Below are 144,179 nucleotides of genomic sequence, written 5' to 3' on the forward strand. Positions count from 1 at the left end.
ATGTGCCACTCTGCCTCCAGAAATGCCTTATACCCCTATATCCCATTCTGGCATTTAGGGGGTTAAAATGCATATTATGGGGCAGAGTGGCATATAGGGAGGTATAAGGCATTCCAGGAGGCAGAGTGGCATTAAGGGAGTTAAAAGGCATTATATAGAGCACTCTGCCTCCAGAAATGCCTTATACCCCTATATGCCACTCTGGCATTTAGGGGGTTAAAAGGCATATTATGGGGCAGAGTGGCATATAGGGAGGTATAAGGCATTTCAGGAGGCAGAGTGCACTATTAAATGCCCCCTTAACGCCACTCTGCCTCCTGAAATGCCTTATACCTCCCTATATGCCACTCTGCCCCATAATATGCCTTTTAACCCCCTAAGTGCCAGAGTGGCATATAGGGGTGTAAGGCATTACAGAAATGCCCTACACACACACACACACACACACACACACACACACACACACACACACACACACTTACTTACTTACCGGTGCTTCCAATTTCCTGCTGCATTGCGGGGGCAGCGGGTTGACGTCTCATTCCGCGGCAGCCGGGAGGAGGTGGAGTTGGCAGCGGGGGTTTGTATGCGTCCGTCGCAAATACCTTCCCCGGCTGTCAGCGATCAGGAACTCTGGAACTCTGATCTCTGACAGTCGGGGAAGGTATTTGCGACGGACGCATACAAACCCCCGCTGCCAACTTCACCTCCGGAAGCACCGGTAAGTGCGTGCGTGCGTGCGTGCGTGCGTGCGGGGGGGGGCGACGATAGGAGGATCCAGGTCCCCTGCAGCGGTGCGGGGGATCTGGATCTTAGTCTCCTAATCAGACCTCTATTTGAGGTCTGATTAGAAGACGACCCCGATTATAAGACGAGGGGTATTTTTCAGAGCATTTGCTCTGAAAAAAACCTCGTCTTATAATCGAGCAAATACGGTATATATAAGTAAGGACTAAGGGTGCCCACTGGAGGTGTGGAGTGCATCCTTTTGGAATTGATGATTTATTTAGAGCCCCTACACTTTGGTCAGGTATTCTTTGTCTTTCTGGTTATGCTTCATTTGTTCTTCTTTTCATTTTCCGACATCCAGACCCTCTCCTTGAATTTGACCAGCCATGTCAATGGCCTTCATGGACGTTTCCCTTACGAAAAAATTACTGCAGTTTTTCTGAAGTAATACTGCAGTTTTTTTGGACATGAAAAAACTGCAATACTTCACTTTTACTGCAGTATTACTGCACATTTACTGCAGTTTTACTGCATTTGTATTTCACTGTACTGCAGTTGTACTGCTGTTATTTTTGTAAGGAAGTACAAATGCAATAAAGCTGCAATACATTGAAGTACAACTGTAGGTTTGCAATATAAAAAAAAGTGCAGTAAATGTGCAGTAAAACTGCAGTACAGTGAAGTACAAATGCAGTAAAACTGCAGTAAAAGTGCAGTATTGCAGTTTTTTCCGGTCCAAAAAACTGCATTATTACTTCAGAAAAACTGCAGTAATTTTTTCGTAAGGGTTGGCCCACCTGAACTTGCTTTTGTTTGGACTTCAGGAATAAACATCTGTGAGGCTTTTTCTGACCCTTGAATTGTTTGACATTGCTTTTTGGGTTGTATGGGGGATTTTGACCCTGCTCTGGTATCTTACACATTGGGGGTTTATTCACTAAGTATGGTTTAAGGTTCCCACTCACTGACACCACTAAACATTATGAAGGTCCAACCCCATTGAGCTTCTGCTGAAGAAAGAGCTTGGCTGGCCCTGTGTAATGTAACGTTAAATCAGCAAGATCTCTTCAAACTCTCCTTACCCATTGAATTGGGAATAAGGACAGGTTAGAATGAGGATTTTCAATTAGGCTCTGGTAGACATTGGCAGGGCTGGACTGGCGTTCACATGGAGGCCCTGTCACATCCAGCTTCCACCTGATGATGTAATTGTGTCCGACGGCTGGATCTGTGAAGCTGCGCACTATATTTTATGCTCACATTCGGGGTGGCCGCACATGTCCAGCTGCTGGCCGCAGGCTGCAGAACTAGCGCTATCTGAAGCAGCAGATCGCGGGAGGATCTGTCGGCCAGCACCCCCACCGCGCATTTGCACAGTGAGCCAGATAGCCAGCCCTGGCCTGGACATTGGACAATAGTTACATTTATAAAGATGAAAAAAAGAGAAACAATATGTGAAAGAAACTAAAATATCGGTGATTGAAACAAATCAGAATACATAGCTCTTTAGATCGGATCGTTGGATCGAAAGCCGGACTCAAATTCGAAATTCCATTATTAATGTTGTTTTTAGATTTTTAATCTACAGTTTGATCGTGTTTATATAAGATACGATAACGCACAAACAGCGATAATGTATATTCGGGCATGCAGGAGGTAGCAATATGACACCGGCGCAAAGCCACATAAAGCTATTTTGCAAATAGTTTTGTGTTGCTATCTCAGCAGGATGTTATATATTTTTATTTAGTCTGTACTAAGCGCTTCTACTTTTACTTCTGTACCTCTCCCCGTGTAATTAAATTACCCTTTAATGAAGGAATAACAATTGTCTAGAATTTCCATAAATACGCAAGGAGAAAAGCGCATTTCAGAACCAAAATATTTGTTTTTATAATAATATTAAATAGGGCGACCGATCAGAGGGGTAGAGCAGAAAAAACAAACCGAGAATCTGACATGACGGGATCTAATTGGGCGGCTGGGGCGAAGGCTTTGATGTGTAGAGCGGGGGGGGGATTAAATATCCGCAGAAAGCAGTGGATTGGGGTGGTCCGTGCCATTCTTCCTAACGTGTCCTTTTTAAACAGAAGGAATGCACCACATATTTAATACCGCAATGTGAATGAACGCACACATCAAAGGGGGGCTTTCAGGGGAAATACAGGACAGGAGCCCAGAGTTAGAGATATTTGTTTTAGTTTTCATTTTTATATTGTTATGGAATCCTATATTTCAAAAAGAAGTAAAACACAACCAGGCATATGCGGTCTACGTATAGTAAAGCCGGTGCATGTCAGACCGTATGCTTGGGATAATGAAGAGTAAATGTTTTGAAAATCCCCAACCACTTCGTATATTTATGTGACGGTAAATACACATAGATTGTGCATGAAGCCTCCGTACGTAACTCAGCATATCAAAGGGGGTTAAATGTCACAACGATACTAAAAAAACACAATCCAGCTATAAACATTTACATAGTTACATAGTACATAAGGTCGAAAAAAGACCATCAAGTTCAACCCTTCTACCTCACCTTCCTACTTCTACAAATGTATCACACTTTAAGGGGTAAGAGAGCCAATACATATGAGATACATGGTTGGTCTTCTATCCCTCTCTTTGGGGGAGTGACCTAGCGAGGGGTGGGCTCATAGTCTGTGTGGGTGGGGTTAGCCCCAGATAGCTTAGATCTGAACGGGAGTGACAGGATAAGGCGGGAAGTGGGCGTACCTAAATGCACCCCCCGAGGACCTGAGACAGGAGAAGGAGCACTGCATAAATAGTAAGTGCTCCCATTGAGACAGCCAATCAGTGTTGTGAAATGTTGGGACGTGGAGGGTGGGAAGCTGCAGGTGTGGAGTGCGTGGAGACATAAGAGAGGGCCTGAGCTGGAACCCTGTGTTAGGTGCCTGGCTGGTCCTGGCCTGTGTTGGAAAGTATCCTGTAGCCAATTGGCCTGTTTGAGCCTATAAACCTAAAAACAGTGTTTTTACCACAATTTAGATAGATATGGTTCAGAGTTAAGAGTGTTAAAGAATGGGACTAACTCCACCCCTTGCCACACCCCCTCCCAACACAGGCATCCGGATTTCAGCACGGGAACGCTTAAACCACCGCTCAGCGGTGTAGCACGGCGAGCTGTGTTGAGGGGCTTTTTCCCATATAAGTCCTGTTCCGGATTTAAATGAATGTGTCTTGGAACACGTTATTAAATGTCTGAAATTAGTACTCAGCCTGTGTGTACAGTATGTATAACGAGCCGGTGTGTACAGTATGTATAACAAGCCGGTGTGTATGTTAATAAACCCCTTGTGTACACACAGTAATAAAACGTTACAGTCGTAGAAGATTAGGACCCTCTTTTTGCACCAAGACGTCTTGGGACCCGCCACCAACTTCACAATACATCCTGTATTAACGTAAAAATAATGCCACGGTCACCCATAAAATGTATTCATTTTACATGTAAAACTGTTCCAAAGCAGCATGCCAAAGAAATTTGGTTTTAAAAAAAAGGATTTGGTTTAAAAGCAATGATTTATTGGCTATGCCCGTAAAGCCGGTTACATTGTGTGTCTGTTTTTGTCCTGACTTATTGGGAATTGTTAGCATCTGTTTTGCAGGAGATGGGCTCTGCTACCATCGCACTACTGTTGGTTTGTTGGCCACAAGTTTCATTTCTTCATGTGGTTTTTGTTTATTTCTTTAAACAATTAATTATGTTTTTCCTCTTCTCCCATAAAGTTAAATATAGCCAAATACTTCCTTAATATAAAACACTCCATGGGAACACGCAGTAACCAAAGGAAGGTAAAGCTATAACCCTACTTATTAGTACGTATTAATGTTGTTTATACATATAGTTAAAAGTGAGGATCTGTGGAATGCGATGCTAAGTATTTCCCCTCCATGGACAGCTTTTTACATTTTTAAAATGGCCAAAAAACCTTAAAACACGGAACCTGTCGGCAGATCAGACCCATTCGGCCAATCAAACTCCTGATTTTTTCCTGATTTAAAGACCTAAAGCATAGTCGGTTCTCAGCTTTGTCTTAGACTCAGAAGCCATGCCTACTCCATGCATGTTTAAATTCGCCTCAATCTGCAGGGAGGCTGTTCCACTTATCAACCACCTTCTCAGTAAAGTAAAACTTCTTTACATTGCATCTAAACTTCTAAACCCCTAGTTTTAACATTTCTCCTCCTTTCAAATAAACTTCCCTCCTGTTCTTTATTGGAGTGTGCATTCGTTTTAAAGTTAGAGTAACTTATCGTGACTATATACATTGCTTTTAGGGCTATAGAACACTCCGATAGGAAAAAGGTACTTGAACCTCAAATTTTGGACAGTGTTTCCAACATTGTGGGAACAGTTTGGTGAAGACCCTTTCCTATTCCCGCATGACTCTGCCCCAGAGCACTAAGCAATGTCCATGAAGACCTGGTTGGATGAGTTTGGGGTGGAAGAACTTGACCGGCCAAATCCCTGACCTCAACCCCATCGAACACCTTTGGGATGACCTGGAACAGAGATTGTGAGGCGGGCGTCTCATCCAACATCACTGCCTGACCTCACAGATACTCAAAGGGGTAAATATTCCGACAGAAACCCCCAAAATCTTATGGGAAGACTTCCCAGAAGAGTGGAAGCTTTTATAGCCTTGGGGGCTCCATATTAAAGCCCGTGTTTTGGAATGGGGTGTCCACGTACTTTGGGCATGTGGTGTTACTGCGGTGGCCTCGGTGATCCAAGCAAGAGAGACAGCTAATGTACGATCCAACGCAGAAGGCGATTTCTGGCTATATCACTGGATTGGCCCATGAATTGTATACGCTGCAGGCTATACTTTAACAAGTGCAGCACTCAAGTAAATGTATGGGTTAATGGTTCAAACCAAATGCTGCAGTGGAGAATAATTTGCATACGGGGGCTATACAATGAAATCGTAATGTGGGGGCAGATGCAGTAAATGTGGAGCGTTTTTCCTTTGATGCACATTTGCTTGTCGTTGAGCTAACACACTGTGTACACCTGTCACTAACCCTGTTAAACAAAGTTTAGGTGACACATGCCTTAAAGCCGGGGCTTCTGTATTGATTATATTCTGCACGCCGTAGTGATTCCAATACTGCCCTGAAGGCTGAATTGTGCATTAAGTGGCATGTCTGCATACAGACACTCTCATCACGTGCCCACGGGCAATATTCATACTGACGGCTGGATAATACCGTCAGCAAATGAAAACATGTTTAAGTGTATTCCTTTAAAGTATTTTAGAACAAATAAATTCATTATTTTCCAGTTCCAAAAAGTTGATTACATCTCCACCCAGCCACAGGAGGAAAGTGCACGGGGAGCATGGAAATCTAATTATTATTATTTATTGAGCTATACAGCACAGTGCATAAACAATGGGAAATGCATGCTGTCAGTGTCTGTGCAGATGTCCAACGCGCATGCGCAGACACCCACCACTCCGGGAAGCCAAGCTCATGGAAGACCAGATGAGCAGCCTTTCTCCAGACTGCATGGAGATGGAGACATATAGATAATGAAGCAAACTTGGTTTGTATCGACAACGCAAAACAATAATCATGATTTTCCCTTTAAAGGTGCTGTCCCACTTAGACAAAACGAAATCATTTGCATTACATGGCAATTAAGTATTCCCAGCAAAATGTATGAATGAAGCAAAACTTCCACCGCACACACAATTAAATGGCAAAGTACCCGGACTCAAAATATCATCTGAGTTGAAAAGGAGAAGTCAGGACATCTGCTCAAAATGCTGATGTCTGCTGTTAAACGCCATCTGTCTGTCGCTGACCTAGTAGTAGCGAGTAGCTAGAACATACTTTTTGTTTTATATCAGTCCTTATTGACTAGATGGCCAGCACTCATTTCCCCTTCTTTCAAGTATCGTTAGCATATTTAGATTTGAAACCATAAAAAAGCTGTCACGTTTAGCTTAACTTGTGCTTGGTATGTTTGAGATGAGATCATTCACTCCAGACTGACCTGAAAAGATGGCCCCCTGCAGTAAAAAGCTATAGCGGTCTTCTTTTTCATTTTTTTTTTTTAGATGTTATATCGGGGGTAATTCATGGGAGTTTTCCATACAGAGTTTAAATGTCTTCATTGATGCGATGAGGAAGGCAATAAAAAAGAGTTAATATCCACATACATATACAATTGCATGTTATTTGTATGTATAATGGAGATCATGTGTTCAGGGTGAAACATAATTTATTCTGGAAGGCCTACCATGTTTGTAGGCAGCTTCTTATCATCTTCAGCGGGAACTAGGTAACCCCAGGTAGGCTTGAGCTGGGTTTGTGCCTGGAGCTAGGCTTAGTTCACTTGGTATTACAGAAGAAGAGGGAATAAGAACTAACATTGAAGAATAATTGGTGATACATGTAAAAATGAGGAGGGTAGCTCGCTCTTCAGCACTCTACTTTCTACTGCCCCACTCGAGGCTTCGCTCACAATACGGGAGTGGCATTGTGATATCACGTCAAGCTTGACCTAGTTTTTGGGGTCAGGATAGTAGGTATATAGGATGTTAGCAAGTTTTGTTCTTTTAACATAACACAAATGACTTGTAGTGTAATTACATTGGAGCCTGGTAAGATGGACTTGCATTGAAGGCCCCACCATCTGGCTGACTTCCACCATTGTCAATTAGCAACCTCCAATACTTAGAGGAAGGATCACTAATGTCAGGAGAAATAACTGAATGATATCAGTATCCGACACGGTTCATTTTTAAAGCAGTGTTGGTTCTCGGTTTTCTGGTTTCCTATGTTTTCATGATAATTTTACATGTGGGACCGGTAGAATTTCACACCATTGTCTTTGTGAAACAATTCTTATGCTAAAGGCTGGAGGAGACTGCGTTACTTGGTCTATACTATAAGATGACGGCTAGACACCAATCACAATTAAAATAAATAAATCAAATAGATCCATGCTTATAGGAATCAGTTGACATAGGACGAATAAGACTTAACGCGTTTTGCGTCCATGCTTACTCATAAGCTCCTGAGTAAGCACCAACACGCACGTGAAACACGTTAAGCCTCATTCATCCTATGTAAGCTCGCTCCTGTAAGCACGGATTGATTTCGCTAAATACCGACACGAGCGCGTGCAGAGTTTTCTGTTTATTTATTATAGTTTTTGAAGAAGACCTGAATTTGGTCAAACTGGACAAACTGGCATAGGTAGCTTTTGAAGGGGTCAGTGTCTTTCTCCGCACACCTCAAAACGAATCCACGGTCTAATAGGTGAATCAGTCATTGGTGTGCAAGAGAAAGTGTGCCAGTAAGGAACCCTAACAGTCCCTACAGGTGCCAACAGTCCTATATATGACAAGGCAGTCCCGACAGCTGGGATTAAGACTCAAGTGGCACTTATCATAGCCGTACTTCCTATTAGCAGGACTGCCGATATAACCTAGGAAGAACATGTGTGACGTGGGCAGATTGTGATGTGACAACACTTCTTGTTCTATGAAATCAAGGTTACTATAATTTTGGGTGTGTATGTGATTAACCGATGAATGAACTAAAATCACTCAAGATTCCCAAATTGGGGAAAAAAATGTAAGGCACTGAACTTTATTGATTTCACAATTTACCCTTTTAAGGAAAGATTATATTGTGAAATAATTTCATTGTGAAGGCTCGAGGATTGTCTATGGAAAGTTTAACTCCTATATAATGTAATGCTACAAAACATTTTCTCCCCCCCGGAGCCTTCAAGCATCTCTCCTGCAATACATAGATACATAAACACTCAGCATTTTGGCTTCTAATCTATTTTAATTTTACAGTTCTCAAACAAATTAAATATATATACATTCAATGCAATACATTCACCAGAAGTTCTATAGCTATCTATATAATAAAATAAGTAAATAAATAAAAACAAATGTTAAAGTTAAAATGAATAATTCCAGAAAGTAAACCTTTTGTGTCATTTGTCCAATATTTGCATTCTTACAGATTCAACAATCCCTGTAAAGTTATTCACAGCAAATAAATGAGCAACTGCAATTAACTTAAGCCGCGTCTTAAATACATTAATAAAAGAGTAATAACATAGTCATAATAGTATTAGTGTAATAAAATTAAAGCCTACAATAAATTGTTGCCGTGTAACTTTGTTGCCATTGAAAAGAACAGATAGTTAAGTAAAAAAAAAATAAATAAAAAAAAAAAATGCACCTGATCATTTATGTAATAAATAATTGGAAAATCTGGTTTAATTTTTCTTCTGACAAATTGACAACAAAAAAACAAAGGAAAACGTGTTGTAAAAACGCGTATTAAAACGCGCATCGTGGGAACATACATTTATGACCCTTTAAAATGATAAACGCATAGAGCGGTATGTAATTAGGTAAAAGCACCCGCTAAAGCTTTGCCTTTCTTGGATTTCAGCCATCATCAAGGGTCTAGCCGGCCGTACTAACTTTTGCCTGGCTTTGCAGTTTAGTGATCATTTCTACCAAAACTGCTTAAGTTCCTGGAACTAATTTAATTACATCTGTCGAAAAAACGACCACCCACCCTCATAGAGTTGATACAAATAAACCTGCGTTCATTTTATTCATGTATTCATAAAAACAGGGGGTCCCGTCTTAAATAAATACAATAAAATTCCCCTATTTAAAAAAAGAAACATTCTCAAAGTTATTTATTAGGAACTACAGTAGTTTAACCCCTTAATGACAAATCCTGTACATGTACGGGCTCAAAATGCATTGTTTTCAATGGGTTTAGGGACCGCCCATAGTCCTTAAGGGGTTAAGAAAATTTTAGGCGTCACGTGTAAAACAAAAAAAAAGGGATTTCGTGTATATAGTGGTATTATTAGCATAGCAACCAATGGACTGGTGCAATAAGCAGATCCATATTGTTGGTTGCTATGGCGATGAGACCAGATTTTAAACTTTTAAACGCCAGAACATTTTTTAGCATCAAGATCCTGAGGGTCACAGGCAGGGGGCTACATACAGGGCTGGTCCTGATGCAAATAATGCCCCAGACATCTCTGCCCCCTACCCACATACACATACGCACACACACGGATTATTTACTTTTACATTTACAAGGATTCTGGGTAACAAGGGGGATTTAGCCTGGGCGGGATTAAGCTTCATCGTTGGTCTTGTTTGCCAAACTGGTGATGAATTATCTGCCTAGAGTCCAAATATTACAATGTGGGAACTTAAATGTACATCTGGGTCCATTTTATGTGGACTCCCAAACATTTTACTACTTGCAAAAGAGCGCATGTATTCTTTAGTTAGTTCTTTATTTATTAGAGATATAAAATAAAGCAGAAAGCATACTTAAGTATGCTCCCTGCGCCTGCTCAGTGGGGCACGTATTCTAGTAAGCTTGGTTGACTATTATAATATATGATCCTAACGCAAGTCTGGTCTTATGACCATGTCAACTAAAGTCAGGGTTTAGTCAGCTGGAACATTCTATAGGTTGCTGACAAGTTGTTTGGGGACAAAGATGTCAGAGACAAGCTGTTTGGGGCAAAGATTGTCCGGGCAAAATGTTTGAGGCTAAGATGGCACCGAGCAGCTGTTTGTGGGCTACAATGGCACTGACAAGCTGTTTAGTATATATTAAAAGAAGTTTAAATTTACCCCCAAGTAAACCCATGTGAGATCAGGTCACTGTTTTTTTAAAGAAGAAACAGAGTCTCCTATAGTAGGCCCACTGATGGTAGCCCTGACCGGAATCACTTTTAATTGGTGACACCCACTTATTTCTATGGGGATTTTTTTATTTTATTTTTTTTAAAAAGCTTTCATTTGCTTACAGCAATGTAGTATGATCCGGAACAAAAAAAATCAAAAACATATAGTGTGATGGAATCTGTCCTCCATGTTCATCATAGCACATCTGACTATAATTTAGTTGTTGTTTAAATGTTACCTATGGGTACTGTCTCTTTAACACTATCATGTAAGAATCCCAGGTGTCACCCTCTAAAGCAAACAGGGTACAAAATATATTGAAACTGACAACTATGATAGTAGCTGGTCTACAAAAAAAATGGATTTTATTCAAAAGGAGCTAAAAATTGTCTGAAATAATTTTGGAAATGTTGATACTTAATACACCAAAACTAGTATAAGGTCATGTGACATAGCTGATCATATGATATACCATAGGCTCTTACCCAAAATTGGCTCCCTCTGAAGACAAGAAAAAATCTACAAGGAGACGGGGTACAGAATATCGAAACCTCCTGTTAGGCCTTGAGGCTAATGAGGGGAGGAATAAGGGCTGGAATCTTTGTATCCACTGTGGCTCATCTCATGGGTTCAGCACGAGGACACAATTAACAGCCTTGCACCTTGGTATTCATGCGTCCCTAGATCTTTAAGGGATAGTTTAACGTCCCAGACAGCCTCACTCAAAAAATGCATCTCAAAGTACTTTGTGAGTCCTCTGTGGGCCAAAAGCTTCTTGATTGGCCTGAAATCAATAAAAGTGCTTTCTGCGCATGCACACAGGGTGCCTTGTTAGCTGACTACAGGTAACTATATCACATGGCAGGAGATGTGTTCAAACATACCTTTTGTATAATACGACCTAACTCCTTCTAGATTGTAAGCTCTTTTGAGCAGGGACCTCATTACGTCTTGTTTCTATAAGTCAATAGTGCTGTTCTGTAATATACTACTTATGCCCTGTTCGCCCATTGTACAGCGCTGCGGAATATGATGGCGCTATATAAAACAAAAAATAAGCACGGCAACTAGTGGGTAGGGAAAGGGGCAAATGCATTTGGGGGGGATTCTGCAGACACCCCCCCCCCATGCATTTGCCAATGAGACACCACGCTAATATTCTCAGCTGTCGTATGCATTAAGGTGGATATGATGAGTGGAGTGTCCCTTTAAAAAGAGACAAACAGGTTAATGAGTGGCCGATAAAGACAGAGAGGGATCATTCCGTTAAAATCTTTACAGCGGTTCATTAGCGGGTCTGTGTTCTGTTTTGAGTATATATTTATTGCCATTTCTAATAACGGATAAGGGACTGAGTTAGTGATCACGCCGAATCATTGAATTTGGCAACAGATTGTACATCCGACACTCCCCTCCGAGCGGCCGCTTTCACCGCGTCTCGCTGCTCGTGTCAGAAAATCAATCGGTGACTTCAGCAAAATCAGGATAGATTTTCCCATCTATCAAGCGGTGTTAATTATTCAAAAGCTACCTTCCTTTTCATTGAAGACCCAGACTTAACAGCGTATACATTACTGAGCCGAGTCAAATTTCACCTTTTTTTATTATAAATATTCTCTCATTGGAAAATTCACAAATTCTAATTTTATAAAACATTTACTTTTATTAAGAAAAAAAAAACATTATAGTCGACTCCCCATCTCTCAAGAAAAAAATAACTTTTCTTAATCACAGAAGCATTCAAATTCAACATTTTTATGTTTTTTCAGAAGCTATCAATGTACATTCACGTGTTCCTAGAATATATATGCCAGGGTTGACCTGATATTTATTTCTTTTTATATATCTTTTTTTATATTTTAGAACTTTATATTCGTTTTTATCTTTACAAAATAGTTTAGTTCATCTCAAGGGACGTTGGTTGTCAAAATCCCCAAATCCCCGCCATGGCAGGTTGAACTATATTGTTAAAATTAAAAAGTAGCCCCAGAGAATTTTTGCACATTTTTTATCTTTTAGAATTCTCTCTTATAATTACGTTGTAATTGACGACCTTGTCAGCCTGATTCATGTTATTTATTAGTTAGTGTAGAAATCCCAATCCCTTTTTAGATCGCTAGATTATGGTGGTAATTTGTGGTGGTAGTTAATTAATTATCAGTGATATTTTTAACCTTTTTCTTCAGCATTTATTTATTTATTTATTTATGAATTTTGTGATTTATCCAAATGAATTGATTATTGAGAATCTTGAGGAGGTGTGTGTCTTTTAGCTACATTTTAATTTTAGCTACATTTTAATTTTGGTCAAATCACATAATTTATTTTCATGTAACTAAAGTTTAGTTATTATTATTTATTTGTAGGAATTATATTACCTTGAGACCAGTTCACTTTAATTCAGTTATGATACGGTGGAATTAGACTAATAAACCTGCTTACAACAGTTTACATATATTTACTGCAGTTTTAATGTCTATTTCCTACAGAGATGATGTAATGTAAGGAATGTGTATTTTACAGAGAGGAGGTAGTTAAGTGGAACAGCCTCCCAGCAGAAGTGATTATGGTCAGAGTCTTTACATGAGGCAGACTAAATGGGCTGAATGGGTCTAATCTGCGGTCAAATTCTATGTTCTTTTTAAGGGGTGATTTAGTTTACATTCGTTAATTTCTGTTCGGACTTTTTTCCCCCAAAAACTAGTAAATAAAGAGCTAAAATGCATTAAAACCTGTTGAATTTGGTCTATGGGAAAATGCTAGTGGGATAGCTATGGCCGTAAATGTAATTGTATACGCTCTGCCTAAAAATAAAAAATAAATACTTACTACAGAAATATACCGAAAATATTTATTCAAATATGCAAAATGAAAATTAAGTATTTAAATAATATACCGCTATTTTTATTTTGCTAAATGCCCAAAAATACAGGAAAAATATCGCACCTCTTTTGACTTGTACTTGTTTCTTTTTACTAATATTTTTTGTGTGCATTAGTAGTTTCCCAAAAGTTTTTAATTTACATTGTATTAGAATGCTAACAAATAATAATAAAAATAATAAGTTAAAATGTTCGTTTTAAGATTATTTAAGTGAAAGGTACAGCATTTTGATAATTATACATCTCTGAAGAATAAAAATAAAATAAAAAGATGGAGTGTTTTGATGCGTAAATATTTGTTTTTCAAGTTACTGAGATCTGTGGCAATTTGTGCAAAACGTATCTAGTTCATCATTTTCCTGTCATGAAGTTCTTTTATAAAGTCTGCATGAAGAAAATCTACAGGGTGATAGCGTAACGAGGAGGAATAATCCCGGGGATGGGAAGTTTACATCACTGCTCCCTTAGTGTACATGCAAGATGAGTTTGTAGAACATATATTGGGGTTTTCTTTCAGTAATCATCATTACAGGGGATTATTAAGTCTATAAAACTGTAAAATGTAGGATCGGGAGCCGGACTGCTGATGATAAGGCGGTCCTGGCACTTGAAGGGCCACCTGATGACATAAGCAGCCCCGACAGCTGGATATGGGCCGTCGGACATTGCATATTTTTTGGTGGGAATCCAGCCATTGGCTACACACTTATGACAGATCAGGCGTGTAAGGGGTGCTGATGGCCGGCGGCCCACTGCCTAAAGGCCAGTCGTGGCCTGACCAGGATATTGTGACGGATCATTGTTTCTCGTATGGTGCAGTAAGAGGTGTATTAACCTTGGGAGCTGCCCTAAGCCTGACCCAGGGCCGTGTCCTGGCCCCCTTTCAACGGTCACCAGCCACCCTGCGGAGCACTGGGATATGGCGCCATGTCCGGGTGCTCCACGACCTCCGTTCCTGTGAAAGCATTTTATGGAGGCTATGCTCGCCCCAAGAGGGTGACCTGCCCTAGTTTTGAGGTGGGGGACCTGCTGCCGCCACCAGGGGCCTAGTCATCCTAAGCCAGGCCTACATCGTGGAGGGCAAACCAGTTTCCCCCCCTCGTTCCCCTAAAACAAGGTAAAAGCCGTACTAGCTTTTGCGTGTGTGCCCTGATCATCAGATAAACGTTATCTATCGTGCTTTATCCTGAAATAAAAGTGAAATAAAAGTACGCCATTACAATTCTGACTGAATTAAATTAAGGTTATGGGGTGGAGGGGGGGTTCAGAAGGAGCCAGTAATTAAACCCCCACTTTGTTTAAATATTTTTACTGGGATGTTAAACCCGATGCCCGAGGATGAAGCGTTCAACCCAATCAACGGCAGAATCACAACTTCATGTCAGTGTGATACACTTGTTAGCCGATATGTCAGAAAATCAATTAATTACTTTTAAGTAGCAGTTAAAAGTATCCACACAATTCCTCCGCTTGAATTATTAAAGAAAGCGAGGCTGAGTTTTTATCCCGAACTGAAACCCTGTCTTTCGTGAAAGTGCAAAACGTTGCATCTGCCCTGGAGCCCAATTAACAAAATCGAACAGGCTTCGGGGGCATACAAAAAAAAAATGGCCGACGATGCAAATTGAAGACAAACAAACGTCTTAAGTTATCCGAGCGTTTATCTGCTTTTAGAGGCGGCCGGTTAAAGGGAAACTATCGCAAAGAAAGCGGCCTAATGTGCGTTAGGACAGGCTGTGTAGTATAGGGTAAAGTTGTGTAGAGTTGCAAAAAAAATATTTTTTGGTTTATTATATATATATATATATATATGATTTTCGCCATAAATATAGCAAATGATTTCATTGATGTCTTCTTCCCTGTGAAAATTAAATTGTGGGAGGTATCGGTGTATCGGTGTATATATATATTGGCACTGCACCAGTCCTGACTCAGAGCAGCTCTATTGCCACTCTTCCACTCCGTGGTCCTTAATGTTGAGTGTCGAGATATGACATCATAGCCCGGTGCTCCACCTTTTAAAGACACGCACCACTGGATAGAGGTATGGTGGCTGCACCAACTCTGCCCGGTCCTTCATAGCGTTGACCCATTAAGCAACGGTACTACAGGGAGCCCAATTGCCAAAAAAGGGGATCAGGCCCATTTCTCTTTAATGTCTTTTGCTGACTGCTAAGTTCCAGTTCCAGAAGTCTTATGCTTCGGCTTCCAAAATCTTCTTATCTCTCGAAGGCCGCTCCTGATCTAAGCTTCCTCCCAAGATTAAAATGAAGCAATAGAGTGAGTCTTACGGAAAAGTCTGCCTACTACGTGTCTGGAGCACCCCTGACCAGACAGAGAAATATGCAAAGGAGGCTAATTAGCAACCGAGATAAGCAGAGGGTCCGGCAGTTTAATGATGTGCAACACCAGCTTGCAAATTTATCCAACCTCCCCCCCCCTAAATTTCTCCCACATCCTCCTCTACCGGAGCCATTCAACTCAGTTATTTTTAAAAAAGAAAAAAAAAGAAAAAAAAAATAGTTTAGTTCTAACAATTGAACTGAAATATAATTTTTTGCTTCCGTAGGCATTGTTACTAATGTTGGAAACATCATCCTTAGTGACGTTAAATGTCCAAAGCCTTCCTAGAAATAACTCTTTAATCTTGTAAACAATATTGCCTCATTCATCCTTTTTGCCAGGAACACTTAATTGTCACATGACACACAAGAAGCCACTGATAGGTAGTTGCTATACAGACAAAAAACATCTTGTTTGTATGTCTGTTGCAGCTCACGTAAAGCAGTTTGGAGGATCGGTCTGAGACGGGCCAGACTTTCCGGTCTCATTTTTTCAGACGATCCTCACACCTAGCAAGCTGCTGCTTATGAAATATGTGCAGAGAAACGGTTTGCACTTCTGGTCTCGGTGTGAACCGATGTGACGCAATACGCACCGGGGGAAGGAAATGCTAGCAGGTCGTCCCAGGTCACGATAGAAGACCAAAGGACTGGATAAGGTCTTTAGAACCGCAAAAACAGTAAAAAAAAGCCAGCAAAAATTGGTTAAATAGTTCTTATCTGCCATCAAATTCTCTTTTTGTAAGATTATAGAAAGTGGGAGAAGGAAAACTATTACAGACCCCCGGGTCTCGCTTATATTAGAATAATACAACTGAACCTATCCTGCATTACCCACCCGCAATCCTAACCCTCAACATCTATTTTCCAAATTATACCCCTGGCGAATCGGGATGGCGGGGGGCCCTCTACGCAGGGAGGTAGAGGGTCATGTACACTGGCAGTGATACCGTGCATGCGCACAATTCTGTATGCATTCTCCGGTGTCCCAGACCCCTCGGGATTGACGTTACATCCCGGTGCTCAGCAGTGAGGACGGTGGCCATGGAGGTGAGGGTTAGGGGAGCTGCCCTGGGTCAGTCCTTGGGGTAGCACCCAATGTAAATACATCTCTGGCTGTAAGACCTCAGTGCTTACATGGCCATTGGCTTTCTTTTAGAGTCAGTACCCTGTGTGATGGAAGGTTATTCCACGTATCCACCAACCTCCCTAGGAAGAACTGTTTGGGGAGCTCTCCAGTGAGTGCCATGCTACCAGCTAGCCACAGTAACCCCTGAACCCTGAATTCTGGATTTTTAAAATGCAATAGGGGTGCCACCCATGGTTATTCTTCCAAATATAAACCATTAAATAACAATAGAGGTCATGAGTATCTATCCGCCCCCAATACATCCAACTTGCGCAGTCAGCTTTCAAGCACAACCGAGGAGATGACAAGATGCCTTCGATGAGACTTGAAAAGTTTAGACAACAAAGAGCCGTGTCCCAACGCTATGTGTTAATATTGTGATTAGAGGCTTATCCAGACGCTGAGATACGGAGGGTCTCCAGGAGGGTCTTATCTGCTTTGGAGCAGAAGGCGCGTGGCATCTCTGCAGGCCGCGCATGTCTGCACACTCAGGAAGCACCTGCCTCAAACGCTTAGGACATTCATCTGTCAAAAAAAGCACATGACAGCGGGAGGGATTGGGAAATAGTTGTCGAAACTGTCAATATTGACCCATATCTGTCCCCATCACCCATGCAGAAAACTTGCCCAACGGACGGCATATTGAGGAAGCCGTTACCAAAAAGGATACGTTTGTACAGATATGGATATGTGAAGACAGTGAAGCGCAAATATATTTATATAATATATTTATTTTAGGTTTTTAATGTTTTTTGAGTCATACTGTAGATATGAAATCTTAACTGTAGCAAAAAAAAAAAAAGAGTTTGCAGGAGAGTTTCAACTCCTTGGCTTCACTATACAGTCTGAAGGGCCAACCCCAGTGAGGTTCCGCTGCCGGAAGGGCTTGTCCTGTATTTATATAAATATATATATATAGTTAAATCAGTAAGAGTTCTTTCAAGCCTCCTCGTCCATTGAAGTATACATGATACAGGGCAGCTCAATTCTTCTTGGGGCGGGACATAAAATCTTTGTACTTACTCTAGATTTTAGTAAATGTGTGAATTCAGTGAATTTAACCACGTCACTTGTGTTCCTGAGGGTTACATTGTATCAACACTAGGGGAGGGCTGGCACCTTTTGGTTCCAGGGAGCAGGCAAAGCCAAATAGCCCAATTGGCCCCTTGCCGCTTTCCTAACCCCCCCCCCCCCGCGTAACATATATACTGGCACACATTTTACACACTCTCAGACTACATACACACTCATGCTACAAACATAGGCGCACACGTTTCTATACTCATACTAACACACACATATTTACACATACACTCATGCTAACAAACACACTTGCACACACACACACCCTCACATGTACACACTCGTGCTGACACACACATTTACACTTACACACTCATGGCGACACACATTTACACAGTCATGCTAACACATTCACTGTGACATACATGCATGCATGCATACATACTCACTCTATCTCACGTGACCCCCACCACGTTCCCACTTCCACAAATGGGCCAGTCCAAGAGTTTGGGGAAATTGGCCTCAGGGGTCTCCTCTTCAGATAGATTTCTGTTTGTATGTAATTCTAAAATACAGAAAAATGAGCATTCTTTATACTATTCAAATAAGCCAAATCTTATTGTTTTAAAGGAGGAATACACATAATCCATTTCCCAAATAATAACATTTAACAAAAGTATCGCTTTGACTAGTAGCCTCCTTAAGGATTAAATAGAGAGCTGAGTAAGTGAAGCAGAATTAATAAAAAGCTTTTTTTTTCTTCTTTATGGAAAAACAAATCATTTGAGAAGCTAAATTCTGGCCTAAGAATGCCTCGGGCAAAAGAGAAAAGTGAATTCTCTGGTGACTTTGGTTTGTGCAAAAAAAAAAATAAAAAAAAAGTATGACTGCTTGTCATCTTTCAATTTGCTGGTGTTAAATAATGATGTCGGGGGCAGCTGAAGAGTGAAGAGAAGGAGATATAGTCCTCTGCTCCCTGCAAGGAGCTCACATCTCTAGGTGCCCAGCCGGGGAGACGCAGCCATGAACCATGGACAGTTCGGCGTGGCATCAACGCTCTCATGGGCCATGTACCTGATGAGGAAGAACAGAGGGCCTCATGGGTTCTACGGTAATGCCCCTTTAATTCTACTTTGCATGGAGGCAGATAGGAACCAATCGGGAACAATGCAGTAAAGAATGGGGTATATTATCCTATACCGTATGGGGCAATACGCTTACTAGCAAGTGCATAGATCAAAAGATTTGATCTTTCCCATATTTGTTTGCATTCCTCGACAATAATTCTACCTGTTCCCTTACTTTCATTGCAAAAATAATAAGGAAAAATAGAGCGATATTAGTCAAAAGATAGAATGGAGGTCTTTAGTCAAAGGGGCTGACATAGAAAAAGATGCGGAGTCACATAAACTTTTTTTTAATGTTGGCCCAATAAAAGATATCAACTTCAACTAAAGACTTCAATCCCATAATGCAACATACTTGCTTTAACAGTAAAAGAAAGGGCTGTGATCTTTTGATCTATACATTTTCTATTAAATAAGCAAGTTAAGAGGAGATCTGCATTTTATAAGGAAGTCTTGGAGCTGGGGATCTTTTTTTTTTTGGTGTGTTTTATATATTTTTACTACCTGTCGGTGGGATAAAAGTAGTGTTAATTGTTGCAAGGGTCTCTGTATCAGATAGATCTATTATCAAGAAGCCCCTCTGACCCCCGTCCTTTTTTGCTATTCATCAAAGCAAAATGCTGTGTTTGCCTTAAAATTGTATGGTATCTTTCTAGAATATTAGTCTTAGCCACGTTACTAAAATTATTTAAACCATATGATCCACGCTAGTTTAAAAATCACTCATTTAATGTTAAAAGTCATCATTTCATGCATTTTTTTTGAAGACGTAAGCATTTATTCTACCATTCACTGAAAATATTAATCGCTTATAAATCAGCACCATGTTTCATAATGTTGCAGAAATTGGATTCATCATCAGCTCCATGTAAGGCAATCCTTCGACTTTCCACTTACATTTTGGCTCATCTGTATTTTTTTTGTTATTTATGACTTTTTGCGTCTTTTTATATAGGCCCCCCCAGCCCCATAATAGTATTATTTAGTGTTTTATATAGCGCCATCAGATTCCACAGCGCTGTACAAAGGGTAGACAGGACATAAGAATTAGTATCACATAACAAGATACAGAAAAAAACGGATGAGGAGGGCCCTGTGCGCAGGAGCTTACAATCTAGAGGATCATCCCTCACAATAATAACTAATTTGTGGAAACTGAATGGGTTAAACACACCCAGAATATATGACCGCATTTAATGGAAACAACAGCATTTTTACAATATTTCTTGGTGAATTATTATTAATTAATTTATATAGCGCTGACATATTCTGCAGCGCTGTACAATGGGTAAACAGGGCATTACAAGTAGTGCATCATTTAGCAATTTGGACTTACAGAAATAGAAGGTGAGGAGGGACCTGTGCTGATGAGCTTACAATCTAGAATCGCTTTCTCCAAATTGTGTTTTGTACTCCGCTGTTTGGATCGCTATCCCGGACGACCAAGAGAGAAAACGCTACCCCCACCTTCTCTGCCCCCCATCGGTCCTTCCATTGAGGCAGAGCGGCTCCCGAGAAGCTCACTTAGTGTTGGGAAACCAGAGATCTCATCTCTTTCCATCTTTTTCACTAATTAGATAAACATTAATGCACGCTGGAGGCATTCGATTTGTCCCGGTTTCAAATAAAACACTTTCAGCACTTATTAGAAACATGTTCTCTCTGTTAAGGCTACAAGTATGTAATCCCGGCCGGCCATCTGACGGAAGTGCCGTGTGTGGGAGAGGAGAAGCGAAAAGAAGGGATGCATTCGGAAAACGCGAAGCGGGGATAATAAAAAGAAGCTGAACTCGAAGATTTTGGCTCAAAGACGCCTCACTCTGAAAACAATTAGAGCTTAAAGCCAGACCTCCAGTGGAGCTCATAGAGAAGGAGCCGGCTCGCGCCAACAGGCCTTGAAGTTCTATGAACACAACGTTAACTTCACTGGTGTTTAGGAGTCGGGATTAGTCGGGGTTGTTAGAGCAGAAACCTGTAGAGAACTGAAATAAAATGATCTATACATTATGCTGTCTACACAACTATGCTACTTACTAACACCCGGCCAGCAGTATACAAAAATATATAAAACGCCGTAAATATCATATATATAGCCATAATATATAGATATATTCACTGTATATGTATATATATATATATATATATATATATATATATATATACGGTATATATGTTCATTTGTAAAGAGTATATATATATATATATATATTTGTATAGCAGGGCTAGCGGCGATGACTGACATTTTAGTTCATGTGAATATTGTTTGTTCTAAAACCACAATACACTATTTAATTGTGTAAGGAGTGACAATGTTTCACATATAGTTTCGTGGTATTGCGTGAGACGGCGCCTTTGAATGGTGCGGATGATAATGGTCTCCGTTAAACAAGAGAATAGATGATAATATTGAGTGGTAGATTCACTTTTCTTTAGGTGGCAATAGCTGACATCTTTCACTGGTCTCCATCATTTCTTATTTGTCACCTGTAGCCCCCGACTCTCAGAATAAAACTCTTCTGCAACATCTACTGCCTGCTTGAGATAAGTTAGACGTTGGTTTTGGTTCCTTTAATTAGAATGAAAGCGGATGAACTGTCCTCATCTGATCTTTTTGTTGCGGGCCCTTTTTGGGGAGATTATTCTGTGTGAAGTCACAGGTTCTCATCTCACCGGGCTGTGCTGGGCCGGTTCCGTAACCTGCAATAACGCCTTCCACGTGGAGATCGTTCCCTTTAAAAGTCCAAGAGGAACCCGCGGTATTCTATGTGTCTGCGTGTTGCCTAATCGCGCAGCCCCCCCCATACACAATGATACAGATGTTTCCAGAGAAACAACAAGACAATAAAAGGCCCATTTTGGGGGAAAAACTGAACTTTATCCAACTATTTGGAAGAAAATTACAACACGCTGAGAATGTTGCTTTATAAAAATACTTCAGAACACGACACATTTGTAATTAAGTTTTACAAAGCGTTGCTAACCGGTTTCATAAACCCTATAGGATTGAATAAAGCCAAAGGTATTGAGTAAATATCGTCCATAGGATAAGTTGTTTAGAAGATGAGTTGAAAGATGGTTGGTGGCAAAACATGCATAACTAATTAACTTCCTGTCCTGAACTCACCTGCCTTCTCCTCGCACCTCCTTTTACGGCCAATCAGCTGCAAGCAAAGGGGGGAGAATAACTCCATGCATTTGTAAAAGCAACACCACAAACATTTAAAGGGGCCACGCAGCTTTAAAGATTGCTGAGGTGTCCCTTTAAATAAAGCGAGTTGTAGAATAAAGGATTTGGGATAATTATCATATTAAATTTTCAGCTTCTTCTTTTGTACCGCACGGCGCGGCGATTTCATTTTCATTCTGCTCTGTTCGGATATTTCACTTCTGTTTGCGATAATCTGTCACCAGCCCGCCGCGCTATCTGATTTGCCAATGGGTTTCTTTTGTGGCTTGGGCTGTGGTTGTAAATAGTGGAAGTGTTGCAGATTCGTGGTTAGTGGCCTATCGCACTTCGCTTGTGTTTTTCTTTCTTCGTTAAATAGCTTTGCGGTGTAATGCCAGGAATCGGGGGGGGGGGGGCAGCCATAACCATACAGGAGATTTCACGGCGAATATTCACTTTCCCAACGTTTATCTCATAGTGAAAATGAACAGATTCTATCAAAACACAATGGGGTCTAACTTGCCGGCAGATCAGACCCCTTCGGCACGTCCAGTCTGCCCGTTTCTCCTACTGTAAAAGACTCAGACCTTAATCAGTTGTTGGTCTCGTCTTAGATTCAGGATTGGTATGCCGATCCCGCGCATGTTTAAATCCTCTCCCTGTAACACACACAAACATTTGCAGCTTCCTAAAGCCTTTTCCATAGCCATGCCTCTGATGACACAACCTTCAAAGACGCCTCCATCTGCGGCCATTTGAAATGTTGTAAGCTATGCGATATGATGGGCGATTAGCGAGCGCTTGCTCTGCAGTAGGAGTGAGGGTTTTGCTTATGAGACCAACCAGCCCTAAAGTTTTTAGGAAGCAGAAGCCTACAAATCCATGATTTACATGGCAGCGGTCGGTACGGGTACCCCTTTGTAGCCAGCGCATAGGCAGACCTCAAGCAGTAAGGCTTGTTAAAAATGGGAGGGGCATTTGTGGAAGTGGGTGTGTCCTCACACACCTGTAAGAAATGGAACTCTAGGTACGGCTCTGGAGTTGGCAAGTGTATGGGCAGGGCTGTGGGTAGGTTGGGGGCCGCTGCACCCTCGGCTCAGTCCTTCAAGTCCAACCCTGGTGTTGATCCAGAAGAAAGCAACGACCCCCACATTAAAGCGATTTCCAACATTTTCCTTCTTGACTCGGAAATCTGATTTCTCACGGAATTAACATGATATAATCAAATCAGCAGAAAATACCAGAAAAATAAAAAAAGTAGTAGATCCATGGCGCAGGTCGCACTGCAGTTTAACAGATAGGGTGTTATCTGCATCAGTGATGGAATATGTTCTGTGTTTTGGCACCTTAATAACTTGCTGCATTTATATCGATGTTATCACATCTGTAACTGGTATTACGCATCGATAGAGGAAGCTAATCCCCTTAATACATAGCTTTATGCCGCAAGTGCAGGTTTAGGCACCATACACTTTTATACATGACCCCCCGTATTTGTAAAACGCATGCTTTTTAAACAAATCCTGCAGGTTTCTCTGCCTGTAAATGGTTAATTACTGTCTAAATGTCTAAGTTTAACCCTTTCAGAGCAATGGTAGAGAGAAAAATGTTACAAAGCATGGCAGCCCAGATAAAGTTAGTAGTCCCCATCAGATGTTTCCCTGTCTCATAAACCCCACTCAGATTAATTCCACAGAATCCCACTGTGGGCTCAGTGTAGACATATAGGAATTAGGAAACCTGTGTATTAAAACCATAGAAACAATTAGCTTCTGATGGGATGCTGTTCCACTTACCTACCACTCTCTAAGTAAAGTAAAACATCCTTACATTACATCTAAACCTCTGACCTTTTGTTGCTTTACAGTATACAGCAAAGCAACACATATACTTGTGGCTGGGATTCACTCCTGCCAAATAAAGATGATCAAAAAAGGTCATGTTACAAGTCACCATGTTTTCCTAACAACTTCATTATCAAAGGAGTGAAGACTGAACAGAAGTGAAGCTACTGTGCACTTTGACTCCTGCTGGCTGTCTGAGCATAATGGGAGTGGTAGTCCTCAAAAAAGTCAGTTCAGACAGTCAAATCTACACTGGCCCTGTTCTATAGGGGGTGGGAGCAGGTATATAGGACAATCCATTATATAGAATAGTCCTTAATTACACTGGAGCAAGTGTGCTTTTTACACAAACTATATATATATATATATATATATATATATATATATATACATATATAGAGAGAGAGAGATAGATATCTATATATAATATATCTATATATAAACGTGCTACATTGTAACATTGTATTTCTGCTTCATGCTCTCTGTACATCTGTGCTCTAACAACGTGTTGCCAATTTAAAGAGAAACATTCTATGCTAAGAAAAAATGATATTGGTTATTGGGATGAAATGGCGATTTGTAAAATGTCTTTTTTAGATTTTTTCACCCATAAAGGTAATGCACAAATGATAACTAGTAAGGCATCTTTATTTATCTTTATTTATATATAGTTTGTATGGATGGGAGGGTTGCCTGTGCAGTATTATATATCTGTATTTTATACAGACAGAATGTATATCATTTTAAAGGCATTGGAACCCTCTCCCTGCCTGTGATTAAGGGTGAGATGCAGCGGAGGTACAAACGAACCTTTAGTATTATTATTACCGGCTACTGAACGCGAACCGCGGTATTAAACGAATTAACGAACGAAAAGCCGGCTGCTGCCAGCATACACCGAATCCGAGTTCTGGATCACAGACAGAACCTAAGGCTCCCCAATCACAGAGTCTATCCCTATAATCTGCAATAATTACAGCAGCCAAGTGTTACAGTTATCAATGAAATAGAAATTGCAATTATTCGTTTTTTTTATAATATTTTTTTCTTTTTTTATAGTGTATATTAATTGCATCTAATTATATCTATAAGTATTATGAAAAGGAAAACGGATACTTAAAAGATTTTTTTTAAAATATGGGTCAAATAATATAATTTAGAGGAAAAGGCTTAGACATAGAATTTGAAATTATTTTAGGTGGTTTTTGTAAATTACAGTGGTTTAAAAATATTTTTTATATATCATTTTTTTTATTATTTCCACATTTCATTTTTTTGTTAATCATTTTCTAGGTTTTCCTGTCTGAGTAAAATATTTCATCATAAATATAACCTCGTTGTAGTGAATAACGAAACGATTTAATAGACAGACCTTGGTATAAAATGGTTACAGTCATATTTGATCGTGATTTTTTTTTAATTATTATTTTTTTAGTTTTGAACCTCTCAGGAGGATGTTCGTTAATACTTCATCATATAGAAAATATACCAGTTAACAAAAGTAGGGTTGGGTAAATTAACACTGCTAGTCAGTTAGAGGCTTTAATAATAATAATAATAATAATAATGTTTAAGTCAAAGGAGTGTGACATTAATATATATATAATGTACTGTGAGGTTTATACTAATAATGATAATTTTAATGTGGGAGGTATTGTGGATCCTAAACACAACAAGAGAAAACGAAATATTTAGCTGTACCCGGGCTGTTCCAAATGATCCAGTGTGTTGAAATAATTCTCTTCTATAGAGTTAATATATAGGATCTGTGTTTATTTGTTCTGGCAGCTGTGTTACTGGGAGTTTCCTCTCTTCAGGAGATCTGTGTAAATGGCTATTGCATAAAAAAAAATCCTATTATCTGATCTTTAAGTGAACATATTTGTGTTTGTAAAAAATGCCTGCAGGGTGTCTGTCCTGCTGTGTCTGTCTAACCTGAAGAGTCAACACACAGCAGTGCTATACAAACCATTAACAGCGTGTCTGGGCTGGCAGGTAGGTCTGTTGGTGCCCTCTAGCGTCACACTCTGTAACTACAATAACGTGGAAACTGTATTGGGGGAGGGGAAATAGGTTTACCTCTTTATATCTTTATTTCTTCCAACCTCTTTCACTTTAGTTTCTTTTAATTGCTTGCTTTTAAATGTGGGAAGGTCCTTATACCAATTCTTCAAGCAGTAACCACATGAACCCAGAGCTGGCTTAACAACCCCATGCAGAAATGAGATTATGAAGATCAATACAGGTATTCCTTCCAATTGTTCAACAGGCTTCCTTTCCATTTTAGAATGTAATAATATTCCATTGCCTTACATACAATTTACAATAACTTGGGCAATGACATAAAAGTAACTAGAATCCGGTGATCACATAGTGACGGTTTATATGAACAGCTGGACCAAGAGATGGAATTAAAGGATACTTTGAATGTAACGTTAAAGAGTAGTTATTTCTTGCACAAGTCTCCACGTACCAACAGACATGGCCACTCATGCTAACCCCCACTTGTGCAACTTTCTGATCTGATTGCCAAACCACAGTGGGATAGTTAACACTTTCAGGGCCAAGAAGGGTGTTGGGTGATACATAACTGAATGTGCTGCTTGATCTATGGCAGTTAAAGGGACAGATCTGCTGGCGAATGCTTACATCATCCACGGCATTTCATCCGTTAACTGAACAGCTCGGACTTTTCTTCTCTTACATTTCACTTTAGATCCAGAAACCCAGTCATTCTCAAGAAGGGAAAAAAGGTTAGGAGAAGAAACAGATTCCAATTGATATAGAAATAGTGAAGCCACAATACAGTGAGGGGATTTAAACATGCGCAGGATAGATATATGGCTCCTGAATCCAAGACGAGACCAACGACTCATTAAGGTCCGAGTCTTTACATCGGGAAAAAGGGCCGAATGGGGCCGATCTGCCGGCAGATTCATTGGCTGTGATCATTTCTCTCGGAATCAGTTCCCTATCCCTATATCCGTATTGTAACGCTTACTGGGAGCCGACCACCGCCTCCTGAGCGCTCTGTCATACTGGGCACTAATAATAATAATAATAATAATCCATTCAGCACCTCGTAATACCTAAATTATAAAAAAAAAAATATACCCATGGCTGCTTAAATTATAAATGGAGGCCCCCGGGTGACGCTCTTCACAAGCTCCATAACATTTTAGAAATTTCCTGGCCAACTGGTTCTAAGGTTCCTGAGGTTCTAAGCTGTGATATCTGGAGGAATCGGTATATTACTAAAAAAAAAAAAAATCACAATTTTTGGGATCCTTTTTTTGGGAATCAGAAAAAAAAATACTGTGAAAATTGTAGAAAAGGAAGAAAGGGCAAAGTAATCATAAACATGTCAAGCTTTCTTAAGCAAAATACTACTAATAATAATTTTCATTATAATATTAATTTTCTATTATTTATTTTATGTGATAAATCATAAATATACCAAGCTTCCCCTAGCAATCTAATAATAATAATAATAATAATAATAATAATAATAAAATAACATTATTGTTTACTAAATAATAAATATAATGAGCTTTAGGAATGGAGTCGTAAGAATCATTAGTGGCCAAGGTGGCAAACTGCACACGCACAGCATATGGGGCAATTTTACACTCATTACCCCTAATTTGTCGCACAGTCACTTGACCTTCCGCTTTCTGCCCCGGGCACCAGTCAATAGTAAATAAAAGGCATGTTGTTAAGTGAACGACAGTGTTACGCTCTATAAAGGGAAATTATTTATTTAAACGGGTGGACAGGACAGTAATCCATGAGACGAAGAATGGGTTAAGGATACAGGACATACTGTGCTATTTAATAACATTATATATTCTATATTCCACTATAGGTTTGAACCCGAGTCTCAGGGGTTTTTGCCCCAATCTCAGGGTGAAGGGGCAGATTTTCGGGGTCACACAGTTGACTCTTTCCTATTCTCCCCTGCTGTGATCAGATAAGACCCCTGATTGGTGCTTTTGCTCCCAGTATGTTATGGTTGATATCCCTGCTTGAATGCAGGTGACTCAATTAAGTGTATCATTCAATAATGACAAGTCAAGGTTTCTATGAGCCATCTGGCAAGTCGCTTCGTAGAATCTTCACAACAGGCTATTAAAGGGTTAATAATATTTCACGATAGGAAGTTCCCGGGTATGAGTACAATATGTGAGGCTGAACACGTGGTGAACGGAGCCCACTCCGGCCATAAATGAGTTAAAACATCACTGGGTTAAGTTTTTTTGGGTGTTATTTGCACAATTTAAATAAAATCGAAAGATTCCGGAAACTTTCATAACCCCCGGTAAAGAGAATGCGAAACGGAGCTATTTCCTGTAGAGGGGGATTGTACAGCGCTGCGGAATATGATGGCGCTATATAACTCAATATAATAATAATTGCATTATTGGGCAGGCAATATGTTATAAGATACAATATTCTGCATTCCTAGCCGTGTTAACTCTTTCTGTGCTATTTGTACTTATTGAGCACTAATGGATATCCTTAGTGCTGTAAAGGTTACAGTAACGGGGAGGAATTATTAGCGTTAGCGTATAATAACGTAGACTACAGGTCTTTTGATCGGGGTACAATAGGTATGAAGGAAAGGAGGTCTCTGCCCCGTGGAGCTTGCACTCTAATTCTGCTGCCGCTGTTCCATCCCCAGGCCAGCATGGCTTGTTTTTGGCCACGGTATCGTTACTTACCATTTACCCCCAGAGCATAGTCCAGGCTTAACAGAGCCCAGCAGCCAGGTAGCCATGGCTCGTAGATATTTCGATGTGGCTCCTAATTACATTGATCTCTAGGCCGGTACCCCTGTCTGCCTCCTAAAATTATCTCACATCTGCCTTCGCCACAAATTAATCCATCCCGCCTTAATACATTTTTTAGGGTAAATCAATGTTTATTGAGTATTCAGCAACAATGAGGGATACAGAAAGAATCCTCTAAACTGACGCCCAATCACAGCGAGAAGTGCAAGCTGTCTAAAGAAATCTCCCGTCAGAGATGTAAATAGGATGTATGAGGCGATAAGGCGCCAACATATACCGCAGCGCAGTATAATAACCAATGATTGTATGCCTGCGAGTGCATAAAGGAGGTGAAACGATCGCTTTATGTTCTAATTGCCCCTGTCAGGCTCCACAGGAGGGGGTGGCAGTGCAAATTGCACACCGACCCCGGTAAGCACCCCTCTGTGATCAGCCCGGGGCAGGCACAAGCCAGATACCCCCCTCCGTGCCCGGGGCGCTCCTCCGACACACGCCCAGTAGCTGGGGGCGGACAGACCTTCTGCCAGCGCTCCCGGGACCCTAAGCCACGCCCCAAGCCGCTCCCCTTTATGCAAATGAGCCCGGGAGGGAATGACATTCCACCGAACTCTTACTGTAAAAGCAAATTGACTTCCAGTCAGCCTCATTCATAGAGCCGGTGGAGGGACCGAGCGGACCCGGCGCACGGAGCCCGGACAGGGGTATTAAGCAGCAGCCTCGCTCCTTCTCGTAGGGATCAGGAAGCGGACGAACTGCGGGAAGTTTGCAGGAACTTGTTACCCGGGAGCCGGGGCGAGAAGCTGTCAGCGCCCCCACAAGCAGCAGCGCAGGGGTTAACTCTCTAATAAGGCTGCCCCTGAGTCACCGGGACTCTTTGTGTGCCGGTAGCTTTTATTGAGTCTACCCACAAAAAGCCCACAGCCAGCCCGCCACAGCCCCAGGGCAGGGCAGGAGAGGACCTCTTACCCCGGGACTGGATCTGTGCTGTCTGTCATTATTCTGGTCATTGGAGAAGAACTGCTAGCTCCTGGGGACCAGTCGGACTTCTGGTTGCGTAGGAAGTGGAGGCAGGCACTCACCTCTGGGCAGAAGACACCCGTGTGTTTTGTGTATTAGAGAATGATCTTGGAAAAGCCCCCGATGGTCCCGATGCCTGCTGTTGTGTAGATTAACCCTTTAATGCCCCGTTTCGCAGGGTCTCTGTGACTGTCTAAACTGACTTGCAAAGTTCTGGAACTGATACATTGTTGCCGCCGTCTGGCGATACCTGTTACCGGTCCCTGTCCTGTCTGAGCTCTTTGCCCCTGGACTGCGGTGACTCGCTGACTCCCCCCGGGGCAGATCGTGGCACATTTGGGGGGTACTGATCCCATTGCACCCGTTAGTTTTTACTCACAAGGCTTGTTGTGATGCGTATCCCCGTAGATACCAGCACCAGCCGCCGCTTCACGCCGCCCTCCACCACTCTGAGCCCGGGGAAGATGAGCGAGCCACTGACCCTGAGCGCTCCGGACACCAGCGCCGCCCTGGTGGGCAAACTGAGGACTGCAGACCGGAATATGGTGGAAGTTTTGTCCGATCACCCTGGAGAGTTAGTCCGGACTGACAGCCCCAACTTCCTCTGCTCGGTGCTGCCGACCCACTGGAGGTGCAACAAGACCCTGCCTATAGCCTTCAAGGTAAGACACGTGCCCTGCGGGGGGCATAACTTATAAGATGATACACGTGATGCAATATACCTGCCCCAGACCACCTGCCCCCATAAGTAACATATTAAAGTACACCTGTCAATCAAAGCAATACATAGACCCGAACTAACTATCATCTATCTATCTATCTATCTATCTATCTATCTATCTATCTATCTATCTATCCATCTATCTATCCATCCATTATCTATCTATCTATCTATCTATCTATCTATCTATCTATCTATCTATCTATCTATCTATCTATCCATCTATCTATCTATCTATCCATCTATCTATCTATCTATCTATCTATCCATCTATCTATCCATCCATTATCTATCTATCTATCTATCTATCTATCTATCTATCTATCTATCTATCTATCCATCTATCTATCCATCTATCTATCTATCTATCTATCTATCCATCCATTATCTATCTATCCATCTATCCATCTATCTATCTATCTATCTATCTATCTATCTATCCATCTATCTATCCATCCATTATCTATCTATCTATCTATCTATCTATCTATCTATCTATCTATCTATCTATCTATCCATCTATCTATCTATCTATCCATCTATCTATCTATCTATCTATCCATCTATCTATCCATCCATTATCTATCTATCTATCTATCTATCTATCTATCTATCTATCTATCTATCCATCTATCTATCCATCTATCTATCTATCTATCTATCTATCCATCCATTATCTATCTATCCATCTATCCATCTATCTATCTATCTATCTATCTATCTATCTATCTATCTATCTATCAGTTTTAACACGTATCTATATAAATATATATTTTATTAATGTTACTTTATTATCATTTATAACATTTTTTGTAACTGTACCCATAAGCGAGTATTCTGGGGAGAAATCGGATCCAGCTTTTCCAACATACTTATTAAGGAGGCGAGTTACCCATTTATCTGGGGGATGTGAAGAATAACGACGATAAGAGCACCGGCCCAAGACAAGTGTCTCCGCCATAACACCTCCCGTCTCTTTACTCTCCTGACAAGAAGCCGAACTACTTATTGTTTAAAGATATTATAATATATATTATTATATAATGTAACCATTAGAATATTTCCTAATACATATATATATATATATATATATATATATATATATATACACAACATTCTTTCTATGCGTATAGGTATTATTTATTATTAATAACCTATTAATATTATTATTATTAATTTATATAGTGCTGTCATATTCCATAGCGCTGTATAATAATTGAATGTACAGTCTTGGTGTCATTTAACCCTTGCATGACAATTTATATCTTGGCATTAGTTACAGATCTTCTTGATAGGTGTAGGATATGGATTTAAACACAGGCACCATTGCAGAAGTCACTAATAATATTAATAACAATTATTATTGATAGTTAATATTAATTATTTTCCACAATCAAAGAGTCTGACAAAACTAGAACTGACAGACTAAGACGAACCGATAGGTATGGAGGGCTCGGCTCATAAGCTTACAATCCAATACTCAGTGGCAGTTTAATATAGTGCTGAAAAGCCCATGAAATAAAAAATATTATATACTCTTGAATATATACTCTCAGGATGTTGGCATCCAGTGTTTTCTTTACAACGCGGTTTGGTCTCAAAAATGTAAAAAACGTTCTTTTTGTCAGAAATTCCTTTTATGTACACAAAGTATAATTTAATTCAAATAGCAGAAATTTTATGAATGCAGCAAAGCAGCAAAAGCACCTCGCTGTTGGCAGCGTATCCCTCTGCACATAGCGAAGAATTAACACTTCTCACCGGCCCCCTGCTGCCCCCTCTGCTATACACTCCTTAAACGCTCGTGTTACGAGCCCCCGATACCCCGCTCCTCGCCCTCGCTGTCTGGGCCGTGTGATGCTTCCAGGAAGAGATATATTCCTGTAAAATATTTCACTCCTGACTCACTGTCCTGAAATGCAAACGCCTGGCGAAAAGTTTCATGGGCGAGAAGCCCCGCAGACACGATTAATACCTGCTAAATGTGCTCACCTGAAAAGCAGCCCTCCCCGCAGTATTATTATTCATTGGTTTATATAGCGCCATCATATTCCGCAGCGCTGTACAACGGGCATAACAAGTAGTGCATCACATAACAATTTGCGCTTAAAGAAGGGTCCTTCTCAAAGCAGCTTAAGAGTTAAACATACATACCCTAACCCTTTGTGTGCCGGGAGACCACCTCCTTGCTTTGGAGGGTTCACTGCTCTAGCACTCAAAGTGTTAAATCCTAAAATCTATCAAAAATACATTTTATTCCCTTTTTTCCCCCATAAAAAAAATGTTTCTGTTTGTCAAACGCACTTTTAAGTCCTTTCCCCCCAGAAAATATTAAAAAGAACCCCTTAACACATACAGATACTTATTATTATTATATCATTCTAATATATATAATTAATATATTATTATTAATAATATTTTATTTAATCTGGACATTTGTCAGATAGGTTAAATAAACCCAGTAATATCCTTTTATCATATCTATAGGATACATGCCGTGGAAATAGTTAATAGTGTTAAGAACTGTATGTTAAATTAGTTGAAATGACGTAATAGCCCGGAGCTGGTTTTCCAGACGATGCGGCTTCTGCCTAATTTGAGAAGGTTTTTATTATTATATATTTTTTTTACAATTCTTTATAACGTGATAACAGCATCCTCATTGATTACAACAGACGACTCGATGGTACAAGATGTACTCTTTTCTGTTTATGCAAAAATATCAGCTGGGTTTATGGAGTAATTAGTAGCTATACGAACGGTTAATTTAATATGGAATTTTTTTTAAAAAAGAATGTTTTTCAAATTAAGAAACCTACAACAAAAGATTTTTTGCCCAGTCGCACCACAGGGTGCGGGCAAAAGTTAACTTGATCATTTAACAGAAATCAAAGAGTTAACACAAATAGGGAAAACGGTATAATATTTATGTAATAAATCGGAATGAATTAATATTATTTTATAAGCTCAATATCGTGCACAAAAATATACGCTAAATTTTAAAATCTACAGAACGGCTAGAAAAAAAAATGAAAGCTACAGAATCTGCCGGCCGGCGTCCTTTATATAAATGTAACGTAATGTAATAAGTTTGATTCATAGCAAGAAATTTGGCATCAGGAGGAATAAGATAGAATATTTGTTTATTCTACGCATTCGCTGTGATCTTTCGAAATATAAAATCCCATTATATGGAGGGGAGATCCACTAGAAAAAAATAAATATTATATTAAAAATAGAATATATAATGTAAAATAATATATATTATATTTTTTATATTATATTTGTTTGCATTTTCCTTATTATTGATTTATATAGCGCCATCATATTCCGCAGCGCTGTGCAGTGGGGTCATTTTAATTAGTTCTAAAACTATTAGAACGCCTATATATTTGATGCTAATATTTTCTTATCTGCCATTTGAGTTCCAGCTCAGTTCTCTTTAAATTTAAATTTAGTTTAATTCTAAATATCCACATCGGGTAAAATGGGCTCCAATATTTATTTCTCAGGTCAGATTTCGAGATCAAATGCTAACTGCATGCGAAGGATCTCCAGTTGAGTATAATAGAACATTTGAGGGTTAAATTAAAAAAAGTGTATTGTACAGCACCGTGGAATATGATGGCGCTATATAAATCAATAGCTAGTAATAATAAATCTAAACGTAACATAATCCATAGACTATAACCCGCGGACTATCCTGGAAGTTTGGTTATTAATACATTTTAACGTCATTTTACCCCAATTCGTATCCTCGCATCATGTAGTGTAATTCTGTTTCTGTTATAGGGGCTTCATGCCCCTCGTACTCAAGTAATAATAATTGTAGTGTAAAGGTGTCATATCACAACACGCCTCATCATTTAGAATTTATTCAAGGACACACGCGTGGTGAAAAGTGTCTTCATTCCCATGACGGGTTCTCGTGTATGTATATATATATATATATATATATATATATATATATTTATATATATAGATGGATATAGATGGATATATATATATATATATTTATATATATAGATGGATATAGATGGATATATATATATATATATATAAAACATCCTGCTAAGCAATGCACCTAAAATAATTATATTATTATATTTTTGTTTGCAACCAACTTGATTTTTATAAATAATCTTAGCCATAAAGTATTTTTTAACTATTTCAGCCCCTAGATAAAGTACAAGATAGAGCAGGTTAATGTGAGTCTCAAGGTTTCAAGGTTTTTGCCCCAATCTCAGGGTGAAGGGGCAGATTCTCGGGGCCACACAATCTGCGGCTGACTCGTTCCTATTCTCCCCCACTGTCATCATATATAAGATTCTCAATGGGTGCCTTTGCTACCAGCATGTTATGGTTGAAATCCCTGCTTGAATGCAGGTGACTAATTTAAGTTTGAATCATGATAAGTCAAGGTTCCCACGAGGGCCGGTATCAGAGCCATTTGAGTCACACGTCTGGCGAGTCACTGCATAGAATCTTCACGATGGGCTATTAAGGGGTTAATATTCCAAAAGTCCCGGTTCTTTTAGAGAGTTCCCAGGTATGGTAATGTGTTTACCTGCGGTTTCAAAGCACTAAATCAGTTTATTATTTTTTGCAGAATTGTTTCCATGCTGTACATGTGAGAATTTTAATACGTGGCGGTAAAAAAAATAAAGAAATACAGCAGATCCCTGAAAAGTCTGTAAAGAAGGTTTTAACCCCTTAAGGACAATGGGTTGTCCTTAAACCCATTGTGAGCCCGTCCATGTACGGGGTTGTCATGAAGGGGTTAATGAGCTGTGGATGTTAATTGGTGTAAAAATTAAATATTATATTGGCTGCAGAGAGGAGGAAGGCTTTACCGCATCCTCTGTCATTCAAATGGTTAAAGATTGAGAATCCTTAAAGAAAAAAAAAACAGTAAAAAGGGACATATTTGGACACTTTTTTTTTTTAACACAGAGCCACGTTCCCTTTAATAGCATAAAAAGCTGACTTATACCCAACACCGTATATGTTTACCATAGGGGTAGGATTACATTATCGTGAAATGCGTAGCATAATGTATACATGTTAAGTGCTGCGTAGTCCAGTGACATTTTGCCTAAAAGACATTTCAAAGAATCTAAAAAAAAGAAAGAAATTTAAGAGAAAAAAAAACAGCCTAATCCATGCGCAAACTTCCTTTTTTGTCTTTCATTTAAAAATAGATTTTATTTTTAGAATCATTGTATTTTTTAATTCCTGCCTCCCGCATCACGCAAAGGATCTCTTTTGGCACTGGAAAGGTTAAACGTTATAGGATGAGATGAAATTCCACTTTTATAATTTTATACACAATAATAATAAGAGGAATAATATCACATATACTTTAAACAAAATATATATTTTTAATTAAAATGAAATAAAAATTAAATAAAAATTAATATAAAATTCCAAGTGCATTCAAGGCAATAGAAACAACTCCTATATCACGAAGCGTATACCGCACTTATATACCGTATATATATATATATATTAATTTTTTTTATTATTATAATTATATATTTTTTTTTTTAAGGCCTTATTTAGAACTCGGCTTTGGAACACTCGCTTGCTATTTATTAAATTCACTTCCTATGCATCACAATCGCTGGGGGGGGGGTCGCGTGCAAAACGAGTTGCTTTTGTGAAAGTCGGAACAAATTGAAACAGTGATTTCCCAAACGTCTCCTCGGAAGCATCGGGGGTCACACGGAACGAACACAAAGGAGACTTCACATGCTGGATTTCCACTTATTAGGGCATCGAATGCTAATTCAGCACGTCAGTCACTTTATATATCATTCCGCTGATCGGCCGCCGGCCCGAGATCCCCCCGACACCTTACTATAGAGAAGCGTTTAGTAAGAAAGACAAAGTAGATAATTTTAATGGGAAAGGGCCTCTTTTTGAGGGGGGGGGGTTATTAGCTGACGGCTGTGCTAAGGTTTAGCCAATTAAAAAGCCATCGCAGGTCTCCATGACATTTGTCATTTTACACGAGCCCCTCTCGTTTAAGGTTCAGCGGGGGATTGAAGGGGAGTAATTACTCCTAGCGGGCTCACTGCTAATCCTTTAACGTTTACACCGAGCACCCGCAGCCCCCGGCAGGTCCCGTCATGTCCGCTTAGGCTGCGTTTTGCACGTTTTGGGTGCTCTGCCGGCTTTAGCCTTTGCCCAAAAAAAGGAAAATTTCTTAAAAGCATTGAAGCATCCTCCATCTCCCCCCGAGTCTCATCTCTGCCGTATGTCTGTCCGAAAAACTGGTTAGTGCTTCTTCCAGAAATTTCATCTAGGACTGGATCCTATCTATCTATCCAACATCCATCCATCTATCTATCTATCTATTATCTATCTATTATCTATCTATCTATCTATCTATTTATCTATCTATCTATCCAACATCTATCCATCTATCTATCTATTATCTATCTATCTGTCTGTCTGTCTGTCTGTCTATCTATCTATCTATCTATCTGTCTGTCTGTCTGTCTGTCTGTCTATCTATCTATCTCGCTCTCTCTCCATCTTTTTTCTGTCTGTCTATCTATCTATCTATCTATCTGTCCGTCTGTCTATCTATCTATCTATCTATCTATCTATCCATCTATCTATCTGTCTGTCTGTCTGTCTGTCTGTCTATCTATCTATCTCGCTCTCTCTCCATCTTTTTTCTGTCTGTCTATCTATCTATCTATCTATCTACTATCTATCTATCTATCTATCTGTCTGTCTGTCTGTCTATCTATCTATCTCGCTCTCTCTCCATCTTTTTTCTGTCTGTCTATCTATCTATCTATCTATCTATCTATCTATCTATCTATCCATCTGTCTGTCTGTCCATCGTTCTCTTTTTATCTATGTATCCACCTCTCTTACATTACTCATTTTTATCAGTAAACGTGGAAAATGCTAAAATTAATGTGCTGCCTTCACCAATAAATCTCCTGCAATAAGGGATTAAGAAATCAAAAAGAGACAAAATCTACGACTCGCCTAACAGTTTGCGCTCGTGGTATCTCTGTACCACACACCAGACGCTAGCTCATCACAGATACAGGAGGACTATTCCTAATCGCATGATTCAAATGATTACTCCGATAAAAATATTATCACGTGTTTATAAATAGTTTATAAATGTTACCGGTGATATGGAAAGAATTGTCTCCGTGCTTCCATACGCAGTTTGTGGGATTCCTCCGTTCCGTCTGCAGCCTCCTCTCTAATAATTTACCCTTCTTTGCCCCCCAGGTGGTAGGATTAGGGGATGTTCCGGATGGCACGTTGGTCACAGTCATGGCTGGAAACGATGAAAACTATTCTGCGGAGCTCCGAAACGCCACAGCCGCCATGAAGAATCAAGTAGCCCGATTTAATGACCTTAGATTTGTTGGCCGATCCGGACGAGGTAAGGCTATGGATTTTTAAATAATGTATTTAACATGAATAGACGATTTGGAGTGATTTTTTTCCTCCGAATCATTATCTATTTTTGCTACAAAGAAAACCTAATCAATTCTTATGTTGTGTTTTTTAACAAAGGGAATGGAATTCCATGATCTCCTGATAAGTAAAATGGATATACCTTTCATTGGTGTAAAGTTGGATAGTCTTTTGGGACCTCTGAGGTCCCAAAAATCGTATCTTTCTATTCTTTCATAGCTTTCTATATCTTTTTTTCTGCGCTGACCATATAAAAGATCAACTTCAGCTAAAGACTCCATGGTCTGAGAAACGAGTGTGTAGGGTTAAAACTCGACCCCTGGAAAGTGTTACTGTCCCTTTAACACTGTCACTTTGTATTATTCACTTGATTTAAACTGATATGTATAACTCATTGTTCGTTAAACATCTACGGTGTTTTGTACCAATTTAGGTTTCAGTCTCTTTATTTTATTGGTATGATCCACGATCTCATGTTTGTGAATCTCCAGTCTGCTAGATCTTATCAAAGGGTTCCTAAAATTGTCAATAACCCTGTCAGTTTCTACGGAGACATCCCCAAAATCAAATATTTTCAAGAACGAAGCCACAGATGGTCCCTGTTAGTCAAAGGAAGGGGTTAAATCACTATGGAGGAATTCCACCCATTAATGCCACAAACAAACATACATTTATCCATATGGTATTTATACTTTGTTGCAGCAATAATCAAAATTCGCACACCCAGGATCTCTTTATAGCATCAAAGATGTTAATGGGTTGGGGCAGGGCAATGATGGGGCAGGCAGGGCAATGATGGGGCAGGCAGGGCAATGATGGGTTGGGGCAGGTAATGATGGGGCAGGCAGGGCAATGATGGGGCAGGCAGGGCAATGATGGGTTGGGGCAGGTAATGATGGGGCAGGCAGGGTAATGATGGGGCAGTCAGGGCAATGATGGCCCTGGCACTTTAAGTTCACCAGCTGCCCGATTCCATAAGTGTGGTTCGATATGCACTCCAGCACACTACTTTACATCATGTAAAGCTATATTATATTAAATTGAATTATATAAGCTGGAGTGTAATACCGGTGAGCGCGTGGCTCTGTTGGCCAGCGGCATTTGCCCCGTGTGCCAGATGGACAGTCTGAGGTCTACGATGGGGCTGCGTATCTGGAGTCTCCCGGACCACTTGTGGTCTTCTAGTGATTTCACGCAGCCCCGTTCCAAAACCCTGCAGACTTTTCTACAATATTTTCCCATTAATGAAGACACGGGTCACAGCTGGGCCATGCTGCATACATATATATATATATTTATATTTCGGTTTCCTAAAGAAATGTGTTAATTATATAGATTAACCCAGCCCCTTCAGTACTTTAAAGAGTGAGGCATTAAGTTTCTATGAAACCTGTTAACGCTCGATGTCCCGTTGTCATTGGAATACACACTTACTTTCGACCCCTATTTCCGTTTATATTTCCTTTTTTTGGGGGGGGTATGTTATAAAACCAGAGAAACGGAATGTCCAAATCGCTTGTGATCGTTAAGCCGTTTCACCCTCTTGTAAATTGTCTTCTTTTACGTTTATCTTCATGAACTATGGATCTTCATGAACTTTTAGAACTACCGATAGGTTATGATTTAGGGTTGTTAACCGGTTTTCCATAGGACATGGCTTTGTCCGCATCTTGGGGTGAAAGGTCGCAGAGTTTACATAATGCTAATTTTGTGGTCTATGGTGGATTTTTTTTTAAAGAAAATATCTAATTAATATCCTATAAGGAAGATGTCACCACTCTTTTTAATGAGATGTCTTACAAGGTCGCAGGGTCAAACCAGTAAAGGGTCTGTAGAAAAATATTGTCATGACTGCAAATTTTCTCTTAAAAATGATAATTTCCTCCAATGTAATAAATCCTGATCCAAAATGTGTAGATTTGCAGAGAAAAATGTGCATCACCCATCACTAAAGCAAGTCCATTTGTGTTTTGCGGTCGCTCTACCCTCACGGTAGAGCGACCGCAAAACACAAATGGGCTTGCTTTAGTCGAGTTTTTACACAAACACCCGACGAGGCATGGCTTGTTGAGGTTGGCTTTGACGCGGTAGCCACACGTCGGAGGTTTCCACTGTTTACGGTGTTTGAGCCGTACCGTTCTTCTGTTTGAGGAGACAACAGCTTGTGAATAGATTGCTGATACTACTGCAGGGTAAATTAAATATAATTATCATTACGCTCGGGAAACACCTAGAACAAACATTTCCTACACTTTGTTTTTATAGCGCGGCTTGTTTTTGTTATAAAGCGACTCGTTTGCTGCTTTTAGTTGTTTTAAATGACTTTGTCAAAGCTGTTGTTTATAGGATATGAGAATTTAAACAGTAATTGGACATTATAGTGTTAATTAGGTTATTCATTTTCCAAATGGATCAGGCATAACCTGTCATGTGGACACCTGGTTGCCATTACAATCCCATTTATAGTCCCAAGTGGTGTGTTCTTACTTGTATAGATCTTGGAATCCTATGTAAGGAAGTTTTACATTACTGAGAGGGTGGTGGGTAAGTGGAACAGCCTCCCATCAGAAGGGCTGGAGGTAATACAGCGAGGGTATTTAAACATGCATTAGGATCGGCATACGGCTCCTGAATCTAAGACGAGACCAACGACTGATTAAGGTCTAAGTCTTTACAGCAGGAAAAACGGGCAGACTGGACGGGCCGGATGGGATGTGCCGTCACATTCTATGTTTCTATGGAACATAAAAAATATGAAGATTCTGGAAGTTCTCTGTTGAGTTCTCTTTGAGTTAGAGTTTAAACACAACCTAGTTGCGTATGTTTTCTTGTGAGGGGTCACACAAGGGTTTCCATACAGATCAGACATTGAGAAGTGTCTGCAGCAAAACCCAGTAGAGTAGAGCCAAGATGCATTAGTGGTCATGACGTTGACCAGGTAACGACGGTCCATGGAAACTGGGTGCAGGTAAGATGGCAGGAAGTTATCTTGGCCGTGATTGCGTCTCGCATTTGTTCCCAGCGCAAGGTTCTTCTTCTCTCTTTGTAGAAGACAGGAATATTCACATTGCAGACGTAACGCCGTTAATGGTCAATGATGCATTCACCCAACAGAAAGCCACACATGCGGGCAAAGGAAGCTCTGTTTTGGCAGTGAATTTCTTGGTGGGCTTTGACCCTAATCTCGTCATAAGCCTATTTTGTTTTGCAAAATGTTTTGTAGGGTGAGGTGCTAAATGTTCTTCTTGTTCTTAACTCCAGCAGTTAAAAGACATCCGCCCTGCTTTTCACATGTATTTTGGTGGCTTCCTGTTTTTGCCGACTGCAACAGGTTTGCAACCGCATGCATTTCTACAGCAAAAGAGGAATAACCTCCCAAAAACACCATTATTATATATTATATCATTATATCGTTATACCTCGGATCCAAAACACGAGTCCGGAGTGCGGAGGGATTCCTGCTCAGAAACGGCAGTCAGACCGCGTTCTACCTGAACAAGTAAATAATAAGGTCACAGAGGGGCCGGAGCGCTGACATTCAAGTGTCACTTGCGTCACCTTATTTGACTGTGGTATTTCCACACGGATCTTCTCTTTGGGTTTTTAATTTTAACCTTTTCTGATCTCAGAAAAAAGGTAACAAAAAGTCAGTTTATTGTAGCTCCAGTGCAGTCATACAAACACACGTGCCAACTGTCCTGCTGTGATTGTAGAACACTCGCCAATGGCTCATATGCCCCACCAGAGGCATGTGCCGGTTGGGGGTCTTTCCACTGTTCCCTTGCTAACAAGCAAAATATAACAATTGTTCTGTTAGTCCTTTCCACCTCTACCGGAATGCTCCTCAGTTCATCCACAACTCTATAAAGTCTCTTGTGTTTTTATTTGTTTTATTTACCAACCTTGAACTGGAGCTGCCACTCTCTCCCTCATTCTTCTCATTTACTCCAACCATTAGCCATTTGGCTTATTCCACTTGGGAAGGCCTCTACTCTTATAGCCCTTTGTATAATTTGCTAAAAGATGTAACAGGTTTTATTGAGATCACGTCTACACCAAATAGTTTTACATTTCTTTGGACCAGAGTGGTTCCAATGTTTTATTAGCAAAGGTAAAGTCAAGGTCCACACTGTCCTCTGTGAACCTTTGGAGTCCAGTGGTGGACAGATGACTTGCTTGGACGCTGTAGAGGAGTGAAAAGTGTTGGACGACCGATGGGTTCTTTGGCTGCTCGTTGTGAGTTATGGGTTTTCTGCCAGAGCTCCACTTTCTTCTTCAGGCTCATGATTTCATTCTGGGACTCCATTTGTCTTTTACCGAGCTTGTTTTGTTTGTTGCTAAACTCTATCAAGGTGGCCTTGAACACCGGTTGTGACCTCTGAAATTCACGCTCGGCCTTTTGAGCCCTATAGTTTCAAGCATCTAATTCCCTTTTCAAGTTCTCATTCAGCTCTGCTAATTCTTTTTTTGTGCCTCCTCCAAACTGTGATACTCCTTTGTTACAGATACAAATTGTTCAGCCAATTATCCCAAAGCTCCTGGCCCTGACCCCATTTGTCTCATCACTGTCTCCACCTTTGATCTCTGTGACAGCAGAAGCATCTCCTCCAGGTTCTTCATAGTTTTTAACTTCTTCCTTAGTGTCTCAGCTTCCTCCATGGCAGCCTCCGTCTCTATCCGCTGCTGATCTAGAAGCCTCAGTTGTCCCTACTGTCCAAAAAAAACCAAGGAGGTCAGCAAATCAATACGCGAGAAGAACGTCTACAGACCAAACGAGATATAAATATTAGCCTGAGAATCTAAATGATCATTTATCATACAGAAGCAAATTAATTTATACTTATTATTAAAGCTGCTGTCCCGCTTGCTCTGCTATATTATAGAGTTATAGTAACTATTCGCATTCACTTTCTCCTTCGCGGCTTCAAGTTCTGAGAATGTTTGTATCAAAGAAGTGAAACTAAACGATGGTGTTCATGGTGACGTCCCCAGGATCCAGTTCCAGATCACAGCAGATGCTCGCTAAGAGTTACCTTTTTTTAGATCTGCTATTTTATATATATATATATTGTAACTGTATAACTGAAGATTTTGACACCACACACAGAATTCTGCAGTAGATTTTTAAAGAATAAAAATCTTGTAGAAGTTCGTCGGTCTCGCTCCCCGTGGAGTCTGCTCGCTCCCCACTAATCGGAATCAGCTGCTGCCGAAGTTGCTGTCATGGTTTGTCGGTACAGCACAGCCAACACGTGTCTGACCCAGCAGATAGCAGCTGAGGGAAGGATGTTTCAGCTCCATATTATAATTAATATAGTATATTTAGCCATATTGACCCACCCATCCCCCGATGTAGCTATGCGCTGGGATACAATGAGGTATTAAGCTTTACTACCTCACAAGGGGCGAGATAGGTTCCCCCGGCTCCGTCTATAGACCTAACTCCACTCACCTATATCCATACCCTATAAACCAAGGGGTCTTAGTGGGGAAATTCGGGGGGGGGGTTGAATGCCCAAACTTTTACCGAAAATAATTCTTCAATAATTTTTTGTTTGTTTGTACATTTTTGCCCAGAATATTTATAGCGTGTTGGTGTTTTTATGCGATGAAACAATAAATGGCGGATATGTTAATGCTTATTTGCTCCACATCCCACGCTATTCATGTTTCGTCGGTGTGGCGAAGAACTAACAATCCATTATACATAATAGTACCGAGTTTAGCAGAAGAGGCGCTTGCATTACTTATAAAAACACAACAAGTTGAGACAAATCCTCGAGTTTGGCGATTCTCGTACCTGGCCGGGAAATGTCCGGCATCTACTCTGTTTCCTGTTCCTGGGAACTTACTTCTGTTTATTAAGAGCCAACAAAAAGACTTCTGGTGTAGAGTCATTTCTGCCGAACTGATACCTTTCATTCCCTTTGAATGCCATGATCGAGTGCATGCGCCACCTTTCTGACAAACGCCAATCCACTTATAGATACATTATTAACCCCTTACAGCGATTGACGCACAAACAATGGCGTCGTTTCTTGGGACAGCTCTACTCCAAAATGCCAACTCTGGTTAGATCATTGCCCTTGGAATCATTTACCCCTTTAAAGTGTCCATTAATGACGTGTTATGTATACAATGAGAACCAACTGATCCAATAAACTCAGGACATGTGGCTTGGGGTGCGGAGTAATATTGGGACCTCTCTGTGTCTGACCTGGAGTCTCCGGGTGAAGCCCTGCTTCTCTGGGTCACTGGGTAAGTTTCTCCTGCCCAGTTCCCATCCACAAACGTTGGAGCCACCACCCCAGAAGAGGGAGAGCTCCAGGCCTACCCCACATATATAGGAACCCTATGTGTTTAGCATGCAGAAAGTTATACTCCCAGGATCTGCATGATTATTCCTCCTCAGGAAGTTATCTTTTCTATAATGTTAAGTTGCTGATTGTTGTTGATTGGCTCAGGCAGCCGTTGAACGCGTTGGTGGAGGAGGAAGAGAGACAGGACCTTAGGGTAGGGAGTTGATAAGGTAATGCTGGCTCTGCCACCAATCACAGCATTGCAGTAAAGCGAGGTGGTTTAACAATACACAGACGGCGTAAAGCGTTTCATTGGTCTGATAAGCCGATTAGGGTACGAATGGTTATGTTGAACGCCCCTTCGCTCCGTCATTCGGTGAGTCGGTGACATTCTCCCATTGGCCCGCACAATGCGGAGCTGTTTTGCTAAGGTGTTAGCTATTTGCCTTTCAATGCATGAATTGCGCTGTTCTGTTGCTGTGTTTGAACAGGCTCTGAGTTATGTCTAGTATGTCTCGTTTCTCAAGGAATTCAATGTTAAACCATTTTTTGTCAATCATACTTGGAAGTAGGTTTAGACTTTTTATTATTATTATTATTATTATTAGTCAGTATTAATTTTTTCCCATATCTTCCACATATTCATACAATATCTCAATAAAAAAACAATAGTTGGTGTATATATATATATATATATATATATATATATATATATATATATACAATTTACAAAAAAATTAAATAGATTAATGAATGCTAGAAATAAAGCAGGAATTAGAACACCAAGAACTAACTTTGAAACTACGTACTGAATAATGGTGGCTTTCTATTAACTGGTGCTTATTGGGAATTTTAAGGGAACAGTCTTGTACCTCAGAATTGTATAATTTACTGATGAAGTCCATTTTTCCTGGATTCCAGTGCATTTTAGCGCATGCAGATCGGTGCAGGCATTCTTTCGTTATCGCAGTATATATAGACTGGCTCCCTGGTTGCTTGTAGTGGAAGCAGGAAGCATACTTAAGTATGCTTCCTGCACGTGTGCCATAGTGGTTTTTCTTGAATGTGATTTGTCATGGTAATTCTGACATAATATGGGGGGTTCAGCTAGCCCCCCCCCCTCCCCAATCTCCTGTCTCCTCCCTTGCTAGCCCCAGAAGTCTTTAGTGGGTGGAGTGTGGGAGGGGACTAAGCAGAAAGTAGGTGGGGAATGGGTGTGGCCAAGGGCTGTTCCCCTATCTGGACACACAAGAAACTGACCCAGAAACCCACGAGAAGCAGTGCTTCACCCGGAGACTCCTGGTCAAACCCAGAGGGTTCCCGGGTATGTGGCTACGATTCCAGACATGGTAGCCATTATATCGGATTATTTCGTCGCAGCTGAATATATCTTGTTTTGCATAAAAAGCCTCCGGAGTTTGTGGCTTGTGTGATGTAACAATCAGGTTAAAGGATTACAAAAGCTTAATACAAAAGACAGAACCAGTGTGTTTGCTGAGCGCGGTGTTTGTCTTTGAGTAACGCTGGCTCGCTGCGTTTGATTCCCGAGCGCCAGCCAATTATAACCACTAATTTGAATATGGACGTTTTTTTTTAATTTTTTTTTTCCCTTCTTCTTTGTCTCTGAAAAACATTTTGCGGTCAACAAAACCACCATTCCAGCTTCCAGTGTATCTGACTTAGTCGGCCTTTCTGCAGGCGGGACGTTGCGGATAATTACTCTGTGGGACACAATGGTTAAGTCAACACGGTTACTTCATGTAGCAGGTGGAAAATCACCGCTCCTTTGTTTACAGTACCTTTCTTGTGTATTATATATATAAAAAAAGAATATTTTAAAGTATTACATCGGTTGTATGTAGTTTTTTTTTTTTTTGCCAAAGGTAAAACACTTATTTCTACGTGCGGTCGGTGGAATCACCTTTGCTGTGGTTTTTATAATACATCTCTTATAATCTCTTGCCCAACGCATTCCTTGTCACGGATTAAAGGCGTTCAGGAGAAAGATACATTTCTTATAGGTGAATAAATGATGCGTATTTAGAACGGATTTATTACTTTACTAATTTTTACATTTTGTGGCCCTGTATACGAAATAAACCTATTTAATGGTATTTAACGATTAAAATACGCAATATATTTGTATTAAATCTTATGTTATTTCTCAAGATCTGTTTGATCACTCATCCCATTCATTAATCTCCCTGGAGCGTTAAGTTGCTGATTGTTGTTGATTGTTTCAAGCAGCCTTTGTGTGCGGAAAGGAGACGGTGATTAATGCCACCTTTTTGTCTCAAATCTCAGCTTTCTGCAAGAAACCAAACATCGCCAAAAATTTATTTTGAATATTTAATCAAAAATAGATTTTAAATATATTTTCCTGCTTTAGTTAAACAGTTCTTGTTTTGGTTGAACGTGATGTCTTCAGACAGCTCCATATTAGCTATTTGTGTGTGTTCTAGCGCTGCTTTCTGCTATCTATACACTGACTCCTCATCATACAGCCTGCAATAAACAATAGAATGACTCAGTCTTAATCGCCCAGCCGGACTCTCTGACTAATAAAAGTCTATTGAGGAACTGACTTGCCATAAAGCATCAGGTCAGTGTGGTGTTTGAGCACAAAAGTCACCCAGAATATCACATGACTGACAGCAATGGCCGCCTCCAGGTCTGCAGATAAAAGGAGTTTATTGGACCAAAATAAGACAAAACCAGGTTAAAAAAAATCATTAAAATGTCATTAATGTGACAGTAAATTTTGGCATCATGTCTGCATATTTGAAGAGCTCTTTTTTTGCAAGCAGTTCTTTTTGTTCGACACACAAAAACATCTATTAATAATGATGACATCATTAGGAAGTAAAGTTCCTGGACCTTGAACCACGAGATCTCCAGATTAATTTAACTCCTTGTTTACCTTCTGAGAAATCCGGGTGATTTTAGCCAGAATTCTCATAGAATTCCCCCTGCCAACGCTCACTAAAGGATCTCATCCGTTCTGCCTGTAAGTTTGTCAGTTATTTTAGCGAATCACACCAGCCACGCAGACGGTTCCTGCAGGGATGGGGTGGAAAGGGCTGATTTGGTTGGCTTGCTTCTCCAAGTCTTCCCTTTGAAGTTCGCTTCTAAAAAAAGCAACCCTCCCCGCTGTTTTATTAATGCCGTGGTGCTTGCAGACAGTGTAGCCTCGCTGACAAACGGAAGAGTCTGAGGTGTGCGTTCTTCTAGAGCGTTAGACTGCTCGGAAAGAGAGCAGCAGCCCTGCCGTTGGCCGCTAGCCAAAACTGCAACCTTTCATATCAAGTTCAACAAGCTACTGGCAGAACCGGCTCGTCTCGCTCCCAGACCACCCCACCGAGAGTTAACCTCTCCGCCGCAAAGCCTGCCAGTCCCGAGAACACAGAACGTCTATCGAGTATCGCCAGGAGGTCCAAATGAGTTTGGGAGGAACGTACCGGTTCCCAATCCCCAATTAATCCCAATTCATTTGCCAAGACATCCTCGGATCCCGATTATAGCATAAAATAAAGACAAGCCCTAACAGTATTACAAGAAGAATGTAATACTCTGGGATTTGATTATCATTTACCTAGAGTGTGGTAGATAAGTGGAACAGCTTACCATCAGAGATGGTAGAGATTGATACAGTGGTGGTATATAAACAGGCATGTGGCTCTTGAATCTAAGACGACACCAAAGACTGATTAAGGTTTCAATGTAAGGAAAAATGAAGCCGAGGACATGTATTATGAGCTCAGACTTTTAACTAAGCAGGTGAGATAGCATCAAAGCCCCCCGTATTTTATTTCTAAGTCACCTCCTGTCCAGGAAAGCTTTATTCTTTCATTGCTGAAGGGCCTCTGATTTATTGCTCGGGGATAAGTTATCTATTAAAAAAAAAATAATATATGAAAGGCATGGCAAACTTTTTACGTTTTTTTTTTTTCCGTAAAACTTTTAATCCGCTAATTATTATTTATGGTATACTCACTTGTCAAGGTCAAAAAACCATAAAAACTGAAATATATCCAGAATACGTTTTTTTTTTTTTATTCTTAAATATTTTATAGGCACTTTTGTGACAAAGTATCTGGAGCTTTGTGGATACGACCTTTCTATGTATCCCTTCAAGATGAAAATGCGGTTCCCGATAGAAAACCACAGGATCCACTGTCGGCTTTGGTGTGTCGGAATTCCGAATGACAGCTTTGCATGCCCAACGCCATTCTAGACAAAAAAACATGTGCTTGCTATGCTTTAATCCACCATAATAACAATATATATATATATATATATATATATATATATATATTAATTTTAATTTGTATTTAATGGATCTTATGCATGTTTTTTCTGAAAGGTCTGGTATCGCTTCCCCTTTTATGCTTCATCTGTTAGACACTTGGGAGCAGCGAATGATGCATTTCCAGAGTCGATGAAAAAAATGTTCATTGATGGAAATAAAATGGAAAACTACTATTGCTTCAGATCGTTACGGCTCATCGTAATGTGACGGGGGATCTGTCCTCTAACCTCAGCCACGCCAATCGATCCACTTCCACGCTTTAAAAGAAACGCAGCCTTCGTGGGAGTCAGAAAGGGTTATTGATCCAAAGTAAACCTAAAAAAAACCCCCACAGATCAGCAGCGATAATGTAGCACTTTCACCGATTTAACGCGCAGAAGGATTTCATTGCACACCAAACGGAACCCACAGCAAGCCCCATCATTTACAATTTGCCGGCTTTGTATTTTAAATATGTTTTTGTTCCAATAAAGCAACAAAAGTGTTAGAAATTAGATTCTGTAGGACCCCCAAAGCAAAATCCATCCTTCCACCTCTACATTAGAAGGCAGGATTGGTAAATATGCCTGGCTCTCTATCGCTTGCCCATGGCAGAAGCTCATTGCTTTGCGTTTACGGAAGAAAAATCGAGCCCCGCAAAAGAAGCGAATGATGTCTTATCCATCTTAGTACCATATGTACCTCCCAAGTGTCCCTCATTATAAAAGACAGTCCTTCTTTAGGACCCGATTCCCTCTGTCCCGCTTTCCTTTACTCATGTCCCTCTTTTCTAGGAATGGAGGGATCTCTCTGCTGGGAAGTCCTAAAAAAACCCACCGTGATGTGGATAGAAACAGTAGAAAGGCACTTATAAATTAAATCGTATGTATAATAAATATATTCATATTCTTCTAAATGCTTTAAGGAGATTTTGCAATTATTAGGGACAAAAATTAATAACAAGCTCACCCCATAAAGAAAAGCGGCCTTTTTTAGGCCATTTGGAATGTAGGGAGGCTCCGAAAGTAGCCTCCACACCATGGAAATAAAAAGGTTTTTAGCTAGGTTTGTATTTATATATCTGTTTTCTGTACATTCTTCTACTTTTAATCATCTGGAAGACATTCTAAAGGCTCAATCTAGAAACGTTGTTTTTCTTTCCATTAATGGGAATTCTCTACTTGTATTTCATCCAGAAATGTTTATTATTTAGCCGTGTGAGCTGGAGATCTCGTCAAAAATATATAGCAGTTCTTTTTACATTCCTTGGCTTTTTTTAGTATAAAATTACCTTGTTTTGAACCTCAGTGTCTAGCATGTGCCTTGAGGACATGGCTGCAAGAGTTCTGGAATCACGCATGAGTTTGGCTCAAATACCAGTGTTGTCAAACTTCTGGAAGTCGCTGTTTTCCGCAAAGCAACCCATTTGCCCGTCGGGGATGATTTTCTAACTGTGTGTTAGGAGCAAATATCCAAAAAGTTAAAATTAACTCATCATTTTTCTCTACTTTTAACGCTAGCTGATATTGTATCAGTATGTTAATCCGACCACAGGTGGAGGTAATATTGAAGGTGGAGTCTGGCCAGGTCATGGGTGGGATGAAGTGGTCTTTTACAGTTTAGTCACTTTGTTGTTTGTGGCACCTCCTTAAAATTGAGACACATCCCCTCTTCTGGAACTTTACAAATAGTGCACATATACTCAATTACATACCATGAACTTCCCAAGTGAGCTTCATGGTGGACTCCTTAAGGACCTCGTTAATGGGTTCTGGGAGGGAGTGTTGGTGGGGTGAGCCGTGAGTGGAGGAGCAAGACCCAGACCAGGGGAGTTCACAGTCAAGCACCACCCCTGCTGATCGAAGGACTGCCCCCGAGTTTTTGTAACCATCTGTGATACCTGGAGCCATTAGGCAGATCTGGAGAGTATAAGTATACCCACCGTCAGGTAGCAGACACTTATCCGACACTCATCTGGTGCACGTAGCTCAAAATTATGTGGTTTTCTCATCTGCTCTTGTCTGTAAAATATATGTTATTGTTAATTCTTGTAGCTCACTCACCTGAGTGACCGATAGACCGGTGCTTGTAATACCTCCTTAGTATTTAAAAACAAGTTTATTCATGCGCTTCATGGGAAAGAGCATTGTATAGCGCTAAAAGTCCAACCCCTTTATACAAACATATATACGAACAGCAAATATTTATGATTCACACAGATATCTTGCATTTTCGTTAATAGGCATTACCTAATAATCCGTTTGCACTGGCCGGCTGCCAAAGGGGAAGGGTGCCAGGCATCGCTGCATTCTTCCTCACCATTTCTGTCACCTCCACCCTGTGTGCTGTGAAACGGATAGAGTTACCCCACAGGGCAACTGAGGCCTCCATTCAAGTCCTGAGCTGTCTGCTTTAAGTGGCAAACCGTCTAGGAGACCGAAAAGGTCCATTTGGGACATCACATTCCAAAAAAACATTGATAAACCCCCATGTTTTCCCAAGGGGACAGAGCTTAAAATATCTTTTTATTTTACTGAAAAGGAAGCAAATTCTGATTTAGGGCCATGTTGGTACAAAGCAGAGACCAACCGCTTAAGAATAAGCATTTTCTTCGGTAAAACCGCGGTCCTGGGTTCATTGATGACGTTATTGCTAGTCAATCCGAGCGGATTTCCCTCGATTTGTAGTCGGTTGAAGGCGATGGGATCACACAACCTGGAGAAGGTGTCAATAAATCATCACAGCAGAGATTAACACAAGAGAGCCGGATTACATCAGGTTTAAAGCTCTAAAACCAAGGCAAAGGATTGCACGTTAACAAAATCCATCTCCATTCAGTTGGCTCGGTTCCGACGGAGATGCTAATGCCACCTTCTATCTACTCCTGAGCCGAATGTCAGCTCCACAACCCAATGACTCTTTCTCACAACGTGTATGTGGCTATTGACACGCTTGTCTAGAGCTTCACTCGTTTCATTGCGCAGCACGCAAATTTGTATACAATTAATCTGTAGGAGTAACATGTTTATTTCACACTATACATCACGCTAATTATATGTCATTAGAAATACCTGTTCTCACCATGGCCCAATACGGAGCCTCCTTCTTAATAAGTAATGGTTTAGATAAGAAGTGTTATTGGAACTGTTTGGTTGGCGCCATTAGCAAGTTTTAGCAACAGACTCTCTGAGATGGACTATTAAAGGGTTAATATAGGAAGAGTCTCCTACAGAATCTTCACGGATTATAAGTATATGATTATTTCTTTGGTGTTGTGTTTTTGCGTGAGTGCAGGACCACCAGGACCCCCAAATTAAGTTCAACTCCACTTTCCAGAGGGTTTCAGATACTTTGTATCCATATATATATATATCTTGTTCATTTGCTAAAAAGTCATTACTTTTTCTTGTTTTTTTACAGGAAAAAGCTTCACTCTCACCATCACTGTTTTCACCAACCCACCTCAAGTGGCCACTTACCACCGAGCCATCAAAATTACGGTGGATGGACCTCGAGAGCCGAGACGTAAGTAGCCCCCCCAATACAGCCGTTGTGTGCGTAGTTTATTATGGAGTTTCGCCAGGCCAGAGAATCTTTTTCCAGGTAGTTTTATGAAGAAAGTGGTCTCTGTCGTGTAGACATCATCGTAAAACCATTTAAACCAATTTGTCTGGGATTGTTTGTTGTGACCTGAAGTCCCAGGTTGCATGAGCAGGGCATGATAGGAATTGATACATATTAGTGTTGTGTTTATGGCTCTCCCTGTATTGATGAAGTGTTAAGAATTTAGTTTAGTTTATGAGAAATTCGTCCAGATTAAATCCCAATCATGATGAAGATGGACCGACGGGGTGCGGTTCCTGAGGTCCTTCACAAATAAAATGTATTATTCAAGAAGTGGCTTGGGGGAGGGGGTGATTATTCTACCGATTCTATCAATAAATGACAGAACCACAGAATATATTCACTGATCTAGGAGTTTGCAGGTAGTTTGGACTTCCGGTGAAACTATCTTCATATAGAAGTTAAGATGTCCAACTCTCCTGCTAACATTACCTTATCTTCATAGAGCGCCGGCATATTCCGCAGCGCTATTTCAGAGGGGGTACCGTGAAAATTATGTATTTCGGTTACCAATAACGGTAACACACATTGCTACAGAAGGCGAAGAAGGCTTTGAAGACCCCACAGTCTATCACAAGGCTTACAAACCCCCGGGTTAGTGAATATATTCATAGAACTCCATGATCCGAGGAAGCTGCTAGCGTGGAGATAGTTCCTAAAGCTAAGATAAGTAACGGGGGAGTCTCTTGGGTCGGAAAACCTATTATTTATCAAAACGCACCCCGTAATAAATTAGACGAGCCACGGAATATCAACTACAAGGTCCTCAGACAGCAAAGGGCTGAATTCTGTTCCTTTTAGTACCGGTGACACCGAACACCAGACGTTATTAGTGACGTTACCGGTGACTCCAGCAGAAATCACTTGTAACTGCCCCGTAAAATCTCTCCGTTTCGGTTTTTCATATGATCTTCACAACCCCCCCCCCCAAAAGAACGTAGGATGAAATGAGAAACAGGCAGCGGTAACACAAATAATGCGTTAAAGGCTTTTACTTTCTTCCTTCTGTTTCGGTATAATTTACAGTATAAAGTCCAGAATTCTGGAACGCAGAGCTTCATGCAGGCAGCGGAAATCTAATCTTCTGGGCCACGTGTTTCCACGCCGAGCGGCCAAAAAAAGATTCTTTGTGTTATTGGATCTTTTGATACATTTGGAGGGGGGTTACAAGCTTAGAAAAAAAAAAAGCAGGGGATGAATGACTGGATATCCCCGGGGTGGATCCCACGTCTTTCAGGTCTTTACGGTATTTTTTGGAGAAACAGATGCAGTAAAGGGCCGTTAAGTCCTCGGCGGGCGACGCGCTATTTTTATATTACCACGGGCAATAACTGACTTTCTTTAAAGGCTTTAGCAACAAAAAAAGAAAAAGAAAAGAGGTTGGGATTTCTAAGAATCACGTATTCATACATAGTATTCCTCGTGTATGATGACACTTCATTCCCTGCAGCACTTCTTCTGCCGCTATACCCCCCGGGTAATCGCTGTATTTATCCCACATTCACTTTGAGAACAATCGTGAGTTTGACTCCATCTTACAATGACAAAACGGGGAGTCTGGCAACAATATTAACACCGCTAATGATAATTCCCAAAGTTATAGGACGATGATGTCATCGCCTGTAGATTTACATAAAGTCACCTCCGTACCCAGGACTCCAAACAGACGCTGAGTGTACTGACCAGTGCTGTGGGCTGCGATGGGGATCTTGGTTATATCTTCTATTTCATTCTGATCTGCAGACATATTTACAAAGTCCCTGTCTTAAGAATCACCAGTCCCTCTTTCCTCCCCTGATGCCCCTCTTTCCTCCCCTGATGCCCCTCTTTCCTCCCCTGATGTCCCTCTTTCCTCCCCTTATGCCCCTCTTTCCTCCCCTGATGTCCCTCTTTCCTCCCCTGATGTCCCTCTTTCCTCCCCTGATGTCCCTCTTTCCTCCCCTGATGCCCATCTTTCCTCCCCTGATGTCCCTCTTTCCTCCCCTGATGCCCCTCTTTCCTCCCCTTATGCCCCTCTTTCCTCCCCTGATGTCCCTCTTTCCTCCCCTGATGCCCCTCTTTCCACCCCTGATGTCCCTCTTTCCTCCCCTGATGCCCATCTTTCCTCCCCTGATGTCCCCCTTTCCTCCCCTGATGCCCCTCTTTCCTCCCCTGATGTCCCTCTTTCCTCCCCTGATGCCCCTCTTTCCTCCCCTGATGTCCCTCTTTCCTCCCCTGATGTCCCTCTTTCCTCCCCTGATGCCCCTCTTTCCACCCCTGATGTCCCTCTTTCCTCCCCTGATGTCCCTCTTTCCTCCCCTGATGCCCCTCTTTCCTCCCCTGATGTCCCTCTTTCCTCCCCTGATGCCCCTCTTTCCTCCCCGGGTATGAGGGTATCACGGGGTTCTACAGCCCTAAAAGCCACAATAATTTGCATAGAAACAGCAGAAATTATGTTTCAAAATGAAATATGTTTATCTTCATTTAAATGCCTTACTCAATTAGATAAATAGCTATGAATAGGTCAAATGTCACATGAAAAGTCTTGCTAAGCCACACCCCCACCACACCCCTACCACACCCCTAAAACAAAAGTATCCCTCTAACCATGTGACATGTTGGACCGTATGAGTTAACCCTTCAGTCTGTCCTTTGTTCCTCCATCTACTCCTTTTTTCTCCGGAATTATCTCCTCCGCCGCCTTCTCCTGCGTTTACGAGCCAAAATGTTCTTTTTCCATATATTTAGAGTTTAAGTTGCTTCTGGAGTTTTCCCCGCTGCACGAAAGATTTATAGCCCCCCAATTCTTGTTACGATACAGAAGCCGGGGTGTGTGCGCAGTAAGTGTTAGGACTCACTCCCTGGATATGCTAGAATTTGGGTTTGGTTTTGCTCCGCAAGATCCTCTAAACCACAAAGTGCATGCCTTGGTTTCCATTTTCCAGCGAAATGCTATTTTTGACAGTTTGAATATATTTTATTACCGGGAGGCAGCCCAGACACACGGTAAAAACATCAGGGGCGCGAACCAAAAAGGGGGCGCAATGCAGACGTCTATATACTCCTGGCACAAGAGCTTATTAAGCAGCTTTACTTAACAGACCTATCTATCTCTGTCTCTATCTATCTATCTATCTATCTATCTATTCTTCTCTATCTATCCATCTATCTATCTATCTATCTATCTATCTATCTATCTATCTATCTATCTATCTATCTCTGTATCTATCTATCTATCTATCTATCTATCTATCTATCTATCTATCTATCATCTATTCTTCTCTATCTATCTATCTATCTATCTATCTATCTATCTATCTATCTATCTATCTATCTATCTATCACTGCCTTTTCCACTTTTGCATCAGAACAAGTTTCTCCCAACTGTCCTGTTTTTTACAGGACAGTCACATTTTTCAGGCGCTGTCCCACCAAACACCCCCACCGGGCTCCTTTTGGGTAAGTGGGATTATGGGATCTCCCCTGACAGTCCCACCAAGCTGTGACGTTTCAAATATGCCCCCGGGATGCTTTATATTGCGGGTGTAGCTTGAATGTGTTTTGTGATCGCTTCGCGGGAAGCAGTCTCCGGACGCTCTTCTGCTCGTATCTAATTCACCGACAAAGCACTGAAAGAGCCAGAAGTGAAAGGTTTCTTTTATAAGGAGGGCCGCGTCCGCTTTAGAATTCCCCCAACACCATTAAAGTGAGCGAGCGCTCAATCGCTGCTGTGCGGCTTCCGCCAGCCGCGTCCGTGCAATGTTTGTATTAAACACTCACCTGGCAAAAGGCCACCAAGTTCAGAAGTTTTTGTTACTCGCAGCAAAGCCGCCATATTCATTTATTTACATTATCCGCCCTTTATATTTCATGAAATAATTAGAGATCAGACCCATCCGGCCCGTCTGGTCTGTCCAATTTTCCTGATGTAAAGACCTTAATCAGTCGTTGGTCTCGTCTTAGATTCAGGAGCCTTATGTCTATCCCATAAATGTTTAAATTCCCATGATATATCCACCTCTACCACTTCTGCTGGCAAACCGTCCACTTATCTACTACACTCTCAGTAAACTTCCTTACATTACATCCAAGCCTCTGATCCTCTAATTTTCGCCTCTTGCTGTCCTCCTTCATGTATTTAGTTCAGTTTGTATTGCTATGTATTGTTTTATGTATTTAGGTTGTATCTCTAGATTTGAATCGGTGACACCGCGAGGCTCGGGACGCTATTTACACAGCGATAGAAAGAACTTATATACCGGGCCAGGTCATCTAATGACTGAGCTGGAAATACGGATGACTGTCCTCTCCATGTCACATGACGGCATGGGATTGTGATATATTCGTCAGATAGCTGCGTTGTGTCATAGAGACCTGCATACAGTTCCCACTGTTGTTTCCTGATCATAACACAATTGACAGGATGTTTCCTGATCACGCTTTAAGGAACCTGTCAGTGAGCAGCGCGTTTCGCTTGTTCTATTATCATTGCCGTTACGTGAATGAGCTCCAAACCTTTGCTTATTTTTATCTCTTTATCATACCTCCCAACATTTCAATGGCCTGATAGGAATAGGTTTAGTTTGGGGGGGGGTATGGCTAGATGTGTGGCTTTACCCAGACTTTTTATGTGACTGATATTTAATTTTTATTATTATAATTATATAAACCTCTTTCTTTGTCTCTATACACATTATCAGGGCTTTTAGGGCCGTAGAACCCGGCGATACCCTCACACCCAGCAAACATTCCGAGCTCCTAGAAAAGAGCAGAGAGGAGGTAGGGACTGTCCCTCCAGAAGAGGGATACTTGGGAGGTATGACTAAACGGTGCAGCAGCTGCGCTGGGGCTCGGATGATACAGATCTGTGGAATGGGGGCGAGATGCGATCACTTCCGCAGCTCTGCCGTGACTCATGGCGCAGGTAACGAGAGAGAGAGAGAGCCTTGTACTCCGTGGGTGGCTGAGTTTTTGTCCCTTCACCCCTCCGGCGATTACTGAGCACTTAATAACTATTTATTACCACCCCCTGCAGCTTAAATCCTTTCATGCCTGGAGAGCAGAAAACCAACACAGTGCAGTAATGAAAGAGTTAACCCGCAAGGCGCTCAGACATTTAACCCTCTCCAGCCCCGGGAAAGATTAGGCATATAATGCAATCTGAGCCTGAATATATTATATCTATTATATGTTAACAAATTCACGCGTACACCTATTGCCCCCATTTAAAGGGAGACCCCAGCCATCATATTGCAAATGCTTGGGGAGGGGGGCATTCTGCAGAATCCCCCTGTATGCATTTGCCCCTTTCCCCTCCCCCAGTCTGCACATGATATACTACATGCGGAGGACGTGCACAGACCCCCCGCGTGCACCCGCAAGAATAAATCCCATCGATTTCAATGGGAGCACTACCTTGAATTGTCTGACTACGGACAAGGAGGGCAGCTGCAGCAGCAGAGCCCTCCCGAATAAGTATATATATATTTATTCCTTTCTGAAGAATGCATGATAAAGCGCTCATGGTTACTCACGGAGCCCTTTAACATGCATACTGCATACTGGACGATTTTGACCCCCTAATTGTAATAATTGTAATTCCATATACAGACACAGGGGGCGCCAGGTGTAAAGCTCGAGCTGGATCTTTCCTGCGCGCCCGTGTTTCAGTCGCCTCTCGGCGGACCCTTGGATTGTATTTCTTAGGGTGGCCTGTGTGTGTGGCATTTGGATTTGGGGCTGTTTGGGGAAACTCTGCCTAAAAAGCAGAAGAGGTAACCATCCCAGCATTACTCAGGAATGTTAATTTTATGTTGCGGAGACCACAAGAACCTCTCATCTAAAATAATAACAGACCGGTTGGTCCTTCTCCACATTTAGGAAATGTTTAAGCATCGTCAGCCGGTGTCTACAAAGATATTTCTCAGGAGATGGTGCCAAGCGTCGGCCGTTCGTAGTCATACTCTTTACCGCTCTATACTGTAGAATGTCGAACGCCAGCTCGATGCTCATCAGGTTTTCCAACTGGTTTGCTGCCCGCTGTACAGACATCAGATGCATTATCTTTTAATGCCCTGTAATAGACCAGAGGGATTCTCTTCTGCTCTGTAGACGGTTAGAGACGCTCTATGGAAAAACCAATGGAAACAATGGCGTATGGAACACATACCCCCCCCCCCGTACCCCCCGTACCCACCCCTACCACTGTCTACATTTTAGAGATGCCGAGAACTTTCTTTTATCCATCTAGTTTAACCATTCTACCTGTCCTTCCTGCTTTTGATCGGAAAAAAAAGTCAAGAAATAAACCCAATTAAGCTGTTTTTGGAATTTTAGGGTAAAAATTTCCTTCTTGAATCAGATTTCTGTTTTAGATGAAGAAGCTTTAAAATATGAATGTTTATTCTGTAACTTATAGCCCTGTATGTTCTGCTGTCCTAAGAAATATCCAGACCCAGGCAGCGTTGCATGGGATAGAGCCACCTCTCTTGGCAGCGGATTCCATACCTTTACTGCCCTTTCTGTAATATATATAATATGGTATAAACACTAAAGTATCCACTAGACGGTGGAATCCTCATTTTATTACCTCTAAGCCGGTTTAAGAACACACATACTAGAGATAAAATTAATGTATTATCTCTACGCATGTTTTTTTTTACCACGACACAATTTATGAGACGTTTCCTCCTCGCCTAGCAGTAGCTTTATAGGCATTTTCCATGTTTGCTTTTTTTATCGTTGCTGTCCCTTTAAATCCTTCTCCTTAACTCGCTCTACAACCTGACACAGAGAGCGGATTATTATTAACGAGAACACTTTACTGATCCAGCGTGACTCGACCGAGTAAAGCGCTGCTCTGTGTCAGGGACTAGCCTGAGGCTTCTTACACGACCTTACAGCAGAGTTGCGCAAACTAGCAGCCACCAGCTGTCCAACGTCCTAACTCCCATCACCCTCAGCTGGCCGTAGAGCAATCTGTAGACCTCACACATCAGCTGATGCCTCCTTATAAGTTTGGCCAGAGTGGTCTTCTAGCTGTCACTTGGCAGCTGGATGAGAGTGATAGGGGTCTCAGTGTCCATCAAGAGCTGTCAAATCGCTAGCTCCCCCAACCAGACAGACCACTTTATACGCTTAAAATGCACTCCGTTCCCGATACGACCGCCCCCGTCTTATTTTGGGTTGTAAACATGCCTGTGGTTTAGGGACTATCGAGGACCGTGCGCCGGTCTCCCAGCTGCTCTCGCAACTTCAACATTTAAAGCAGCGGTAAAAATATGTGAGTTCCGCGCGTTCCCCTCGCCGCAGACCATTCTTCTGAAGCCGCCGTACCTATCTGCAGGATCTAGCCGCAAACGGTTTGGGTTGACCACACCACTTCCCCATTGAAAGCTAATACTGCCTGATTCATTCTGCGCTGGGAGCGCGCGGCCAAAGAAAACAGGCCCAAAGAATAACTTACTTGTATGTCGCTTGGAAAGATCTCGGAGGGCCTCGTTTCGTAATACCATACAGTAGCTCACTATATCTCTCTGCAGCTGCGGGGGAAAACCGAGGAGACTGAAGAGTCCCAACAAGACGGGGATAGGCGGAAGCGCTCGAAGTGGACGGGCTGTCACGGAAAGGGTGTTTTTCTTCTCCCGCACAGTGCAGGGACTGTTAGATAGCGAGAGACGGGAGCTAAACTTTTTTCTTTAAGGAAAGAAAATTCCCTTCATGTTTCTAAAGCGAGAGAGAGAGATTGGATTCGCAAACACTCTCAAAAACTGAACTCTAAAAACAGCTTTCTTCTGGAAATAGCCGATGCCTGCTCAGCACGAAGAAAGGGAGGGCGATGGCACGAAGAAAGGGGGGACACAATGTCACAAAGAAAGGGGGGGCACGACGACACGAAGAAAGGGGGGATATGATGGCACAAAGAAAGGGGGAACACAGCGGCATGAAGATATGGCTGACACAACAGCACGAAGAAATGGGGGACACAATGGCACGAAGAAATGGAGGACACAACTATTTAAATAGAAGTGACTACAGAGAGGGAATTTAAACAGGTGTAGGACAGGGACGAGGGCATCTTGAATTAAAGACCAGAAGCCAAACGCTTCTTATTGTATGTTTCTATAAAGTGGGTTACTTTCACATATTTATATATATATATATATTTATTCCATTTTTTATTCTTTTATATATTGTGTTGATACAGTGTAATATTTGGGGTGATAAAAAGTGATCGATCTCATCTTAATCTATACATTAAAAGTGGAAAGAGCGCTCATCCCAAAGGGTATTGCAGGGCGAAAAGTAACATTGTGCTCCTGTCTCCTGCGTAAATCTCACCATTGGCAGAACTAGCGAATCCCTGCTCTGTGACATCACAACGCACATAATGACTTCAAATGTTAATGTGATGTCACACATGATGTAAAAAAATGTTTTCCCCAAATTGCTACCTTCTGACATTTTTAGAACATCTTCTCCCTAGCACTCAGAAAAAGAGCTTATAATCAGCGACAAAGCTTGAGTCGAGCTGGCACGGCGACTCTGTGGTCGCTGTTGACAGTGAGATCCATGCACCGTTTGAGCGTTGAAAGGCCGCCGTCTCCTTTTCGGTCGCTGTTTGCCCAGCGCTTTGTCTCTGGGTGTAACCTTGTTATATAGGTATAGGGTTTTTTGTATCGCCTCACCGTTCCGCTTCCCTGCCTCAAACGATTAACTCGTAAACGCCGTCCAGAAGGCCGTCTTTCAGTATCTGTCGTGCGGGGAGACAGAAGTGAAAGACGGATCTTGGCACGGGGTCTGAAAATAAGGTGTTTGTTTTCACCGGGGATCCGTGTGCAGAAGCCACCGACGATGGGCTTATAGCAGACGTTTCTACAAAATATTCATACCTCTTTTGGGGTTTTTGTATGATTTTGGTGCGGATCTTATAACTTTTTTATTTGCTGTAGTAGAAGCTTATTATTAAACACTCATCTACAGACACCAGACAGGCCAGAAGGCTTGTTTTTCCCTCAGAAATCTCATGGTGCTACCACAACCACAAGGGATTCTGGGTAGGCGCATGCAAATGAAAAACGATCACCTTTTGCCTCTATATCTATGGACGGTATCTGGAAATCAGGAACGTCCCACAAAACCCAAAGAGGGTTAGGAAGTATGCATTTTGACACCTTTCGTTATTTTGAAACAGCGGTGCACAACTCTAGTCCTCGGGGGCCGCAAACGGGCCACTCTTTTGTATATTCCAGCTTCAGCACATAGCTCCGTGTGGATCACTGATTGTCTCTTTAAGAGCTTTTAATATTTCTTCTTAATATAATGTGGACAATAATATAAAAAAAAGAGAAATAAAGGCTTGATGTTATACTCATAAATTCATTCATCCTCACAAATCGAAGACCATTCAAGGTGGCAAACGTGAATTTTATTAGGGCACAATGACGTCGATAAGAGAGAGAATATTTACAATTAATATTAACAGCGAAACGCGGGCGGCTGCCAAAATATCTCTCCTGGTTCATTTTTAGAAGGCGATGTCTCGGCCAGATGGAAATCCTCCGAGCAGAATGGAGAAGTCTCTTAAAGCTCATTCTGTAACGTGTTTATCGCACTCTCGCTCCACAAAAACCACTGAGAATCCTGCCGGTGCTTTCTGGGGCAGAGAAACAAAAGTTTGAAAATCTAAAAAGTTCGGAAGTTCGGTGATAATAGATTCCGCAGGAAAATGAAACCATTGAGACGGGGGGGGGGCTTTATTCTGCTGAATGGGTTAATTAGGTTTTTAATTGCAATCAAACTGCTAACTTCTCAACCAAGCAAAAAAGATGCGCATTTATTGTTATGTCTTTATGACATCATAGAAACAGATACGACCCGTTTGTATACCTGGGAGTCGCTGGGTGAAGCTCTGCTTCCGAGTAACCCCCAGTTTCTCAGGGACCACCAGCTGACGTCTCAGGGGCCACCCACGGACGTTGCAAGATTGCCCACAATGGTCAGTGGGATCTACACGGATCCCACAATGGGAAGGCTATGGCTAGCTGAAGCCTGGATGTTCCCAGTTATGCCCATTCGGCCCCATCGTGTCTGCCCATTTTTCCTGCTGTAAAGACTCAAACCTTAACCAGTCCCGTCTTAGACTCAGAAAAGCCATATGCTGATCCCTCTACTGCTTCTGCTGGAAGGCTGTTCCACTCGTCTACCTCCTTCTCAGTAAAGTAAAACGTCCTTGGTTGCACCGTTCCAAACTTTGGAATTCAGATATTTTTGTCAAAAAAAAAATAAGAGTAACAAGATTTCCTCTTTAATACCGGATGATTCTGATAAATACATACTGTAGGCTTACTGAAAACCAAGCGTAGCCTTACAGAATTAATCATCCGTGTGTGAAGGAGGAAGTCTGGTTAATTTAGACTTAAATCTATCTAAATGCATGAGAAAGTCTACAAAAAAGGAAATAAAGCACATTTGTTTGAAGATCTGCCGTGTTTTAAAGGCATATTACCAGCTAGAACAGATCCGTGTGAGGCTTTTAACCAGATAGTACGAAGAACGCAGCGTTATATATAATATATATACATATACAGTGTGTGTATATATATATATCGTATATATATATATATATATATAGAATGTGCGTGTGTGCATTTGTCTTCTTACTGCTATATTTGCATATATATATACTGTAGCTTGGGTACAGTATATATATAAAAATGTATTACAAGATTCTGCAACATTCTGTTTTTTTGCATTCATATATATATATATATATATATATATATATATAATATATATTTTGTAATAATAAATATATGCAAATTCCTGTTTTGCGGAGTTGCGCACATTTTATATAACTTTTAAGGAATGTCTGCAAATAAGAGGTAAAAATAAAAAATATTCACAATATATTTTTTAAAGGGTGTTAATAATAATTAGTATTTTTTTTTTTTAATTACAGTAAAACAATGATTTAGATCAGGGGCGTCCAACATGCGGCCCGCGGGCCAAATGCGGCCCGCGAGACCTCGAGGTGCGGCCCGCGTAAGATCGGCAGCCAGGGCAACCGATCTTACGCGAGCCGCACCTCAAGCCCTGCTACTTACTTGTGGGAGGGTCTTCTGGACTGCACACAGAGGAAGCGGAGTTCACGTGACATCCTACTTCCTCTGTGCTTTAGCAGATAGTGATGGGAAGTTCGGATCATTAAAGTGAATCGGATCATTTCGATTCGTTCACTGAAATGATCCGATTCATGATCCGGATCTTCGGATCACTCAGTGTGTCTGCACGGAGTTACTGTTTTCCAGTAACTCCGTGCAGGCACACTAACGATTGGCCCCGCCCCTTTCATTATGAATCCTCCCCCCTGCCTCCAGTGATGTCAATGAAGGCAGAGAGTCGTTCAAAGATTCGGATCTTACAGGGATCCGAATCTTACAGTGATCCGGATCACTGTAAGATCCGGATCATTGTAAGATCCGGATCATTGTAAGATCCGGATCATTGTAAGATCCGGATCTTTGAACGACTCTCTGCCTTCATTGGCATTCTAATCATTCAGAGAATGTCACCATACTGTTATAAATAATACATTAATAATCACTGCCCCCAGGATTTACATTCCCCTTTACCTGCAACTGCACCTTAAGCTAACTTTATTAAATTAATTAAATTAACCCTCACCATTAAATTAACCCTAAACACCCCATCAACCATGACTGCCCTAAAATTAACCCTTAACACCCCATCAACCATGACTGCCCCTAAAATTAACCCTTAACACCCCATTAACCATAACTGCCCCCAAATTAACCCTAAACACCCCATTAAGCATAACTGCCCCCAAATTAACCCTAAACACCTCATTAAGCATAAATGCCCCTAAATTAACACTAAAGACCCCATTAAGCATAACTGCCCCCAAATTAACCCTAAACACCTCATTAAGCATAACTGCCCCTAAATTAACACTAAAGACCCCATTAAGCATAACTGCCCCCAAATTAACACTAAAGACCCCATCAACCATACCAATTTATTAGGTAATTTATCTGGAGTACATGCAATTAATTTAGGGGCAGTTATGGTTAATGGAGTATTTAGGGTTAATTTCAGGGGCCGTTATGGTTAATGGGGTCTTTAGGGTTAATTTCAGGGGCCGTTATGGTTAATGGGATCTTTACGGTTAATTTCAGGGGCAGTTATGGTTGATGGGGTATAAGGGTTAATTTTATGCTGATGACTGAGGGTTAATTTAATTAATTTAATAAAGTTAACTGTAGGTGCAGTTATAGGTAAAGGGGGGCAAACTCAGGGGAATCTAAATCCTGGGGGCAGTGTGAACATTATTAATTTATTTATAAAAGTATGGTATCAGTAATATTCTCTGAATGATTCGAATCTCTGTAAGATTCGGATCCTTGTAAGATCCGGATCCGTGTAAGATTCGAATCATTCGACTCTTCGGTTCATTCGACTCTTCGGTTCATTCGACTCTTCGGTTCATTCGACTCTTCGGTTCATTCGACTCTTCGGTTCATTCGACTCTTCGGATCATTCGACTCTTTGAACGACTCTCTGACTCTATGAGTCATCGTTCCTGTGAGAATTAATGAGCTGTAACCTGACCCCAGAGTCTGTGTCTGAGTGCTCTGCAGATGACTCACAGCTCTAGGATCAGGTTACAGCTGCATGATGATTCACAGACTGAACCGCTACAAACGAATCGTTCAGTCTAGTGAACCGACTCATCCGGATCACTAAAAAGAACCGGATCAAATGAACGATTCGTTCATGATCCGGACATCACTATTAGCAGAGAAGGCAGAGGGAGGCCGCGCCCCCTGCTGAAGTTTGTAAGCGGCATCGAGGAGTTGCAGTGCAGGTAGGGGGGTGGGGAGGGTGTTTGAATGAGTGTGTGTGATTGAGGGAATGAATCTGTGAATGAATGATTATATGAATAAATGAGTGTGTGTGTGTGTGTGATAGCATGGATGTGTAAGTGCTGGAACCTAGGCATGAAGGGACTGTGATTGCTGTTAGCAATCACACTCCTATCATGCCAAGTCAGCCAGTACATGCTGAAACCTGGCCAGCTGCCCCCCTTGTGTATTGATGCTGCCAGCAGTATGGGGTCTGCACTTACAGCCACCCTGTACCAGCATGTACTGGCTGACTTGGCATGATAGGAGTGTGATTGCTAACAGCAATCACAGTCCCATAATGCCTAGGTTCCAGTATTTACTGGATGGATGTGTAAGTGCTGGAACCTAGGCATGATGGGACTGTGATTGCTGTTAGCAATCACACTCCTATCATGCCAAGTCAGCCAGTACATGCTGAAACCTGGCTAGCTGCCCCCCTTGTGTATTGATGCTGCCAGCAGTATGGGGTCTGCACATCACTTACAGCCACCCTGTACCAGCGTGTATTGGCTGACTTGGCATGATATGAGTGTGATTGCTAACAGCAATCACAGTCCCATCATGCCTAGGTTCCAGCATTTACTGGATGGATGTGTAAGTGCTGGAACCTAGGCATGATGGGACTGTGACTACTGTTAGCAATCACACTCCTATCATGCCAAGTCAGCCAGTACATGCTGAAACCTAGCTAGCTGCCCCCCTTGTGTAGTGATGCTGCCAGCAGTATGGGGTCTGCACATCACTTACAGCCACCCTGTACCAGCATGTACTGGCTGACTTGGCATGATAGGAGTGTGATTGCTAACAGCAATCACAGCGAGCACAGTCCCATCATGCCTAGGTACCAGCATTTACTGGTTGCCTGGGTTGCCAGCATTTACTGGTTGCCAAGTCATATTGCTAATTTTGTCCAGTTGTGTGTTACCTACTTCTATTAAAAATGTGAGTTTTTATTATTATTTTTAAAGGTGGGTGTCATTTTCGGTTTTGGCTAAGGGAACCCTGAATGTTTTGGTCCAGAATTTTCATTTTAGTTCATCCCTAGAATAAATCTAGGGAATCCTGAATTTGTAGTCGCAAAACTTTCTAGGCCCAGAAATCAGTGAGAGGAAGAGTAAAGGTTTTGTGTCATTTTACTTTATTTTAATCTGCATATTTTATTAAAGGCCATATTTTTTGTCACAGTGAAAAATGAGTGCGGCCCGCGCACGTATACAATTCTGATGAAGTGGCCCACTGCAGAAAAAACTTGGACACCCCTGATTTAGATAATTATTTTAGAGCTTTTATGTTCAGAGATTTTTTGTCCAGTGCAGGGTTTCGTGCGTTCCTCTCGTCCATGCTATTCTACCACGGAATTTGATGGCGCTATATAACACAATAAATAATAATAATGCTCTTAGGCAGCTGGACAGACCCAGCCATTTTAGTTCACATTTCAAAATAATGCCGAGGAAAAGATATAATTGTTATAATTACATCTGAAAACTCTCAGGTCAACAATTTAATAGCTATTTATTTAGTCTCAAGGCATTTTAAGCCATGCAGCGAGTTCAGGAAGCTGCCAGCATGATGTAACGCTTCAGACTTCCTGGTTTTATTTGGGGACACAGGAAGTGCTCAAAGGAGCATGTGCAACAACTAATTGCTTCCCCGGGCACAGTAAAAAACATAGGGCACAAGTTTTTCTTCTTCAGTGTTCTGAGTGTTTATATGCGTTTGTTATTTCCAAAGTGTAGTCATCACATGATAGTATGGCAATCACCTTTTCCGGATGGCCATACTTTACTTGTGGAGACAGCTGCCTTGTGACCCCAGGGTCCCGTTTCCAAATTTTATTATGAAAAATTGTTAAAGACCCCAAATGAAGTTCCTGTAAAGAACAATCGGTTTATGTTAGAACCCTTCCAAAACCAGAGGGTCAGCAGCTTTACCTTACTGAGAGGGTGATAGATAAATGGAACAGCCTCCCAGCAGAAGTGCTAGGGGCGTATACAGTAGGGGGGGAATTATTTAAACATGCGCGGGATCCGCGTTTGGCTCTGGAATCTAAGACGAGACCAACGACTGATTAAAATCTGACTTATTATAGTAAATAATTTCTTTTTTTTTTCTTCTATAAACCTTTAATGAGAGTTTTGGCAGAGTTCAGTCGGAAACTGTACTGAAGGCTGCTTAGTTGGCAGTCTAGCCTTCGGGCCTCCAGTAAAAGAGGCAACTGCTTAAAATAGCACGTATGAGACGGCTAACATATGTACACACATTGCGTGACTCTATTTGTTTGCATTCATGTCTACTGCCGAGATACACGGAACTTAACAGAGCTTCTAGATTTGCATCCCTGGCAAGATAAGAAGTCACCAGCGTTTTTGTCTCGCCCCCAAAAAACCAACATTTCAGCATTTATTTATTTTTTATTTATTTTTTTCCCTCTAGATAAAATGATCGCAATAAAAGCGGCTTCTTTTTCTCAGTGCGGTGTGAAATCGGATACCCTTGCCATGTCCGCCAAAAAGGAACTGGCAGGAAGAAGAGAAAAAAAAGCCATCCATTCAGATCCTTAGCCCTAATAAACGTTTACACATACTTTCGTTTTTAGAAATTGTCGCAACTGGAAATTTTTTTTCGCTTTGAAATGTAAATTTTCAACAGCTGGAAAAAATTATCCTGTTTTTTTTTATGCTTGTAAAAGAAAAGAAAAAAGCCCCAAAAACCACTTCGGTCGGGAAAGGGAGAATTAGACAGCGTTATGTGTATCTACTACCCAAATTAAAAAAGGATTTTTCTACCCAAAAATAAACTTCGGTTAATAAACGCGGCCATCAAATTTTTTAATATGTATATTTTCGACCAATGCAGCCTGGGAGGTTGCGTTTAGGGATTAGGGATGTCCTGCCGAGCTCTACCGGGACACAGGTAGACCTCGGGGGGACAACGGGATAGGTTGGCAAAATCAGGACTGTCCTGCGCAAAGCGGGACAGTTGGGAGGTACAGAAAATGCAGCAAAGGGCCGTATGAAACTGCCACTTCTGCTTTCGGAAATTCTAGATCCTTTTGTAAATCGGGTGCAATCGCGCATGTAAAAAAAAAAGTCACCGTCCGCGAGATGTATGATTGCTCTCCAGTAGCGTATAAATCAGCAGAATAAGTCTTCTGGCACTCGGAGAGTTAATGTCGTCACTTTAAGTTACACTTTAGGGAGTTTGACCTCCAGAAAAGGAGCCAAGAAGATGGAGCTTCTGTGTGAAACAGACTTAGGTTTGAGTATTTATTTAGACAGACGGATCAGCCTGATTTATCAACGGCACATAAAGTCTATCCGCGCAAGCACAGTGCCAAACGCTGCGAGTAACCCCCGCATGGAGTGAAATCTGGGGTGTAATCTGCAAAAAAAAGATAAAAGAACTGATGTAGAGAGAATTTACCCTAACTGAGGGTCAAACAGATTGTAGAATAGTCTTTTAGATTGTAAGCTCACAAGCCCAGCGTTCTTACCAGATGCACAACAATCTACACATTTTAATTGGTCGAGTGTTTAAATGGCATCCGTATTTAATGAAATTTAGCGTTATGCCCTATTTAAAAAGCAGGTACGGCAGGGGTTAACTGTGATATCACTCATTACTCCAAGACCTGCTGAAACAATGATCTTCTATTTATATAGCACCAACAGTTCCTGCAGCACTTCTTACAGTCCTTACATTCAAAGGGTCTGATAACACTAGAACCAATACATTAGGTAACGAGCACTCGGCTCACAAGCTTACAATCTAGAAACAATCTATAAATGGCTGCGTATTTCATGGTATTTTGATTTTATAAGGTTTGTGTTCCAAGTTTTGGGGGGTTTTGCATCAGTAAGATAATCAGAATAGAAGAACTTGGGCATCATCCACAGCACGTGCTGCGTAACACCTCAATACCATTAACGCTTTCGTTACCTGACAGCTCTTATCTGTTGAATTTGTCGTTGTCTACTCCTAAGAGTTCTGTACATACACTACCGCTCAAAAGTTTGGGGTCACTTCGCTGTTTTCATGGAAAACAAGGAAATTTCTGGCTGTGACATATCTACAAAAGGGTTTCTAATGGCCAGTCAGCATTTTAAACTTAAACTTGGATCAGCGAACACAACGTGCCATTGGAACACAGGAGTGATGGGAGTGATGAAGGGCCATTGGAACACAGGAGTGATGGGAGTGATAAAGGGCCATTGGCGCACAGGAGTGATGGGAGTGATAAAGGGCCATTGGAACACAGGAGTGATGGGAGTGATAAAGGGCCATTGGATGATATTCCATTAAAAATCAGCCATTTCCAGCTACAATAGTCATTTACAACATTAACCCTGTCTGCACTGGATTTCCCATCCAGTTCATGCTATTTCAAAATTTGCTTTTCTTTCAACAACAAAAAAAGACCCCAAACTTTTGAACGGTTGTGTGTGTGTGTGAAGTAAAATATATCAGTTTACTTTTAAATCCTTAAGGAGAATGACAGAGGTCGGGAAACTGGTCTTTAAATGTATTTTCAGAACTTAAAAGGTTTTTCACAGTTTAAAGAAACAATGTATTTGGGCTTTTTTTTATAAATGACTTTACTGACCTTTTTTGAAAAGGTGGAAAGCTGGATATAAAATGTTAAAACACATTTAAAATGTTGACTGCAGGCCTCCAGTTTTTCGTCAGTCTTTGACTGAGTGTGATGGGAGTTGTAGGCAGCCAGTAGCTTGTAGGGCTGAGGTTTTGCTAGTCCCTAGGATAGACGGTTATCAGTGTCGATGCCACAGCGGTTTGCTGACTTCTCTCCCGCCTCCCCCATTATTAGGGCATCGTCAGAAAATAGACGAACAGACCAAGCCGGGAAGCTTGTCCTTTTCTGAGCGACTGAGTGAACTCGAACAGCTTCGGCGAACAGCAATGAGGGTCAGCCCACATCACCCAACTCCCACTCCCAACCCACGCGCTTCCTTGAACCACTCCACAGCTTTCAATCCACAGCCACAGAGTCAGATGCAGGGTAAGTACCTCTCAGCCATTGCATACCTTCCGAATGTCTCGCCTGTGGAGGGCCACCGGTTCCTCTTTGGGACCCCCCCCCCCGTGCCCCTTTTTCCTCCCCTGCTGCCCCTCTTTTCTTGGCGCTTGGAATGTTTGCTGGGTATGCGGGTATCACAATGTTCTACAGCATTTAAACCAATAAGTGTACATTTGTACAGAGAAATAATGACATTTGCCCCAGGGGTAGATCTGGGGTAGAAAACATGGAGCCCCAACATCTTATCTGGATGATCACATGTTGGGGGGGTGCCCTTCTTCCAGCAGACCTCTTGTCCAGATCTGTACCTTCCATGGGGCAGCTACCCCGGGCACCCCATGGTAATGCCCCTGTGACCCTTCTGCTTCCAGATGTTGATGAGACAGAAGCTAGGAGCGGGAGCTTTGATCTTGCCCCAGGCGCCAAAGGCTCTGCTTACAGCTCTGTTCTTTTGGTGTATAATTTATTATACTAATCAATAAAGAAAGCGTTCCAGGACGGCGTTAATGAATACGGAGTATATGCGTAGTATTGCGTATAAACATGAAACCCTCCCCGCTGGTGTAGCATCTGCCGCGTAAACTCCATTACTTAAAATGCTTGCGCGGTCTTTAAATAAACGAAGCACAGCCGGGACCGCGGCCACCGCACTGACGGCTAAAGAGACGACAGGTGGCAGGTCCCACACGCAGTCACACATCCCAGGCATCTCCCCCCGTATCCGAGCGAAATCACATCGATGTCACGCGGCTTAGCCTCAAACGCGGAATTCGGGGACGCTGCCTCGCCGTGCAGGGGGACATTCCCGCGCATTACTAATGGCTGCGGCGCGTCTCTGCTCAAGTATTGGAAGGATTAGGTAGGAAGCAGATGAGCCGTCCACGCCGGCTCCAGGACTCTCCCCAGACAGCAGAAAGATACTATGTAGCGGTAGGAGCCTCTGCGCCTGAGGGCCCTTTACCGGCCGTAGCGTACGGCCACCATGATTCACCGGATCAGGTCTCCTAAGCCGAGCAGCCACGGCCAAGGAACTGACGCGCAGCAGTGAAATATATTATATAGTTGTATTATACGGTTATATTATACGGTTATATTATTATACGGTTGTTTTATACAGTTATATCATACAGTTATATCATACGGTTATATCATACAGTTATATCATACAGTTATATCACACAGTTATATTATACCGTTATACTATACGGTTATATTATATGGTTATATCATACAGTTATAATATACAGTTATATCATACAGTTGTACTATACGGGTTATATTATACAGTTATATCATACGGTTATATTATATGGTTATATTATATGGTTATATTATACAGTTATATCATACAGTTATATTATACAGTTGTACTATACGGGTTATATTATACAGTTATATTATACAGTTATATCATACGGTTATATTATATGGTTATATTATATGGTTATATTATACAGTTATATCATACAGTTATATTATACAGTTGTATTATACGGGTTATATTATACAGTTATATCATACGGTTAAATTATACGGTTATATTATATAGTTATATCATACAGTTATATTATATGGTTATATTATACGGTTATATCTTACAGTTATATTATACGGTTGTATCATACAGTTATATCATACAGTTATATTATACAGTTATATTATACGGTCATATTATACAGTTATATTGTACAGTTATATTATACGGTTATATTATACAGTTATATCATACAGTTATATTATACAGTTATATTATACGGTCATATCATACAGTTATGTTGTACAGTTATATTATACAGTTATATCATACAGTTATATTATACGGTAATATTATACCGTTGTATTACAGTTATATTATACAGGGGCCTGGCACCTTCTAGGTTACGTTACATTTATTTATAGAGCGCCAGCAGATTCCGTAGCGCTGTTAACAATAAGAGAACGGAGAAAATGAACGACATTGAAACAATTTGACACTCTGATTAACACATGCTAGGACACACCGGTACAGATGGAGAAGCGGGTCCTGCTCTTGTGAGCTTACAATCTATTAGGTCTCTATCAGGGAATGCAGAGCCAGTACAGCTGGTAGAGTAGAGAATATTTCTGATGGAGGCTCTGTAAGCTGGCGGAGGAGAGGGTCGTGTAACCTTGGCATGATGGGATTTGGTACAGTTGGTGTTATCATAAAGGAGGGTGCTTAGGACCCCCGTTAGTTCATGCAGCAGCCGTGTGCAGATCTGTTATAACATAAGGTATGGCGCTATAGAAAAACAATTTGTGCTAATAAAAAAAAGAGCCTCTCCTTTGGGCATAAAGCAGTAGCAGTTGTCGAGCTGCAGGTTATTCGACCCCAAAAGACATGTGACATGTTATTCATCTGTATATATATATACACCGGTATATATGACATATGTGTAGGATCGGGGACCCCTAGCCAAAAAAAAACCTTCTAAATTTTGAATATTTGTTGTGTAAGATCCTCGTGGCAGAGCTGTAGACGGATGTAATGAATCGCGCCCGTGGATTTGGAGCTATGATTGATGCGATAAAGACGTTCCCCGTACACAGGGCTCCTTATGTGTAGAACATTTTTCCAACATGCGCAGCCAGCGTCTCAGCTGTTTCTCACCCCTCCAGTGTTAAAAGACAGAGAGCAGAGGAAATACCCAGAATGCACCGCTGCCAGCGCCGGGTACCGAAATAATCTGGCTGTGCGTGTTAGGAGAGGGAGAGGAGCGACGCTCTGCAGCACTTAAAACATGATTCACGGAAAGGGAACAGGAGCAGCAGCGAGTCTTTTTATAAGCCGCTCTAGTGTGCAGCTGTTTGCGCTCTATAACTCCCACCACTCCGAGCAAGCCCGGGGGCATTCTAAAGTGGAGTCTGGCTTTCTGTGGCCCTCTAAATACCTTGAGCTCTTGGACCTTTTAATTGGCATAATTACATTGATTATCAAGAAGGGGATTTAACCATTGGCGAGCCAAAGAAATACTTCTACTTAAAAAGACAACGTGCCACTTAGCTGTCATACGCCTAATTTTTTTTAACTTCCTTATTTAGCAGATTTTTAGAACAGGATATTATTATTTTATTTGATAAATACATGACTGAAGCCAGCCCCGAAACCTTTAACACTATGCTTTTTATTTTATTTAAAGCTCTTTTGATAAATGATTCTGATTTATTCACATCCCTCCGTGAACACTGTGTCTGGAATCCATTATTCAGTTCAAGCAGGAAGTTGTTACACACTTCCTGCCTGTCTGAGCAAAAGGGGTGGGACTAGCCACCCATCTCGGTGGGGCCAGGTCATTTGGGGGCAGGGTTATTCACTTGTGGGCGGGTTACCTGTTGTATGCGTGGTCAGGGTCGGCCCCAGACAGTCTTCAGGAGGACGGAAAGGGTGTGGGGGGCTTAGTTATGACATCACTTCCCTGCCCGGTGACCTGGAGAAGCAGTACTCCGGGTCATTTTTATAATAATGATTAACAAAGTATATAAAATAGATAATGACATTTTAAAAAGAATATAATTAATACATTATCTACCGGCGTAATAAATAGCATTTTATACGGCCGTTCCCTTGTAACGCAGCGCATGTCCCCCCCGTCCGTTTAGCGGTCAGTGCGCAGGGGCAGACGCAGGGCAAATATGCTCGTGTCACCCCTCCCCGGTGTGGCCAACAATGTTTATTAATGCAGACGGCGATGCATGCGCGCCTTTATCGGCTACACTACCTACACAGCGCAAGGGGAGACGTAGACCTGTAAACCCGAGAACTTCTAACCAAACAATTCAGCAGACAAAAGGAGTCGTGAGGACCCCCTACGCCCCCCCACCATACACCCCCCCTACACTCCCCCCCCCCGCCACATCAAACAGGCAGCAACATGAAAGATCACTCTCTGCAGACCGAACCGAAATTAAAGAAAACAAAGCCGTTTATCCGCACGCCGGGTCCTTGGGCATGCAAAACCATGCAAAGCGATATGCCTTTTCTGGGATTAGTCTTTTGTCGTCTCCCAGGTGCGAGTCTTTTTACTTTTTTTTTCCCCGCCTTACAGATATTTCTATTTTTTTCTGATCTTCTGAAAGCGTCCTTCTGTCTCCGAATTCCTGCGAAGCATAGAATCTCCGGGGGGCGCTCTCACTTTGATTCGTATTCCAGGGGCGGTTATTGCTTGCAATGATTTTGCCCGATAATAAATCAGGGGGTTGGCAGTTTAAGTCTAAAAATCTGAGTGCACCCCAAGACTGTACTTGGCTTTGGGGGTTTTCTGTGTGATGTCACAGGTATGAGAAAAATATGCAGAAACGTAGATCTGAGGACAAAAATGTGCATCTCGTCTGTTTACTGAGAGGGTGGTAGATAAATGGAACAGCCTCCCAGCAGAAGTGGTAGAGGCTAATACAGCGAGGGAATTTAAACATGGGGAAGGCATACGGCTCCTGAATCTAAGACGAGACCAACGACTGATTAAGGTCTGAAAAATGGGCCGACTAGACCTTAATGGTCTCTTTGAAGAAGAAGGTCCCATGTTGGCCCAATAATGGGGATCCACCGTGGGCTGACTCCAGATCGAAGCGGCACAAACACTTACACTCCGGGGAGTGCGGAATCTGCCCGCCTTCCGTCATAAAACGCAGAAAGACGTTATTAATGCTAATTTGTTTTTAGTGCCAAAGATCACTTTGATTATCGTGGAGAAAGTGGCCAAGTTTTGGGGCTATCGAGTTAGAACATAAATCCCCGACACAAAAGTTTATTCACAAAGGGAGCGCTCACGGCGCAGATGGGGAGGAAGACAATGCGCTGTTTATCAGGCGGGTGCCAGGCGAGTCTGCAGGTAACGTGTCTGTACAGCCCGCGAAATTCTTCCAACACAATAGACGGTGGCTCCGTACCAAGCCTCCGACGGCCTCGCGCGGCCACAAACGCGGCGTTGGGGAAGATGGCAGAACCACCATCTTGTTTGTAGGGACTGATAACGATAGGCTGATCCTCATACCTCCCATGTGTCCCGCATTAGAAAGGACAGTCCCTGTAAGGAGGTGGTAGATAAATGGAGCAGCCTCCCAGCAGAAGTGGTAGAGGTTAATACAGTGAGGCATGAATCTAAGACAAGATCAAGGACCGATTAAGGTCTGAGTCTTTACATCGGGGAAAAACAGGAAGACTGAATGGGTCTGATCTGATTCCGCGTTTCCATGTAACGTGTTTATCGTCCGTGTCATTCCAGGCCAGGCGTGTTTCATACCGTATAGTATTTCACCAAAATAGCAGAGCTGAGAAGGAAAAGGCCCTAATAAGCACATTTAACCATCTCCAGAGGCTGAGACGTTTCTGGAGTCACGCAGCGTGAGCGGGTATTAGTTATGCCATTACACAGCTTTTTAACCCCGAAATGTCCGGCTTTGGACAAGCTGGATTTTATTTGGAAAAAGTGGTATTTGGATAGTAAGAATTATTGTATTCGTGAACTTGGTTTAGTTCCTTTTTAAAAGTCATTGTAGTTTAGACAAGACTCATTTAACCCTTTGTGACCATTAGTGAGGTTTATAGGACACTTTTAGAATGAGTAAATTAATCCTAATGGGGCATTGTGAGAAGAGCACACATAAAGCGCGCAGAATATGCACAGCGATATTTTTCGGTGGCTGAGAGTGATCAGAGTTGCATTGTATGCGTTTCGCATTGGTGCTTTGCACAGGGTCGTATAGCATGTGAATCAGTGGCTTTGTCTGATGGTGATAGGAGTTAAAGCATTATGCTGATAATTAGCAGAGGCTGGCTAGTGGTAATGGGAGCTGTGCCTTAGGAACAGCTGCGGGGCACTTTGCACGGCCCGTTACGGTAGCCCAGGAGAGAGCGTCGAGTTATCCCTGAATTTGGATAATGCCCCCTGAGCCTCACTAGATCATACCGTGAGCGAGCAGCGAGGATTATGGCTTTAACAACACTCAGCCGCGCAGCACTGAGTACTGCCAAGGTTTAACAAGCGCTAACCACACGAGTGCCGGCTTAGCCAACTTTCACCATCACATCTTTCCTTGGCTGCTAATGCAGAGGGCTTAGAGCCGAGAGAAATGGTTATTAAAGTTATGGATTCCAAATATTGAGCTCGGTTAATCTGGACACTTTATTCGGGTAGCCTGCTTCCTCATTGAGACCCGCAGCGGCGCATGTTTCATGCATCTAGACCAGAACTGAAAGAGTTAACCGAGACCAGCTTGATATAATACATGCTGCCGGGGCACTTTGGGCACCTCTTACCCCCAAGGAACCTGCAGGGTTATTTTTATTGCTTTCTTAACCATTCTATTGCTGGACGGCTGAGAGTAGTGGGTCCGTGCCACCCCTGGCATTTAATGTGTTAACCATTATTTGGCATCCATAAGCATTTATCAGGGCATCATATGATCCCAATACAGTATCTTTATTTTGGCCCCAAGGACTGTGCTGTGGCCCTTCCCATATTAACCTTCAGCAATATCACTTCATAAGCCAGCAACCAATGAATGACATCCATAGTGCTCCAGTGACAGTGGCCTCCAACTCCCATAATGCTCAGCCAGTCTCGGGAGAGTTCTAGTCCAAAGCAGTCAGAACTTTAAAGGGCTGCCGATCCCTCTGGCGCTGAATGGGTTACAGGGGCGATTGTGAAACCCCACTGACATTAATCTGCGGCTGAGTGTTACTCATGCCCATTTTTCCTCTTTACACAGAGTAGTGTCTTATAATCCCTTCCTGGCAGTACACGCCACGCACTGATGCCGCTTCGTGTTACACGGCAAAGCAAATAAATCGCCAGTTTCTCTCATCGTGAAAGGCAAACATATAATGAAACAAAAATATACTTTTCGTTTTTAAAGCGGGATGCCAAAAAACACAGCTGACCCACCCATTTCTCTAAGGTCGCCTGTTAACACGTGAAGCTGCGGGTTACACGGTCCGACAATAGTCCCCGGTGGTGGGATTTTCATTCAGGACAGGAATATCTTGGTATTCTGTGACCCGGCGGATATTATCGTACATTAAACTTCACTTATTGATCGGGTTTAGTTGTATTTATTAACTGTTTATATACTCAGATAGGACAAAAAAAAACTTTAAAACAATGAAACCAGGGCTGGAAAGTCCCTACTAATTTAAGGGCAGACCCCCGTCCGAAATGATAAATACTAAATTAGTAAAATATACATATATATACTGACATACACTCACACATACACTCATACACACACTCACTTACATACACACACATGGAGTCACTTATACATGTTCCTGTTTTTTGAAAGAAAAGCAAATTTTGTCCATTAAAAAAACATGAAATGGGTCAGAAACAGCTGATTTTTAATGGAATCTCTTCATAGGTGTAGTGAGTCCCTTTATCACTCCCATCACTCCTGTGTTCCAATGGCCCTTTATCACTCCCATCACTCCTGTGTTCCAATGGCCCTTTATCACTCCCATCACTCCTGTGTTCCAATGGCCCTTTATCCCTCCCATCACTCCTGTGTTCCAGTGGCCCTTTATCACTCCCATCACTCCTGTGTTCCAACGGCCCTTTATCATTCCCATCACTCCTTTGTCACTCTCATCACTCCTGTGTTCCAATGGCACGTTGTGTTCACTGATCCAAGTTTAAGTTTAAAAGGCTAATTGATTGTTAGAAAATGTTACAGCCAGAAATGTACTTGTTTTCCATGAAAACAGCGAAGTGACCCCAAACTTTCGAACGCTTATGTATGTATGGGAAATATACCAGTAAGAATTGGGACTGGCCAGCTGGCTGACGCTCCGCTAATCCTCCGCCATGTTTAGTTGCCTGTTAGAAAATAGAGTGTCTCAGACACCGGAGGGGCTTCCAAAGCTCTGGATCAGCTGCTGGGGGGCGATGATTTATTATTTGTCATCAAATTAACAGTGGAGTCTGTGAAATACTTTTATCCCAAAGTAAATCAGCGGCCTGGAGCCACGTTTTAACTCTTTCAGTGATGAGTTCAGAAGGTTAGAACAAAACATTAATTGCACTCGCTAGTATGTTAAGCAAATAAATCTCAGCATTTTTTTATTCCTTCCAGAAACTTTCAGGAAGCTTTATCAGTTTCTATGGCAACATCCCATCAATGCCTGCTTTTATGTCACATGCCAATTAAGTGTCCCCAACAAAAATCTAACTGAAGCAAAGTGATACTTGTTTCTAATTGTGCATTTAGTTTTGACCAGTTAGGCACGCGTGACTAAGAACAACAACAAAAGTAAATTAGAAGTGTATAAAAGCCGTCTTTCTCCTGTTCTCTGTGTACGGTGTATGAGCAGACAGTACAAGTCTTAAAATATCATAATTTATTATGTATCATACGACGGCCAGCTGTAGCTGTATGTAGAACACGTTATGTGGTTAAAGGACCAGAGAAGGTTCCAATGCACCACCTGTAGAAAAGCACGTTCAGAAGAAAAGCTTTTGGATTTTGGGCTTCGGGACTCTTTTCATGTATGGTATGATTTAAAGGGACCGGCAGGGGATTGTTCCTGAGTATCAAGTTGATCCCACTCATGAGCTGAAAAAGCTCACTGGCAGCTGTGACTCAAACTATCCAGCCAGAAGCATAAGGCGAAACAGGTGTGTGTTACAGAAACACGGCGACACGGTTACAGCTGCGCGGACTCATCGGCACAAACAGCTAACAGAGAGTCCCCGGCAAGAGCAACAGAAGCGGCCAGTAAGAAATCACTCGGGAACCGGAGGCTTAGTCACCCGCTGGACTCATACATTTACTGGAACCTCGGTATCAGAGGCTGAGTTCTCAATGCACAACAAGATTCTCTCATTCTGAGAGTTTCTCATAGATGACATCATCTTCAATTAGTGTTTCCAATCTAAGCGGGCGTCTGGTGTTGAGGAGAAAGCTTCCTTGGCTGAGACAGAATACAGAGATGTAGCAAACAGAAGCATAAATGCGTGCATGAAATTGTGAGGAAAATATCAAGGACTCTCAGCGGCGAGAAGCCGAGTCAATCAAAGCACAGGCCCATCACGACATGATGATAAAGATAAATGCGGATCTTATCACTCCAGAACAGAAGACATCTCAAGAAGAATAAACTACTTGTTTTCAGGCAGGGACACTCAGAATGATTTGTTCCTTTGAGTTCCCATTATCTGCAGAGGTTGTTCAAGATCTTAATGTAGCAGGAACCCAGCAGTGGTCTCCGAGGTCCTACAGAATTCAGCTGACCTATCAAAAAAAACTATATGTGAATTCGGCGGAGCCTAAGCTCCCAGCGGGGGGTATATGCTCCTGATGAAGCTTATCCTAGATTTCTCTTGTGAAATATAGTGTAATTCCATGTTTTTTTCCCTTCCCTTAATGCTACTGGAGATGGTGGTCAGGTCATGGGGCTACACAAGAACTATCCCAGCTGTGAGAATCTCCATGAGTCCTGAGACATTGTAGCACTTTACAGATATTGTTTGTTACACATTTTGGTTTCACCCAGGGTAGAGAGTTGCTTCCCTGTGGCATGGGGTGGCTTATGGCTCTCATAACGCGTTGGGCATTGTGGGCATTCTCGTACTTCCTGATTCTCCAATTATAAAATTATAAGACTGAAAATGGTACAGCCAATCAACAAGCAAAGGTTGAGAGCATGCTGGGAATTCTTATCTTCCCAACTCAAGAGTGCCAACGCATTGCTGATAATGTTATAGAGAGACGTCGATCTCTCGCGGACGGTCTTTGCGCCGTATTTATCGGCGTAGCTTTTTATTCACGTGACGGGTCCGCTTTAAAAAAATATTTCGAATTTTGAGGTTTAAGTAAATAATTAAAGAAAAAAAAAGAGGGTTGTCTGGACAAGATAAGGCAAACAGTAATATGCCTGAGCGAGCCGCTCCACCCAGGCTAAAAGAGGGTTTCCAATAACCCAAACAGGCAAGGTCTGATGAGCGCAGACAGTCTGCAGGCTTCTGCCCAAGAAGCTGACGGTTGGCGGGTACATCCTCGTCTGATTTATGTTGTGTGTGTGTGTTAAGCCTTAAATTGTTGAGTCTCTGGCTGGCTGCGGTGGTATTACTGGATGGGTAGCGCATGTTTTGAGCTCTGGGAGCTGGCTCGGATTCTGGGTCTCTTGGCTTGGAATCCGTTCCAATTTCACACCTGTCTAAGACAATGAAGGTCTTGTTAGGGACGTCTCGAGTTAAGTCTGCGTCTTCTCGGTTCTTTCTCGTGCGAGGGTTGAGAAATACTATCGTTTCATATCCCTAATAGTTTATTTTACTTATATTCTCCATGGGACATCACAGCCTTTTACTTCCTACATTCACTTTAAAAAAAAAACATACGTAAAATCTACCATAAATTCTATAATAATGATCCATAAATTCAGTGCTTAGCAGCTGACAGTCAACTACTTTACTACAAATCCCAGCATGCTCAGCCAGCATGTTTTGTAGTTCAACAACAGCAAGCTCATTGCCCCCCCTGCGGTTTCATAAGCCACGTGTCGCTGCTTGAACACAGGTGTATAGATGAGTATTGTTAATTGACTTACTTATGCTAGATTTTAATTGACATTTAATGTAACTGAGTGAAACAAGGGGTTAATGCTCAGGACTACGGGAATAAAAGCCCTTGTCATGACTGCCCCCAATGAAAGACCAGCCCTTGGATTTATACCTTTAAGGGTTAAAAGGGAATTTAAAGGTATTAACTCTTTGCTGTCACAGATGAATAGAACACGGACGTATGTGAGGATTGCGATACAGAAACACCCCATGGAGAAAGGGGGCGACTAAAACCCGTTTGCTGTCCCCAAAAGCCTTATTTGCTGATTTTCCCTTTAGACTTTTCTGGGGACGCAAGAATTGCAAAAGTGAGAGCGTGCGAAGCTGCAGCCCCAACTCCGGAAACAGAAACAAGAACAGAGAATTGGAACAGAACGTCTTTTGTAACGCGGAAAAAAAGGGGAAGTCGATTTATTTATGGCGAGAGCTCAAGACAGAGCATCTCAACCAAGAGCTTGCAATTTAAATCGCATCACATTCCTTCCCCCCATAACCCTTTCAGTGCCAGATCAAAGAGAAATGAAATACCAAAAACTTAATTTCTATTAAAAGTGTACATTACGGTTTTTGGGGGCGTAGGCCTGGCGACTTTTAAGGGCACCTATTGAGCCTCACCTTTAAGAGACCATGAGAATGATTGCATAGCGACTTAATAGCGGTAACCAAGAGTATCCAAAATCGGTTGTCATGGAAATCCAGCGCCTCATTCTAATAACCTAACAATAAATAAACCCCAATAATAATTACATGAAGCGTTTAGTTAAGTCCTCCAATCTAAATGCATAGGCTATCGTATATATTGACTTTTTGGGAGTTGTGCCATAAGCGACGCATTACAGAAACGTCATTTAAAGTTTTAAGGCTTTTATTAACATTAAGTATATATAAATATGTGTGTGTATACAGTGATGTAGGTCGGCATTGGACAAAGTCCTGGGTTTATTTAATTTCCTCCAATAAACTCCCTGTATCTGCAGACCTAGAGGCGGCCATTGCTGTCAGTCATGTGATATTTTGGGTGACTTTCCCGTCTCAAACACCACACTGAGCTGATGCTTTATGGCGATGCTAATGAAGTCCGTCCCTCCATAGACTTTCCTTAATCAAAGTGTCCGGCTGGGTAATTAATACTGAGCCATGATAAGGAGTCGGGGTGTTGGAATAGTACAGGGGCGTCCAACATGCGGCCCGCGGGCCAAATGCGGCCCGCGAGACCTCGAGGTGCGGCCCGCGTAAGATCGGCAGCCAGGGCAACCGATCTTACGCGAGCCGCACCTCAAGCCCTGCTACTTACTTGTGGGAGGGTCTTCTGGACTGCACACAGAGGAAGCGGAGTTCACGTGACATCCTACTTCCTCTGTGCTTTAGCAGATAGTGATGGGAAGTTCGGATCATTAAAGTGAATCGGATCATTTCGATTCGTTCACTGAAATGATCCGATTCATGATCCGGATCTTCGGATCACTCAGTGTGTCTGCACGGAGTTACTGTTTTCCAGTAACTCCGTGCAGGCACACTAACGATTGGCCCCGCCCCTTTCATTATGAATCCTCCCCCCTGCCTCCAGTGATGTCAATGAAGGCAGAGAGTCGTTCAAAGATTCGGATCTTACAGGGATCCGAATCTTACAGTGATCCGGATCACTGTAAGATCCGGATCATTGTAAGATCCGGATCATTGTAAGATCCGGATCATTGTAAGATCCGGATCTTTGAACGACTCTCTGCCTTCATTGGCATTCTAATCATTCAGAGAATGTCACCATACTGTTATAAATAATACATTAATAATCACTGCCCCCAGGATTTACATTCCCCTTTACCTGCAACTGCACCTTAAGCTAACTTTATTAAATTAATTAAATTAACCCTCACCATTAAATTAACCCTAAACACCCCATCAACCATGACTGCCCTAAAATTAACCCTTAACACCCCATCAACCATGACTGCCCCTAAAATTAACCCTTAACACCCCATTAACCATAACTGCCCCCAAATTAACCCTAAACACCCCATTAAGCATAACTGCCCCCAAATTAACCCTAAACACCTCATTAAGCATAAATGCCCCTAAATTAACACTAAAGACCCCATTAAGCATAACTGCCCCCAAATTAACCCTAAACACCTCATTAAGCATAACTGCCCCTAAATTAACACTAAAGACCCCATTAAGCATAACTGCCCCCAAATTAACACTAAAGACCCCATCAACCATACCAATTTATTAGGTAATTTATCTGGAGTACATGCAATTAATTTAGGGGCAGTTATGGTTAATGGAGTATTTAGGGTTAATTTCAGGGGCCGTTATGGTTAATGGGGTCTTTAGGGTTAATTTCAGGGGCCGTTATGGTTAATGGGATCTTTACGGTTAATTTCAGGGGCAGTTATGGTTGATGGGGTATAAGGGTTAATTTTATGCTGATGACTGAGGGTTAATTTAATTAATTTAATAAAGTTAACTGTAGGTGCAGTTATAGGTAAAGGGGGGCAAACTCAGGGGAATCTAAATCCTGGGGGCAGTGTGAACATTATTAATTTATTTATAAAAGTATGGTATCAGTAATATTCTCTGAATGATTCGAATCTCTGTAAGATTCGGATCCTTGTAAGATCCGGATCCGTGTAAGATTCGAATCATTCGACTCTTCGGTTCATTCGACTCTTCGGTTCATTCGACTCTTCGGTTCATTCGACTCTTCGGTTCATTCGACTCTTCGGTTCATTCGACTCTTCGGATCATTCGACTCTTTGAACGACTCTCTGACTCTATGAGTCATCGTTCCTGTGAGAATTAATGAGCTGTAACCTGACCCCAGAGTCTGTGTCTGAGTGCTCTGCAGATGACTCACAGCTCTAGGATCAGGTTACAGCTGCATGATGATTCACAGACTGAACCGCTACAAACGAATCGTTCAGTCTAGTGAACCGACTCATCCGGATCACTAAAAAGAACCGGATCAAATGAACGATTCGTTCATGATCCGGACATCACTATTAGCAGAGAAGGCAGAGGGAGGCCGCGCCCCCTGCTGAAGTTTGTAAGCGGCATCGAGGAGTTGCAGTGCAGGTAGGGGGGTGGGGAGGGTGTTTGAATGAGTGTGTGTGATTGAGGGAATGAATCTGTGAATGAATGATTATATGAATAAATGAGTGTGTGTGTGTGTGTGATAGCATGGATGTGTAAGTGCTGGAACCTAGGCATGAAGGGACTGTGATTGCTGTTAGCAATCACACTCCTATCATGCCAAGTCAGCCAGTACATGCTGAAACCTGGCCAGCTGCCCCCCTTGTGTATTGATGCTGCCAGCAGTATGGGGTCTGCACTTACAGCCACCCTGTACCAGCATGTACTGGCTGACTTGGCATGATAGGAGTGTGATTGCTAACAGCAATCACAGTCCCATAATGCCTAGGTTCCAGTATTTACTGGATGGATGTGTAAGTGCTGGAACCTAGGCATGATGGGACTGTGATTGCTGTTAGCAATCACACTCCTATCATGCCAAGTCAGCCAGTACATGCTGAAACCTGGCTAGCTGCCCCCCTTGTGTATTGATGCTGCCAGCAGTATGGGGTCTGCACATCACTTACAGCCACCCTGTACCAGCGTGTATTGGCTGACTTGGCATGATATGAGTGTGATTGCTAACAGCAATCACAGTCCCATCATGCCTAGGTTCCAGCATTTACTGGATGGATGTGTAAGTGCTGGAACCTAGGCATGATGGGACTGTGACTACTGTTAGCAATCACACTCCTATCATGCCAAGTCAGCCAGTACATGCTGAAACCTAGCTAGCTGCCCCCCTTGTGTAGTGATGCTGCCAGCAGTATGGGGTCTGCACATCACTTACAGCCACCCTGTACCAGCATGTACTGGCTGACTTGGCATGATAGGAGTGTGATTGCTAACAGCAATCACAGCGAGCACAGTCCCATCATGCCTAGGTACCAGCATTTACTGGTTGCCTGGGTTGCCAGCATTTACTGGTTGCCAAGTCATATTGCTAATTTTGTCCAGTTGTGTGTTACCTACTTCTATTAAAAATGTGAGTTTTTATTATTATTTTTAAAGGTGGGTGTCATTTTCGGTTTTGGCTAAGGGAACCCTGAATGTTTTGGTCCAGAATTTTCATTTTAGTTCATCCCTAGAATAAATCTAGGGAATCCTGAATTTGTAGTCGCAAAACTTTCTAGGCCCAGAAATCAGTGAGAGGAAGAGTAAAGGTTTTGTGTCATTTTACTTTATTTTAATCTGCATATTTTATTAAAGGCCATATTTTTTGTCACAGTGAAAAATGAGTGCGGCCCGCGCACGTATACAATTCTGATGAAGTGGCCCACTGCAGAAAAAACTTGGACACCCCTGGAATAGTAGATCGGGGCTCAGATAACAGGGAGAGAATACAAATGGCTGATACGCAGCTGCCTAAAAAAATTATATTCTGCAAAAAACACAACTTTTTTTTTTTTAAAAAGCAAACAGCTGATTATTTTTGAAAACCTATTTATTATTTATTATTATTTATTATTCTGATTTGTAATTAAAATCACTGGTATTTCACCTTTAAACAAAATGCAAAGTGATAAAATATACACAGAGAAGAGATCCGTCTCAGATTCCCGGATCCCTGTACAATTTAACCGCAGAGAGGCAGAAACGCCGATGAAGGAGTTAATCGTTTGTTTGTTTTTTGCCGTACGTCGCCGGTCTCCTCTCTCTTTCACAAAGTTCTTTATTATATTATATATTATTATTATATATTTTAGTATATATAGTATCGGTAAAGCACTCAAAGCCGGCTTTTTTTGTGTCATTCACGTGAAGAAGCCCTCACTTCACCTTGTGAATCAAAGCCGTGCCCTGGGGGGAGGTTTCCTGCAGCTTCCTCCGGTATCGTTTCCCCCCAAGGTGACCCCGTGTGATGCAGTCTGAAGGTCGTATTTGATGTCACTTTCTGTAAGTCGGTAAAACGTGTAAGCGCATCCTTAGAACATCACAGGTCCTCCGCTTCCCACAAATGCCTTTATTTTACTCGTCTTTTTACGTTGAAATGTAAAACAAGCCCCCGTCTTCTCCGCTGCCGCCTCCGCGCGGTTCTGTTCTGCCGCGTCCTCGGCCCCCCTGGACGTGTTCCGCTTTATACGTTTACACGTCCTTTATTCTTCGCGGGGGAAAGACGAGATCATGACTTCTCAGTGATGTAAAGCTGCCATTTAAGTATTTTAACCGTTTAAATCCTGATCAGTTAGGAAGGGAATATATTACGGCGCCTTAACATGTGTCCCGGTGTTTCGGTAACGTGTTGTACCCTCCCAGGCGTGTAGGCGATTGATACGTGGTAACCGTAACCCACGGGGTGGAGAGCCGCCGTTCCTGAGCACTGACACTCTCCGGCCCGTCGTGTTGCGTGTTTTTGTGCCGTGATGCACTCGTTACCCGGCCAGGTTGGGCAGCGGCCGGGTCCTTTGCTGCCAGCTCATGCTGCTCGTATGTGCGCGAGGCGCGTCCTCCCTCCTGACTAATCGCTGAGCCTCTGCCATGTGTTCTTACTCAGTACCCTGTCACCAGCCGCCCGTCAAACAGACTGCCGGCCTGACGAGCAGATCCCTCGTATTTACCTAAAGCTGTTCCAGGGCTCTCTTGATGGCTTTTCAGGAGCGCGGAGGACACATAAATCTGCGCACACTACACGAAACATGTGTAAAAACACGTGTAATCCCGTGTCTTCTCTTCATTCTATTTGCTCGGCCGTCTTGTCCCGGAATATATTCCGGTTTCGTCATCCAGAGCCGGTAGCCAAATTCCCGACTGTGAACGGCTGGCCGCTGCTGATATGGCGCTAAGTTTTCCTAAACTTCTTTATCTCTGGCTTAACCTCTTCAGTGCCGAGGCACGGTACATCCATCTAGTGCTGAAAAGGTTAAAAGGAAGTGCTATACCTTAGTTTGGATTTGGTCCTATTACCATAGAAACGTAAACAAAAACACCGAATTTGACAGCAGATAAATGCCCTCCCTGGATTAGCCTCTACCACTTCTGCTGGGAGGCTGTTCCATTTATCCACCACACTCTCAGTAAAGTAAAAGATCCTTAAATTCCAAGCCAAGATTAACTCTTAGTGTTCCAAGCAGGTGCGGGAAGGCGAACATTCTTTCCAATAGGGCTAGGGCAGTAGCGGGGATTCCAAATCATTGTGTGAGTGAGGCTTGTGTATTTGTACTGTGGAAGTGATGGCTTTTCCAATGCTGTCCAAAGGTCAATGTTCCCATTCATCGCCCGCTGAGAATGTCATAGGTTAGCATTGTGTGTGAAAATCCAGGATAAACAGGCTGTGTGTGAGTGTGTGTCTGAGAGAGTATGTGTGTGAGAGAGAGTCTGTGAGAGAGTGTGAGTGTGTGTGTCTGTGAGAGAGATTGTGTGTATCTGTGAGAGTGTGTGTGTCTGTGAGAGAGTGTGTGTGTATGTGAGTGTGTCTGTGGGAGAGAGTGTGTGCCTGAGAGAGTGTGTGTGTATGTGAGAGAGAGAGAGAGATAGAGAGTGTGTGTGTCTGTGTGAGATAGTGTGTGTGAGTGTGTGTAAGAGAGAGTGTGTGTGTGTCTGTGTGAGATAGTGTGTGTAAGAGAGTGTGTGTGTCTGTGTGAGATAATGTGTGTCTGTGTGAGATAGTGTGTGTAAGAGAGAGTGTGTGTGTGTCTGTGTGAGATAGTGTGTGTCTGTGTGAGATAGTGTGTGTCAGAGTGAGTGTGTGTGTGAGAGAGAGTGTGTGTGTCTGTGAGAGTGTGTATGAGTGAGTGTGTGTGAGAGAGTGTGTCTGTGTGAGAGTGTGTGTGTATGTGAGTGTGTGTGTCAGAGAGAGTGTGTGTGTGTGTGTGAGAGAGAGAGAGTGTGTCTGTGTGTGAGTGTGTGTGTTTGTGAGTGTGTGTGTGTGAGAGAGTGTGTCTGTGTGTCTGTGTGTGTATGTGAGTGTGTATGTGAGTGTGTGTGTGAGAGAGAGTGTGTAATGCAATGATCTTTAGCACCTTCCTTTGGTCTCCTTGAATCAATCCCAATTCCTGTTCCAAGCCCTCTGCTGCCATCTAGTGGCTGTTTGTGATAACTCTCGGAATCCTTGCAACCTTTGGAGCAGGTGATTTATCTTATTAGACAAAGAGGTAGCGATACGTATACACTTAATTCTAGTTATCTACTTATAGCTTTTATACTCATATACTTATAAAAACGAAAAATCTATATTTTCTTAAGAAACGAAAGAGTGTTTACAGGTCCTTGATGAAGCGAGTGGAAAAAAAGACATCCGTTCACTGATTTGTTGTTTTAAAGGCAAACCTCTGGTTTAATAAGAGTGAGGGTAGGATGTCATTTAGGAAGCCACGTGGGGGTTTTTTTGTCTCTGTCTCAAACTATGATTGCTTTATTATATATTATTATATATATATTATATATATTATTATATATACTTTTTTATTATTTGTTAAACGTTTGAAGGGCCGGCTACTTAGCACCATACTACTCAGCCCTCTTAAAGGGTTAAATACAACTGAACCTCTTCGACACGATCTGACGTTCAATGTTCTAAGCGGAAACTGTTTTCTATTTCTTTTGTAGACACAAGACAAGTGCAGACATCTCCATCCTGGTCATATGATCAGTCTTATCAGTACCTGGGATCCATCGCAGCCCCGTCGGTGCACCCGGCTACGCCTATCTCACCCGGACGCGCCGGCGGCGTGAGCTCCCTCAGCGCAGAGCTCTCCAGTCGCCTCTCAGGTATGTCCCTTCTTCAATGATGCAGTTATATATAATGGCGATATATAATCCCAGCCGTGTCCATACCGACCAAATAGACTACATGGACTATAACTCCTATTATTCTCAGGCATCCAAATTCCACTCCTATTCCTTATTAACCCTTCTAGAGTCCGACAATGTATTCCCTGCACTGCTGGCGTTTGTGAGATAAACCGAAGGGTTAACCTTCGACATGATAAACGCTAGTATATTTTTCAGACGACAAGACGAGACTTCCGACTAAATACCATAGCGAAGAGAGTGCGGGCTGTCACCGCTCAGACAGACGCCACACCTTGTCTGTGCAGACGCTCTAACCTAGGGGCTTGTGCTGTACGCAGCTGCCGAGCCAGGTCTGACGTGGATCATTCATTGATGGGACGCTGGTTATCTCGTAAACGGAACGTTTATCCGTTCACGTCTTTTAACCCCGTCCTGGATCTGTAGTTCACCAAGTGACAGAGTGAAGCCTTTCGGTTTAATGTCACCGTGATTGTAACGTCTGGAGAACATCAAAAGAAAGCACTTTCTGGGTTAATTCCAAACAGATCGGAAATACAGATAAAAACACTTTATCTCATCTCGCGCTGTTACTGTAAGCGAAATATTACTGCTCCAGGGACACAGAAATGCCTTTTGTATTACCCCTATACATTCATGTGCGGATATGTTATTATAGATCACTTCATTCATTCACTTCACTTGCTGGAGGCTTCCATCGGATTATTGATGTGTCACAGTGGAAGTGATTGTACGGGGTTTAACCCTTTCACACATCTGACTTTTTTCATAGATGTCAACAGTCCTCTCTTACCATCTTTCCCTCTCTCTATATATACAGGCTATAGATGTGATAGATAGATAGATAGATAGATAGATAGATAGATAGATAGATAGATAGATAGATAGATAGATAGATAGATAGATAGATAGATAGATACTATAAGAGGAACACCAGTTTAATACCCTGTTACGTTTTTGGACTTTCTGTACTGCCCCCCTTAAGGACACATTAAAGCTATATAAATGTATATATATATATATATATTATTAAATGTCTCTTGTTGCCCCAGTGTATCCACCATAAGCACGCCGAGTCCTCCCAGTTGTTGTATCCATATAACGCTAATGTGTTATCAGTTTGGTTTGGGGCGGCCGGGATTTGGGAACTAATGGGTTAAGGACAGTTAATAACTGTACCCGGCAAACTATCGGCCTTTTCATGCAGACGTCGTGAGTGTGAAATCTTTATCACACGGGGCCTAAGGCTGAGGTTTGTTGTCAGCCGCGTCAAAAAGAGACTTTTTGTTCGACACCAGAAAAACTATTAAAAAAAAAGAGCAATGAATGAAAAATGTGACGTTTTTAGCCGCCTCCACGGTCCCCGATCATCAGGGGAGGAATGAGTTCCAGAAAAGCGCGCTACAGAATGATCCTGTACCCGCCTGGCATTGGATGGCTATTAACTCTTTTAAAGGGGCAACCATTTTTTTTAATTAAAAAAAAAAAAACAATAGCGCCCTACAACAATTATAGTCTGGCCAATCCTTCCTGCTTTAATGACCCCACCCCCGCGTCATACGTTTTCCATAGGTGACCCGGTTTAAAGGTAAAATCTGGTCACGTGACCGCGCCGTAGCACCGTCTGCTATCTGTCTGTCGGCGGCGATTAAAGTGAGATGTTTCACCCCGTCTCTTCTCTCCCCGTCTGCATCTCGGACTGTGATTAGTATCCAGCCGGCGGAAAATGTATGAACTGACAACGAAAGGAACTTTCCCAGTATGTGATTATTTTTGGCGTTAAGCTTGTTGAGACCTGATAAAAGTGTCGTGATCGGTCCTCAGACTAATAGTCCTTTCTGCAAAGGGAGCATTCATCAGACAGACCATGAATAACAGTCACGTCTGGAGAGTGTGCTGCGGGTGACGCTGGGACCCTAAACGGGGAAGTCCGTTGAAAAATATATATTTTTTCCTTGTGCATAAAATCCGGTGCTGTATACAGTAATAAAAAACACTGGTTTTATCTCATTTATCTGCAGACATGGAGGCGGCCATTGTTGTCGGTCATGTGATATTCTCAGTGACTTTCCCTACTCAGACACCACACTGAGCTGACGCTTTATGGGAATTTTAATGAAGTCCGTTCCTCCATAAACTTTCATTAGCCAGCGTGTCAGGCTGGTTAATTAAGACTGAGCCATTCCCCCAGGCAGTATACGGAGTCAGGGTGTTTGTCTAGGAGACATGAGTATGACTGGCGTTATTTTTTTCTAAACTAACGTTTTTTTTCTTCACACAGGAGCTTCAGACCTAACGGCATTTAGCGACCCTCGAGTTGGGATTGATCGTCAGTTTTCAGGACTTCCTTCGATTTCTGACCCGCGCATGCACTATCCAGGGGCTTTTACTTACACCCCAACTCCGGTTACTTCAGGAATAGGAATTGGTATGTCAGCAATGACCACAGCCACCAGATACCATACCTACCTACCGCCCCCATATCCAGGTTCTTCTCAGGCTCAAGGTGGCCCCTTTCAGACCAGTTCTCCATCATATCATCTCTACTATGGAACATCTGCTGGATCATACCAGTTCTCCATGATGTCAGGGGGTGAGAGGTCACCTCCTCGTATCCTTCCCCCCTGTACTAACGCCTCTACAGGGTCCACCCTATTGAACCCAAACCTTCCAAACCAAAGTGATGTTGTTGAGGCGGAAGGAAGCCACAGCAACTCCCCAACCAACATGGGTACGACACCAAGACTGGAAGAAGCAGTATGGCGACCATATTGAGAAGGACTGCCTGTCTCATGAAGGCCGAACATAAGTTAACTTCAGTTTATGGACACTTTGCTTTATGGTAACACTGGAAGGTTCTCAGATGAGGACTGCGAATGGTTCTGGTTTGGCAATGCTGTGAAATCACGATACGGGAGAGGAAAAAAATGGATTTCAGATTCTTGAGATGTTTGTTTTGGGGATTTCACTCTTTTATCGCCTATTTTTAAAACGGAGTAAAGTAGACATTAAAGGCACGGTTCATTTTTGCATCGGATAGATTTGATTTTCCAGAAGACGGCCAGCTGAAGATAGGAGACTAATCAGACCTTACGGGTGGGGGGGGAGGTTGGGTCGTCGGCCTTGGCCTACATTTTTTGAATATTTCATAAAATCCATTCATATCATTGTATCTGTGATTTCTAAAACAATATTGAGTTGGGACACCCTTGTAATTTAACGCTGTAGAGACACAAGAGTTAACCCTCACAAAAACGGCCCCTTTCTAATGGCACCTTAGACTCAATGCTTCTTTTTGTTTCAATTATGTTGCTTCCAGGTATAATTTACATTTTTTTTTTACATAAAGGTATCTTTTTATGACTTTTTTTAAAAAAAAACTAAAAATATCCATCAATGACTATTGAATAATATGAACTGCGAGGAACGCCGAGGAACTTCTTTTTATTTATACTTGTGTTAAGTTTGGGACTTTTTTGTACGTTGCCTTGTGCTGTTCCGGTTGTACATGGATATTGTTTACAATTTATTTTTTCGGGATGATTTATCCAGAACTATTTTCTTTTCCAGAATGACTTGCCAGAAATGTGTTATTTGTATCGGAGTCATGTGTGATAATCTAATGCTGTGCACAGAGTATTGCCATATTCTCATCAGACAAATAGAATGGATGGTAGTGGTGATCCTTGCCTGGTACCGAAATTCTCATAAGTTCAATGCTTACTTTTTGCAAGAAAACAAAATACATTTTTTTAATGTTTTTTGGAGTTATATTTAAATATTTAAATATCTGCTTTAGCTAAGATCTCATTAATAAAAACAGATAATGAGTATGAAAAGTTTCTAGACTGTATGATTTGAAGCTGCTTCCCCATACAGGAGGAACACACTTCTCTACTTGGTACTAGCATTTCTAGAACAGTTCTACACAGAAGTCTAAATCAGCATCACAACCAAAGCAGGGAGATATTTTAAATAAATAAAAAATACAGTAAAAATAATAAATTAATTAGAACATCTATTTACTACAGTGCTTATAGATCTCATTGTGACGGTACATTAAAAAAAAAAAAACAGATATCATTTGAGTTAAATTTGAAATATGGCCAATTTAGAAACTTTGAGGCTGAAGTAATAAATTAGGCAGATTTAACTATTTGCAGGAGTCAAGAGTATATCCCTATAGGATACAAATATTTTATCAAATGAGCCTATTTTCCATTAACATATAAAAAGGAACTAACTTATTTTAAGGTCCAAACTATGTCAGATTTTTTGATTTGGTGGCATTCAGCAAAAAAAATAATTGGACATTTTTAAAATCCAAAGAATTGTCCACCATATTTGCAGAATCTATGAACAATGTGTGAGACCTGTGTTGAGTTTGACTGGGCCATAGAATAATTTGTTATTTACAATGCATCCCCCATTCTATGAGATTTCCATTAACTGTGTACATGTCAGGAACTTATTCTACCAAATCACGTGTTTTTTTTTACAAAAAATCTTTTTACGGCTTTGGCTAACGCAGCAATTTTTATATATTTTAATTTGTTTTGCATGGACATGTGTGTTTTAAAATAAATTGTGTTTATTTAATGTACTTTTAAAATATTGCAGGTCAACTCTTAAAAGTATTTGAAAGCAGGGCTTCAGATCAGTGTTTGATATAAAATTAGATTAAAAAAAAAATAAAACAAAGATAAAAATGGCTGCAGGCAGCTTGACATTTGGTCTTATTTAAAACAATTTGTTTTCTTTTTTTATTTTTATTTTTTACGGTATATAAATATATATAAGTATATTTGACTTATTTGTAATTTACCAATGCAGTAGCACTCTGATTTATGACATATACTATTAAACATTTCAAGGATTTGTAACAGGGTCATCTTCCACAAAAAAGGTTGATATTGATGTTTTTATTTGGTTTTTTTTTTTATGTGATACATTTTATTGATAAAGAAAAATGTGTCCCAGCTAAGAAATAGTTCAAAAAAGGGCTTTTAAGACATGACTTCAACATGTCTGTTTTTAACTCTTTAATTGGTTGCCAGATGATAAAGGTTCATCCTTGCGGCGATGAAATCATCTATAACAACCTGCGGCCCTCCAGCTGCTCCAGGACTACATCTCCCATCCTCCTCAGCCAGACCCTTAGCTGAAAGAGCATTATGGGAGATGTAGTGCTGCAGCAGCTGGAGGGCCACAGGTTGGACGCCCCTGATCTATAATCAGTAGCTGCCTTTGTCGCTATACATAAATGCAACCACTAGGGGTCAGCAGTGTACCATTTTTTCTAAATCTCCTTTTTTATCCATAAATAGGGGAAATAATTAGATGATGCCTTACCAGACATGGCCCCCTGTGCCCCCAAAATTACATCAATAATCAATAAGGCATCTAATGACTTCATGTTTGACTGTTGAGATCCAATGCAAGGACTGCCATTCACTGCCCAAAGTACAAACTCTTTTTAAAGATTTGGGGCACCCAATAGGTACAAAGTTGCCTTCTCTCGGTGGCTACTTTGCAAACTGATTCTTTTTTTAGACATTGCATTATATTACGGTAAAGGATCCATCCCAGTGTGATGCTACAGCGCGTTTTCTGCTAACGTTTGCAAATCATTGATTGGTGATGGAAGCAGAAAATATAATGTTTGCTAAAAAATATATATATATTGGGTCCTCATACAATAATGTTCTGGTTCCTTCTTATGTGTTAGTCTGGAAACATATCTAGAATATGGGAACATGGGGAATGTGTTATATTCCAAGGTTCTGACTTAGAATTCCCATCTGATCCATAAGAGGTTAAACTTCCACACTGGATCTTAACAATTTATGGCTCATAAAAAAGTTGGACGGTGCCCTGGTGTCCCTTGTACCCTAAGGTAGCCTTAATCTATGCATCCCTCCTATACAAGAAGTTTTCACTTAACTGTTTCCATGCTGCAGAGTAAAAACTTTAAATATTGGAAGCTTGATTGGAATTTGGTCCTAAATCCAATGAGCTTTAAGGAAATGATCTCTGTATTAACCCCGTCTGTCTCACCCTGGTGCATAAAATGAATCGTTGACCATTTGGCAGTACTAGATCTTCCATGAGGAACCGAGCCTGTTTCTGCATTATCTCCGGTATATAAAAAGTCATATTTATGGATTTGGTTTATTTTTTTTTTATAAATATTTCCATCTTACCTAACAGTTTATTGTTTACCTGCGATTCTTCATTTCTCTGGGATTGAATGGATTTCTTTTTAAATGAGCTTTTTATATTTTTGCTTTATAAAAGTGGATCTCTTGTAATGTATATACATATGAATGGATTCCTAATGCTTTGAAGCACGAGATTCCTAAGGCTTTGATTAAACTGCTTTTAACAGCATTTTTGTAAAAAAAAAAAAAATTGCCTCGTCTTAAAAACACTGGTTTGTTTTGTTTGAAGCTTCGTTTTATGTTTTTTTTTTAAATACCATGCTTTTTATTCATTTTTCTAAATGTTTTAACATTTAGCATGGGTATGTTTGACCCTTTCTACTGCGAAGAGGGTTTTAAAGTATGATCACAAGTTGCTGTAAACAGTGGCTGACTATGCATTGAGCTGCGGGAATATTTTGGATGTCAAAAGTGTTACTTTCCCCAAATAAAGGTCCAAAATGAGCAAACCCTTTTCTTTCCTTTTCTGTTGCCAACCTTAAATTGCTACACAAAGGCAGAGGAACTTTTCAGCAGGTTCATCGAAGGCATACATAGGGGACGTTTATTTCAAAGGAGGAGAAATGTTTCGAACGAGAAATCATAATATTAAATTAGCGGTTCAGAGGCTTAGAGGTAATGTAAGGAAGTTTTACTTTACTGGCAGGGTGGTGGATAAATGGAAGAGCCACCCAGCAGAAGTGGTAGAGGCTTATACGGTATAAGGAAGCACCTCCCAACCAAAGCCCCCAAAACAAGTGTCCCTCTTTGAAATGTCGGGAGGTATTTGGCTGTAAGGGTTGGTGTTGGTAATGTTGTTACCTGCATATACACATACACCATATTATTCAGGATTCCGTCTGCCCCCCAATAATATATTATTATTATTATTATTACATATTAAAGGGGACGTGAAGGACCACAGACCAAGTTGGGGGGCTGTTTTGAAAAGCAAGTGTTTGTTCTCACAAAGTTGTAACTGTTGTAACCGCACTGAATGACCAAGCCTAGTATTTATTTATCAGAATACACAATATAAAAAGAAATCATACCCTGTATCCTCTCCGTGTTCCACTACATTCATTCATAGACACACAAAGACGTACAGTATATTGTACATACATGCAAGAACACACGCACACGGATATGCAGCCACCGCAACCACATGAATTCATACACAGAGACGTAAGCGGAAACGCGCATGTATACACGCCAATTCCCAGACATGCGCAGAGTATCTCTGCTCCTGCGACTAGAGGCTGCTGGGTCCTGCCAGTTAACTCTGATCCTCGGCTTTTTCTGAAGAGCAGAGAGCCGCGCAGCTTCCATTCCTGCTGACGGAGAGCGAGAAGATCTCTCTGCCTTCACCGATCCATATTCCGCCGCGTGTGGCTCGGAGGAACGGAGAGAGAGGGGCTGTGATAGAAACATTTCAATATTTAAACGGATTTCACAAAATATTTCAGAGGAGATTTTTCTATGCTTTTTCCTTTGCAGAAACATATTTGAGCGACAAATACAGGTTTTCTGAAACATGATGCCATGAAGCAATAATGAGTATGGAGGATGGATCTTGATGCCGAGGATTCCGAGATCAGAGATCCTTTATCCATTTGAAGTTCCACTCAAAAGATTACATGAATACTGTGCCGATAGCCAGGGTCAGGGGAAGGCAATCTTCGGCTCTCCTGATTTTGTGAAGTACATCTCCCCTAATGCTCATACAGTCATACTGCTGGCAAAGCATCAAGGGAAATGTAGTTCACAACATCTGGGGAGCCGAAGGTTGCCTACCCCTGGCCTAGGTGAAGGTGACATTCACTAGATAAGAATATTTGACTCGACACCGGGAAAATTACATAGTGGATAGGAATGTTGGGATTTACCCCGGGAACCTAATATTTCTGATGCATTAAACATGTGCAGGCCAACCAGTGCCTTCTTTAACATGGGGCAAAAGGGGCATCTGCTTGGGCCCAGACTTACCTTAGGGCATCGGGATAAGATGTCGAATGTTGGAGCTTGGCACCACGCTACCTCCGTTGAACAGTGGCAGGGACTCCTGGGCTGGTAACTTGGGGAATGGACCAGTAGAGGAGGCTTGCTCAGGGCCTCGTTATTGAGAAAGGCTCTTTAGAACTTACCTGCCTCTTATACTCCTCAAAATTCTCATAAGCCTTATTCCCATTGTTTTTTCTGATGAGGGTTCGGTATCCCTGGTGGACACAAACAGCTGATTATATGATAGTTCTACTTAATGTAAGGGACAATCTGAGTATCATACAAGATTTAATCATCAAAGTACCTGCTACACCTTCTGTTTCATCAATATTAGGTATTTTGCCATATATTCAAATTAATTTTGAATATCCATCCGAAACTGGAATTTGTCCACTCAACAGCGAGTTTGGCGCCATAGTGGTATAATCTCACCTAGGTAGGAAAGGCTGAGGTCTAGTGTTGCCGATACATGGGATGGAGTTAGTAGGGGATAATAGCCCTGTTGGGAGACTGCCCCCCCCCCAGCACACCGGAGCTCTAAATGGATCAGAGATCTCACTTGAAACCAGTCCATTCATACTAAAGTCTTTGTAGACCTCCATATTATGATGTCATATCCCAAGATGAAGGTCCCATCACTGGTGCCGTCACATAAACTATGGACTATGGAAAACCAAACCATGGCATGTTCCACCATCGATAGGCGTTGAGCCGGCCCGGCGGGATGAAATTCTTCACTTCATGGCAACCAACCTACAGCGCTCTGATGAGTGAATACGTACAGTTAGCATTTCCCCCGTATGAATAGATGTTGTTATAACGTGACGCCGTCCGATAGTCTAAGAACAATGAGCACCTTGACGCTGACCGGCGGAAACCTCTTAGGTTGGGGCGCCATATATTACTTTAATACATTCCACTGTCTGTACATTTGCTATGCCAACCACTGACGTCACCGGCACGTCTGAAATCTCCTTTTTAATTAGCAGAACCTCATTAGCATGCAGAACGGAGACAATGGAAATATGTGGCTAGATTGAAAGACACAGATAGCCGCCGGAGGATCTCTTTCCCAAAGTTTGCCCATACATTTGGGGATTCTTCTGTTCAAGCAGCGATAACAGACATTTAATGTGTTTGCACAAGCAGAGAAAAGGCCTCTGACGTTGGAATCTCTTCTTCCAGGGGCGCACAATGCAAACCACACAAAATCGTGGACACAATTTGCCAAATGTCAAAAATGTGACTTAGTTAAGTGGAATTTGATTGGGGTCTTGTTCGTGGAATCTTCCAGGGGAAACGCACATTTATAAGACTGCCTGCTCCGCGCCGAGAAGCAGAAGCAGAGGTCCTCTTGACAAGCCTTAACCAGAGGCGCTTAGGGAATAAACCAGGGACCTACTCCACGGCGAAAAGTAATGGACACTCTAGCGAGCCTTAGCTTAGCCATAGCAGCCCTGATTTCCGCAGCGCGCCTGGTGGAAGGCTCTCCGCTGATTCTAGACGCCCTGCAACTCAGCAAAGGTATGTACGTCCCGGCTGGTCCTGGAAAATCCTACTTGAACACAGGTGAATGAATGCAGGATATTTTTTACGTCTATTTGGTTGGCATTATTAGTGAGTGACCACAATCAAGTCTTCGTGATGGGCTAATCAAAGGGTTAATATCTGAAGAGGCTCAAGGTCAGCTCATTTAGATACATGTCTCATCCACGCTGTAATACGGTCATGTATTAAGTGGACATTGGCGGATGTTATACCTGCAAAATATATCTTGAGATCCACGATCCAGGGGATGTGGTGTAAAATTCCACACGGATTGTGAAATCCATCACTTTTTAAAAAAAAAAAAATCTGTAATTTAGTAATTTAGGCTGAAAACAGACACCACATACGTATTATTTTTTTTATTATTATTTTCTTAATTTGGTTAATTTTGTAGATGGTTAGAGTCGGCCGAAAAGTTGCGTTGATCACAGTAGAAATATTATATTTTTTTGGGTGGGTTTCTAAGGCCGACAAGCATAAGCAGACAGAAGCTACCAAAGCTACCATCCTGTCCAGTGATGTCACTGCGCACATAGTGACATCACAAAGCAAGAGTCCCCTGAATCTCAAATGTAGAAACATGATTGTTCCCTCAGTGCTTTCTACTTTCTATCGGATAAGGGCAAAAGTTTATTGACTGACTTTTTTACAACCCCCCAAATTGCACCTCCATACTCGAACCAAGCCATACCCAACAGTGATCTCCCAAACGACTAAATTATTGCCCCGTGAGTATGACGGCTTCCCGCAGGGGCATTGAGGTTACTTAAAAAGATTTGGCGAAAAATGTACAAAGCCGTGACTACACCAATGATAACATAAATGTTCTAGAACGCACAAAAAAATTGCTTTTTGAAGCAAAAAAGTGCATAATTTCCCCAACAACAAAGCCCAACAAAACTAACCTCCAAATTCAAAGTGAATCCCATCCGCGACAGAATTACCATATACTTAAAAACCAGTAAGTCCTTTTATGCCTATCATACTCCGCCAATTAATTATTGCATTCATCAACCCCAATGTTATCATAAATGGTCCCATCAGCAGATCGCGTGAACATTCTGAATCAGACGCTTATGATTACTTTCAATGGGCTGATCAGATATTCCAGACATGTTTATAAAAGAGAGAGAATATTCAGATTATATCCACAATGGGTCCCTGTGATTGTAAGCTCTTGTGTCCCTGTGGTCACTTGATCTAATTATCTGATTTCTCGTAATGCCACCATTTATTTCTGATAATAATATTGCACGACAATATAAATTACACAACAGTTTTTTTTTAAAATCAGGAACAAATCATTCTTTAAAATAAGATCAGTGGTAGGTAGTAGACATTATGTAGTTATTAATATGTTTCATTGTAAACTGATCTGTCGGAGCGAGCGTCACATTCACTGTGTTTTTGTTTTATTTTGCAGAAGACGGAGAACAATCTAGCATAGAAAGTACGGAACCCAACGAGCAAGAAAGGATCGTGACTTTCTTAACTTTGCTGGATAAAGCTGAAAAAATTGCCAGCGCTAGATTTGCAGCCAAAATAACCGGTGTCAGAGGTAAAGAATAAAAATAGAATTCTTCTTTTTCATTATATTGTGTAAAATGGACCAGATACAGAGGGGGATTTATTAATTGTTGAAAAGATGGTCCTTTATCATAGAGACTCATTATCAGGCTGGGAATAGAGTCCATAGAGTAATATCACATAGTGACGGATGCTCATTTACCTGAGATACAGGGAACAGAACTTTCCGGGAACAGAGCTTTCCATCTCCTGCTCCTCGTAGGCAGGGAAAGGGGAGTGTCAGTGTTAAGGAGGTGGGGCTAGTTGTATATAGGGGTGGGGCTAACCGCCCAAAAAAATCAAAAGGGGTTTACTGAAAATTATAATAGTATGTTAGAATTATCCGTTTAAGGGTTCTCCGTAGAACATTACACTGTTTGTTAGTTGACTTTCTCTAATTAACATAATGAATAGCAAACAGCACAATATTAAGCCATTTATACGCAATTATTTATAGTATCTCAGGCCCCCTCGGGGCTGGACAGATGATTATGAGGTGGCTCTGGCACTTTAAGGCCAGCGGCCGCCTGATGACGTCATGGTCGGATATCTGTGACGGCACGCTACATTTTTCAGCTCACTGAATACACATCGGGGTATTTATTTACCCCCGGCAGCCGCACTCTGCAGCACCAGATCTGCCACGGAGAAAGACTTTGGCGCTTATAGTCCTGTCTCTCGTAGAATTGTCAAGCTCCTTTATCTCTGGAAAATAGCGCAAATTACCGTGAAAGCTCGTTTTAAAAAGGAAGGCGGGCGGGTTCTTAGAAATCATACTGTTAAATGACATCAAACTGCTAATTATGAGCTCGTTTTGTCCACGGTTGCGTGCGCCTGGGATTCTCAGCCGTGTCTGTTGTCTTACGAGATGTTTGGGCAGCTTCACTGCCTGGATACCGGATCTCTAAATAGGAAGAATGTCCGTCGGTTATGTACGTTACGATAACTAAACAAGAGCACCGGACCATCTAGGTAAATAAGCCAGACAATAAAAGGGACGTCTTTAACGTCTTCTTTTTCCAATATGTACAAGGCTACGCATAACTGCATGCACTCGCGCTCGCCCCATATTCTAGATACCGTGCAATGAATGAAAAGGCAGCCAATCACCACACCCCCCAAAATAAAAGTGTCCTGGACATTTTTTAAGTTTGCGATTTTTAACAATTTTTTTTTTTTTTTTAGCAAACACAAGGTTATTTGGAAAAAAACATAGAATGGTAAGAAAGAGAATTAAATGCATTATATTCCACATGCATCTCCAATTATAAAGAAATAATGGTATTGGGGTAGTGATTTTTTTTTCTTGATCTATTTAAATTTATATATATTGATCTTTATGGGTTTTTTATACTTTCTATAGCAGAGTTTGTTTTTTTAATATATATGATGTCATTTTATTTATATATATATTTAGGTTTTTGTGCAAAGTTTATTTTTGTGTATTTTTATTTATATTTATTATTAAATATTATTTTATTTGAAATTAAGTGCTGTCCAAAGGGTTATTTGGACAGCAGCAATATCACTGAGAAGAATATGAGAAGAAATCTCACTGTTAACTATACATTGTACAGGGCCAGCCAAGTTTCTTTCTGCAGCACAAGCTCACTGGGGTTGACCCTTCACAATATATAGTGAAGTTAAGGAGAAGAACTCTCCTTTTAGTGAATAGACCCAACTGAGATCTCTTAATTCTTCTCTGAATTCTTCTCTCCCCTTTTTGTCGTACGTTATGAAAATTTCCATCAATGCTCAAATATATTGGAAAATCTATCCAATGCAGGCTTGTCTTTTTTGCTTCGATGCGTAGATATTATATGCACCCTCATTCATATTCATTCTTCTGGACAGGACGATACCCACGATGAATTATCCAGTCCTTCTTTGCATCAAGAAGAGCCAGCCGACCACATTGACGATCCTGCCAGGGGAAAGCACTTTAGGAAGGCCGTCCAACCCATACCAAGGAAGACCAAGAAACGAGGTAGGCCTCAGTGTCCAGAGAAAGGGACAAGAAGGACACTTCCATACCTCCCAATCGTCTTGATTTAATCAGGACAGTCACAAATTAGGGGTACTGTCCTGCTGTGCTCTTTGTTTTTGTGCGAAGTGAAGCTCTCCCCTGAGACTCCTGGGAACGTCCCAAGGAAGGCTACCCGGAGCTCTTTCTCTTCTGGGGGGAGTGGCTTTGCTTGGGGCAGGACTAGTAGCCACAGATGAGGGCGGGGCTGACCCCAGAGTGCCTTTTATGGAGAGGAATGAATGTGGGTGGGTATTAGGGGAAATTGGGCAGGGAGTGGGCGGAACGTGGGCAGGGAGTGGGTGTAGCCATGCACCTCCCCGTGCCCGAGAAAAGAGAAACCGACCCGAGGCTCTGGGAAGCTGGGTGCCGCCCAGAGGTCCCAGGGATGCCGGCTGGGCCACGACTGTGTAAGGTGGTATGGTAGGTGCCAGGACCTGCCCTTTTGCCCAACTTTAAACATTCCCCACCAAGGTGTCCACCTGAAATGCTGGGGGGGAGGGTAGACCGTTCATGTTCATGTTTGAAAGGGTCAAAAAATGGATAAGAATGGAGTTTCGCGTATTTATTGACGTCTTTTATTACAGCTTGCTTTTGGAAATACTGCATTCAAAACAAGTGATTGGAAGTTTGGAACAGACTTCAGACAACCCTTTATGGTGATCCGGAAACTTAAGACGATGAAATCTTCAGCCTGAAGAATTCTGATATTAGTTAAGACGCCTACGAGTGACAGTACGGCCTTGTGCTGCTCTGTTTGAAATACAAATAAATAATAATAAAGAAACATGCTGTGTGCAAAAATTGTGTTTTTTTTTTATTAATTACAGTAAATTGGAAATGTTCTGCTAATTAACCAAATTTATTTTATTTTTCTCTTTTTTATATATCCAGAGGTGCCCCTATGAGCTTTGTATTCCTTAGAGATTTTTTCTTGTAACTAAAGCATACCGCTGATGACGCCTTGGTGATGTCACTAGGGTCCCCTTAAATATCTGCTTATTTTTACCTTTTTAAATTGTTTATATTTTTAATGATAATTTCTACATTTTTGTTAAAAAAATAAAGGGGGAGTTTCCTCTGGTCTCCCCGCTGTTCCCTTTGAGAGGTGGCAGAACCATGTCATGGAGATGGGACAAGCCCCCGATAGACAGAAAAACACTGATTAAGACCAGGTGATCATATATTTATATATAAACATTGATTACTTTAACGTGTAGAACTGTAGGGCACAAATTTGGGATTTGGGAAGAGTGGTTATATTTAGCATGGTATATGATGTCATATCCCAGTGCTCCGTGTCTGAAATGTGCACAACGCCTTTCAGTGCATGTCTATGGGGGCTTTGCTGATGGGGGGGTCAGAGGGGACTGACACCCCCTTGGACCCACCACTGCAGGCAACCAGTCATAGGCAGTATACATTACTGATTAGCTTTGAATAGATCACTAGGGTGTTTAGGGTTGAGATAGCACGCGCACACGCACGCACGCACACGCACACACTAACACTTAAAATGAGGCAATTTGCAAGGTTGTCTTAAAATTCAGTTATTTATTAAGGGATCTTTAAGGCATGTGAAAACAAAGTATTTCATGATGGGTCAGAGCCGGCAAAACACGTAACATTGGTTATCCTAAACTGACCTCAACCCAATCGCTCATAATTTAATAGGGTCGGGGTCAGCTTATCCATTGCAGAGTCTGCCTGGAGCCTTCCCGCGTTAGGCCTGGACTCAGACTCAAAATTCGACATATCACAAAAAAAATTTAAAATGATGTGCGCGTAATGGAAACAATTAACATCCTACCGTACACAGAACCCTTTAACCCTTTGTCTACCATAAGGGTGCCCGCAACTTGCAATGCCCTGGGACGGTTAATAAATTCAGAAAAAGTACATAAAATATAGTTTATTAGCGATTAGGTTAATCAGCAGCCTTTTTCAGTTCATTTCAATTGAAATAAGTAAACTAACATTTTCTCAAATCTGTCTTCAAGAATAATAAAAGGATCTGGATCTAGTTCAGGGACTCGTACGAGAGCTTTGCAGTCGTCCCGATTATAAAGAGATATTTGCCCCTATAACATTGTTTCAGAGATTATGAAAATTTCTGGAAATGGCACATTCATTGAAAAATATCTTTTTGGTGAGACGAGTTCCTGCAACGTATTATAGGTATAGTTTGTAGCGAGATAGACTTTTGTAGTTGCAATCATATGTATTGGCAAACCTATAAAAGGCGAGCAGTCGTCGGCGTTTTACTAGGAATAATGCCTGGTATAATAATTTATGCATATGTTTGCCAGAAATGTATAGGTTATGGTATTGTTAAAGTATGCGGTTCTCAACGTACCTCCGGCCGGTGGAGCAGAGTTGTAGGTTTGGTCCAGACATTGGGTGCCGACCTCTTAGCATGTTGTGGGTTAATTTTTATATATGCAGTTACAATTCTAATATGTACTAGCAAAGGCTATACGGAACACTAACACACCTTGTATACAAGGGGTTAAGCCCTGATTTTGTATAGGTATTCACTGAGCTTTCTAATCAGCGGCAAATGCATTAGACGGCACCGCTCCACCGGTAAGGAACTCGTAGCTTGGCCATTGCCAACGTGGCGCCATCTTGGATAAAAGACCCTTCCCCACCGACCCGCCCTGCATTCAGACGGATGAATAATATTCATTTGGTTGTTTGGTTTATTTTTTTGGCAACCCCGAAATAAGCGAATTCGATCTCGGAATCAGCTGGGCATGTGTTGGTGAACTCGTCCCTCGCATACGCGTTGTTTAAGTATCTCCAAATTCCGGTCATTTCAGAAGGGATCTCGAAGTTCCGGAACTTCTTGGCTACAACCTAGAACGAGAGGCATTAAAAAAAAAAGAAAAGCCTTTACCAACACGAACGACTGAATCTGAACAACATGATTTTCCGGAACCTTAGTTATATCTTCCAAAGATTTATCAAGGCTTTTGCACTGAATGGACTCTTTGACGTAGCAGAAAGCTTGATGAGAATTATTTGCCACCCAGCAAGGTGACATACGTCACACCAGTAAAATATTCGCACCTTCATAGACTAACCTTGATTATATGGAGCTTCGGTAAAAGGTTACAATCGGCTAAAGTGAGTTCATCGCCGTCTAGGAACCTCCTGCTAGAGACAGAGATGTCCTCGGCGCTGTAGGCATCGATCTCCTCGGGCAGAGGCGTATTCAGAAAGTCGTTTAGCTTTCTTAAAGACCGTAATAAATTTTTTTCTAAAGCTGCAAGAAAGGAGAAAGCCGCTTTATTTTCAGCGTTATGGAGACCTCAGCGTTCTTGCTATCGCTGATGGAAAAAAACATAAGAACACCATGGGTTAACAGTACAGCTCTACGGAATTTGATGGCGCTATATAAAACAATAAATAATAATAATAATTAGGTATTCTCAAACCCTGTGTCACTTTTCTAGGAATGTTTTACTGTGAATAGTCCGGAGTATCATAAAGAGATTATTTTTTTTTATATACTTTTGTATCAGTTACTAAGAAATAATCTTCAAAAAAAATATAGGTTTTGTATTGCGTCAGGATTCCCAATTTGTGGATTTCGTACTCACTTTCATTTAAGTCTTCTCTGGGGTTCTTAATGTAGGCTGAGAACTTTGCAAACACGTCATTTCCCGCTGAATTGGATTCCGGGTGCTTCGGTGCAAGTCTGGGATACCTGGGATAAAAACAAAATATTAAACATAAGAAGAGTGTGCCTCCACAGGCATTCGTAAGTCAAAATGTCCAATTTAAGACAGAATGTCCAACTGGGTGATTAAGACTGAGTCTTTCTATTCTGTACCACAGGCGGTATGATGAGTTAGGGTATCTATTTCATTTGTCATTTCAGAAAGAGCCACCATTTTAGACAGCAATTACACCCGAGCTGTATTCCCTCAGTGATCCCTTTATGGGCCTTCTATGCAGCCAATTTGGTGTTTTGAGTCATTATAATTTTGAGGCGCTAGGCTAGGCCCACGTCCAGGGGCGTAACAATCATGGTCACAGGGGTTGCTACTGTGACCAGGCCTGCTGCTCCAGGGGTCTTAGGCAGCCCCTGTGACCACTTCCAGTTCATCCATGCTGGATCAGTCTGCACACAGCACGGAAGAGGGACGACACGCCACTCCTGCGGTTAAGTGGTGTGGGTAGAGTCACAGGCAGGTTCTGTGGGGCCACCGTTAAGCTGTTTGGTGAAAAAGATGGGACAGGCAGGATGTTTGGGGGCAAAGATTGCCCTGACAAGCTGTTGGGTGGCAAAGATGGTACAGGCAAGCTGTTTGTGGGCACCAACAAGCTATTTGGGAACAAAGATGACACAGACAAGTTGTTTGGGGCCAAAGATGACCCAGAGAAGCTGTTTGGTGGCAAAGATGGAACGTTCTGGTTGTTTGGGATCAAAGATGTCACAGGCAGGCTTTTTGGGGGCCCTAGAAAGCTGCTTTGGGGCACAGATGGCACAGACATGCTGTTTTGGGGTAAAGCGGGTACTCACAAGCTGTTTGAGGGTGCAGCTGGCACTGCGGGACATGTAACTTGGTGAAGTTGGGGGCCCTGTGGTTTCTAGTTATGTCCCTGCCCACATCTCAAAGATCTCCATTGATTACCCAATATTGAGATACTCTGAAGCTAAATGAGATTGGGATCTGTTTATAAAGTTGTGATATTGGATATTTTGTAAAATACCTTGGCACCGTTAGTCTTTCTTCCAAGAATTCTTCTATTTTATTAACATCAATTTTCACTTCTCCATCAAACGTCATAAACGGAGGGTTAGTTCCCGGAGCCAGGTTCTGTAAATCTGCCGGTTTCCTACACAGAATGTATGTTATTTTCAGTTACCGTGGAAACGGAAACGTTTACTTTTCTAAATCAATAAACATTTTTTAGTTTTGCGGTTTTTTTACATATAAGTACTCCTTGTGTTCCTCTACTTAAAAGTAACAGAGGTTCCAGATCCCTCCGTTTAGCTCTTTGCTTCTTACCTTTTCAGATCCACTGTTGTAACGTTGAAAATGACGCCTTTTAACCAAAGAATCATAAACAAGCGTTGGGAAAAGGGACAGTTTCCGACACTTTCACCATCACTGCCAGCCTGATAAAAATAATCACCTATTAGAAATAGTTTAATAAATCAAGATTCACTTTTGAGTATCCATCATTAAAAAAAATAACGTGTTTCCTAGTCCAGATCTTTGCTGGTTTGCTGGTTACAATACGCTTCTCATATCCTTCTTGAAATACCATTTCCAGCTAAATTCTAAAGTTTACATTTTTCCCATTCTTGTCCCTTTAAGTGATGGTTTCATTGTACGCAGTGAAATATTATCTAATATAATACATTTCCCTTTGTGATATTGAGTGGCCGCTAAGATCTGAGGGTGGGATTAATGGTAGCCCACAAGTGCGGTGAAAGCTATGGAATGCCTGGAGTGGGCAACTAATAAAATCCACCAAATAGAATGGAGGTCATTGCCCCTTTAAGACAACAAAACTATGACTTGAAACATGGTAGCTCTGGCCTTTGATGACAAAAGAATATGTCGCCCTTACTCTTTTCAAGCTGACGTATTTGGACCTTTTTTTGGAGCCGCTCCATAACAAACAGAAACATAATCAAGTTGCAAGTTACAAATGACCTTCTGTAAGTGAATTTCTGTCCACCAGCAGAAACATTTATCATGGGTATAAAACGTGATTTACGGCTACAGAACAAGCTGGAATAAAAAGGATCATTTGACTCATTCGTTCTTCATTGTCCAGGCAACTGTAAATTTCTCTAACTCAGAAGCTCAGGGATTTGTCGAAAGCCGGGCAATTGACCAATCTGACACGGCAAAGTAACCAGTAACAATAGCAAACCGCACAAGACAATGGTTTGGATTGGAATCAATGGTTACATGGCACTAGGTCCCATTGAGAATAAAAGGTTGAAACAGTTGGGACCCTCTGTTGTCCATAAAAGGCAAAAGGCAGGCATATGCAAATGAGGGAGCCCAAGGAACCATGGGTAAGGAATCACATAGTGACGTGCGTACCTTGTGCCTTTCCACGTGGGTCTTTTTTCATAGACACATCCATATTTACATTGGTGTATTTTATTTTGCTTGCTGTGCTTTTGTACATTGGAGGGTTTTTGTCACCTTTGACCCACCATAAGTGCAAAGAATGACTGAGAATAAATTTCCAAACTGCACCTACCGCTCCTCCCTCTTTTTATGAATTTATACTGCCGGCACCTTACCGTTTCTGCTATTTCACAATAATCTCTACAGACTTCCTTGATTAAAAATAATCAAGAATGGCTTCTAACATAGATGTGTCTTTCCATCTCCAAAATGCGATGAGTACCTGGATCAATCTCTTAACAGTGTTAAAGGGAAGCTCCCGCCACACTTTTATTGTCCTGTGGTTGTCAAACATAAATATGTAACATTTGTTGGAAAAAGTTGATCCAAAAGTAAACTTGGAATATATTTCTATGTTTTGCTTGTCCAAGATCTCCATGGTGATCTCTCTTGGTGATCAGGACACGACACCGTCCGAGTCACATGGGAAGCGCGGTGTAATGTAACTGTATAATTAATTATGTTGCAATTGGCATCAAATTTCCTTATACAAGCCACAAATTGTCACAAAAGTAGCAAAATACGTCTTTATTTGCAATTTTTTTTTAAAAAAAACAGTGGTAATTCCCATTTCTGTATGTCCTAATAAGGAAATATACATACATAGCTGTATATTTTTTTATTTATTGAGCGGTAATATTTAATTTACGGTTTACAGTGTAACAACTGAGAGGTACAATTGCGCAATATGTATAACTACATTAGTAAGAAGAAGTTCCTTTACTCTAAATCTCTCTGTAGAACAGGTTCTGCTGGCTGAGGCTTCGCAGCATTTAGAGCTTATTTACATTCCTGCTTGCTACTGCCACCTAGTGGTAACATCATATACATGACAGCAAGTTGTGTATTTACTGTTCTGTTTCTCTATAATTGAATAGACACAGACAGAGATATCTATGTATAGGGACAGCCGCAGGTAACGATGTATTAAATATATGCATTTTAATAAATTTGTCTTTATACACTATGGACAAAAGTATTGGGACACCTGACCATTACACCAACAGGGACAGTATGACATTGCATTCTAAATACATAGACATTAAAGGTCCAAAGGTGTTTGAGGGCTCTGTCCCCTTCAGCATACCAAGACATTTTGGACAATTAAAGTGGGAATTATTCCCCTTTCCAAATTACTCCCAATCCTAATCCATACACTCCCTCACTAGGTGTTAATCATGAATCATTATCATAAATTACCTTTGTTCCAACAGAAGCGGTCAGAGTTAGAGACATGGCCACTCGCCCACCTTACTCGAGGAGTTTTGTTGCCACGCTCAGCTTCAGAGCTGGTTTTACAGCTTCCTTCAGAGGATCTCCCCGACTGTCCCGTGACCCCCATTCTATGCAAAAGCTGGAGAGTAGGGCAACTACCAGGAACAGCAAAGTAATGCCCACAATTTGGGACTGCCTGTGGAAAACCAGGACTCTTGGGTGGTATGGGAATGTCTACTGCCTGGCAGCCACATTGTACACCAGAACTTTGGCATTAGCTGAAATAATTTGGGCAAACAAACTGATTGGCAAACAACAAAGAGGATTATTTTCCGTTCCCAACACCTGCTTATTTTTCCGTTCTAGCTGCACTTTTAACATACGCTTTCAGCCGCATTGTGTGTCGCCCCCCACAGGGTTAAATACCCCCATTTATTAACTCAATGCTTCTTGAAGGGTTAAGTAAACTTTGGCAATTGATTACGCGCTAGCAAAGTCTTACATGGGGTGGAAAAGATTAGTGTCACAAGTGCATAAACGCCCCGCCGAGTTCTATGGGGTCTTTATCTTATTTTGAGTATTACGACCAAAATACCGCGTCTGCTATTTATAATCCTTATTTAATAACCCAGCGGAATCCCAGCCAAACATTCACAATGAGTATAAAAGGCCAGCGTATTTCTTTAAATGTCTTAGGAGGAATTAACGATATAAAAGGGAGCATTGTTCCGAAAACACTACGGCTCAGAAAAAGGGATTAGAAATCGGCATTTTAATCATATGTCTTTTTTAACACTGCTTAATCTTTATTCACACTATGGCAAACTTACCTGTGTCTAGAAAAGTGTATGTGCATGCGCGACAGTATCTATAATTTATATTTGTATGCTGGCCTATGATCAGACCCATTCAGCTCATCTAGTCTGCCTGTTCCTGATATAAAGACTCCTTGGTCTCATCTTAGATTCAACTCTGGACTACTGGTCCAAATGGACATATAGAAAGCAACAGGGATTCAAAGTCACTACACGTAGCAGATACTTTGGAAGCTCCTTGTTGCTCTACGGCTAAGATAACCATAAGGAACTTTAAATAGTTTCCATGATTTTAATGCTGTCCTTCAAGAAACATATTCCAAAAGTCATGACGTTTAAAGGGTTATTTGCTGCCTCCTATAACATCTGTATAATATATGAGGCACATGGGGGCTTTATTGGATCCAGGTTTATGGGGGTGAGACATATGTGTCAGGCCCGGACTGGCCAACTGGCACAATGGGCTAATGCTTGATCTGCTGCTCCAGCGTAAAAACGTAGTGTGCGCGCGTATCCAGCCACCGGCTGCACTTATGTCACCAGGTGACCGCTGGCCTTAAAGTATTCCAGTACGCATAAAGCTAAAGAAACCTTTATCTATACGAAGGGGTTAAATTTCACATTAAAGCTGATCCATTTCACATTTCGTGGCACTATACTTCTGTATGGAATACTATGTGAAAGATAACTGGGGGCTCTAGTGGCTTCAAAAATAAAAATAAACATTTAAAAATAACTTTCTTTAAAATCTATAAAGATTCATCTAAAATTGCGAGCCTAGAACCGCGCTCCACGTTCCAGCTTTCCACAGGTTTCAAAGGAATTTTAATAATTTTTTTGAAAAAGTGCCAGATTTTTCAATAAAAAAGAATCCTGGAAACGGCATGGCGGTCTGTAATTAGAATAATTGATACTTCTTTTATTTTTCTGGAGTTTAAATTGAAAATAAAACATAAAACAGATGAAAAAATGTCCCCTGGCTGTTTACGCCATAAACGTCGCGGCTTCAAGTCGGAGGACAGAAATAGTCGTGCAAAATACAACACAGACCACAAATTACAGGGCAGGTTCCAGAAACGCAAATTTGGTGTATATTATCATACTCAGTGAACATTAACCATTTCATGTCGATATAAAATAATGTCCAGTAACTGCTGGAGTTAAATTCAGGATCACCGAATGGAAAGTTAGCAAAGTAACGTCAAACTTAGAACCTGTGTAAGAGCATACCTCCCCAGTGTCCCAGGTTACATGGGACAGTCCTGCTTTTATGGCTTAGTCCTCCTGTGCTGGGTAGCAGCCCCATTGCTCCGCTTTTGAAGGCAGCGGGTATCATGGTCTGCTTGTAAGGATTCTCTGATCTCCCTGACCTGCCCAGAGAGCTGTAAGATTAATGGAAATCTATGATTTCACCTGCCTCCATCGCAGCTCCTTCATGGCCACCTTTTGGCACGATGTAGCCAAGTGCTGAGAGGTGGCTCTTTGGTCAATGTCAAAAAGTGGTCCCACCTCCGAATCGACCCACTCCCTAACACTGTGTGCCGGCGATTGATGCCAAGCGCCATGATATGACCTCTAAAGAAAGAAACCTCCCACCCCCATTACAGGAATTAAAGAAGAAAGAGGAGAGTAAAAAACGTAAGAGATGGGGAGAAAGGGGTACATGAGAAAGTGAAGAGATAAAGAGAAAGGAGAGATAAGATGAGGAGGAGAGATAAAGAGAAAGGAGAGATACGATGAGGAGGAGAGATAAAGAGAAAGGAGAGAGAAGATGAGGAGAGATAAAGAGAAAGGAGAGAGAAGATGAGGAGGAGGGATAAAGAGAAAGGAGGTAGACAATAAGAAATGGAAGAGTGATGCCTGTAACCCCACCCACCTCTGAGACTCGCCCTGCACATCCCCGCCCCTTGCCACACCCCTAACACAAGTGCCCCAATTTGGATACCTGAAATGTTGGGGGATATGGGCTAAGGTGCCACCAGTGGCAAAGGGGTGCAGATTAACAATGCCGTAGGGTAATTAAACACTCTGAAGTAAAGATCTGACCGCTGCATCTAAACCTTTCTCCCGGGTAGACCAGAGCGCTCTCTCTCTCTCCTCCTGCCATGATTTACACCGAAATACAGAGCCGAGCGACTTCCAATGAGATTACAGCCGTAATCCTATTCACATCCAGCTGTCTTATCAGCAAAAGGCAACACGTCCAAGTCAGCAGATACATATTCCAGCAGCAGAATTTGAGGATGGATAAGCAAGATTTGGTGAATAAATAATAAAGTTGACTAAATGATGCTTTCTTTGTTCACATCAGCAAAAAAGGGTATTGCTTTCTTCTTCTTTGTATGCATAATGCTTACGAGCCGTATGCATGCATTAAATGTGATCTTCCTCTGTTACAATGTCACAACCTCCCTGCACAGCGTTTAGCGTTACTAAATGTATTTATTAAAACTACCCATCGTAATAACATTGATTTTAAAGCTCCCCGGGGGGGTCACTAGCCCATGATCTGTTCTTACAGGCACCAAACTCCGGGGGTTTTTTTGTTTTATCAGTGGGATTCATCGGTTACAGACTGGCAGTGAACTGTATAAATTCTTATAGCTCTCCTGGGTGGGCGGGGAGTGGGCGGGGAGTGGGCGGGGCTATATGCCCCTCTGCTACTCCGAAGAAGCCCGGAGACCTGGGGGTGCAGAGGTTCACCCGGAGACCCCTGAGCAAACCCAGAGAGTTCCCAGGGATGATGGTCGCACATAGGAAATGTTATGGCAAAAAAGAAACATATTTCACCTTATTATACATATGATCTAAAACGTAACATTCCTGTCCTTACATCTCCTACTTTATCTTCAAAGACTGCAAGACATCCTAATGGAGAGGGACACTCAGGAAGAACCTGAGAAGAGCAGGATAAAATGAGTGCACTCAGGATATATGTATTAGGTTGTTATAACTTGATGTGACAATTCCATACCTCCGATGTGTCCTGGTTTTTGTGGGACAGTCCTGATAATTTGGGTTTAGCTGCCCTATTGTACACTTTTGCAGGGAGTGGCGATTATACCGGAGGTCTCTCCTTTTCAATGCGGAGCGCTAAATCCCCCACCGCCTTGACCCAGTTGACAGCTTACTTCAACAATGAGAGTTATGGTCTGGAATAACGTTTCCTTTAATGCAGAACGAAGAGGTGAGTTACCCCGCTAGAATGTTTTATGTTTATAATGATGTACAATCCAGGAATATATTTTAGGTGGACCTTTTTTGCCAAATCCTACATTTTACAGTTCTGTGCACTAAATAAACCCAGTTAATGCTGATTGAAGGGACACTGACTGCAGCATTTAAAGTAGTTTAGTAAGTACGCTTTCTGCGCATGTCCACCAGCGTTAGACACTCCCTGGAAGTCGTACGAACCCACTGATGGAGCTGACTGGCACTGAGCACGCCACACAGACCTAGTGCGGGCCGTGCATATCCATCCTGCGTCCAGACCTACGTCATCAGCCACTGGCCTTAAAGTGCCGGCGCCACCCTGAGATCGCCAGCTCCACTCAAACTCATAAAAACAGCTGTGGTGACAGGTAGTACACAGGTCATTTACCCCAAAGACCGCCCTAGATACATGGAACTACTTAGTTTACCCCCAGCTATTACTTGTGCAAGAGATGTGTGGGGCCAAATGTTGTTACTTTGGTGAGGCTGTCTAGGACATTAAACTGTCCCTGGCAAGCTGCTGTGTAACCTATACTGCCGAATCCTCGTTGTTCCTTTTGGTTCCTCATTTTTGGAACCAAAAGCAGCATTGGAATGATCATTCTTGTCCCCGTTGGACGTCAAAACCCTTCCCAGAAGTCATTCTTTCATCGAATAAAAGTTGGAACACTCAAATTGTCATATGACGCAGAATAACCAGTAATAGGCTGTTGCCATAGAAACTAAAGCTTCTTAGATGTTTTTATGGTGTTTTATATGAATAATCCTTCAGGGAACAGAGCAAGATGAAATATTTCCCATGCTAGAGACTGCAAGGCCTTGAGGAGCGTCGGAGGCAGGACTATTCTCCATGTCTTGAAGGGCAAAAAGTCATTCGTTCCTAGGCATACCTAGGAACTCTCAGGGTTTGCCCCGGGGTCTCAGAGCTTTTGCTCCAATCTCAGGGTCTCAGGGTAAAGGAGAACATTGTCAGGGTCACACAGTCTGGAACTGACTCCTTCCCACACCGCTGTGATCAGATACAAGACTCCCAATTGGTAGTTTTGCTATCAGTATGTTATAGTTGATATACCCCTGCTTGAATGCAGGTGACTCAAGGAATCGTGTGTTTAAATAAAGGCAAGTCAACATTTCCTTGAAGGCCAGTATTAGAGCTATTTGGTTTACACATTTGGCGAGTCACTATATAGAATTTACACTATGGCCTATTAAAGGGTTAATATTTAAAGCGTTCCAGGGTGAGCTCATTTAGAAAGTTATTCCAGCCCAAAAATCTATGTATTGTTTGATTTAAATGCTCAGAAAATAATATAAAAATTCCATATACAGTTTTCTATATTATTCTAAAACCATTATTCTGAACCATTTGATCAACATATGTTTATATATATACCGTATATACCGTATATACCGTGTGTATATATATAGATATATATTAAATGAACATGGTGCATCGGCTTCAATAAACAAAGATATATTTGACGTTCAGTATTTGTATGTATCTGTATAGCTATATACACACAAAGGGTTAAAACAGAAGATACAAAAGCCCTCCCCCCAAAATCAAAATAAAAAACATATATAAAAAATATATGTGTATTATAATTATTTTTTAATATTTACATGGACTATACATAGACTGCCACTCATTTCCCTGTGGCAAAATATGACTTTAGACAGGGATCTTACCTTAACAAACAAGGATATTTCATGTTCCTGCAGGACCTCAGGGGTCTCCAGTGGTATCTCTGGACTCGTGATGGGACTCATGCCATTTTCTCTGATCACATCTTCCCCGGTCTCTGGACCGATCTCGCTTTCCAGGTGTTCTTCCAATACAATGGCAGGCTTTGGCTCTTCTGCCTGGCTGTCCTCAGTCCTTACTGGGTGGTCTCCACTTTTGGAGGTCTCTTCCGGTTGAGTACTTTCTTCTGTGAATTCACTTTCTTCTGAGAGTGAGACCCCAGCTGGATGTTCATTTTGTCCCTGCTCTGTCTCGACATATCCTTGCTCAGGACCATCTGCCTCACCTAGAACTTCTGCCGAGGCCTCCACTTTACCCTCTTCAAACTCCTCTTGAGGCCCCCTCGTCTTTTCCGCTGCATCCCCTTCTTCAACCTCCCCTGGAATTTGATCTACTCCTGAATTTTCTTCTTCTCCCTCGTCACCCTCTTTACTTTCTTGAATTACCTCTTTTGTTTCAATGTCCTCATCTGCTTTATCAGCACTTCCATCCTTCCCACTATCAGGAGACGCCTGCCCACTCCCTTCTTCTTCTCCATGCCCCACTTCCTGACTTTCTACTACTTTCTCTTCTTCTTTCACAATGTTTTCTTTCTCCTCCTCCTCATCGCTGCTGGAGGTCCCTTCGCTACTATCACTACTCGAGTCTTTGTCCTCTTCTTCTTTCCTTGTTTCCTCGGTTTCCTCCGGGTCCATACCAGTCATGTTATCATCCGCTGGACACTGTTGAGAAGCTTCATCCCCTTGACCTTCTAGAGCCTCGTTTCCTGACTCTTTGATCTGTTTCTTTTCATGTTCTGGATCTTTTTCATGTACCAATTCCTCCTCTCCAACTTCTTCCTCCTTTTTAACTTCAGGATTTAACCCTACATCCTCCACTTTAGGGTCCAACCCCTCATCTTCTTGAGGAATGTCTTTATTTATAACTTCTTCTGGCAGAGCTGCTCCAGTACTGTCATTCTCAGAAACGTTCTTTCTTTCTTCTCCCTCTTTCCCCTCTTGTCCTTCACCTTCTGCACCAGGATTGTTGTTGACCTCTGACGCTTGGGGAACAGTCTCACTGAACTCCATTCCTATCCCTTCAAACTCTTCACCTGCTGTCTCTGCCATACTGCAGCTTTCTACAAAGTGTTCTTCTTCCAGTGAAACCTTCTGCCTCCTTTAGCTGTCAGCCTTGTCCGCTGTGACAATGGCGACGACGACCTGGATAAATGAAGGATTACTGTTTGCCAGTCAGAGCTCTGTGCACATGATAACCTCAAAGCCAAATCCTCTAAGTCTGCTCACGGCTGTGATTTGCTGTGCACTCCGTAGCCTCTACTTTCCAAACCTTCCCCACTCCTTTTTTCTGCGCCCTCCCACCGGTACCACTAGTCGCTGAGATTTAGGGAGGAAAACTTTCTTCGCTGATACAATGCAAGCTGTAGGTCATTTCAAAAGCACCTGCTAATTATTAATCCGTCGGACTGACGAGGTGGACTGTTTCAACAATCAGTGACTTAGGTCTTTAGGGATAAAGTCAGTTAAGCGTAAAATGACATCATAACCCTATTCCTGAAAACATACTTGTTAGATATCATAATTAGTGTATATTTCCTTTTTTTAGCACAAATTTGGGAGGGGGAATCAATGCTTTTCTAGTTTTTAATATTTTAAATAGGATCTCAAGTGTCGTATTATCGTACCATACAATGACATTAAAGAGTAACCTCCTTCTGGGGGACTTTTTTTGGTTGGCCTCGTGCGTTATTTAGCATTGTGTTCCTAGGAATAGGCTCCGGTGCTTTACTTTACAGAGAAAAATAATATTTGAATTATATTTTGGACACTTAGGAATTTATATTCCATTGAGAGCGTAGTGGATAGGTGGAGAATCATTCCTGCGGAGGTGGTAGATGTTTATATTTGTGAGGGAATTATTTAAGCATGTATGGGATAGGGATAAGGCTGTTCTTAGCATAAGACAAGACGAAGGACCAATTAAGGGTTTAAGGTTTTATAGAAGGCCAAAAATTGTAGACCAGGTGGATCCAATAGTTTGTAAGGGACAGCATTAAATACTATTTCTGTTTAATTGATTCTAAATATATATATATATATATATATAAAAAAAATAGAAATCATTTTTATTGTCGCCAGGACGTATTGCACTCTACCTACGGTATAATGACATGGCCACCAAAGAGGCTTTCTATTTTCTCCATAGTTGGTGTAGTCAGCCAAGATTTAAAGATTTAAAGAGTTTGGAGGCACCAAGTGAAGCCGGTTTCTTATTAAAGCGAGTCGAGCTGTCGCTGATACATGGGTTATAAAATCAGTTAGTTCTGCATGAGGACTCGTGACTGCCCCCCCCTGCTTTACCTGTCCAAAGGTTAGGCCTGGGGGGCCATGTTTTGACACGTTCCTGTATATAACAGACATTAACAGCGATGCAGCAGCATGAAAGACAGTAATGGAAGAGATTGTGGTACATGGGGGTCCCAGGCATACCCGCAGACTCTCCTGGTTTGACCAGACTTTCCAGGTGAGGAGCCGTTAAGCTTCTCCTTTCTCCAGTCTCTACCTGATTCTTCGGGCTGAAGGACGAGGACCTAGGTGCCGCTACCCATAGGTGACGGGGGATGGATGGCGAGTGTGCTGTACGAGCACGTCCGGCCCCTGTTTTAATCACATCGTAGTCCGGATGACCACACTTGACTTTTTTTTTTTTTTCAAGGACATATATACATTTTACGTGTTGCTGACCAGTACATATAACGTGTTACCCTGCAGCGTGTGTGATGTATAAATAGAAGTCAGTGGCTGTCATGCAACTAACAGCAGGGTAACACAGGGTGCCCAAATCACTACACCCCGGCCTTTACATGCACTTTAATGCCTATGAGAGCCGAGCGGCCCCTTTAAATTTAAGTGATATCCCCTTCCAAATGCATGGGGGGGTCTGCAGGTCCATTTGCCCTTTTTTCCCACCCACCAGTGTTTTTTTTGCTAAATTATTGTTTATTTCTCTTTCAGGTTTAAAGAATGAATATTTAAGTACCTTCAAAGTTCTTCTATACGCATTGTTTGTTTAAAGAGCTGCCCGGGACACGAGAGCGCCCCTTTAAATCTCGTGGGTTACATACATGTATAGCCCACACACAATAAAATACATGTTACATGCTTAATGAAAGGGTGTTATTTAAAGTTTCCAAGCATTCCTGGAATAAAAGCTGTACTTGTTGAGCTTAATTCTAAGTGTTCCATACTAGAAGCTTAAAAATAAGTGCCCCGCATGTGTTTTTCATAGCGACAGCCTCTCTAATTCATTCGCCTTCTCTGAGGTGGTTTGCCGGTTCTGTGTGGTGGTGCCAAAAGTGCAGAACGCGGCGCTCCTCAAGGTTAATGCTATCAGCGTTACATGCGTTATAAGTCACCAAACAAAGCGCTGATTACAGGATCACAGAAAAGTAAAGTGATTTCCTTCCACATGATAATCAAGAACATCGATATTTTATAGAATAAGGTCCCGAAGGAGAGGCGCTCACCCAGACTGCGGTTTAAAAGAATTTATATACAAATATATGGTTTGTGAGCCGCCGGGGACATTGTTGGTGGTCCCACGTCTGATTAACAAGTTCAGAGGATGTTGGAAACATTTTTACTTCCTTATTTGAGCATAAAAATAATATTTTTTTGTTGTCCACTATGTGGACAAAAGTATTGGGACACAGCTCTTAATGATTTAAATCAGGGTTTTGGGTCTCTTACTTCGAGTGATGGGAAATCTTAATGCTTCAGCGTACCAAGACATTTTGGACAACGCTCTGCTTCCAGCTTTGTAGGCCCCAGCGCACAAAGCAAGCTCCATAAAGACATGGTAGGATGGGTTTGGGGTGGAAGAACATGACCGGCCGCTCAGAGCCCCGACCTCAACCCCATCCAACACCTTTGGGATGAACTGGAACGGAGATTGCGAGCCGGGCGTCTCGTCCAACATCAGCGCCTGACCTCACAAACGCTCTAATGGATGAACGGGCAACAATTCCCACAGAAACTCTTATAGCTGCAAAAGGGACCAACTTCATATTCAATGTATTTAGAATGTGATGTCATCAAAGTCCCTATTGGTGTAATGGTCAGGTGTCCCATTATGTTATATATAGATATGGGAGCGCAATGGCATATATAATTGTGAGTAGAAATGGGCAGAGATGTATTTATCTTTGGTGCTATCCTAGGCCTGACCCAGGGCAGTGCCCCCCAACCCCTCCATTGCCACTATCTTCAAAAGGGTAGAGAATTATGATGTCATATCCCGGCACTCCGTGTCTTAAGTGCAGCACCTATTAATGCAGTCTATGAAGGCTCAATGAGCCGCAACATGCGGGGGCAACTGAAGCCCGTCTGGGAGGGGGCGTAGAATTGTTAACTTATTTCACCCAAGGTTACATTGGCTCTCTCATTTGTACTAGCAGTATTAAAAGTAAGCAGCCCGTGCCCTCCGGTACCGGCCAACCAGCACACGAGTGGTTGCCCGCAGAACTGGGAGATTGGGGCATAAGGGGCACAAGTCAAACTTCCCAGACAGACTCCAGACCAAGGCGTTGCCTACACCAATCAGCAGCTGTCTTTTGCCACTAGGACCACTAGGACCAGTGGCAAAACCAGTATATCTGAAGTCCTATACTGTATTAAAATGTGTTTAAATGTATCGCTACACCGCTATAATGTATCAAAAACGCCGTAATGAGACAAAAACCATCAAACTTTAAATGGATTGAATGATTGATGTGCCGCCTCTATGCGTCACTTTTTTAAGTGCTTTTTGTTTTTTGTAATTATTCCTTCCCATTAAGCAGCTCACTGATGGATATCATTACAAGAAGCGCTGTGGAGGAGAATGGGAGATAACCGCAGGTCAGGACATTATTTGGCGTGCTAATCCTTCCGCTAAATGCAACATTAACTCAAAAAACACAGATTAAAAGGTAAAAAAGCTGTAGGAGTTTTTAATAATTAATGCCGTAATGTGTCCCCGTTGTACAGCGCTGCGGAGTATGGTGGCCCTATATAAAACAATAAATAAATAATAATAAAGTAAAGGCTTTTAGATAATAACGGGCATTTAATCTATTTTATATTCGGCAGGGATTGGGGGAAAGCACATACCGGAGACATGACGGCAGACCCCCGGTTTCTAGGCATCGCCGGGTGCGATGTTCAGGCGCCGCCGGTAGGTGTCGCACCTGCTCCAGCCATTGGTTTGCAGTCCTGCTGTCAGTGTCGCACTGACGTCACTGCCGTGTAGCCTGATATTCGGTTTCGGTGGGTATACCGGGTGTTGGGGCTCCGGTTTGAGCAGCATTTTTCGCCCGGTTAGTTGTAGAGCTGCTACTCTGAGTAGTAAATAAGGATGGCAGAGGCTGGGCCTATTGTTAGATAAACAGCTGTCCCGTTCGTTTTGCCGGTTTTAAGGATTAATAATTTGGGGTCGTTTGCCCCGGTACCGTGTACGCCTTCCGGGCCCTGTGTAGGCTCGCAAGCCATGGAGAAGACCCTGAGGGAGTGTGCTGGATGTCAGGGTGCCCAGCCCCCCGGACCCGAGCCGCAGACTGGTAATGACTGGGATTTTGTGGACATAGACATGGAGGACATCGACCTGCGAGCCCTGCCCACCGCCGGGATCTGCTGCAATCTGGACGCCGGGGTCTTCACGGACGGCCTGTGCAGGGTGAGCCTCCTGTTTGGGGCCTCTGTCGGGGCTGGGGGTATAAGCAGCTGGCTGTGTGATAGGGGGGGGGGTGCAAGCAGCTGCCTGTGTGATATGGGGGTGCAGAGAGGGGCTGAGGGGGTATAAACAGCTGCGTATGTGATGTGGGGGTGCTGAGGGGGTATAAGCAGCTGCCTGTGTGGTATGGGGGTGCTAAGGGGGGGTATAAGCAGCTGGCTGATATGGGGGGTGCAGAGGGGGTCTGACAGGGTACCCCAGGCTTTGTGTTATGGGGAAATGTCACTCCATATTGTGTAATCAGGGATATAGGCCAGGGTGTGTAATGTGCAGTGCAGCTGGGGTAGCTGGCCTTATATTGGGGTGCACACAGAGGGACAGAGCACCCCAACACTTGCCCCTTGGGTGCAATTCACTGTGTACTGTGAGGGACTGGGGGTAACAGTGTTTACTCATTGGATGCCCCTGGGTAAGTCATGTAGAATGCTGTATTGTATGTAGATAGGGAAACCCACATGTTGTATTAATGGGGGGCAGCTTGATCCATATGGAGTGCTGGGTTGATGACACGATGCCCCCCCTGTCAACCCCGACAGACCAGACCCCCCATTTAATCTTCTTGTGTCAAAGAAGAAACATATTGCTAACCTTTCTCCACGTGTAAGCGTATGATAAGGTGTGAAGGCGGTGATGTGAAATATTATATGAAACACAGCTTTTGTAATATTGGGGGCAGTCCAGCCGGCTAATACAGGGGTGCTGCCCAGTCTACTTAATACAGGGATACCGGCCATACTGGCTTGTTGCCATGTAAAGGGGGCTATCGCTTTACTTGTAGCTCGCACATATCAAGTGTTGGAGATCCACGTGTCTAAAGGGGGAGATCTATCGCAGCTTGGCGTGATATGTACCCGGCTGTTTATTATCGCATTACGTGTGTTATGTCGCGTGTACACGGCTTCATCCGGTTTAGTGTTTGCGTGTTGTACGGTGACGCTTCCAAGTATTGGATGAGGATATTACAGCACAGACTAGCCGTGTATGTACAGAAACAGGGTCTAAGCAGCTTGATAAGACCAAGCCCATCTAATGTATATTGGGGTATGTGATGTGCGGTCTGGTACAACAGGGGGGAGGTAGAGAGATCAGAACAGGGTTTAAATACCTAAAGGGAAAAGTACAAGAGGGAAGCATATTTTTTAATAGATTGTAAGCTCCTGTACCAGTATGTCGTAGAATGGGTTAATCCTATTTCACCGTGTAAACATTAATGTTGATCCCCCCCCCCCGCTGTATCAGCTGTATGGAGTCTGCTGACGCTTTATAAATAAAAGTAATCAATATTTCAAAGGATGGGTAAAAAAAACTAGAGATTCAGAGGCTTAGATGTAATGTAAGGGTATTTTACTTCGCTGAGCGGTAGATAAGTGGCACAGCCTCCTAGCAGAAGTGGTAGATGCTAATACAGTGAGGGGATTTAAGCATGAATGGGGTAGGCATACGGCTTCCGTAGGATGAGCCCAAAGCTGAATAAGGTGGGGGGGGGGCCGGGAGATTTTAATATGTGCAGGAATAGTACAGGATCGCATGTCTGTGTTTCCAGTACCGGTATAACCCAGGTACCGGTGCCGTTGTGTTTGCAGGTACGTGACGCCCCGTTGACCAGCGATATTTCTGAATGCGTAGTGAGAGGCAGCAGATATTGGGTTGCTGCGCAAAACATCTCCGTAATAATAGAGTCCGCTGCGGCACACGAAGGGTGTATGTCGGTGTGTTCAGCACATGCTACACACGCTCTTTTCTGTATGAAGGGAGCGTAGCCAGCAGTACTCGCTGTCTCATTGTCACACACGTTGTTGAACACATTGATGTATGTGGCCCTCGGCACAGTGCAGCCGGACGTGGGGGCCGGTTACAGAAGGTTACAGAAGCTCAGATCTCCGGTCAGAACACAGAAACATTGGTTCTTATCAGCTGTCTGCCCGTGTTTCCTGATGTCAGACTCTGACCGTAATCAGTCGTTGGTCTCGTCTTAGATTCAGGAGTCATATGCCTGCTCCCGTGCATGTTTACATTCTCTCATTGTAGTAACCTCTACCACCTCTGCTGAGAGCATGCTCCATGTATCTACCACCCTCTAAGTAAAACGTGCCTGCATAACATCTAAGCCTCTCACCCTCTAGATTATGACCGCTTGTTCTAACATCTCTCCTCCTTTAAGTAAACGTCCCTCCTGTTCTTCGTTGAGTCCCTGTATATACCGTGTTCTGTATCACTTTGTCGAGGAGGCTGTCCGGGGGCAGAGAAGCCTTGCTGCCGTTTTCATAGCTCTATGAATTGTTATCTACGGGCTGCGCTTTTCCCGCTGTACTCCCTCTAAGTGAATCTCAGGACAGGGTGCGAGGCGGCCGTGGAGATGGAGTCAGCTGCAGGTGCTGAGAGGTTACAGGTGAAAATGACATCATATCATTTTTGTATTCCCATTATGATAAGAAACGGGTTCCTGACGTTATGTTTTCTAAGTTTTGGTGCTTGTTCTCTGTTGGAAGCAGAGGATACTTGGGTTTGTGATTATTTGAATTACCTGGTCCAATGAGCCCCAAGAGACATTTAATGTTTAATACCTCTGAGGTCCCTTCTTCATATGTATGTCAGGTTATAATAGCTATCTCCTTTATGTTATATCTTGCACATCGTGTAAAATCCAGTTGAGCATTTAACACAGAAATGATGATGATGGTGATGATGATGATATGTAACAAGCAGTCAATCTTTGGTATTTGGTCGGTTTTTGGTATTCTTCACCAGCCCCACCTTATGTTAGAGCTGCAGTTTGAGTGTCGTAATTGTATTGAGTGAAATGTATGTAATGCGTGATTCCATGCGAATTACTTAATCAGAAACTAAAATCTAAAAATGCCTCTGAGTTCAAATTGCAAATCTACTTTCACAGCGTCTATGCACTGTTTCATATTTTAACATTTAAAACCAATATTTGTAACAAAAACAGACAGAAATCTAGAAAAAAAAATCCAACAGTTCCATAAATCTTGTTTCAATACAGAAAGCATTATCAGCACTAACAGCCAGGCAGAGGGTCGCTGTGTATTCTAACGTCAATATCCTAAATACCCAGAGCCTGTTGAGCATTACATTGCGGTTCATTCACTGCCCATACGTGTATTTGTGTGTAATTTATAAGCCTGGTAGTTCACACACATATATAATATATATAAATTACACACACAATGTGGAGAACTATATATACCATACTCGCATGGCCATTCATCCATCTATATTCGTTAACAAGCCTGCGTCTGATTTGCAATTGTTGTGTGTAGTTATTAAAACAAACACTAGAGGTCGCTGTGTGGACGCTTTATTGTGTATAGAGATCTGTAAGAAGAATAGCTGGTTCCATAGAATTCAGTTTTTCATTGTGACTCCTATCAATTATTATAAATACAACAAAATCCAGAAGAGCTGACATTCAATAGTCATATCAAAGCTTTTTCCCCCTTTATAAGAACTTTATTTTATATTCAGGATAGCCTTTCACCTACCCCATGCACGTTTAACATCTACCACTTTTACTGTGAGGCTGTTCCGCTGTTTCTCCTAAAACACTCTGCGGAATTGTCCACCGGTTCTTAAATAACCGGTTGGTCTGAAGGACTAGCTAGCTAAAGGCATTGACCGGTTTCTGCTGGGTTCGGTCCTTTATCCAATCTCCCAGTTAATCAATAACCAATTTATCCTTCTAAGACTTGAAGGGCTAAAATACATATTTGTAGGGCTGCAACTAACGATTATTTTAGTTTTAGTTTTTTCGATTAATCGATTAATCGGATAAAAAAAATGAATGTAAATTTTTCATTTATTTAAAATAATTTACTAAACAAATGATGTTAAATACAAACAGCAGAATAAAAAAACTTTGATAATAAATTTCTTGTCTTTATTTCCCAACCAGCCCCCCAATATATGCACATTTAAGCCCAGGCTTGCTACGCTGCCTCCCAGACATGCCACGCTGCCTACCACAGCACTCCACGCTGCCTCCCACATATACCACTCCACGCTGCCTCCCACATCTGCCACTCCACGCTGCCTCCCACATCTGCCACTCCACTCTACCCCCCACATGCCACTGTGCCTGATACGCCTTATACCCCCTGAAACACCACTCCATCCTCCCCAGACATGCCACCCTGCCCTCCCCACATATGCCACGCCATGCTGCCTCCCACATCTGCCACTCCACTCTACCCCCCACATGCCACTGTGCCTGATACGCCTTATATCCCCTGATACCCCACTCCATCCTCCCCAGACATGCCACCCTGCCTCCCAGACATGCCACTTCTCTACCCTCAGATATGCCACTCTACCCCCAGATATGCCTTATACACCCTGATACACCACTCCGTCCTCCCCAGACATGCCACACTGCCCTCCCCACATATGCCACGCCATGCTGCCTCCCACATATGCCACGCTGCCTCCCACATCTGCCACTCCACGCTGCCTCCCACATCTGCCACTCCACGCTGCCTCCCACATCTGCCACTCCACGCTGCCTCCCACATCTGCCACTGTGCCTGATACGCCTTATATCCCCTGATACCCCACTCCATCCTCCCCAGACATGCCACCCTGCCTCCCAGACATGCCACTTCTCTACCCCCAGATATGCCTTATACACCCTGATACACCACTCCGTCCTCCCCAGACATGCCACACTGCCCTCCCCACATATGCCTTATATACTGTATATGCCTTATACCCCCAGATATGTCACTTCACTGCCCCCAGGATTTAGATTCCCCTAAATTAACCCTAAACTCCCCATTAACCGTAACTGCCCCTAAATTAACCCTTAACACCCCCTTAACCACAGCATCCCCTAAATTAACCCTAAAGACCCCATCAACCACAGCATCCCCTAAATTAACCCTAAACACACCATTAACCACAACTGCCTCAAATTAACCCCAAACACCCCATTAACCACAGCTGCTCCTAAATTAACCCTAAACACCCTATTAACATAACTGCCCCTAAATTAACCCTAAACACCCAATTAACCATAACTGCCCCTAAATTAACCCTAAACACCCCACTAACCATAACTGCCCCTAAATTAACCCCCACCTCCCCTAACTTTCAGTAGCCCAAATATATATATATATATATATATATATATATATATATATATATATATTACATACATATATACACATATATATATACACATACACATTATATATATATATATATATATATATATATATATATATATATATATATATACACATATACTTACAGTTAGATGAGTGTCACAGCCATGTGGTTCTGGCCTGGAGAAGGAAGGGGCGGGGCCAGTTGTCACAGTGATTACAGGGAGGGGGAGTAAGTAGGAGCTGCTGCTGTGAGACGGTGAGTCAGACTAAACGGATTATATAATGAGGGGGATTTTTCAGAGTGTTTGCTCTGAAAAAACCCTCATTTTATAATCGATAATAATCGATTCAACTAATCGATAATGAAATTCGTTGCCAACGAATTTCATTATCGATTATTATCGATTTTATCGATTAGTTGTTGCAGCCCTACATATTTGACACAAAAATACATTAAATCTGAGAATGTGGGGGAAAAACACATTTCCTGCATTAAATATTAATATAAGTGTAAGCTAATGGACAGGTTTATCGTGTGTGTGTGTGTTAATATGGGCTTAATTATTCCTTATGCTTGCAGAAAGCAGGATTTAAAAGGTTTGATTCAGTCATTGGCTTTCATGTCCAGTGAATTACCTGTGGGTAAGAGAGGTGTCTTGGAGCGATGTTTACTGCCGGAACCGGTTTTAGTTGGGAGGAGAGATTGAAATCCAGGCAGAATATATTAGCAGGCAGTTCACCCCAAATGACTTAATGCAGCCCCCGGCACGACCAAATCGCGTGAGTATGAGGCGCTGTCAGCGAGTGACCCAGCTGTCCAATGCCAAGGCCTGTGCTTATTCCTCTGGTGTTTATCTTGTTTTAAAACAATACTTAATTTTACATTTCAAGGGTATTTTCATTGGTAATTCATGCTTTTTGACCCCTCGGTCCATTGGAATGTGGGAAATGTTTACTTTTTATTTATAGGGCGCCAGCAGATTCCTTAGGTGCTGTTATCAATGGACAATATACAAATAATGTATACATGTCAAGACATACCAGGGCAGGTACAGAGGAGTGCTCTGCTCTTGTGAGCTTTGTGAGTTTTTCTAAAAAAAATAATAAAAAAAAAACTGTCGGGAAGGGCGGAGCCACAAAGGGTGGATACACAGAAGGGGCGGAGCCACTGAATGTTGCATGAACCTACGGTTGAGCTTCAGGCTCCTCGGTACAGGCGCTTCCTGACAGTGGTACAGCAAGACTCCCATCATTATATAGTGATCCAGACACTGCGGGTGGCAAACCATAACTCCCATCACTGTATACCGAGCCAAACATTGACGGTGATACATAATCGTTTTCTTTTGCATTTTGTTGCTTTTTCACTCTCACTAGCTCACTCACTCTTACTCTCTCATGCTCCTACTCATGCTTTCTCACTCGCACTCTTTCAGCATCTCTCTCTCTCAATGTCTCCCTACCTCCCCCACCAACCTCTCCTGGTCCCTGTCCCCTATCCCGCAGCTTCAGTTCTCTTCTTGCCTCTTCTCCCCACTACTAGCTCAGTTGACAAGGCCTTTTGAGGAAGCTTTCTCTCCCCCCTCCGCAACCAAAAAAAATCTGACTTTGAATTGCCGGTATTTAGCCTATGGCCACTCCAAAGGGTTGATTACTGGCTGTGCTGGTAAAATAACCCTATATTTGTGTATACAACAGGATTTGTGGAATTTTCTAGACGGCCTTGTTGATTCTTTGCCAGTGAGTACCTGAGTATTTAACACACACATTAGGTTTAATCTTATTTATGGTCAATATCCATGTCAGAAATGTGACCGTTCAGCATCGTTACTTCTTTTTGTTTTCCCAGAAATTGTTCTGTAAACAGCACCAGAGCTCATCGTTCTTTCCCCATTAAATACTTCCATAGATCTTAGTGGAAAGCGAGCGATATTGTAGCATGCGGTTAATTTACCGTTCCGACGTGTGTGGAAACAGGATAATGTCTGATTCCGTGACTTCATAATTCCGCACTAATTCTATCCAATGTATCTAATCTTTCTCTAGTCTGGTCTCTAACGTTTATTGATGGAGATCGTTTTGAGTCAGTAGGCAGAACTACGATCTAATAGAACTCCTTTACGAACCTGATATCCCTTTTGGGAGATTACCGTGTATGTAGGTGTGAAACCAGATGCCTTACACATGTTTCCGATTAATTTTTTAAGTCGTAAAATAAAATTGCCCCTTGGTCTGTGTATTATTATGGTCCTTAAGTGTCAAGAGAAATGGTCACTTTGGGCTGTGCCTACTAAACTCTGAGTCTGCCAATGAGTTAGAGACTTCGGCTTCCCTATTCTCTCTGTGTATTGTGACGCTCCGACCCGGGACCTTCTCCTGGCCGAGTTGGCTCCGCGTAATGCAGGAGAGTTCTGTTTCTCCTTGGCTTTACATTGTGAAGGTCCAACCCCAGCGAGCTTCTGCTGCAGGAAGAGCTTAGCTGACCCTGTATAATGTATAGTTAAATGGGTTTTCTTTCACATCGAATTACACAGGGCCGGCCCAGCCCTACTTGCTGTTGATGGGCCCTTCATAATGAGAGAGTTAAAACCCCACATCTCCCAACAGCTAACCCTTTATTTGCAACAGTACCCCGTTTTCATGTATATCGTGTCTGGTGTCCGCTTGGCTCATCCCGCTCCTCGGGGGCCGAAGTCCGGCTAAGAAGACGGGAAAACAGGAGCTAAGAGACACCCTGCAAAACTATATGTTTACTGCTTCAAGTAACAAAACCTACATAAACTCATAAACACCCCGCTGGCGACATAAATATCCCGCGGGTGGGAAAGAAGGTGGGGGTTCCGCTTTAAGAATGAGTTATTCTTATTGTTAATATTTCTTGTGTGCATAACATCGTACGCCAATCGCAAGAAGCCCAGCGGAGCCGGCGGCAGGAACACATGTTATTGCCCCAAACACGTTACATTGGGAGCGTGAGCCGCGTCGCTCGCTTGTCTTCTGTAGGCGATACAGCGGAGGTTGAGTTACACATCTCGGGGCGGAATGCAGATGTTGGTCCAGATCTTTTCGGATGGCTCTGTATTGGGATCCGGTGCAAACCGTCTCTGACCGGGTGGTTTAGGCGATGACCGGGGACGGTACGCCCTGTAAGTAGACGGCAGATCCTGTTTCAGGTGTTCAGCTCTCCAAAACAGGAATTTGTTACAATTCCACCTCAAAAATGTGTTACTTTGTGTCTAAAAGCAAGCAATAGAAAGAATAATTTATTAGGGGAAGGTTTTCCATCAGCGGGGTTGGTAACCCATTGCTTCCCCATTGATTTCAGTGAAACAATTTTTATAACAGCGATTGGTTGCTAGAAGTAACCAATCAGTGGAGAGAATTGTACCACAGAGGAGAGGCTGCAGCTTCTCCCTAATGTAACTGCCTTTTTATTTTATTTTTTTTGGGAAGAAGTACTCTAATTTCAGGGACGTCATGCTGTCCCTTTTTAAGGGGAGTACACACGGAGCTGCCGGCGTGTGCTAAGGTTATGAACTGGGTCATGTGTACGAGGTGTCGGCAAACATACTTTTTATAGAAGCCCTTTGTGCCGAGTAATTAAAAGTAACATTTCCATTACAAACTAACTGGGCTGGGAGAAGTTTCCCTAACACACCCCGGGTGATGTGTTTATTATGTCCAGTGCGTCCCGTATCTGAACTCGGCTGATGATTAAAAGGTAAGAAATGTGGAATACGCCTTACGTGGATTTACTGAACACCAGTGCGCCGACAAGTACTGTATATCACGGAGCTGCGCCATTGTGGTGGTAGATAAGTGGAACAGTCCCTCAGCAGAAGTGGTAGAGGTTAACACAGTAAGGGAATTTAAACACACATGGAATAGGCATATAGCAGGCTGCAGGGCCGCTCTGTGGGGACATATCTATACCAAATGATCTTTATTTAAACGTAAGACCTTTTATTGGGCCAATATATAGAAAGATGTAGAGTCGCGTCAACTTTCTGAGGTCTCAAAGCTTATTCCTTCAAGCTTCACTCTCCCTGTATAATGTATAGTTAAATCGGTGACATTCCTCACTCATTGAATTACATTACACAGGGCCAGCTCAACCCTTACAGTGTTGGCTCTTCATAGTGTCAAGGAATGGATGGCAAAACTCCTGCTGATTCTCCCCTTGGTAATTAACCCTCGAAAGGCTCCATCTTTTCTTGGACCAATATATCTATATTCATTTATTTCTTGGTAACCCCAATAACCAATCCCCAATCTGATTAGGAAGAAGTAATAGTACATGAATACATCATTCACAAAAACCGCATCCGAGTCCAGGGTGCAGTTATTCTGAAAGCCACAAGGGGGAGACTCCACTCATTTGAGTGTGAAATGTTTTGCTGGGCTGATAGAACTGTTACTTATTAGCAAGTGTTATATTAAATATATCTTATTAAGATGTAATAATAAAAGGTCTGATTATCTTTTCGCCTGGTCTGTTTTTGTTTTTTTTTTTAATAATTTACAGCCCAATAGCATTGAGCAGCGTTTATGAATCCAATTTAATGAACTCTCCTCCTCTCTTGAAATATCCTCCGCCAGTTTTAAATAAATTTATAAATAATTAGAAAGGCACAGCAAGGAACCAATCGCATTGGAGGTCAGATGCAGGCTGGTGAATATTATAAAATAAAATTGTGTTAACGCTTTCCAGTGCTAGGATTTATCATTTAATGCTGAATAACGGCGCCAAACAGGTAGTTTCTCTAACAAAACAAAGCAAGAATTCAGCAAATACCCAGCAATATCATTCATGAAAAACCCATCTAAGACTCGCAACCTTGAACCCAAATGCTGTTCAGCGAGACTGCGGTTACAGGCATTATGGGAGCTGTAGTTTAAGGGACGCCGCAGCTATCATATGCTTCATTGCCATGCTGTCCCCCTTGCCAATATATGGGGTGGTCTGCAGGATTTGTCATGCGTTTGCCCCATTGCCTGAAACCAGCTATACTTAAGGGAACGGTCGCATGGAAAAACCTCCAGCGCAGCACACCGGAGGGGAGAGTAAGAATTGACAAAAACCTGTTTAACTCCTTTTTTCTGCAGACACCGAGGCGTCCGATGCTGCCAGTCATGCGAAATGAGCGCAGTATATTCCAAACGTATTTATCTGATTCTATAAAAAAACTTTTTAAAATAATCTCTAACAATCCGTGTGCCTTCAGTCTATTCATTAACATACGAGCGCTAACATACCCTTCGTAGATGGTTTTTAATAATCGTACCTTATTCATGTACGTTAAATGTTTTTCCAACTGTTGGCTGTACGGAAGTTTGATTTTACAAAGAGGCGGTAGATACATGGAGCAGCTTCCCATCAGAAGCGGTAGAAGCTAATGCAGCGAGGGAATTTAAACATACAGGGGATACTCCAAGGACTTTTAAAGGTCGAGGTCTGTGGGGGAAAATGGGCAGACTGCGTTGTCTTATCTGTTGTCAAATTCTACGTTGATGGGTTTCACTCATGTCGGGGGTCTGTTTGCAAAAGAAGTGATTTTCAACGGTCAGGGTGGTAGATTAGTGGAGTGGCCGTCCAGCAGAAGTGGTAAAGGTCAATACAGTGAAGCAATTTAAACATGCATGGAATGCGTATAAGGCTGTCCTGGTTGGCCCTTTGCTCTGGCTGCTTCCACACAGGTATATAATGCATATGCTGCCTTTTGGAGCCATAAGTCCGGTTTATTTGGTGTGACGATCTGCGGTCTCCGGGGTTGGGATCCGTCGCAGGGTACGTCGTGTTTTCTCCAGAAAGCCGTGAAGATATTTGGATCGCTTTATCTCGTGTTTGATTTGGCTGCCGCGGTGTTTGTGACAGTCGGCACCCCGGCTCTGGCATTTCATGGTTTAATTGCTCTTGTTTTGTTCTTCCTTCTGTAAGGGAGATTATCTCAGACCAAGGTTGGGCGCAGGGCACAGACTGTTTTTTAACCGTTTTTTCCATCCCGGGGATTCATGTGACCTTTTTAGCTCGCTTGGACTCTGCCCCAGACACGGTAACGCTTTAAATACTTTTATAATTTCTTTCCATCGCAACAAACCAATAAAAGATAAAGAATTGAGGCTGAATGTCCTGTCGGTCATTTGGAGAAGGTCAGGGAAAGGAATGTGACAAATATTATTTTGATCTTGTCTGACTCCGCACAGTTACAAAGTTATTCACGCATCAGAATAATGTTTATGATGTAATGAGCCTTAAGGGGGCACCGCCGCCATCATATGCACCTGGCATTCAGATGATTCCCCACGTATGCATTTGCCCCTCTCACCACCTCCTAGCGCTGGCCTGGTGAATGTCTCTCCCATTGATTACAATGACAGCACTTTCGTAAGAGCTGATTGGCTGCTTCTAGCAGTCGGCCATTAATATTGTTTGGCCCGCGGAGGAGTCTCTGGCCGGAGACGCTCTCCGGGGCTAGAAGGCAAAACTACAACGCTTTAGTGAATAAACACTTTTCCAATGAAAATAATATTCCCCTGGAGCATACACCCCAGTGCTGTATACACTAATACACCCTGGTTATATCTCATTTTGTTCCAATAAACCTTTCCTGGCTCAAACACCACACTGAGCCGATGCTTTATGGCAATGCTAATGAAGTCCGTTCTGCCTACATTCAACTTTCACTAGTGTCTGGATGAGTGACTAAGACTGAGCCATTCTATTGTTCACCACAGGCAGTATGATGAGGAGTTGGGTTGTTTGTATAGTAGATTGCACCAAGATAACAGAGCGAGAACAAATCGCTAAAATGCAGCTGCCTGAGGCGTGCAGGTAGGTAGCACACCTATAAAGCAATCCATTTTGCACAGTGATTCTTCGAGAATATTTGGACGTTAGAAGGGCCAACTCGAGTTAGCTTGGTCTCTTTAAAGCCACCTGCGCTGCACCGCCTGATCTGTCTCTGGAGTGGCAGGTCGGGTGAGTAGGGGGGGGGGTCATTTGCCCAGTGGCCAGTCCAGGCTTGGAAGTTAATCAGCTTCTATCGTGAGTGGGCTCTGACTTCTCATAGAAACTCTCTGCTTTGGTATAAGAAAGGGAGACTTCAGTGTTGATATAAAAAAAAAAAAAAATGTGACAGAGTCACTTACCAGAGAGGACTGGAATATGTGAGCATTGGGGGAAAGCCTGGTCCAGTAATACGTGGCCTGAAACCCATGGCAGATCATGCTCCCAGCACTCCATAGAGGAGACGGAAAGGATCCAGTCAGGGTGCACCACAGCATAAGCATCACACAGAATAAAACGGAAGCTAGCTGTAGTGCATGTAGCAGCGTCTGATGATTGACAAACTGTTCTACTTTTATTTTTAGTCATTTCTAAAAGACGTGGGTTTTTTTTTCTCTTGCCACAAACTCCTTAGCCGCGTGTGAATGATTTTAGTCGGTCAGGCAAGGAGTTGTACGCGTCCTACAATACTGCTGAATCAACTCATTAAGAAGAATTGATTCAGAAGAGGACAATCACGGCGTCATAAAGCCGGCTCATTCCTTAAGATTCGACATGCGGTAAAGAAAGTAGCCAAGTAATGCAGGCTGCCGCTGTGACTGTGAGTCAGCGTGCGGGCGAATGAATGGTCCAAAAGAAACAATGTGCGCTTTAATCGCTGAATGAATGCTTTGTTTAAAAATAGACACCGGGGTCTTTTAAAACCAAACCGTAAGGAAAATGTCTTCCGAAGCCAAGTAGTTATTTCGAAGGAGCCTTTTCAATTCTCAGCGTGGCTTCCCAGAGCGTATATGCCGAGATGCAAACGAGAAGTACGTAAGAGGATTCCCGCGTCTTGTTAAACATTTCAGATTAATCAGAAATTTTAAACTCTTGGAATAATCACCGGATGCTCATATTTAACAGGCAGAACCGTTGGGGTCACAAATTTTGTCCATTAAAATAACTTCCTTGGATTAGATCTAAGCTTTTATCCCTCTAGTTTTATATTATGATCTACTTATCCTAATATTTCTCCTCCTCTGAATGATTAACACTTTAATAGTGATTAGTTTTTAATCACCTCGCTATAATTCTCACGTAAACAAATCTAATAATAAGTATGCTTATTGTAGGTGGTGCTTCTATACAGTATCTATACTGGAATCCGGGTTACCTCCCGGAAATTTACGAACCGCAGCCGTGAGTTCATCGGCGCTTCGTCCCCAGTGATTATTTTAATGCCGTCGGAGCTGTTTTTGAAAGGTGGTTAAAGGTTCCGCTTACGAAAAACAAGACTTGCAATTTCTAGCACTGTAATCCCCTAAACAGTAGTAGATCTTTCATTTTTCTTTCAACCAAGAAAAAGTGGCGCTTTTTGGCGACAATAACCCTATAGGCTAAACTGTGACCGGGCAATGAAATACTAGGAAGTTTCAGCGTGTGAAATATGACATCATTATGTTGCTTATAGAAAGGCTCGGTGGGGCAGGGAGAGTCTGGATAACCCCTAGACCTTTTAAAATGCTTTGTAATACCAGAACAGCATTCAGATTTAATACAGAATGGGTTTCAAGGGTTAAAGACTTGTCTTGTCGGCAGAGCCTGGTGGGCCGGTTGGCTGCAGCAGGTTATCTCCCTGCATCCCCATTATTCTCGTCATAAGATGCCTTTGCACGGTGCCGGCGGGGGGCCGCATGATTCACTCCCTCTATTGGCGAAAATCCGTCAGGTTAGTCACGATGTCACCGCGTGCCGCTGTCTGCCCGGCTTCACAAGCATCGCCGTCACACTGAGATAAACGCGTGAATCATGTTACAATGGGCAAAAGCTCTCTCTAAAATGCATATGTTTAAATATGTGAACGCGAATGAGTGTGTGTGTGTACGCTACTGTATAAAAGCTTGGGGTCACTTTATCACTCCCATCACTCCTGTGTTCCAATGGCACGTTGTGTTCGCTGATCCAAGTTTAAGTTTAAAAAGCTAACTGATCGTCAAACCCTTTTGCAATTATGTTACAGCCAGAAATTTACTTGTGTTCCATGAAAAGTGACCCCAAACCTTTGAACGTTAGTGTATGTATGTATGTATATGTATATATATATATATATATATATATATATATATATATATATATATATATATATATATATATACGCACTTTAACAGTATATTTCCAATTCTTTCTTTTGCTTTTTCAGGTTAGATAGTGAAAACGTTCGTTAAGTTGTATTGATTAAGAATCTGTCCACACAGGAGGGGAAAGTGTTTTGTTTAAAGGCTCTAAGAGGTGCCGTAATCAAGGAAATAACTCTGAGGAGATACTCGGTGGTATCTGCCACACTTTCGGTTCTAAAAAAAGTTTGTGATGGAATCCACAGCAGCTCATACCTTCCATATTACCCGGCGAACGGGATGAGCTCAGTATCCGTACGTTACGCCAAGCGAATGAAACTCTCTGTAATAAGACGATAACCAAATATATCCATCCTCTCCTCGCGTCATAAACGCTCCACAATAATCTAACAATCAATTATACCTCATCCCTCGTTACGTATGAACCGCGTCACTGGGTGCCTGAACTATTGAATTTAAACGTCACTTTATGTTCAAAGACGGACGCTGATTGACACAGACAAGGAGGCCGCGAGCCGACCCTGTAATGGACCCAGAAGACAACCCCCCCTCTCACCCGTGATACACAAACTCATTGAAATTTATAGCCCTACAGCTCCGTGAAGCACCGTGAATCAGCGGAACGATGATTGTTACCCCTTTTTGGAATAATTGCTCGTAAGTTCAGGAAATAGTAAGACCCGTCTATCGCTTTTACCCCGGATAAGGAGCCACGTACCCTTGAAATAAGGAGCCACGTACCCTTGAAATGTACCGACCCGGCTCCTGAACTTAGGACGCCAACCCAGACCGCAGTGAATAAACCACTTTCATAGTTCATGGAGTTTTCTTTAATTGCACGGCTGCTTGAGCAACCTAATTATACAGAGCGAAATCATCTTAATTATTTGTAGTCACTCCTGGAAGGTATAAGAGTTCATCGCCAACCGGTTTCGGAATTATTCAGCTCTTTCCATGAGGTCATCGTCACGGGACCCGGCTCGCCGGAGGTGTGCTAACGGAAAGCCTTCCCCCGTGTGGACGATCGCTACGCCTGGCACCACCTGCTTTATGTAATTGGAAAAGTAAATTGCTGGCTGTGACTACATAACGCTTAAGCTGGGTTGTGAAATCCTATTGTTTAAGCTCGATATCTGGAACTTTGATTACGTGATCGTACGCGACCATGGACTGGGTACCGGGCTTGTTCCTCAGTGATGTTTTACCAGGAAAGCTTTTAGGTACACATTTTTGGCATGAAATCGGAAATATTTCTGTATTTGACCATTTTTAAACCAGGCGGACCCGATTGAAGCCCAATGAGGCTCAGGTCACATGTCTGTACATTGGTCACAATTAGCTAAATGGTTGCCTGGTAGAATAAGTATTACGCAGGGAAAATCTTTTTGGTGGCCCGAATGGGTCTTATCTGCCTTCAGATTGTACGCTTCTAAAGCTTGAACTCAGGTGTCTTTATGTTTAACAATAAATATTAACTAATACATACATACATACATACATACATACTCCTTCACATATACAAAGGAGTGCGAGCTCGCCCGCCGGCCCACTCGTCAAAACAAGGTCTTCATTAATCTTATCTCTATTCGAATGCGCTGAGAGAATGAAGCTCTACAAAGGAAACATTTGCAAACGATATTCCCCACTTAGGTTTTCCTGGTATTCTGACCATGTCAGTCCAGCGCGATAGCAAATGGATCTGTCTTCGTGGAAACACTGATTATACGCGGACTTGTTAAGGCGGAAGAATGATATATAAACCATCTGTTGCTCGGTGGATGGAAAACGTGGAGGAATGTGAGAGCCGGCTTTGTGTAAGTAGGGAAAGTGACGTTTCCGATACCGTTATGTCCACCACAAAGCACTTCATAGGCTGATCTCACTTATGAGGTCGCTGCAGGTCTATAAACCACAAGAGATGTTCAAAGTATTAAATATAACAGGAGAGCGTCAACTATGGATTTAAATACTGTCATAATGGAGCAGTCGCGTCAAATATTTCAGACGTGTCTCTTTCTAGGAAACAGAAGCTCTTCTGCCTCCATGTTCTCCGCAGAGCGACTCGGCCCATTCCCTGACCCTGCACAGCAGCACATTCATGCACGTTGCGAATGCAAGATGAGATTCTGAATGAAATACAGTAGGGCTGCAACAACTAATCGATAAAATCGATAATAATCGATAATGAAATTCGTTGGCAACGAATTTCATTATCGATTAGTTGAATCGATTATTATCGATTATAAAATGAGGGTTTTTTCAGAGCAAACGCTCTGAAAAATCCCCCTCATTATATAATCCGTTTAGTCTGACTAACCGTCTCACAGCAGCAGCTCCTACTTACTCCCCCTCCCTGTAATCACTGTGACAACTGGCCCCGCCCCTTCCTTCTCCAGGCCAGAACCACATGGCTGTGACACTCATCATAACTGTAAGTATATATGTGTATATATATATATATATATATATATATATATATGTATAATGTGTATGTGTGTGTGTATATATATATATATATATATATATATATATATGTATATATGTATGTAATATATTTATATATATATTTGGGCTACTGAAAGTTAGGGGAGGTGGGGGTTAATTTAGGGGCAGTTATGGTTAGTGGGGTGTTTAGGGTTAATTTAGGGGCAGTTATGGTTAATTGGGTGTTTAGGGTTAATTTAGGGGCAGTTATGTTAATAGGGTGTTTAGGGTTAATTTAGGAGCAGCTGTGGTTAATGGGGTGTTTGGGGTTAATTTGAGGCAGTTGTGGTTAATGGTGTGTTTAGGGTTAATTTAGGGGATGCTGTGGTTGATGGGGTCTTTAGGGTTAATTTAGGGGATGCTGTGGTTAAGGGGGCGTTAAGGGTTAATTTAGGGGCAGTTATGGTTAATGGGGAGTTTAGGGTTAATTTAGGGGAATCTAAATCCTGGGGGCAGTGAAGTGACATACCTGGGGGTATAAGGCATATACAGTATATAAGGCATATGTGGGGAGGGCAGTGTGGCATGTCTGGGGAGGACGGAGTGGTGTATCAGGGTGTATAAGGCATATCTGGGGGTAGAGTGGCATATCTGGGGGTAGAGAAGTGGCATGTCTGGGAGGCAGGGTGGCATGTCTGGGGAGGATGGAGTGGGGTATCAGGCACAGTGGCAGATGTGGGAGGCAGCGTGGAGTGGCAGATGTGGGAGGCAGCGTGGCATATGTGGGAGGCATTGTGGAGTGGCAGATGTGGGAGGCAACATGGCGTGGCATATGTGGGGAGGGCAAGGTGGCATGTCTGGGGAGGATGGAGTGGTGTTTCAGGGGGTATAAGGCGTATCAGGCACAGTGGCATGTGGGGGGTAGAGTGGAGTGGCAGATGTGGGAGGCAGCGTGGCAGATGTGGGAGGCAGCGTGGAGTGGTATATGTGGGAGGCAGCGTGGAGTGGCATATGTGGGAGGCAGCGTGGTGTGGTATATGTGGGAGGCAGCGTGGAGTGCTGTGGTAGGCAGCGTGGCATGTCTGGGAGGCAGCGTAGCAAGCCTGGGCTCAAATGTGCATATATTGGGGGGCTGGTTGGGAAATAAAGACAAGAAATGTATTATCAAAGTTTTTTTATTCTGCTGTTTGTATTTAACATCATTTGTTTAGTAAATTATTTGAAATAAATGAAAAATTTACATTAATTTTTTTTATCCGATTAATCGAAAAAATAATCGGCCAACTAATCGATTATTAAAATAATCGTTAGTTGCAGCCCTAAAATACAGTGAAAGTGACCGCTTGACGTCCTAAGGTTTTATTATTTCCTCCTCAGTGTTTCCTCTTTCCCGAATGACATAATTCAGTTGTTGAGAAATAATTTCCTGCATCAAGATCGGGGTTTTATATTTAAAAAAATGCTTTACAGAATTAGGGGTCTGCAGGCAATTTTTTAAATCCTTTTATCTAGCAGGGAAATAGTTTTTAATCGCTCAATATTGTTCTTGATGTCACTTGAGAAAGGCGTAAGATTGTGCTCCTATAAGCCTGGCTTCTAACTTCTTAAGCTCTCCATACCGTCAAGGAGACCAGGGGACCATCTGGGTTCATGTATAAGTTTGAATTATGTTCCTCTATACATCGCATATCGTGAGCGTGAATGTAAACATTTCATTTATGACTCGAGATTGTGTAAAATCGGCTTAATTTCTTGTTAAATTGAACCTTGGGCATTCGACGTTCCTCTTTTTCCTCCCTTGACACCATCCGTTTGACTCTTATAAACCCTCCGTTCCGCTTTAGTCATTGCCCCCGCCACATAGGTTGTAACTGATTGGAGTCACGAGCTGAAGCCTTCGTCCTCTGATCACCTGTACGCTTGTGTTTAAAATTCTGCTGAATAACTATGTTCTAGAAGGGGATGCTGCATTTATTGACACTTCAGTTTCTTGGGCTGATTTAATTAAAATAATAGACCAGTATATCCCACTGAATGGTTGATTCGGTCAGGTATTTGGTGCTGCCCTTCATGGGGCATAAGACTTAAAAATGAAACACACTCTTTGGGTTTGGGAAAATAGTTGAATGATAGGAGGCAGAAGGCCGTAGTTAACCCGCGTACATTCACAGGAAGGACTTGTTTCTTTACTGAGAGGGTGGTAGATAAGTGAAACAGCCTCCCATCAGAATTGGTAAAGGTTACTACACTAAGGGCATTTAAACACGCACAGGGACATATGGCTCCTGAATCTAAGATAAGATCAGGGACTGATTAAGAGTCTTGCATCAGGAGATCGGGCAGACTAGACAGGACAGAACGGGTCTGATCTTTTGTCAAATTCTAGGTTCTTTGTTACATTTTAAAAATCCAGACTCTGCTGCAATCATCTCTCATTCAGTTATAATTTGTATGAATTAAAAATATTGAAAAGGGGCTGGGAAGCGCAGCTGTCATTTTAGCTTAGGGCAGACACTATAATAGTAATTGAGAAATCTAATAGATCTTAGAAGCTTCTGAGGAAGGATGGGGCTCTGCAAGAACGAATGAATTAAGCTGCCATCACAGATATGAAATGATTAAGAATGAAAAGGGTTAAAGGTAAAGTTTTCACCCCAGACCTGGGTTTTCCTTCGTTCTCTCCCTTGCTCTTCTGAACGTCTATTAGATGTTTTTTTCTAGATGCTCCTTATTATTGCTTCAGTGGAAACTATTTTTTTTAAAGCTTTATGAGTTTATCATCTGCAGTCACTCACTAGCAATAAAAATGTTACTGTGGATTTGTTTATAAAAGTAATAAAATTAAGGTTGTTCGTTATTTTTTATTTTATTTGCGTTATTTCCACGTGATCGGTGTATATCGCGTCTTCCAAATCTGCCGGGGTGGGTAAGGCTATTTTGAATGAGTACAGCGGAGATTTTCCATTGCTTAGTGGATAGCCTCATCTAATCCCTGGGTATATCTGCGGGGTGTGCAGAGACTGTCCTGCGGTAACTGCCACCAGCTGTATGCTCTGCCCTGCGCTGAACATGTTTTCCTTATGTTTTCCCGTATTAACTAATTATATTCCTGTCCATTTGCAGATCAGAGCCCATCAGCATGCACCCTACCAGCTGTTGGTGAATAATTCCCATAATTCTTAGCTGTTGGGGGTTGCGTGTGTTCCAGGACTGTTTTAAAGTGGTATTACTGGTCTGACAGTCCATTGGGCTATTATTTCTCCTCCTAGCGGCAGGATTTGAACCATTGTGCCATGTTTTTCTTTTCTTTTTTCCCCTCCGCATTTCTAGTTTTTGTATAGAATGGCTCAGTCTTTATCATTCAGCTGGATGGTCTGACTTATGAAAGTCTATAGTGCAATGGACTTCGTTAGCATTGCCGTAAAGCGTCAGATCCGTGTGGTGGTTCAGCAGTGGAAGATCACATGACTGGCAACACTGTCGATCTGCAGGTAAAGGAAGTTTATTGGAACAAAACTAGATAAAACCAAGTTTTTTGTTTTTTTTTTGTCACTGCATTTTTTTTTTTTTTTTTGTCACTGCAGATTGGGGGGAGGGATAGTACCGTATACAGCGCTTGGGGGGGGGGGGTATGCCCACGTAAGCTCCAGCCCGGGGCGTTTCTGTACAACCTCTGGCATGCGAGACTGCTGGATGGGCTTGTGTGCCAGATCATGCTAATGGAAGGGTCGTGTTTCTCTTACAAAAGGTCTGCAGGGGGATGACGGGAGGACATCTCTTCTCTGGAAAAGTTCCCTTCCAGCCGTAGCCACTGACCTTGGTGTTCAGGTCGCTCTCGGAGTTATGGTAGACATGTTCCCGTCTCTATGATAGACATGTTCCCGTCTCTCTCATATCTCTTACATAAAGTATGCCTCCTTTTTATAGAGTTACGAGACACTTGTCCTGTCCTGATGGTCTTTCCACGACATCACTTTGTTTTTTGGCTGGAAATCAAATTGTACATTTTTAAAATGTTGATGTACATGATGACAGCCATTTTTTATGTAGTAGTAAATACGTAGGTTTGATTCACTACCAAAGCTTGCTCTGGATCCACTTAATGGTGCTCCATGGCTATTGTTGGATTGCAACTCCTATCATGCCCACCCAGTAGCCAGCTGAGATCAGCAGTTGTAGGACCTTGGCTTGCGTGACTGGTTGGTGTTCCAGCTGTTGGCTTGAGTCCCAGTTTATGGCGTTGGTTAATGTGGGTATTTTCTTGATGATGGAAAAAATATATTTTGAAACCATGCACATCCTTTTTGCAATTTTGAGGATGTTACATGGCATGTCCAGCGTTAAGTAATATCTGCCCGTCATGCGCAGCACAGCATATTTTTTTTTTTTAGCTTGTCTGTTTAACACTTTTTTTTTCTGTATCCTTCTTATTCAGGGTCTTCTTTTGACCCAGTTCATTAAACAGCATTAGAGCAACAGCTATTAAATGCATTCCCTACTGCCTAGCCTGCGGGAAAAAAAGCTGAATTGGACATATTAAGGCCCCCTCCCATCAATTCCACCCGAACATGTCACCAAACTGTAGCAATGGCCATAAAGCAGAGATGTAATATTCCGTTCCATGTATGCACCCTGAACTTGTATATGGATATATGCTAGACCACAAATATGGTCTCTAATAAAACCAAATCTAATGGCAGTAACAGATGAGTTCAGCCAGACATATCTCCTCCAGGGGTAATGTCAGTATAAGGTGACACTCATATACGTTAACGTACATATAATGGCTGGAGTGTCCCTTTAAAGTAATGAAACAGAGGCTTTCAGATCAAGAAAGGCCTTGGGTTTTGGAGAGTGTGAATGAGAGTGTGAATGAGAGTGTGAATGAGAGTGTGAATGAGAGTGTGGGCTTCGGACAACAAATTTCATTTTATAATTTAACCCCCTCCTTCCCAATTTTCATCTGAAACAAATGGTCGGGGAACAGAATTTGCACGTCTATTAAATATGGGAAACTTAACCCTTAATGCATTAATGCATTCTCTGACCATAAGTGAGAATAATCTGGGGAAAATGTGGTAAGTATTTGTTTTGTGCCGTTGTGCCGTCCCCACCATTTCTTCGGTTTCTCCCACTGATAATGAAATCATGCCGTATCCTTTATACTTTCACCAGCAGGTTAATGTTCATTCAGTCGCGTTTACATAGTCGTGGATTTCTGAGCATTTGAGACGCGCTGCCTTTTAATTGTCCCCATGTGGATGTCTAATGTTTTGAAACATAACCCTCCCTCGCATGAGTTTGTAACATATGGTTCCTATATGGCAGATGTTCCATTCCCAGTGAAACTGAAAGCACTTGTTTGCAACAAATGATCGCTTACTTTGGTCATATTATGTTTAAAGGAATTTCTGAGCCATGTGTCAAACATTTTGGAGAACGCATGCTGCGGCCCCTTGGTAAAGGGTTGGACGGCTCAGGATTTCGAATTGTCGTTTTTCACGATGCAGCCCTAGCAGCGATGGAAATAAATGTAATTCCTTTTCTTGCGTGTTTATTTGCGGACTTTATATTTATTCTGAAGTTGCGCAAATGTATTAGGCTTATTTTTTTATAGTATTTATGTTCATGGCTATTTTTTTTTCCTTCTACATATAGTGTATTGGATGCGTGCTCGAATATGTAAGCTCCCCGCGTTTACGTCTGTTCACTAAAGCCAGAGATGGCAGGAGAGTTGCAGTTTCAGTTCCTAGACGTCGCTATGAAGGGCCAACCTTGGTGAGCTTCTGCTTCGGGAAGGGCTTTGCCGGCCCTGTGTAATGTATAGGTAAATCATTATACAGGGCCAGCTCGGCCTCTTTGCCGTAGAGACCTGTCAGTGTTGGCCCCTCATAATAGTGAATGAGAGAATTGAAACCACAGCTGTCCTGACAACGCTACGTTTAGTGAATACACCCCACCAAGTGCCTATTAAACCGAACTGTAACTTGCAGCCGGTTGATAACTTGTTGAGGTTAATTAGAATCTTTCGTCGTTAGGAAGCCTTCTTGCTAAACCCTGAGCTTTGTGATACTTTCTGTAGACTCTCGATTAAACCCAAAGCACAATTACGACAGCGTCTTATAACAGAGCGCCTGACAGTCAGCGGGACCTCATTCACGAGATAACCCACGTCAAGAGAGCAAAACTTCAGCCTCTATTGACATGCAAGACGGCTTCAAGCTACAAACTTACCAGCGGGGAAGGAGGAAAGATGACTGTTCCACATAGTCTGCCCGGATATAACGCTTTTAGAACTAAATGTCAAAAACCCTTCCTAGAAATAACTGTTTAGAATGTTAAATTATGAGATCATTCATTCAACGCTCATGTGACAAAAATTCCAGCACCGGTAGGCTGTTGTCCTAGAAACGAATGTCTTCAGAGTTCTGTTTTATTTGTATGCGATTTAACCTTCAGAGGAAAGAACAACAATAGAAAGTATACGTTTCTTCAGTAGCAAATCTATAATCCCCTACAGCTCATAGGTAGCCCATGACACGTCCGATACGGAGAGTGACATCATTTGTCTGGTATACAGAGTAGACCTTGGTTCAAAGAGCTGGCGTGGATGGGGTCAAAAGTGATAGAGGTCGAGACTCGTACCTGATTTAATCTTGTTGCCAATATTTCTCTTTCTATATCATCATACTTTAGTTTCCGTAATACTGAGTCAGGTTCTAGATCAGTGTGCATGTGACACTAGATTT

General features: G+C 42.1%; 2 protein-coding genes across 3 annotated transcripts; one reads left to right on the plus strand and one right to left on the minus strand.

Annotated features, from left to right (window-relative positions):
* The first annotated feature begins 29,437 nt into the window (after window positions 1-29,437).
* RUNX1 (RUNX family transcription factor 1) lies at window positions 29,438-91,596 on the plus strand. 2 transcript variants are annotated; one of them, XM_053456492.1, is made up of 6 exons: window positions 29,438-30,442; window positions 37,765-37,921; window positions 51,964-52,068; window positions 69,901-70,092; window positions 88,299-88,460; window positions 90,784-91,596. In XM_053456492.1, exons 1-6 carry the CDS (start codon window positions 30,173-30,175, stop codon window positions 91,275-91,277), a joined length of 1,380 nt encoding a protein of 459 aa, XP_053312467.1. In that variant the 5' UTR covers window positions 29,438-30,172; the 3' UTR covers window positions 91,278-91,596. The 2 variants fall into 2 exon arrangements, with proteins under 2 accessions (XP_053312467.1, XP_053312468.1); XM_053456493.1 differs by lacking the exon at window positions 69,901-70,092.
* An 11,778-nt stretch (window positions 91,597-103,374) lies between these two features.
* CLIC6 (chloride intracellular channel 6) lies at window positions 103,375-116,315 on the minus strand. Its single transcript, XM_053456491.1, has 6 exons — window positions 114,937-116,315; window positions 106,862-106,971; window positions 106,563-106,688; window positions 105,446-105,552; window positions 104,927-105,108; window positions 103,375-104,699 (listed from the first exon to the last, which is right to left on the minus strand). Exons 1-6 carry the CDS (start codon window positions 116,098-116,100, stop codon window positions 104,526-104,528), a joined length of 1,863 nt encoding a protein of 620 aa, XP_053312466.1. The 5' UTR covers window positions 116,101-116,315; the 3' UTR covers window positions 103,375-104,525.
* Window positions 116,316-144,179: the final 27,864 nt, after the last annotated feature.

Source organism: Spea bombifrons, chromosome 2 (genome assembly GCF_027358695.1).
Source record: "Spea bombifrons isolate aSpeBom1 chromosome 2, aSpeBom1.2.pri, whole genome shotgun sequence".
In the NCBI taxonomy this organism is placed as follows: Eukaryota; Metazoa; Chordata; class Amphibia; order Anura; family Pelobatidae; genus Spea; species Spea bombifrons.

What these genes read in the sequence shown, in the direction of transcription:
- RUNX1 (XM_053456492.1), top strand. Translation starts at nt 30,173, where the DNA reads ATGCGTATCCCCGTAGATACCAGCACCAGCCGCCGCTTCACGCCGCCC. An exon ending in CCCTGCCTATAGCCTTCAAG is followed by an intron (nt 30,443 to 37,764) that starts GTAAGACACGTG and finishes TTTGCCCCCCAG; the next exon opens with GTGGTAGGATTAGGGGATGT. An exon ending in TGGACCTCGAGAGCCGAGAC is followed by an intron (nt 52,069 to 69,900) that starts GTAAGTAGCCCC and finishes CCCCATTATTAG; the next exon opens with GGCATCGTCAGAAAATAGAC.
- CLIC6 (XM_053456491.1), bottom strand. Translation starts at nt 116,100, where the DNA reads ATGGCAGAGACAGCAGGTGAAGAGTTTGAAGGGATAGGAATGGAGTTC. An exon ending in ACAACAGTGGATCTGAAAAG is followed by an intron (nt 106,689 to 106,861) that starts GTAAGAAGCAAA and finishes CATTCTGTGTAG; the next exon opens with GAAACCGGCAGATTTACAGA. An exon ending in CGAAGCTCCATATAATCAAG is followed by an intron (nt 104,700 to 104,926) that starts GTTAGTCTATGA and finishes CTCTCGTTCTAG; the next exon opens with GTTGTAGCCAAGAAGTTCCG.